At 37.7% G+C, this 144,179-nt stretch overlaps 4 protein-coding genes and 2 non-coding genes across 10 annotated transcripts; 3 read left to right on the top strand and 3 right to left on the bottom strand.

Moving 5' to 3' along the window:
• Positions 1 to 51,783: 51,783 nt before the first annotated feature.
• On the bottom strand, positions 51,784 to 51,891 carry LOC112752437 (small nucleolar RNA R71). Its single transcript, XR_003176874.1, has one exon. It is a non-coding gene; the product is annotated as a small nucleolar RNA R71 (small nucleolar RNA).
• Positions 51,892 to 66,996: 15,105 nt separating this feature from the next.
• On the bottom strand, positions 66,997 to 67,069 carry TRNAK-CUU (transfer RNA lysine (anticodon CUU)). Its single transcript has one exon. It is a non-coding gene; the product is annotated as a tRNA-Lys (tRNA).
• Positions 67,070 to 68,491: 1,422 nt separating this feature from the next.
• LOC112749584 (uncharacterized protein At4g22758) lies at positions 68,492 to 70,287 on the top strand. Of its 2 annotated transcripts, none has more exons than XM_025797879.3 (3): positions 68,492 to 69,037; positions 69,204 to 69,423; positions 69,796 to 70,287. In XM_025797879.3, exons 1-3 carry the CDS (start codon positions 68,735 to 68,737, stop codon positions 70,032 to 70,034), a joined length of 762 nt encoding a protein of 253 aa, XP_025653664.1. In that variant the 5' UTR covers positions 68,492 to 68,734; the 3' UTR covers positions 70,035 to 70,287. The 2 variants fall into 2 exon arrangements, with proteins under 2 accessions (XP_025653664.1, XP_025653665.1); XM_025797880.3 differs by having other exon boundaries at positions 68,514 to 69,037; positions 69,213 to 69,423.
• Positions 70,288 to 92,493: 22,206 nt separating this feature from the next.
• On the top strand, positions 92,494 to 100,287 carry LOC112749583 (protein cornichon homolog 4). 4 transcript variants are annotated; one of them, XR_011873175.1, is made up of 7 exons: positions 92,494 to 92,839; positions 92,923 to 94,417; positions 94,488 to 94,669; positions 94,753 to 94,875; positions 94,966 to 95,035; positions 99,190 to 99,585; positions 99,672 to 100,287. XR_011873175.1 is itself a non-coding variant. In XM_029293232.2 (6 exons), exons 3-6 carry the CDS (start codon positions 94,346 to 94,348, stop codon positions 94,988 to 94,990), a joined length of 402 nt encoding a protein of 133 aa, XP_029149065.1. In that variant the 5' UTR covers positions 92,494 to 92,839; positions 92,923 to 93,298; positions 94,254 to 94,345; the 3' UTR covers positions 94,991 to 95,237. The 4 variants fall into 4 exon arrangements, 3 of the variants coding, with proteins under 3 accessions (XP_029149065.1, XP_072074739.1, XP_025653659.1); XM_029293232.2 differs by lacking the exons at positions 99,190 to 99,585; positions 99,672 to 100,287 and having other exon boundaries at positions 92,923 to 93,298; positions 94,254 to 94,417; positions 94,966 to 95,237; XM_072218638.1 differs by lacking the exons at positions 99,190 to 99,585; positions 99,672 to 100,287 and having other exon boundaries at positions 94,966 to 95,237.
• LOC112749581 (AT-hook motif nuclear-localized protein 1-like) lies at positions 95,433 to 132,966 on the bottom strand. Its single transcript, XM_072218637.1, has 5 exons — positions 132,603 to 132,966; positions 96,707 to 96,777; positions 96,400 to 96,504; positions 96,095 to 96,256; positions 95,433 to 95,902 (listed from the first exon to the last, which is right to left on the bottom strand). Exons 1-5 carry the CDS (start codon positions 132,964 to 132,966, stop codon positions 95,837 to 95,839), a joined length of 768 nt encoding a protein of 255 aa, XP_072074738.1. The 3' UTR covers positions 95,433 to 95,836.
• An 8,177-nt stretch (positions 132,967 to 141,143) lies between these two features.
• LOC140179122 (uncharacterized) lies at positions 141,144 to 142,611 on the top strand. The gene is made up of 2 exons (XM_072217749.1): positions 141,144 to 141,908; positions 142,255 to 142,611. Exons 1-2 carry the CDS (start codon positions 141,144 to 141,146, stop codon positions 142,609 to 142,611), a joined length of 1,122 nt encoding a protein of 373 aa, XP_072073850.1.
• Positions 142,612 to 144,179: the final 1,568 nt, after the last annotated feature.

Genomic DNA, 144,179 nt, shown 5'->3' with positions numbered 1-144,179 from the left:
AGCCACCATAACAAGGAGCTCATCAAATGTCCAACTTAAGGACTTTAACTAAAAGTGCTAGGTGGGAGACAACTACCGTGGTATGATCGTTCCTTTTCAATCTTAATTTTATTTTGTTATGTTTGTCTTTAGTTTATTTTATTGATATTTTATTTTCCCTAATATTATTCATAACATCTGCATCAGCATCTGCATACCTTAAAAAAAATCACCACGCGTGCGCATGGGCCACGCGTGGGCGTCGACTTCAAATCGACGTCTCCATCCAACGCCCAGAAATTTGGGCTGGAATCGTGCGGCTGGTATGCGTTAGGCACAATTTGGACCACGCGTGCGCGTCAATAACGCGTACGCGTCATTTTCACTTACACACACCACGCGTGGGCGTGGGCGACGCGTACGCGTCGCGTGAAAATTTTGGCCCCCTAATTGAAACAGAGAGTTGCGCCAAAACGATGCTGGAATTGTGCGTTTAGCACAATTCTAGTCGACACGTACGCGTGTCTCACGCGTACGCGTCATTTTCATTATCCCTCATTTACGCGTTCGCGTCAATGACGCCTCCGCGTCGTTGTACTTTCGCCTCATCCACGCTGTCGCGTGATCCACGCGTTCGCGTGGATTTAAATTCCCTAACCCCTGACGCGGAAACCCTAGCCTCCCCCTCGCGTCATTTTCCATCCCCCCCAACCCCTCAGCGCTTCCTCTCCCTCCTCCAACCTTCCACCCACCACCAGCCACCACCGTCGCCGACCAAGTCCACCGCTCCGCCCTCACCCCATCCTCACCCCCTCTTCCCCCCATTCTCTTCCTCTTCTTCCCCTTCTTCCCTCCTTTCCCTCTTGCCACAACCACGGCCGAACCAGAACCGCCGCCACCACCACAGCGCCGCCGTCGCTACCCCTTGGCCGCCCTGCCCCCTTCTCAACTACAACCAACCCAACCCTCACCACTGCACTTCTGTCGCACCGCCCTGCACCACCATGAGAACCGCCACCACAGCGCCGCCGTGCCGCCCACCATCGCCACCACACCACCACCTTCTCTCTTCGTTCAATTTTTTTCACTACGCACACCAGGTTTCACTGCACTCCGATTCCTTTCCCGTTCCAGTTAGTTAGTTTGCATATTTTTCAATTCTGTTCAAATTAGGATAGTTAGAGATGCATGTTCGTAGTGGATTTTAGGTTGTTAGGTAGCTAGGATGTGGTTAGTGGATTTAGGTCTGATAATTGCGCCGTTCTTACTGCTTGCTTTATCTGTTTTGCAATTTTGAAATTGCTATGCTAATGATGCTGCTAATATGCTGTTCATTACTGTTTAATGCTGTTTTAACATTATTCAACCTAAATTGCATTTCTTGCTGAAGATTGAGTTTGTTTATTCTGAATTCATGTGACTTGCTAATTGCTACTCTTTTATGTACTACTTTCACGTCATATGAACTGAATTTCTGCTGCTGTTTATTACCCGGAAACGTCCAATTTTTAGCCGAAATGCTGTCCGATTTTTTCGCAAATTGTTTTACTCAACTCCCATTCATAAATTGGCTTTGGCACTTTTGAATTCTGCACTAATTGGTTTCAACCAAGCCAATTCATGGACGAATGGGCTAGCATTCCTACTCCTTCTGGTTTCCTTCTTAGTTAAATCGCATTATTGATGATTTTATTCATTTTGCACTTCTTTTATTTATATGATTCATCATCAATAATCTGCATTCTCTGCTTGAATGTGAGTTGCTGGTTCTTCAAGTTCGTGCAATTTTTGTTAACTAGGAACTACAATACCATGCCACTAACTTTATGATAAACCCATATTTCATGAGTTATTTTGTGCTTAATTAGAGTGATTTATTCAACTCTTCACCTACTTATTCACATTAATTGCATGGTTTTACTTTCCCTTCCTTATTATGTCATGTTGTGAAAAACATATTTCCTAAGCTTTAAGAATTAATTATTTTAATTACCTTTATTTCCATTCGATGCCGTGATTAGTGTGTTGAGTAGTTTTAGATTTTCTAAGGCAGAATGACTTAAAGGATAAAAAAGGGAACATACTAAAATGGAAGGAGAAAGCAAAACGGAGCTTTAAAGAAACTGGTATCCACGCGATCGCATGGATGACGCGATCGCGTGCCAAGCACGAATCAGCAGCGACGCGGCCGCATGACTGACGCGACCGCGCGCCTTAAGCATAACGCATATGACGCGGTCGCATAACTGACGCGACCGCGTGGCAAGGAAAAGCTCCGAAGGACGCGACCGCGTGACCCACGCAGACGCGTGACAGAGGCCACGCACCAGAAATTACAGAATACGCCCCCAGCGAATTCTGAAGCCCTTTTTGGCCCAGATCCAAGTACAGACAGCATAGACCAGAGGTTATAAAGTGTGGGAATGCTTCCATTCAAACAGAGCTCGCATATTTTTACCTTTCAATGATTTAGATTTAGTTGAGAGGGAGATCTTCTCTCTCTCTTTTAGGATTTAGGATTTCTTCTTGTTTTAAGAGTAACTCTGGATCCCAGGTTTAATGTTCTTTTAGTATTACTTCTATTTATTTATTCCAACATTTGAATTGATTATTATAATTTGATTTATGAATTCTCTCATGTTACAGACTGTTATTTGAATTAATGATAATTGAGGTATTTTCAGTTTATGATTGTTCTCTTTGATTTAAGTTACCATTGCTTCCCATCTAAGGACCTCTTTATCATTCCAGCAATTTTACTTTTTCCCTTTTGGTTCTGGTTAAGAATTTAGTAACTCAACAGTTATTAAACTCAACATAATTAATAATCGTTATCTTGCTAATTGAGCTGAACTTAAATAATCCCAACCTTTTCTGAGAAAATAATTAGGATTCGAAAGTCAATTTAATTAGTCCCTTGACTTTCCTTTGCCCTGGTGAAGGTTGACCAAGTGGAGTTTAGATTCAACTTTCATTATTGTTGAGAGAGATAACTAAGTTGGACCTCTAATTTCCCTACCTTGCTAAAAGTTGCTTTACAGTTATTATTTATTCTTAATTGCCATTTAATTCACTCGTCATTTAAATTACTTGCTTCTCACCTTCTAAACCCCGATTACAACCTTTATAGCCAATAATAAGAACATACTTCCTCGCAGTTCCTTGAGAAGACGACCCGAGGTTTGAATACTCGGTTAACAATTTTTAAAGGGGTTTGTTACTTGTGACACCCAACATGTTTGTATGAAAGGACTTTTGAAGGTTTAGAAACTATACTTGCAACAAGGATTTATCCGCAATTTTCTAGACCACGCAAAAGTTCTCTCATCAAAATGGCGCCGTTGCCGGGGAACTGCTAACGTGTGCCTTATTATTGGTTGCTGTAAATATTTTTCTTTTGCTTGTTTATTTATTTTCATTTTCCCTTTTTATCCTTATTTGCTACTATGAACTCTCACCCTTCTTGCTTTGAGTTTGGTTCTAATATTGTTAAAGAAAATAGACGTTACAGCAGGAATGTGCATCAAGGTCAGACCAATCAAGGATGGATGGAACCAAGAGGATCTAATCAACCCTTTTGGCAACAACACCCTCCAAGATATCCTAGACAAAGACCATTCTACCGTGCATACCCAGCTGAAAGACATGGTGGACAACCTTGTAACTACCAACAAGCCCCACCCCGTGCATATGAACCATCCTTTCAACATAACCTCGAACCACCACACTCACAAGCTTTTCTTCACCATTCGCCATCACATGATCCTTCCTTACCCCAATACCAATCCAATCGTTCCCAATCATCACCACTTTCCTTTGTATCATGTCCAAGTTTGGCAAACCGCGAAGCAAAGGATCGCCTAAAGGAAACAGTAATTAAATTTCAAACAACCATTCAACAACTGGAGCAAGCACTAATTCAATGGGCCACTAGGCGCTCAAATATACAAGGATCAACCACAGCCCCATGTGGACAGCCCGATGAAGAGCGTAGCATGAAAGAAATACTAGAGACTCCAGTGGACAAGACAGAGAATGAATTCGTACTAGAACAAGTGGAAGAAGCTGTCATTGTTCAAGAAGAAGAGTTGGTTGAAGATCTAGGCGATGCTGAACTTCCTTGGGAATCCAGAATTGAGGAAAACTCTGTCCAAGATGCCACAGTTGATGCTAAGGAGGATACCGTACAATCTCCAAGGCAAGTCGTTTACGAAGAATCAGACGGAATAATCCAAGAAGCAAATTTCCTTGATGATGATAGTCACAAGTCTAGTTCTCCTAGTGATGAACTTGCGTCCGCAAGTGAATTCTCTGAGATCGAAGAATCTTCCCCAAGTGAATATGAAGATGATGCGGAGGTAGATTTCTCTCAACCTCCAATCTATGACTCGAGTGATGAGGAAGATATAGAAGACTTTGACCAGGATACAGATACAATTGAAGATCTTTGCAAGGAAGTGGAAGAATTCACAGAAGAGCACAAGGAAACGGAACTTGCAGAACCACCAAAAACACCTATCCCAAGGCCATTACCACCCAATACAAGCTTCAAGTGGGTACAATCCTTAACTTATAATTTCACTTATTCACTTGAATATGGTTTGCTTGAAACAGATGGCCAACTTAGAGCTCTCTGCGGCTTTAAGAGTAAGAGGGAAATGGCTCGTATTCAGAGCTGGTGCACCAGGTTCAATAAGGTTCCACGCTTCACCTCGAAGTACACGGATTAGTGTCATGCTCAATTGCATGGATCACAGAGAATGTTTGGTCACCACGGTGAGATTCTACCTTTTAAGCCGCCCAGATGGAGACATGTAGACCAAGACGGAGGCGGATTTAAACGCAAGGCTTGGAATCCTGAGGTTTATTCTGACATTTGTTACCCCAGGAGCCTAAAAATTTGTTTGAAGCTGCTCAGAAGCTTTACATGCCTAGTTTGGGACCCCGGAGGCTATTGGCATTCCAAGCACTGGTGGAGATTTTTGGATGAATTTAAACACAAGCCACCATAACAGGATACTCTTCCAATGTCCAACTTAAGGACTTTAACTAAAAGTGCTAGGTGGGAGACAACCCACCATGGTATGGTCGCCTCTTTTTCAACTTATTTCTTGTTAATTGCTTTCATTTTTCCTTTTTCATTTTAATTTATTAAACCTGGAATCATGCATAGCATTCATGTCCATCACTGCATCCTGCATTTTTCAGTTAAAAAAAAAGGGTTGCACGACGCGACCGCATGCCCCATGCGATCGCGTCATATCGCGAAAAACACCACCCATGCGACCGCGTGACCCACGCGGCCGCGTGATATATATATCGGCGTAAGGATCCAACGAACAGAAAGTTGGGCTGGAATCGTGCGGCCCTTGTGCGTTTCGCACAAATTAGCCCACGCGATCGCATGTCCCATGTGATCGCGTCAGTTACCCAATACCAATCCCACGCGACCGCGTGAGCGACGCGATCGCGTCGCATGGATTGCACATCACCCCAAAAGGAGACAGAGAGTTGCGCTAAAACGGCGCTGGAGTCGTGCGTTCAGCACAACTTCCAGCGACGCGATCGCGCGACCCATGCGATCGCGTCACCCTTCTTTCCCCCCTCTCATGCGATCGCGCACCCCACGCGATCGCGTCACTCCCATTCTCGTCCCAACCACGCGACCGCATGCCCCACGCGGCCGCGTGGATTCGAAAATATAACCCCCCAGCCCGCGAACCCTATCAGTCGCGAGCCCCCTCCCACCCCCAACCCTCTTCTCCCTCTCTGCTCCCTCTCCCTCCAACCACCACCCAGTACCACCCAGCCGCCATCGCCGGCCACCCAGACGCCGCCGCCACCCCGTATGCCGCTGCCCCAACCCCCTCCCCTCCCTTCTTCTCCCTTCCTCCTCTCCCCTCTCCGCCACTGCCTCCGCGACCACCGCCCCCCCACCACTGCCACCCAGCCGCGCCCCCTCCCTCTCCGCCACCCAACCACACCCCCCTTCTTCTATCACCAACCCAAAACCCTCGCCGCCACTGCCCCCTCAGCCACCACCGCGTCTCCGTGCACCACCACCGCACCGGACGCCGCCGCAGCCACCTTCTTCCCTGTTCCACCCCTTCCGCTTACCAGGTTCCGCAACACGCAACCTTTTTATCCGTTCGTCACTTTTCTGTATTTTCTACTCCGTTTATGTTCATAATTAGGATAGCTAGACTTGCATGTTGTAGTGAATTTTTAGGTTGTTAGGTAGCTTAGGTTGTGGTTAGTGGATCTAGGTCTGTTTACTTGCACTGTTCTTACTTCTGTTTTATCCTATGTGCAAATCTGTTGCTGCTATAATCCTGATTCATATGCTGCTTTCTTGTATGTTGCTGCTGTTTACATTGAGTTTTTCTGTTTATTTTATATCTATGTACATGCATCTTGCTTTCTTTTAATTCATATGAACTGATCTGATTGCTGTTTATTTTCCAGGACAGTCCAATTTTAGCCGGAATGCTGCCCAAATTTTTTGAAAATTGTTTTCATTCTTGTTTTGGTTTGGCAACTCTGTTTTACTCTACTTACCCCAAACCATTTCATGAATGCTAAGGGCCACTTTCTTATCCTCTTTTGCTTTCCTGGTTCATAACATGCATTTGTGATTCACTGATTCCAATTTCTAATTTCTTTATTTCTATTCGAATCAGCATCACCCTGTTTTCTTTATTCAATTATGAGTACTTCTATTTTTACCTGTGAATCCTTGTTATATGGAATTTTTCTATGCCACTTACCTTCCTAACTCACTAATTTTAATTTACTAATTTTTTTTTTCAAATCCTAACCATACTAACCCTTTTGATCTCTTTTCTGATTATTTTCACTTTCCTCTAACTTTCTAACCATGGCATATTGCTTATTTTTTTTCCATTTAACATAAATTCAATCACATTTCATATACTCATTTTCCCTATTCTATTCCTCCCTTACCGCTTTGAGTTTCCTTTATTTAAATTTCCTACTTGCTTTCCTATTTTTTTATCCATTCCTGGTTTTCTATTTTTCAGGATGTCTGCCTCACAGAGGAAAGGTAAAGGCAAGGCTACTGGCAAGCGTAAGAGAGGAGATTCCTCCCAGTCCATCATTGCTCTAATGCACGATTCATCATGGCAGGAGAAGAACTTCACACAGCAGGAGAAAGCTAACCAGCTGCTTCCTGCAGATGATCCTATAAAATTTGCAAACCGGTACTGTGAACTGAAGAACCCGACTTTTGCAAACTCCAGAAATCTATACCTGGAACGTACCTTGAAGATTCCAAAAGCCCTCCAGCAATACACTACTGAGCAAATCAAGCAAAAGGGCTGGTTCTTTCTGGAGAGATCACTGACAGAGGTCAATGCGTCTTGGGTCCGGGAATTCTATTGCAACTACTACCTTACTACCCTAGATGCAGTGAACCCGAGGGGAAAGCAAATTCTGGTCACTGAGGAGGCCATAGAGACCATTCTCCAGCTCCCAGCCAAGTCCGATCAGCCAGATGGTTTTGCACAGGCTGATGAGGACATGGGCCAGATGCAGTTTGACTGGGATGCTGTGAAGGCACGGATAGCTCTCGACCCTGCTGTTCCTTGGGAGATGGGTCAGAACACCACCATGCCTAGAGGGATCAAGAGAGTGTACTTAAATGATGAGGCTCGGCTATGGCATCAGATCTTGAGTAATTTTGTGATGCCGAGTACTCACGAGACGGAGATCCCGGCTACCATGATCACCATCCTTTGGTGTGTGCTGGAGGGTAAGGACCTTTATCTGCCTCGTTTTATCCGGCATTATATGGCCAGGACCCACGTCCGAGGCACCCTCCCCTTTCCTTACCTGGTTACACAGCTAGGCCGTCAGGCTAATGTGCCTTGGGAGGATGCCGATGAGCGACCACCAGCAGCGGACTACAGGAAGATCATCCCGCACAGCAGGAACTTCCTTGCCTTGGGCTATAGACCACCACCTGTCACTGCTACTGATGAGACAGCCCTTCCATCTGCTGGACCCTCTTCATCCACAGCTGCCCTAGCTGCCCCTGCTGCCACCACTGCACCTCCACCCGCCTCTGAGCCAGTTTATCGCCTCGTACACCGTCTTTTCCGCCAGCTTGATCAGATGGAGTGCCGTAACAGGCACCGGTATGAGAGATTGGAGCGCCGCAGCAGGCGACGCTATTCCCATCTGAAGCTGATGATCAGGCAGGGCGCCGACATCCCCTCCGAGCCCGACACCCCTTCAGAGCCATCAGAGGAGGAGGAGGATGAGCACGAGGAGGAGACTCATTCCCAGGCGGAGACTCATCAGCAGGCAGCCACAGAGCAGGCTGCCCCGCATCAGGAGGTTATGCCCCAGATTGAGGCTGCAGATCCGGAGATCCCGATCCAGTCAGTCCCCCCTCTACAGCAGCCAGACTCTTTGCCCACCACCGCCACAGAGACCCCAGCTACCATCCCTACCAGTGATGACACTCCTTCACACCTGGCTTGATTGAGCATCGGAGACGATGCTTCCTTTTAAGTGTGGGGAGGTCGCCATCTCTGGCGTTTATTTTGGTGAACTACTACATACTTTTTCTTTTATTTTGGATATTTTTCTGTATTTTTCTCTTTTTCTTTTATTGTTATTTTCTGAGTACTTATACATTGCTACTTGTGTATTTTACTCTATTTTCTGCATTTTGCATTTTTTGTTCATATTTTAGTTATTTAGCTCATTTTAGTCATTTAGTTTAGTTTGCAATTCTGATTTATTAGTGGATTAATTAGTATAGTTTACCCTTTTTTAGCATAAAGATAGTATAGTTTAAATAAGAAAAATATAAAAAGGAAGTAAACTAGAAACTTTAACAGAATCAAAACAACCCACACCTTGTATATATAGCATTACATGTTAATTGACAACATTTCATCAAGGAGGAACATTAAAACTTTAAAAGCTACCCTAAATAATTTTTTTCAAGAGAATAATGGGAATTTTTAACTAAACCTGCATACAATATATGAATGATATATGATGCTTGAGTTAGAGAACACACAGCCTGTGAGTCTTGAGCTTAAATTGTATGGTTGCATTCAAACCATAATTTTATTTCTGTGTGTTACATTTCTTTTTATTCTGATGTTCTTTCCTTTGTTAACCCCCTTGAGCCTTTTAAAACCCCTTTATTCTATTTAGCCAAATTACTAGCCTTAAGCAGAAAAACAAAGGAAAATCCCAAGTGAATCCTTAGTTAGCTTAAGATAGAAAATTATGAATAGAGTTAAATGTGGAAAACCTTTTGGGAACATGGGTAATAGAAACAAAAGGGTAGAGAAGTAAAAGGGAATAAAATAAAATTTGGGAAGCATACTCATGAGAAAATCTAAGTGATTCAATTATCATGTGCAAAAAAAAAATTTTTATTTTTCAGCATCTAAATAAAAGGGGATACAAAAAGAAATTCCCCGATGAAAACAATGCACATGGAATAAAAATAAAAAGTGAAACATGAGCATGCAACAATAAGTGGGAAATATGGGAAAATAGGTAAAGGGATTTTATTTTACTAAATATATATATTAGGTGAGATCTTAGTCTAATTAAGGATTCACTTATTAGCTCATTTAACCATATACATAAATCCTTACCTTTACCTTGGCCCCATTACAACCTTAATTAAGACCTCATGACTTTTTGGTATGACTATATTCTATAATTGTTGATTGGTTAGATGAAAAACAAAGTTATAGAAAGTAAGAATAAAAAGAAAAATAGAGTGAATAAACCCAATAAACACTGAGTGACTAGAGAGTAAACACAAAATCCAGTGAGGGTTCAACAACTCATCAACATATATCTGTGCTTAAAATTTACTAATTGTTTTGCAAGTTTGTACAATGTTTTCTTTCCCATCTCATTTGCTAAAATGCTTTATTATTTAAGGGTTAGCTATATATATATATATACATAACTCCTTGAGAATGTGAATTAACTTAGCTACATGTAAGCTTTATATATGAGTAGATGAATTAGAATTGCATGACCCATTAGGTAGATGCATTTAGCATAGGTTGCATTTCATAACATTCCATCACTTTAACCTTAATTATTTACCTTGGATTTAGCATGAGGACATGCTAGTGTTTAAGTGTGGGGAGGTTGATAAACCCATATTTCATGAGTTCTTTTGTGCTTAATTAGAGTGATTTATTCAACTCTTCACCTACTTATTCACATTAATTGCATGGTTTTACTTTCCCTTCCTTATTATGTCATGTTGTGAAAAACATGTTTCCTAAGCTTTAAAAATTAATTATTTTAATTACCTTTATTTCCATTCGATGCCGTGATTAGTGTGTTGAGTAGTTTTAGATTTTCTAAGGCAGAATGACTTAAAGGATGAAAAAGGGAACATACTAAAATGGAAGGAGAAAGCAAAACGGAGCTTTAAAGAAACTGGTATCCACGCGATTGCATGGATGACGCGATCGCGTGCCAAGCACGAATCAGCAGCGACGCGGCCGCATGACTGACGCGACCGCGCGCCTTAAGCATAACGCATATGACGCGGTCGCATAACTGACGCGACCGCGTGGCAAGGAAAAGCTCCGAAGGACGCGACCGCGTGACCCACGCGGACGCGTGACAGAGGCCACGCACCAGAAATTACAGAATACGCCCCCAGCGAATTCTGAAGCCCTTTTTGGCCCAGATCCAAGTACAGACAGCATAGACCAGAGGTTATAAAGTGTGGGAATGCTTCCATTCAAACAGAGCTCGCATATTTTTACCTTTCAATGATTTAGATTTAGTTGAGAGGGAGATCTTCTCTCTCTCTTTTAGGTTATAAAGCGGCGCTATGAGCATTTGAAGTTGATGATCTGGTCGGGCCACGCTGACATCCCCTCCGAGCTTGACACACCATCAGAGCTATCTGAGGTGGAGGAGGATGAGCAGGAGGACGATGCACGAGCAGAGGCTGTGCAGGCAGGACCCGAGCAGGCTGAGCCCCAGCAGATACAACCAGCAGATACAGAGATCCCTATACAGACAGAGCCTCCGCTTCAGCAGACAGACCCTCAGGCACTGGTGCGCAGAAATTGTGATTACACTTTGATTATGTAAAATTCATTGCTCTTTCTTTCCCTGGCAATGGCGCCAAAAACATGATGCCAATACCATGGTTCACAACTTCGCACAACTAACCAGCAAGTGCACTAGGTCGTCCAAGTAATACCTTACGTGAGTAAGGGTCGAATCCCACGGAGATTGTTGGTATGAAGCAAGCTATGGTCACCTTGTAAATCTCAGTCAGGCGGATATAAAATTGTAATGGGGTTTTCGAAAATAATTAATAAAATAGGGATAGAAATACTTATGTAAATCATTGGTGAGAATTTCAGATAAGCGAATAGAGATGCTTTCGTTCCTCTGAACCTCTGCTTTCCTGCTATCTTTATCCAATCAGTCTTACTCCTTTCCATGGCTGGCTTTATGTGATGCATCACCATTGTCAATAGCTACATCCTATCCTCTCAGTAAAAATGGTCAACGCACCCTGTCACGGCATTGCTATTCATCTGTCGGTTCTCGATCATGCTGGAATAGGATTTACTATCCTTTTGCGTCTGTCACTACGCCCAGCAATCGCGAGTTTGAAGCTCGTCACAGTCATTCAATCATTGAATCCTACTCGGAATACCACAGACAAGGTTTAGACTTTCCGGATTCTCTTGAATGCCGCCATCATTCTAGCTTACACCACGAAGATTCTGATTAAGAGATCTAAGAGATACTCATTCAATCTAAGGTAGAACGGAAGTGGTTGTCAGGCACGCGTTCATAAGGAATGATGATGATTGTCACGTTCATCACATTCAGGTTGAAGTGCGAATGAATATCTTAGAAGCAGAACAAGTTGAATTGAATATAAAACAGTAGTACTTTGCATTAATCTTTGAGGAACAGCAGAGCTCCACACCTTAATCTATGGAGTGCAGAAACTCTACCGTTGAAAATACATAAGTGAAAGGTCCAGGCATGGCCGAATGGCCAGCCCCTCTGATCTAAGAACCAGGCGTCCAAAGATGAACAATGGATTAAAACTGAGACCAAAGATTCAAAGATGTCTAATACAATAGTAAAAGGTCCTATTTATAATAAACTAGCTACTAGGGTTTACAGAAGTAAGTAATTGATGCATAAATCCACTTCCGGGGCCCACTTGGTGTGTGCTTGGGCTGAGCTTGAATGTTACACGTGCAGAGGTTATTCCTGGAGTTGAACGCCAGCTTTTGTGCCAGTTTGGGCGTTGAACTCCACTTTGCAGCTTGTTTCTAGCGCTGGACGCCAGAATTGGGCAGAGAGCTGGCGTTGAACGCCAGTTTGCGTCATCTAAACTTGGGCAAAGTATGGACTATTATACATTGCTGGAAAGCCCTGGATGTCTACTTTCCAACGCAATTGAAAGCGCGCCATTTCGAGTTCTTTAGCTCCAGAAAATCCATTTTGAGTTCAGGGAGGTCAGAATCCAACAGCATCAGCAGTCCTTCTTCAACCTCTGAATCTGATTTTTGCTCAAGTCCCTCAATTTCAGCCAGAAAATACCTGAAATCACAGAGAAACACACAAACTCATAGTAAAGTCCAGAAATGTGAATTTAACATAAAAACTAATGAAAACATCCCTAAAAGTAACTAGATTCTACTAAAAACATACTAAAAACAATGCCAAAAAGCGTATAAATTATCCGCTCATCAGGCACCCACACAGACTACAGCACCTCAGGCCGCCACAGAGACACCAGCAGCACACCCTTCCGGAGATGACGCTTCATCACACCCAGCTTGATTGAGCATCGGGGACGATGCTATTATATAAGTGTGGGAGGTCGCCATCTCTGGCGAATTCTATTTTGGTGAACTATTTTCAGACTCTTTATACTATTTTATTTCTTTTTCTGTATTTTTATTTTATTTTTACTTTATTTTATCTTATTTTCCTCTTTAGTACTTGCACATTTTCTTTTGCTGTATTTCTGTTTATTTCGATTTTATTATATTTTGCACTTTGGGCTGTATATATCTTAGATATTTAGCTTAATTTGCACTCTTAGTTTATTAGTTGTGATATAGAAAATATGGATTATTTAGTTTAGTTTATCCTTTTAGCATATGATAATTTGATTTAATTAAACATAAAGAGTAAACTAGAAATTTTTAAATTTTCATAATCACAACAATCCACTTAGCATATAGATATATAGCAATAAATGTTAGTAAATTGACAACATTTTTTTCAAGGAATATATTTATTTTTATAAAAGCCATTCAAACATTCACATTGATTAGAGTTGGAACTCTTTACTCTTACTTGCATGATATACATAACTGATATATGGTTTTTGAGTCAAAGAACACACAACCCGTGAGTTTTTGAGCATAATTGCATGGTTACATTATCTAACCATAAACATTTTCTTTCCTGTGTGTTTCCTTCTCTATGCTTGCAATCTCTGCTTTGTTTCACTCTATATGTCCAATATAGAATGTATTTACATACTTGCATATGATTGAGGCTATTACTTATTTTTGCTTACTTATCCCAAATAGCCTACCCTTTCAATCGCCTTTGTTTGCCACCTTGAGCCTTCTAATCCCCATTTACTCTGTATTTTATCACATCACTAGCCTTAAGCAGAAAAACAAATTAAATATCTCCAAAATTGACTCTTTGGTTAGCTTAAGATAGAGATTGTGTATCAACTAAGTGTGGGAAAACCGTGGAAACATGGGTTGATAGGAAAAAGGTATTAAATTGAAAAATAAATTTGGGTACATGCTCATGTAAGACAAAAATAATTAAAATAATATGTGCATTGATATATATTATGTTTCTCTAAAAAAAATAAAAAATAAAAAAATAAAAAATAAAAAATAAAAATAAATAAAAAAATTTCTTATAATTAAATAATTAAATAAGGGGAACCAAAATTACCCCAGTATTGAGTTTAGTAAAAATCAATGCACATGTAATAAAAAAATCAAAAATAAACTGGTACATGAGTATGTGATACAAAAGTAGGGAAATTGGGTAGCTAGGCATAATTTTATAATTATATAAAGTGTATGTATGTTAGGTGAGATCTTAGACTAATCAAGGATTCAATTTATAGCTCACTTAGCCATATATATATATATATATATATATATATATATATATATATATATATATATATATATATATATATATATATATATATATATATACCCTAACCCTTGCCTTAACCCCATTACAACCTTGAAAAGACCTTATGATGTTTGCATGTATACATTATATAGTTGTTGATTGGTTAGATGAAGAACAAAGTTTTAGAAAGCATGACTAGAGAAGATTAGAGTGATTAACCCCAAACACTGAGTGATTAGAGTGTATACACAAATCAAGTGAGGGTTCAATAGCTCATTTTCATATATCCATGTTTAATCATTGTTATTCTTGCAAGTTTGTGAACTCTTTTGATTAACTCAACTCAATTGTGAATATGTTTTAACATGGTTTAGCCTTGGTTGTGCATATATGATTCCTTGAAAAATATGAATCAATTTAACCACATGTAAGCCTTATATATATAAGTGGATAATAATTAAAATTGCATGATTCATTTAGGTAGCTTGCATTTAGAATAGATTGCATTGCATAAGATTCCACCATTCTACCTTCACTCTTTTTCAGTTTCTCTTAAAATTAGCATGAGGACATGCTAATGTTTAAGTGTGGGGAGGTTGATAAACTACTATTTTATGATTCATCTTGTGCTCAATTGAGTGGTTTTTATCAATTCTTCACCCACTTATTCATATAATTTGCATGGTTTTATAATTCCTTCCTTATTATGTGATATATGTGAAAACATGTTTCCTATGCCTTAAAAATATTAATTTTAATTATCCTTTATTACCATTTGATGCCGTGATCTGTGTGTTAAGTAATTTCAGGCTTCATAGGGCATCAATGGCTTAGAGGACAGAGAAGAAACATGCAAAAATGGAAGGAACCCACAAAATGGAGTTTTGAAGAAAATGGTAGCGACGCGCACGCATGGACGACGCGGACGTGTGCCTGGCGCAGAGCACAAACGACGCGTACGCGTGACTGACGCGTACGCGTGACCAGGAAAATATTCAAATGATGCGCACGCGTGACCTACGCGTACGCGTCACAGACGCCACGTGCATTTTTTTCAGAAGTCGCCCCCAGCAATTTCTGGGCTCCTTTTCGGCCCAAATCCAAGCCCAAAAACACAGAATAGAGGCTGGAGAATGAGGGAGTCAAAAGGATTCATTCATCATTCATTCAATAGGGAGAATTTTAGGTTTTTAGATGTAGTTTTCTAGAGAGAGGTTCTCTTCTCTCTCTAGGTTTTAGGAATTATGATTTCTCTTAGTGTTAGGATTGTTTCTCTTCAATGCCAGGTTCAATATTTCTTTAATTTATATTCTCTTCTACTTTTATTCATTTTACTACTTTAGTTTGTTTATTTTCCCAAATTGGCTTATGAACTCTTCATGTTAGATTTGAATTTATATTTAATGCAATTTGAGGTTTTTCAGAATTATGATTTTAATTTAGCTTTTTGCGTTCTTAGCTTTAATTGATGAATTGATTAATAGGAGACCCTTCAGTTGGAATATCAAGGCATTTTTATTCGAATAGATTTTTCTCTTTTGCTTTGGTTGAGTAACTGGTGACACTTGAGTTATCAAACTTAGCTGTTGATTGAAAATTGGAATTTGCTTATTGATTTGGATCCCTCTAAAGCTAGTCTTTCCACAGGAGTTGACTAGGACTTGAGGAATCAAATTGATTAGTCCACTTGACTTTCCTTTATTTAGTAAGGGTTAACTAAGTGGGAGTAATAAACAATTCTCATCACACTTGATAAGGATAATCAGGATGGGATTTCCAGTTCTTATACCTTGCAATGGTTTTCATGATAATTAATTTACTTTCTTGCCAATTTATTTTCTTGTTCCCTATTTCAAAAACCCAAAAATATACCTTTTTCTATAACCAATAATAAATCATACTTCCCTGCAATTCCTTGAGAGATGACCCGAGGTTTAAATACTTCGATTATAAATTTTATTGGGTTTTGTTACTTGTGACAACCAAATTTTTGTACGAAAGGATTCTCTGTTGGTTTAGAAGCTATACTTGCAATGTGATTATTTTTATAAATTTTTTTACTGGCAGAAAACCGTTCGTCAGGGCTTCAGCTATCATCCCTATCGTCAAAGGCAAAACCGTGAGGTTTGTGTGCCAAAGCGGACAATATCGTGCTAGCAGGTGGTCTGGGCTGTTACAGATAGCATCAGAACCGGAGCCCGAATCGATGTGCCAACGAGGGCGCTGGGCTCTCTTAGGGAGGTGGATTGTAAGATCCCACATCGGTTGGGGAGGGGAACGAAGCATGCCTTATAAGGGTGTGGATACATCTCCCTAGCATGACGCGTTTTGACGAGTGAGTGTGGGGGGCTTCGGCTATCATCCCTATCGTCAAAGACAAAACCGTGAGGCCTTGTATGCCAAAGCGGACAATATCGTATGGTCTGGGCTGTTACAAATACCGTGTTTTGGTCAAATTGATGATTTTGAACTATCTAGTCTTTCCATAATATTTATAACCCTTTTTAACCTCCGTATAGAGTTGAATAACTGATAAATAAGCTTTGAATACACTGTGGAGAGGGTGGAGGTTTGTCCCGCCTGCAGTGAGGACGGTGGTTTCATCCCATTCACGAGATAATAAGATTTGTTCATTGATAAGTGAATGGGGTTTTTATACAATATGACTTATGGAATCGAATGAGATGACAATTAAGGATAAATGTGATATTGATTTCTTTCCTGACAAGGATGATGGTGTCATCCCGCTTGCTAAGTGCATAAATTACTATGCAGGGATGGTAGTTTGTCTCGCCCTCGGTGAGGACGGTGGTGTTATCCCGCTCACGTGATAATAGAATTGGTAACTGATAGAATATTTAGGTTAATGAATCTAAATTTGATAAATTGATAACAAATTGGTTAATGAGTATAATAACTTAAGAAATTGATTAAAGATGTTGATGTTGTCTGATTGTGGCCTGAATGGCTGGATTGGCAAGGACATGGGTTTCGTCCCACTTGCGTATTTGGTTTGGCACCTGCCCCAGGCAAGGACAGAGGTTCTATCCCACTTGTTCGTGGTTGCGGTGTGATGTGGTAGGAATAGTGGTTTTATCCCGCTCACGGTGAGGACGGTGGTGTTGTCCTACTCACGATTAGGCGAGTTGAGGATGAAGGATTCCCTCTCTCATTGTGATAGACAAGTTGAGGATGAAAGATTCCCTTTCTTGTTATGATATGGATGTGGGGAAGGATGTGGGGCACTCTCCCTCGATTTATTCCCCCGTATTCTCTTAAATTATGATTTGTTTGGATGTGGGGAAGGTGGTAGCTAGGGCACTCTCCCTCAATTTATTCCCCCACATTCTCGTTGATTGTTTTATATTGGAAGCGAAAAATGTGGTAAGGAACTAATCCCTCAATGTATTCCCCCACATTTTCTCTCTGTCTGCAATGTGGTAGGGCACTAACCCCTCGATCTGTATGGCACGACCTCACAGGAGAAGTTGCTAGGACACTCTCCCTCGATTTATTCCCTCTGATGACTGCCTCCAAGAGAATGTGGTAAGGCACACTCCCTTGATTAAATGCCTCCTGGGGATGCACAACAGAAAGACGATATCCAAGCTAGCTACCGATTGTGTCGGGTTCTGACAGTTTAACTGATACGTGAGCTCATGGCCAGTAGGACAGTTATGCATCATCTGCATCTATGTGGAATTATTTGCGAGTGCATATTGTATTTGGGTTTGCTTATGTGATTATTCATGTTTAACTGCTAATTGCCATACTTGTTGTAATTGCCTTTGTTTGTGCTTGAATATTTCTACTTGTGCTTGTTACTAATACTAAGCAAATTAGTGAACACTGAATTAATAAATTTGAACCATTGTGATATTGAGAGATTTGATGACTTGTATTGAGAAGAGTTGAGGATACGAGATCACTAATACAGCTGAGATTTAGTTTGATTACCCTGTTGGAATTAATGGAATCCTAGACTTGAATCTTGTGTTGAGCTGAAGTTTAGGATTGCCTAGCGGGTTCATATAGTTTTATGTAGTCTCTATTTGAAATCATTACCCTACTGAAAACTTTCGGGTTCTCACCCCGTTGTGGAACTATTTATTTTATAGATACAGGACATGACACATCTTGCTGAACGTGCAGGACCTCTTGTGGGAAGCGAGAACTGTCTTTTGGGATTTCATTTTACATTAGATGTTATTTCTCCACTTTATTATATTGTAAATGTATATCTCTCTTAGAGGTTTTGTTGTATGGAGAAACAGGATTATATTTTATACTCTTTGGGCTGTAATATTTGCCTAGCCGGCCTTTTCTTCGCAAGTCGAGACTAGTACTTGCTATGTATCTCCTTTTGAATAATATATGTATATATATCTCTTTATTTTTTGTATACCAGCGCTTGTTACCTTTAACAATTTGAGTGCGATATAATTGTCATTTTTGTTAACCTTTCTTTATAAGCTCCTAGTATATTAATATTTCTTCGAATATATGCATTTTTTTTTTGCGTCGTAATACCTCACTACCTTTGATTTATGACTATAGCATAAGATTTTGTGTGGTAGGGTGTTACAAATCGAATCATTGATATCAACCACCATTTTCAAAGGAGTTGGGTCATCAATTCGATAAGGTTCCTGACCCTCTGTCCCGTCATACTCGATGCGACCTCTTGGCTTAGTGTTTACAACAACCGCCTAACTAGACTTGCATGACCTTGGATCAGGCAAATAGTATACCTGTCATGCATTTTGAGGTAGAATAAAATGATCGTAGTGCCTATATTTTCTGGTCACATTTATTTCAGTGATATTGTAGTCCTTGTGCTTTCGCGTTTCTTACTGTGAACTTGGATCATACCATTCTAACACAGGCAGGCAGTTTCGTGTGCCTATATTGGGTATGATTTGACTTAGACTTAATACTCATCATTCTAACACAAGCAGACAGTTTCAAATGAACGCACCCATCGAACAAAGATTTCACAGCAGACTCTAATAGATGATAAAATCTCTTTGCTTCTGGGTTAGGCTCTTGCTCATCATCTTATATATCGGTAACACCAATTGAATCAAACACCATATCGTTGTATCTCTAACCACCCGAACTCTTGTTGATCGACCCACATGCCTATTGGAACTCAAGGCAGACTGGTTGATTCACTGCTCATCCATTTCTCCATGTTCCATCCACATCTAATACCCATCCTTGAACTCATTATGATAGAGGTGAAGTGTTATCTCCAAAGGTTCTAACCACTTAGTCAGTCAACACTTATAGTACGGACACCTAGAAATTCCTTGGGTCTAAACAATTCCGTGTTGAAGATATACGTAACAAACTTGTCAACCCCCTCAAAAAACTCGGGGTTTAACCCACCCCGTCCCCCATTATCCCTATCATATATCCACAGACGATGACTTAGAATCATTTTGCCACATACACCCTAGAATTCAACCGACAATACAACTTATTAAATTTTTTAGAAAATTCGGCAGAGTTTCTTCTATAATTAGAATCTCCCACCAAGTCCAATTATCATTTTTTTTACAAACCAAACATGTTTCAAACAATTTAAACGAAAATTCGATAGAACTTCTACTTTATTCAAAGACATCCACCAAATAAATTTATCACTTTGCACAAATAAGAACAAATACGCGTTCAATAAAACAATCAATCCTAGCCATTCTAGTGCACAACCCGTTATTACTCCACAATTTTCTAGCAAACAAGGATTTCGAGAAGGTGCCACCATGTAACCTTCTCCCACTTCCGTCCTAAAATTCCATCCTAGGAAAAGTAAGTCCAACATAAAACTTAAACAATTTATTATACTCAGAGATAGAAAACCAACCTGGAATATGATTGCACAGACTACGAAAGATGCGAACTTCAATTGATCCCGGAAAAAATAGCACCGTCCTAATAAAAAAAATAACTTATTAAATTCACAAGGTAAAACTAATTCAAAAACTAATTTAAAAGGAATAAATATAATTCAACACTGCAATTAATTAAAACCTAATTCTAATTTTGTCAAATTAACAACTTCCATACCAGAAGTAAATGATATAATAACAAACCTTAATCTTCCAACAGGTCAAGCACTCCTAATTTTACACTACCTAACTTACCATAATATTATTTAATTTCTAATTACATTAAATTATCATAACAAATCCTAATCACACACTTCATTAAACAAATTTAATAAAGAATTTAAAAAAGACCTAATAATATCCTAACCTCACAAAAAAATCTAAAAAAAATAAAAAAAACTATAGAAAAATTACCTCTGATGGGAATAGACACCAACAGCGGTGGCAGCGATAGCTTCAGTAGCAGTGAGGACGCGTGCAGCGGCGATGACGGCGGCAGCTTCTAAGTGGTGGTGACGGCAGCAGCTTCAGAGAGAGAGAGAGAGAGAGAGAGAGGGAGAGAGAGAGAGAGAGAGAGAGAGAGAGAGAGAGAGAGAGAGAGAGAGTTTGCAGAAGTGAGGTGGAAGAATTTTGCGTTTGAATTTTATCCCAATTTTACCGTCAGATTTATCAGCAGAAAAATTCAACGATAAATCATTTGTCGTTACCTATACGCAGCGTTTCACTAAACCCTGTTACCGTAGGAAAATTCTGCCGTAAAATTTGACCCTAAAAGTAGCGCTAATGATAGAAAATTTTGCACCAACGATTACTATCGGATTTAGTAACAAAATTACTAATCTGGCAATAATTTTTATGTCAAACAAATTTTCAGTTGTAACCATCGAAAAATTCGCCACTAAATTCGACAGTAACATCTGACGATAAATCTGACGATATTTAACGTATTTCTTGCCATAATTATTGTCATTGTTTATTAGGAACAATGCTACAGTAGATGAAGGTTTTGCTTGTTGCAGAAGTCAGATTGGTCGCGGGTCACAGAATCCGTACTTTGATCAAGTTGGGTTGGTAGGGTTAGGATTTTATTAGATTGGATTTGTAGGCTTAATAAGTTGTTGTTAGAATGGTCCAATATTTACTAAATTTTTGGTTCTAAATTATTTGAGTTAGAGAATGAACAATTATTATTATTATTATTATTATTATTATTATTATTAGTAGTAGTAGTAGTAACTAATTATTATTGGTATTGTTTATTAAAATGTTTGAAACTATTATTCTTTACTTGTGATTTTGCTCTATAATATTATTATATATATATATATAGCCATAAATAAAAGTAAAAATGTTTGAAACAAATTTAATTATGTTTTCTTTTGTTTTGGTAAAAATTAAAATGCGAAAACTGATTGTTATGTATTGCGTGACAACTGACAAAATATATACCGTTATATTTTAAGTCGAGTGAGTAGTTTATTTGTTTTTTTTGGTGACTTTATTTTTTTTGTGACTGAGTAGTTTATTTGTTTATTTGTTTAAATAAGTATCAGAGATTTAATTATTAAATTTTTAAAATATTATTCAATAAATATTAAAAATGAGTTACTAAAATAATTATTACATATTTATATATATATTTAATTAAATAATCAGTTATTAAAACAATTGAACTCGTTATACTTAAACACTTTTAATGATATGTTATGCTGCTATAAATTCTAAATGTTTATAATCAATTTTTTTTTAAATAAGAAAAAACAAACTTAAATTTAAATTTCACTCACAGAAATTAAGTTCAATTTATTAATAATTAAATCTATTTGTTTACGAGTCGGTTTAAATAATAATAAACATACTCTATAATTTTATATAAATAAATTATAACGTATACATAAAAGAAAACTATCAACTATATATATACTATCTACCAATTATAATTTATATTGTCTATCATAATTATATATAAAAATCATGTAGCGTTGCTTATAATATTTATTTTTATTTTCATTCTAATAAAAAAAATCTAAAATCTGATTATCAATACTCAGCCATCATATGCATGAGCCAAAAGCTTTTTAAAATTATAAGAAAACACAAACAATTAACAAGTACACTGAGCATTTACGAATCACCGTACCATTTTCTTTCAACTGAGAAAGACAAAAAAAAAAAAAATTAAAGCAATTGAACAAAGAAAAAAGATAAATATCAAAGTTTTCAATTTCAGTAACATAAATTCGCGAAATAATAAAAAACTCTAAATTAAATAAGTGTTTAATCTCAACAATTTTATTATTATTATTTGTATCATTTAAAAAAAATTATTTCAAAAATATATCATAATTAAACTAATAAAATATTATTGAAAAATACAAACATTATATATATATATATATATATATATATATATATATATGTTTCTTTTTTAAATGAATACATAAACAAATCACATAGAAAAGATAAATTCAGTTCTAAAAACAACAATGAACTAATAACTTCTTTGACAAAGATAAAGAGTTACGGTAAATTTCTAAAGTATATGAGTGTATAAAAACCAAGGTTCTGAAAACAGGACTGGATCGACCGGTTTGACCGGTTTAATCGCGAACCGGCGATGCAAGCAGTTTGGTCCTCCTCTAATAACCGTCGGATAGAAAATCGCTAGAAAATCAGTGAATCGGCCAAAAACCGGCCGGTTCTTCTAAAAAACGCCGTTTTGTAATTGTTTTTAAAAAATTAAAAAAGAAACCCGACCCACCCGTGAACCACACCCCCTTCTTCCCTTGACCCCCATTCATTCATCTCAGTCTCAGTGAACCCTAGCCCTCTGAAGTCTGAAGCATTCCCAGCCCAGTAGCCCTCCATCGTCGCCGCGGTCTCAGGTCGTCAGCGCCACCGCCATCGCCTGATCCTCAGCACCAGTAGCCCTCCATCATCGCCTGGTTCCCAGTCTAGTAGCCTTCCATCGTCTTCATCTTCTCAACACCAGTAGCCCTCTCATCGTCTTCATTATCGCCTAGTCCTCAACACCAGTAGCCTTCCATCGAACCCAGGTGAGTGACTCGTCCCCTTCATCTTCTCTGAACTTCCTCTGCTCATCTTCTTCGTTCTTCGCCTCTGGTCTTCTTCAGTCTTCTTGTTTAGTATAAGAAAAAAAAATAATCATAAAATTAAATTAATTCCAATTTCTATTTTATTGTATTCCAAATCCCAAATCATTCGTGCACTCCCTAGAGACCTCTGAAGCAAAGCAAAACCCTAGCCCTTCATTGCCGCTGTCGTGCCCGAGGTCCTCATCGCTGCCGCCCTCCCCAGGTCCTCAGTGATTTGTTTGTAATTGCTGGGTGAAGGTTTAGTGTTTTGTGATTATTGCATTGGTTAATGTTTTGGTTTGTTTTGTAATTGTTGTTAGCTGGTTGCTTGTTGCTGGCTCTGTTTTATAATTTTGCTCTGGTTACTGGTCTGTTTCATAATGTACCAATGTTAGTGTAATTGCTGTTTTCTAATCGTTGTTAGCTGGTTGCTTGTTGCTGGCTCTGTTTTGTAATTTTGCTCTGGTTACTTGATTAAGTTAGTTTGTGTTTGAAATAATAACCTATAATACAAAAATTTATGACATAGCTCTTGAAAATGGTTTTTCCCCCTAAAATCTCTTAGGGTGTTCAAACTAAGCTAGTGTATATATGATTGTAGATGATCTCATAATAACTGTTGAACCAATTTAATCATAGTCTCAGTGAAACCACTACTGGAGACCTTGCTTATGCTGTGTTGACTTTTAGTTTAAAGGAGATGGTAATTCATTGGTAGGGTTTGTCCATTTTGTCCTTAAGCTTAATTTGGTGCTGAAGTGATGGCTTTCTTTGTGTTTGTTGTCTCCTTCGATTTATTGCAGGTATCAATGGATAAAATGAAAGGAAAAACCTGCTCCATGAAAAATTACTCCAATAATTGTATCTAATCATGTATCTTGTATTGAACATATTTTCTACTTTTATGAATTATTTTCCACCATTGTGGCATCTGAGTCTCATGACTCCATACCTTGTATTGAACCTATAAGCAAAATTTCAATGTGCTGACTGCAATCATTTTGTGTCAATACTAAGATGCTTATGGTGTTAAATATTTGATAATTTTAATAGTGCCTTTTACTCTCAACATAAACAATTATGAATGTTAATGGGAACTATACCAAAATCAAATTACAATATTTTTCGCTTGGGCCAATTAATGATTACTATTCTATATTGGGAAGTTTGTGTTGTAGAGTGTTGACTTGTTTGAAAGTTCACTTTATTTTTCCGATTCAATTCAGGAATTCAGCTGGTAATGTAGCAACAGTGGCTGCTAGTGTTCCACAGCATTAGATCTCTTTATATTCCATTGTTACTAATCTTATTTTAAGATTTATATTAGACTATAATTATATTTTAGGATGTTTATTTATAATTTATTTATTATTCTATTCTAAAACGGTTTTTTCGGTTGAATTACCGGTTGAACCAGTTGAACCAGTAAACTAGTGAATTAGTAACTAGAACGGTTTGATAACCGATCCGGTTCTCAGAACCTTGATAAAAACACTATACATCCCACCAATCCAACAACAGAATTTAACTTTTTATAGTGGCGGCATTGTCTGTTTAATAACTCAGTCTATAACAATATTATTATAAAATCATAATTGTAATGAAAATTCTTATTAGTTATTTATATTTTACTGTTTGCAGTATAGTTAATCAAGGTATTATTGTTAATTTTTTATTTTATTTTTTTTTTCAAGAGAAACCCTTGTCCGTGTTTTGTTTTTCTCTTGTTATCACTGACGAATAGACAAATGGGTTCCATTAATTAACTAGTAAACTATCATGGGTAACAGTAATAAAGTTAGAATTTATTAACAGAAAGGGATAAGTATGATTTTGGTCCCCAAGGTAGGGGTTGAAAATTTTTTTCGTCCCTCGCCTTTTTTTCGCTCCAAAATGGTCCCCAAAGTTTCAGTTTGTTTTAAAATGATCATTTTTACCAATTTTATTTTTTATTACCAAATTACCCTTTATTAAAAAAATAATAAAATAAAATAAATATAAAATAAATATAAAATAAATAAAAAAAAGGAAAGAAAGGGAGAGACAGAATCGGGGGAGGAAAGAAGGGGGGTGGGGCGAGAGGGGGAGGGGAAGGGAAGAAGGGGGAAGGGAGAGAGCACCACCGTACCGCACCGCCGTCCTGCCGCACCGCCGATCCCGCCACTGCCCTCTTCTTCTTCTTCTTCTTCTTCTTCTTCTTCCACACTGCCGTAGCCGCTCCACGCCGCTCCTTTCTTCCTCAGCAAATACACAGCGCCGCCGAGACAGGGGAGGGGGGAGAAAGAGAAGCGGGATGGGGGTGTTGTTTTGGGAAGAGGGGGAAGGGGAAAGGGGGAAGGTCGCCGCCGCAGCAGCTCCACACCGCCGCAGCCGCTCCACGCCACTGCTCCTCCACGCCGCTCCTTTCTTCTTCAACAAAAACACAGCGCCGCCGAGACGGGGGGAGGCGGGAGAAAGAGAAGCTGGAGGGGGTGTTGTTTCGGGAAGAGGGGGAAGGGGAAAGGGGGAAGGGGGAAGGTCGCCGTCGCAGCAGCTCCACTCCGTCGCAGTCGCCGTTCACCGCCGCAGCCCCTCCTCTCCACCACCACCGCAACCCTTTCTCAGTTTTAATTTTTTATTTCTTTTTCTTTAATTTTTCAGATTCAAAAGATTCTATTGTTGTTGTTGTTGATGATGCTTCTGGTTGTTTCTGTTTATTCCTTTTATTTGATGCTTTGGTTGCTTTTTGCTTCTGCCTATTTTTGCTTCTGTTTCTGGTTGAGGAAGAAGAGGGGAGGGAGGTTTGCGCTTCTGCTTCTGGTTGAGGAACTGGTTGAGGAAGAAGAGGGGAGGGAGGGGTATTTTTGTCCGAAGGACTATTTTAAAACAACGTGAAACTTTGGGGACCATTTTGGAGCGAAAAAAAGGCGAGGGACGAAAAAATTTTCAGCCCTACGTTGGGGACCAAAATCATACTTATCCCTAACAGAAATGTCAAGTGTGCAAGTGCGTACGAAGCCATGAGTCAAAAAGAGAAAGTTTTGGAGACTAACACTTTTATTAATTTAGTCAGTACTTAATTAATAAAAGAAAAATGAGTAATTTTATACTATTAAATATAATTTTATATTATTAAAAATATTAGTGATGGCTAATTGATAGTTACAAATCACAAAAATTACTGATCACTAACACTCTTCAGTAAAAAATCGTACCCAATGCAACAACTGTTAATATTTATTTTAAACATTTTAAAAATCTATCTTTTTACTTTTGTTGTATTTTCACTATTTTGTTAACACAGAACTTCAAGAGAATTTTTGGAAAGTCAGCTGGATAAAAAATAAATAAATAATATGTTATATTTTTAGAAGGTGAATATTCTAGGAATTATTAAAAATAAATATGGTTATAGATAATTTGGAGTGTTTTTATCGGTTTGTATTACATTACTTATCTCGTTTACAGTGTAAATAAAATAAATGTGTATATCTCGTTTACACTTATTAGAACAAAAATTCGACAGTACAAATAGTTTGACCATGATCGTTTGATCTAAAGGTGAGTAAATAATATGTAAATCGAAATGTCATAGCATGTGGGTTATTCTACGAAAATGTAGGTCGAAGTATCATAACATGAGTTGTTCCATAAGAGCATTAGCACAAGGGTTCAACTTATCATAGAGGGAGTCGAGTCGATAACTTCTAAAAATCGAAATGAGATAATTACATGAAGGATTTATCCAAAAGCACTTTATGGAACATGGAGCTTGAAGACCAAGGTAAGAGAAGACGTGGGACGTTAAACTTGGGAGTCAAGATTTTTTATGGTCAAGGCAATGTCGTGGCCTGAGAAATAGGAGGAAGTTAGGTCGTGGGAAGAGAAAAATACTTTGCAAATTTATTATTGTGGTCAATAAATAGAAGAAAGGCATAAGTAAAAAAAGGGAGGGACTTCAATCTGAACACTACAATATCACACAAAACTCTACAAAATCCAAAGTCACACTAACGCCAAAGAGATCTATGGAGTGAAAGTGCATGTGAGTATCTGGAGTCAATTTTCTTTTATTCATTTTATTTTCATTATTTTAACTCTCTTTTATTTCATTTTATTGTTTTCCATTCCTTTCCAGATATTTTAATTTATTTCGTTCATTTATTTTAAACTTTAATTTACTTGTTATTTTAGTTACAGTTCTTATTTATTTCATTTCTTTTCCTTCTTGTTATTCTGTTTTACGTTGTGTATTTTGATTCTTTTCTTTCAAGCATTTTATTTCAAAGTTTTTACTTCACTTTATTTATTTTTTTGCTTTGTAATTTATCACAAATATTTTGACATATACAGTTTTGATACCTACGGTAAGTAATTCCTGGGTCGAGCTCATTCTTTTTCAGAGGAGTCGTATTTGCTCCCCGAACTAAGATCTTGATACAAGCTTGATTCAACACCCTGTCTAGGTTACCAAAAATCAAGTGAAATAAATTGGCACACCTGGTGGGACCCTGGGTTAAGCTAACGTATCAAGTTGTGTATGCGATTATGCAATGGCAAATTAATAATGTATGATCGAGTCTCAAATTCGAGAGGCCCCGAGACAGAGGTTGTCCCATCAGTAGGCACTTTAAGTCAAAGGATCAACCCTGTTATCACAAAGGAAATCCCATCAACTATGCCCGCTACATGACCCCATATGAGTTGTCTCCAAATTATTCTCCACCATTAGAAAATTCCAATATGAGATATATAGGAGCATAACCACTACAAGGTTACCCCTTAGTGGGTATACTTACTAATTATAACCCTAATATGGTGAATTACAATGCTTATCAATATTTGATGAATTACCCTCCATATTTAGGGTCAGTTTCTATGTCACAACCTATCTCAACAATGCCAAATGTCTTTTCGACACAAGGCATAGGGACGACAAGGTTGCCAGTAGGTGAAACATATACCTCTATTTTTCCAGAAATGTCGAGACAAATTTCTGTTGGAACATCGTCTCCTAACACAGTCAAATCCTTAGTCATATTCAGACAGTAAATCGAGAATAGTCATCATGATTTAGTCAATATGCTAACTCACCAGATGGCTACAGTGTTGAATCTTATTATAAAAAATAATAATGCTAGAATAGAGCAAGTTGCTCGACGAGTCGATGACATTGCAGGAGCAATTAATTGACCTTTTGTACCACCCATAGGTGGGATGAATGTTAATAATCCACCTATAATGCTAAATAGGGGAGATGACCTAAACAGGGTATTGAACGAGGCTAGAGCAAATAATGCTGCTCAAGCCTATAGTCAAAGCACAACCCAAGCTGTCGAACAAATTTGAAATAGAGCAGGGTTAAATATAGAGGTGACAAATTAACCTTACTTCATATCTCCTTTTTTCGATTATGTTTTACAAGGTGAACTCTCTAGAGGAGTTAAAACTCCAAAGTCCCTCACTAAATTTTTAGGTGAGAGTGGGAAATCGACTGTCGAGCATGTGGCTTGGTACACAGTCGAAATTGGAGAAATAGCTGGTAATGAATATTTGAAAATGAGATACTTTCCTTCTTCTCTCACAAAGAACGGCTTTACTTGGTTTTCAAACTTATAACCCAATTCGATCCATAGTTGGGCTCAGTTAAAAAGAAGTTTTTATGATTAGTTCTTTAGAGGTGAAATGAAAGTAACGTTGTCCGATTTGTTCATAGTGAAGAGAGAAAAAGCAGAGTCAATCGATGACTACTTAATACGATTCAAGAATATGAGAAACAAGTGTTTTACTCCTATTCCTGAACCTGAAGTAATCAAGATGGCCATAAATGGTCTCAATTTCAATATTCAAAAGAAGTTAGTAAACCAGCAACTTTTGAATTTGGCTCAGTTAGCTAAGTACAACAAATTGAAAAACTAAATAAATAAAAAGAGAAACTAGAGTCAAATAAAAGAAAACCTTTCTTTAACAAGAAAGTAAATTATGACAACTGTATGAGTGAGGAAGAGTCCTACAATGAATCTACCTTTGCTGCAGAATTAAAAGATGGACCTCCACATATGTGTCGATATCTTAATCCAGCAAAAGACGAAACTCATTTATCGGGAGGAAGAAACTATTCTTTTTATTTGAAAAAATCTAAACAAATATTCAACATGTTATTAAAAGACAAATAGCTTGTATTCCCTTAAGGAAAGAAAATGTCATATGTTTTTTAAATCAGAAATAAAAAATTTTGTAAATTCCATCAAACATTTAGGCATTATACTAATAATTGTGTATGTTTCAGGGACTTGATACAAAAGGCTATTAGAGATGGTCGACTAAAGTTTTCAGAGAAGCCTGAAATGAAAATAGGCTCTGATCTTTTCCATGTCACGTCAAATTTTGTTGAAACAAAGGAAATAACTTTCTCGATCAACATAATCTCTGTTGAGCCCATGAAAAAAGATGATCAGTTCGAACTCGATATGTTCAAAACAAAAAGACTGATCTATCCAAAAGCAAGAGAAGACTTGTTGAATTTTTTACCAAGGCAAAGGGAAGAAGTAGGGAATGTTGCCATATGCCCTCGATGCAGTGCTCTATTCGACACATCAGCTACTAAGACTTTCGACTCTTATAAGAAGAGTAGAAAGCAGGTTTACCAAAAAGAATTAAGGCAAACCCAATTAAAGTAGGGAGGTAAGAGTCGAGACTCTTCTAGTGTGCCTGTCAAACAACAGATGCAAACTATTGTCATAGTCGATCAAAAATCTTAAGGAATATCAAATCAAACTAGAGTTCCTCCCTCTAATGTGTCAAATAATAAATGGATACAAAACAATGCTTAAAACTACTCGAGGAATTATAATTTCAACGTTCCTAGAGTAGGATTTGAAAATTGGACTGGAAACCAAAAGAGAGGTGCTTCTCGATGAGGGGCATACAGAAGAGAGAATGGTCGAGTACGATCTCGACGCAACTTCTAGGATAGATCTCCCTTCATTCTAAGAACTGTCGCTCAGTCTCAGGGTGCTTATGTCGACACAAAGGGTCCATATCCAAAGTTGAGCAAAGAGGGAAAGTCATCTCAAAACCAAGAACATAAGGAGGATAAAGCATCTTCGAGGATTAAGAGCCAAGAGTCAAAAGACGAGTCGAAAGAAACCTATTTAACCAAGCCGATTCTCAAAGGGAAAGAAAAGGAGGAAGCATTAACATAAATGTTTGACTCTAGAGTCGAGGATGGCCTAGATGTAATGTTTGGAGAAACTGGTTTTGGATACGTGGCCACGATGTCTATTCTCCCTATCGACTTCCATGGTAACCCTGGAGAGCTTTAGAATTATCTCGGGGGAGATTGTGATTCCAAGAGACGAATGCATGTTTGTTGAGAATGGATTGATTAAAGAAGGGTCGTTCAAGAAACCTAACGAAATCACCAAAGGTCATCTTCGACCCTTGCACATTAAAGCTAAGGTCGAAGGAGTTATGATCAATCGTATCCTGGTTGATAGAGGAGCAGCGATTAATTTACCTCCTGAAAGTATGCTATCTTTGTTCCAAAAGACAGTCGAAGATCTAATAAAAACAAACTTTGCTGTCATTGGGTTCAATGGTAAGTCAACAACATCCTTAGGAATGCCTTAGAAATGATCCCATTCAGGGTCAAGATAGGAAGTGTCGAACGATCAACAGTGTTTATAGTAATACCTACCAAAGCAACTTTTAACATGTTGTTGGGAAGAGATTGGATCCATGGAGTAGGGTAATACCCTTGACTCTGCATCAGAAATTGGTACTTTGGGACGAGGATGGAATGATCGAAGAGATCGAAGTTGATGACAGTCCTTGCTATGTTGAACAAATGAACGTCAGCTTCAAAGAGTATCATACTAGTATTCGACCACTAGATATTGGTATGAGCAACTTTGACCCTACTCTCATCAAAGGTTGTTATATAGGGGCTCATGGCATGAAGTTGGTCCCTAAGGCCAAGGATAATTTGACCACAAACTCCACTTAATGGATATATCAAGTCATTGGGCTCGACTCTCAAACAATATGGCTAAAAAGAAAGAGTGCAGAGGTGAACGTACACTAGATTGTATATATGATCTCTACCCCTTAGGGTTTGAGAAGTTCGATTTATTTTTAAAAGATATGTACAATAAAAAAAGTTTAAGTACAAGATCATCTCGATGAAGTCGAGATCGGTAGAGAAGGTCGAATTACTTATGTAAGTAAATGCCTAGACCCTAATTTCAAAAGGGAGTTAATAAAGGTATTGAAGGAACACTAAGATTGTTTTACTTGGCAATATAAGGAGATGTCTGGGTTGGATAGATTGCTTGTCGAGCATAAGCTTCCCATCCTTGAGAATGCTCGACTGATCAAGCAAGTTCCAAGATGTTTTGCCCCTAAAATCATGGAAAAAAAATCAAAGAGGAGGTCGAACGGTTGTTGAAAGTTGGACAGTCGAACAGCCAGGTATGTGATGCGTGAGCATCTTTTCTTTATTTTGTTATTATTTTAGATATGAATTTATTGAGTTTGATTGATATTTTAGTGTTTGAAGCCTATTTGGATGCTACTTTAAGTCGCTTTAGTGTTTTATTATTTTAGGTAAAGTTTGGGTCGATTTGGCAGAGTTCGCATGCAAGAAAAGAGAAGAATTTTGAATCTGCTAAGCTGGCGTTAAACGCCGCATCTAGCATTTAGCGCCCAAGAGCTTTGGAACGTGTGCGACCATTCTGTCAAGCTGGCGCTAAACGCAGACCTGAGCGTTTAGCGCCAGGTGCTTCGTGATTCGTACTAAGCTTCTACCTCGTCAGGTGCTAAACGTCGAACCTGGCGTTTAGCACTAGGAAGACAGCAACATTAGGAAGCTTTTTGCCACATAGGGCGCTAAACACCAATTCTAGCATTTAGCGCCAATGACGCGGATCCAACTTCAACCAAAGGGGCTTCATTAGTTAGATTTGGGTTCTAATTATTATATTTTATTTTGTTTTAGTTATTTTTATTTACAAACACAATCTTTTAGGCCTAGAATTTATTATTCTATTTTATTTTCAAATCAAAATTAGGTTAGATATAAAAGGGAAAAGATTTAGCCCTTCAGACTCTCTTCTCTTCTACCTCATTCTAATTTTTCACACATTTTTGAACCCTAACTTTTCTTTGAGTCATGAGCAACTAAACCTCCTTGGTTAAGGTTTGGAGTTCAGTTTATTCTATGGATTGATACTACTGCCACTCTGTTTTAATTCATGTATTGATTTAATTTCAATGAATACTTTCGTTCTTCATCTTATGAATTTGAGTGTATTGAAAAATAACTCTTATTCTATATGAATTCTTGTTAATTCTTGGAAAAGTTATCTCACTTGAATATTAACTTGAAAGTAAACTCCTCCTAAACCACTAATTTCTTGGACTTAACGGGATACGTGACATATAATCCTCTTATATTTGGGTAATAAGGATTTTTGTGGCTAATAAACTAGAATTGAACCTAACCTTTTAATCTATATTAAGTGACCAAGGAATTGGCAGTTGATTAGGTTAGAGGAAACTAAATCACTAAGGAATTATGGTTTAGTCAATTATAGTTTGCCATAAAATGAATTTTGCATGATTAAAATAGTTGGTAAGAAATATAAATTCAGAAAAATAAACATATATAAAACCTTAATTGTTCTCTCACATACTTCTTACACCAAATCTACTGTTTGCTTTTCGAACTCTTGAATTATTGTTTAATGCACTTTGAACCCCAAAACACCATTTTCTACTTGTCTTGTCTGACTAAGTGAATCATTCGACTACTGTTGCTCAGTCCATCAATTCTCATGGGATCGACCCTCACTCCCCTGAGGTATTACTTGGTATGACCCGGTGTACTTGCGGTTAGTTTGTAGACTTTAAATTCTGCACTAAGTTTTTGGCGTCGTTGCCAGAGATTGACTGTGATTGACAACTACCCGTTGTTTGATTGCTTAGGTTAGGTGTTCTTAATTTTTAATTTTTATTTATTCTTGTTCTTTAATGTTCAAAAATTAAGTCTTAAGTTATTTAAATTTTTCTCTTAATTTCTGAAATTAAGTTTGGTGTACACTTAGTTATTTTATTTTTCCTAGTTATTTTCCTTATTAAGTCGAATTTTGTGTTCCATTTTGTCTATTAGTTGTTCGAAATTTCTGTCTACGAAAGTATGTTTCCTTCTTCTTTTCCCATACCTCTAAGGCCTTATTGAAAATATACTTTACCTTCCTGAAATGTCATTTTACCTTATAATATTTTTCGAACTTAAGAATTTCTTTGATATGCTCATCTTTAGTATTCTTCGATGTAGCAACAGTCTATGCAGTAGGATGAACCAAATTAGAGACTGCTTGTTTAGATGATGTACAATAAGAATTGTAATAGGTCGATCACCACTTGGGGAAGACAGGTGTTGAGAGAAAGAAAAACTTGATATCATATCTTTGATATTGAGAAGTCATCCTTTGGTGATTAAAGTCCAAAATTTGATCAAATTCCTCCAAACTCGATACCTCATAATGGATCATTTGTGCTCCAGGGTCGAGAGAAGGAGCAAAAGGCAATCCTTGTGTAAGACCAAACTGCCTTGACACATATTGTGGGGAATAGGTGACCAATTTCTTTTTTAGAGCCATGATCGACTCATGAGGGAGACCTACATGAAGAATTTGGGGAATTAAGGTTTTTGACCATAGTTCATTGACAGTCTCTTGATTTTCGGGTTTGTGGCTAGTTAAAGAATGGAGATATCCCACTGCATTTTTTCGACAGGTAAAGGGATTTGGGTAGTATGAAGAGTCATCATTAGTCTCGATGTTGAGAAGGAGACTAATGAAGTAACAAAAAGTGTAGATGGATGACATGCTTTTTGGTTTTTGACTAAGAAAGAAAAGAAATTCGGAAACCATCAAGCTGAGCTTTTGGAACTTCAGAAGAGGAGGCAGTGAATCGGGCTTCAAGTACAACCTTCAACCATAGGTTTATAACCCAAATAGGACCAAAGGGTTTGATCGAAGACTCACCTTATCGAATTTCACTAATTATTTGTTTCATACAATTGACCCAGAATTAGAGAAGGGAGATTAACATATTTTTTTATAGTGAAACATGATAGCTAATGGCAAATAATTACTTTTTTGGATTTGAATTGATTTTGAACAAAAATAAAAGCATTTATCCATAAGAGTAAAAATGATACATGTTCACTGTCAGTCACAAGGCCACCCTCAGAACCAATGTTGTTTGGAATAAAACCCGACATATAGGTCGGGTCGAAGTTGATGTCGAATACATCATCAGGGATGAAGTGTTCCAGCATGCATCCTCCACATAGAGAGCAATGCCAATGAAAGCAAAAATTTCCATCAAGGTCGGGTCCATCATTCCATAAGAAAGATGGAAGTTATTAGTAGCTGGGCACCAAAAGTACAAACTAGCCCCTAAGAAAAGGTGCAGTATAAGACAAGTGAAACAATATTGTAAACAAGATAAGACGCATTTGTCATTACATGTATCACGTTTTCACATGTGATACATGGGAGAGAACGATCAACACGTATCTCCTTTATATTGTAAATGAGATATACACACACTTATTTCATTTACATTATTTATAAATGAGATAAACAAAAAAGTTATGTCATTTTTACTGTAAATGAAATACAGTTCAGCAAATTTTGAGTAACTATAAAAGGATCTACAACAATTCTTTACAAATATTTCACTTCTTCTCCTCCATTTTTCTTCCAAAAATTAAGCAAAAATTTCTAGTGGTAGTGGATATGTGGTTGTAAGTGTGTATCCCAATTATCATATGAGAAACACTGACACTGGAGTGATATTTGAGTATGATAATTCTATTCTGTTATACACTCGGAGAGTAAATTCTTTGTCTGAGCTAAAGAGTCTAATATTAAGGAACATCGGTGCTAGCGAGACAAAAGAGGTTGGAAGAGTTGGGTATAGGTTGCTAGTACCAATGGAAAATAGAGTTTTTCGATTTCGTCTATTTTGGCTCCATGGCAATGAGCATGTGCGCCTTATGTTTGATATCCATGGGAGAATCATGGCGGAAAAAGTGATTGAGCTTTCTGTGGAGGTTGATGATGTTGGTGTAGGTGGATCTGGCCACTTGAATTTTATCCAAGATGACCCACCTCTTGCACCACCACCACTGCATTGTGCTAGTCCAGCAATAGACATGGACGTGGATGGTGAGGAGTCCGATGAAGAGTATATTGCCGATAGCAATGATAGTTGTTCTTCTGAGGATGATGATGAGGAGAAGTTTGTACCAGAGACTCTGATCAATACATCAGTTTGGTATCTTCTGCCAGTCCCGTAACCAATCTTATTAGTTGTACATAGTCACTATCATACATTTGATCTAGACGCGATGTATGAGAAAACTCCATTTTTCAATATGGGTAGGGACGATTACAACATAGACGATGGTGTGGAGTTTAGAGTTGGTCACATATTCAAAAATAGAGAGGCAGTAATGCAAGGTGTAAAGAATTACAGCATTCGTAGAAGTGTTGAGTACCGAGTCGGTAAGTCAGATTGATTAAAGTACCATGTGCATTGCAGGCAATTTGCAGTAGGATGTTGTTGGAGTCTCCGTGTTGCCTTCTAAAAGAATCTTGAATATTGGTGAGGTCAAGTTTAATTATGGTGTATATTCTTATTTATCATGATTATTTTAGTTATAATAAGGTAATTGGGAGGAGTCATATAATAAGGTACCGAGGTTGCTCCAAACATTGCATATTTGTTATCCTGAATAATATGTGATTTCAGAGCCGTACCATAATATGATGGACACTTAGTGGTATTCAACTGCATCCAATTTGATAAGGTATTCTAGACGCCTGTATGGAAAATATGGTGGTGTGTTGCTAATTGGAGTGGCACAAGTCGGTAACAGTAATATCCTTCCTGTGGCATTTGCAATTGTTGAGTCTGAGACTTTGGAGTCCTGGTCGTTCTTCCTTACCAACTTAAGATGACATGTGACACTACAAGAAGGACTTTTGATTATATTTGATAGATCCCAAATGATTAAGGCTTCATTTAGAGTCGATAATAGTGGTTGGAAGCCTCCTAGAGAGTTCTATGCTTTTTGTGTTAGGCACATGGCTGCAAACTTCATGTTATGTCTCTAATCTGCCGAGGGAAAGGGATATCTCATGAAGGCAGCCTATAGTCCAAGCAAGGCTGGGTATGAGTGGTATATGGATGCTTTGAAAGATTTATCACGTAAGATGGTAGACTGAGCCGATAGATTCAACAAGGAAATATGGCACTATGATAGCAGTCGCAGGTTTAGTCATATGACAACAAATCTCTCCGAGTGCATGAATGCAGTTCTTAAGGGTACGCATTATTTACCGATTTCAGCCATCCTGCGATGCACTTACGAGAGGCTGCAGTAGTTGTCCATCTTGTGGTGGTCAAGAACCGATCGACATTGATCAGGTCTCCAGAAACCGGCTGCTCGCCGCCGAACTGGCATTTCACCCGGTCAACATGGTGAAACTCAACAATGTTAAAGCAGACAAGGGGAACAACACTCATCTATGTCCCCCACTCTGCCTCCTCTCTCAACCAGTCCGGACTGGATCATTGTACGGCGTCTATAAAAACTGCAAAATAAAGTGTAGTATAATCATTAGGTTCAGTTCATTACATAGGAGAATTACTCATTTAGAGACAACTAAATAAAACACTTTCACATACCTTATCCAATGGTAACCAGTCCAATGAAAGGCGATATCAGAGGGCTTGCTGGTCAAACTGCTCCCTACTCTACTGGGCCAAACCTATCAACTTATGGACATATGCAACAATAACAATCTCTCAAATTATGCAACAAACTTTTGAATAACATGCATAGAAACTACAATAACCGCATATAAAAATAGTTACCTCACGGCCAGTAAAAATATTAGAATCTATCTCTCTGGTGGACACCACTAAAGAAATCTATGATAGATCCACGATACCAAAGTGTATCAAGTAATGTCTATAGTAGATCGATGTGCTGCAGAGCATAAAGAGTGATATGTCCAGGCAAGTACAACAGATCTCCAAGACAGTATAATAAGGGCAGCCACTTGATATGGACCTGATTGTTTGATTTTTCTGTCATCAGGCAATCCCCGATCAGCAACAAGATGTAACACCTACTGTACTGTCAAAGGGTGGCTACATCTATAGTAGCTGGAATATACCGTACTCGGTCCCTCAACCACGTCATCTTGATAGAGAATGACTCATTCCTTTGCACTCTCTGCTGCTGAGCATGAAGAGGCCTGACACTAAGGGGCTCCTCTATCCACTCACAGGTCGGGTGCTGGGACCATGTGTGAAAATCATGCTAGCACCTACCCACTGGCTCTCCGTGAATGCGTAACCCAAGGTGGTATGCAACATGTTGCAGGGTGATGGTGCACTCACCTCAAGTCAAGTAGAAAGTGTAGATCTACGGACACCACTCCACGAATGCAGTAATTAGGGAATTGTCAAAGACAAAGTCCCTAAGCTACATCGTGTTGCCAAAGTCAGCCTCCCTTTTGACGTTCGGTGGTGCAAGAGTGTGGCTCACTCGTCTAGAGAGTAGTAGGTGTGTCCTCTGTTAAAAAATAAAAATATTTCAATAACAAATCTATTTCAATTGTAAATATTTTTATTATGAAATAAAAAGATAAAAATAATAATAACAATTATTTCACATTTCAGAATAATTAACTTTAAAAATCAAACATTTAAAAAATTTATCCAATATCATTTTAACAAATATCCAATAAAATAAGTTCTCTAACATATTCAAAAATTAATTAAAATTAAAAATATAAATTTCGATATAAAGAAATAAAAAAACATAATAAACATTTAATGAATAAATTAAATTAAATTAATCAATTAACATTTACTAATACTACAAGAGAGTAGGGGTGGCAATGGGGCGGGTAGGGCGGTTTTTTGCCCTACCCGACCCCGCGCCGCCCTCCTTTCACTTTACTACTACCCGCCCCACCCTTACCGCGGGTAGTAAACTGCTCTACCTTAACCCAACCTCCGGGTACCTGCCCTGCCCTTACCTACCCCTATACGCCCCTATAAAAGTTAAATAACATTTTAAGTTTTATATACTCATGTATAAATTAAGATAAAAACTTAAAATTCATACATAAATTATAATACAAACATAAGATTCATACAATACATAATGTCAAATAATTTAAAATAAAAAAAATTAATGTTTGATCGTTAAAAATTTAACACCATAATAAAAAAATTATAACATTAGATATAAAAGAGTCTTCAATCCTTATTCTGATCACTTTTTAAATTTTCATCATCATTAAAGGTTTAAAAGTTAAGATTTAAACCTGAAAATAAAAAAAGATAGCAATTTATAAATTAATTAGTATTATGTAAAAAATTAACATAAATGAATATTAGTAGATATAAATATATTTCACCTAATTTAAGTTTAGTTCCGTTAAAGGTTGGAAGCACTTTGAAAACTTTACAAAGAAGCATGATAGCATAGGTAAGTATTAGATTATAAATACTAGTATAAACTATAGATGTACTAATTATTTTCTTGTTTTGTTGATCTAAAGCATGAATATCATAGCCTCATTCTCAATCAACATATATAACCAATTGCATGTAAGGGGTATGATTTAGGAATAGAGAAGAATTAATCAATCAGAGGGAATTTAGAGAGAATTAAGAGGGAGAGAGATAATTCCATGAAAGGAATTCCAGAAAAGAAACTATATTCATTACTCAATTCATAATTTTCTAATTACTTTTCTACTATATCTATTTATAGTAATTTAAATACTAATAAAACTATCCTAATTGGGCCTTGGCCTATATTTTACTCATTATATTACATTCTCCTTAACGACAACCTTGCCCTCAAGATTATTGAAGAAAAAAAAATATAAACCCTAATTACAATTAATCTTAAAGTAACAAAAAAATTATTAAAGTATTATTTTTTTATTATTTCTATTCTACTGTTTAAAATAAAAAATTACCTCCAGGATCCCATTGTTTTTTGGTAGGCCTAAATCTATTTATTGATGTGAATTGGACTCTTGTTGAGGTAAATTGGGCTTGGCACATTGGGGAAAGGCCCAACCCTTGAGGAAGGAACAGCTCCTCATGCTTTGCTTTCTCATTCTCGTTGCTGCACTTGAAAAGAGATGGCACCATCCTAAAACAGCCACCAATCATCTCTTAACCACTCTGCATCTCTGCCGTCTGCTTTACCTGGGTAGGCTCCTGTGCTGCTGCTTGGTCCATCGCCACCCATGGAGACAACACCTTGTCCCGCTTCTTCTCTGTGCTCCATCTATCCTCACAATCCAATGGAAAAACCGCCACCATGAGTGGTGGTGGCTTGGCCACGATTGAGGGAACACAACGGAACAGAACGCCTCTTCTAACCTTCGCCGCTTCGTCAACTCGGGTCCTCGTGAGCTTTCCCTTTGCGGAGGCGCCGCTTGCTACCACCGCGTCATTCGTCTTCCGCGGTCTTGGTTCTGGTGCGGGCTTTCTTGCAGCTGCTCTGCTTCTGACCACCGCGTCCGTAAACCTGCAAGGCGGCTTTGGTGTCGGTTCCTGATCCAATAGATCTGTGTCATCCACTTTCCTCTTCGAGACGGTGCCGTCCTCGGCGCCACTGCTGGCCATGCTTAGCCTGACACTGCTGCTCCGAGCGGTTCTGTCGACGTGGACGTCGTCGTCCTCTGCAACGGGTGCTGTTTCCCACCACGTACAATCGCTGGCATTCAGAGGTCATGGTCCAGCATTCAGGGAGGTCGTTTCTTGAATCTGAAGCTCCCTTTGCAGATATGGAACTACTGTTGTTGATGCTGAAAACTGTTGATGAGGTATTGAATTAGATAGTTAAATTCTGGAGGATGTAAAATCTGCATCCACAGTCTGTAATTTCGCTTGATCTTGAGTTTGGATTGATGATTCTGCTTCTGAATTTCTGATTTCGTGTTCTGTTGATGATTTTTCTGTGGTGTCTACTATGGAATTCTGGATTTGAATTTTTGCTTGAAATGCTGATTCTGGACTTTGATACAGTGATTGATAGGAAATTTTTGTTGATGAACTTTCCTGGATCTGGTGCTGAGATGATAATTTTGGCTTTGAAATTTCTGAAAATGGATTGCTCCAGCGTTCTTCATAATACTTTGCCAAATAAAAAGCATCACGAATAGTTTTAGGCTCATCAAAGATAATTTCTCTATGGATATAAGTTTCCAATCCATTGAGAAATATCTTCAATATTTCAGCATCATTCAAATTTACTCTTTGAACATAACACAAAAAGGCAGTAAAATATTCAGCCACACTTCCAATTTGCTCCATTGGAGGTGAGATCGCCAAACCACCATGAAAATAGAAAAATGGTGGTCAATGAAAGCACCAATGTAAGGGGTATGATTTAGGAATAGAGAAGAATTAATCAATCAGAGGAAATTTAGAGAGAATTAAGAGGGAGAGAGATAATTCCATGAAAGGAATTCCAGAAAAGAAACTATATTCATTACTCAATTCATGATTTTCCAATTACCTTTCTACTATATCTATTTATAGTAATTTAAATACTAATAAAACTATCCTAATTGGGCCTTGGCCTATATTTTACTCATTACATTGCAACATGCCAATGTCATGAAAAAAATAAAAAATAAATAAAAAATTGCAATCAAACACATATAAACAAAATTGTAATTACAATGTCTTTGATTCTCAATCAAAATCAAAAAATAAAAAACTGCAATTAGACACATATAAACAAAATTACAATCTCAAAGTCTCTATTCTTAATCAAAATAGAAAATAAAAAATTACAATTAGAGACACTTGAAGATGTTATTCTCAGTCATGCAGATCACCAACAAAGGAATAATTGTTCTTTATATTTTTATTTTATCTTTTCGTGGCAATGGCTTGATTGCCTTCATATGGTGTTCTAATAAGTGCATAAGCATAACTACTTGAAAGAAAATATATACACATATACTCATCAACATCTTATTTTTCACCTTGAAAAATCCAGTTACATCAGCCTATTGAGGCTTTGATGCTCCAACTGCCATGATAGCCCCCTAAAAACAAGAAATGGCCAATTTTTAACAAAATTCTCAATCAAACACATATAAATCCACGGTTGTATGTAATGTCGACAATGTTGTAATGTCAACACATATAAATCAAGTATGTACAGAGTATGTTATAATATTAACAATGTTAACGGACATATCTTTCTGAAATGATCAAGTGAAGCCTTGATCTATGCTGGTTGCCTATGTTAGCTTGGACAATTTTATTACATGCTCCAAGAGTCTCGTTTGCTATTTTTGGTTTAATTATTAACAAAATCATAACACATAATCAAAATGAAAAATGAAAAACTACAATGAAACTCAAAAAAATTGCAATCAACAAAGTAATTCTTAAATCAATAAAATTACAACAAAATTCTCAATCAAACACATATAAACCCATTGTACAGCTCATATATTAACAAAATTGAATAAAAAATTGCAAAACTTACCGGTGGTCACAGACTCAAAGAGACAGAAAATAGGGCTTCGGTGACAGGCTCACATGCAGTGGCGACGGCCAAACTCACAATGATAGCGACCAAACGATGAATCTGCGGAAGAATAAGGGAAGAACTTAGATCTCACAATGTGAGAGAGAGAGAGAGAGAGAGAGAGAGAGAGAGAGAGAGAGAGAGAGAGAAAAGAAGAAGAAGAACTTACGGTCTTACGGAGCTATGGAACTGAGAATCGACGGTAGGCGGGAGCTAAGCAGCGACGGCGGGGAGCTAAGCAGCGACGACGGGGAGCTGTGGAACTGAGCTATGGCAACAACAAGGAGGTTGGGAATTGGGCAGCGGAGAAGAAGACTATGGTGACTATGGTTCTCTGAAGAAAAAGAAGAACAAGAAGAAGAAGAAAAAGAAGAAGTCTCCTCCTCCTCCTCCTCATCTAGAGACTTGGGATCTAATGGAGGCACAAACAAAAGAACCTTAATCTCTAGAAACATATATATACATATACACTCCGGGGCGGGCTTACCCTAACCCCTGACCCCGCCCCGACCCGATCAAACCCGCTCCGCTTCGGGTCGGGTTTAAACTCTCCCCAAGCAGGGCAAGGCCGGGTCGGGTACCTGCGAGTTCGGGTACTCCTGCCACCCCTACAAGAGAGGTGCTACATTGCGGCGGTTTTTTCATGATTAGCGGCAGTTTTAAACCGCCGCAAAATCAAACGCCGACGCCGGCCGCTAAGAAAAATGCCATAGTTATTGGCGCGGGAATAAGGTTTTGCGGCAGTTTCCAGCAACTGCTAGTATAAAAGCCGCTAAATCAGTATTTTGTTGTAATTAGTTTAGCGGCAATTTTAAACCGCCGCGATATACAAGTATTAGAATTTAGCCATTTTTTGCTAGCGGTTACGAACCGCAGCAATATTCTTACGCTGTTTAATTTAGGGCTGTTTGCGGCGGTTATAAAACTGCTGCTAATTTCAATACAAATTAAAAAAATGAATTTTTTTTGTTTAAGTTCAATGATATATTTTTTTGGCCTTTTTTAAATTTTTTAATACTATAAATCTTAATATTTTTCATCTATTGAATCTAAATTTGTGGCAAAAACAACAAAATTAATTGAAAAATAAAATAATATATTTCTAAAAATATCAACATAGTAAATCTCTTGCTAAGAACTAATGAAGTGAAGCGCAAGCATAAGCCATGTGAAGCATGCTTAGTTACCCTCAATCAGATGCATCACACAGGCTTTATATATACTCTCCCATACTTTTATAACACATTATGAATCTAAACATGAACTAGGGGAGGTACGAATGATGCATGTATATTACTTTTGTTAATTAAATTTCTATCTCACTCCCAGGTTCAACTAATAGCCAAGAACATTGTCTTATTGGATACAATATGTAAATTTCCTATGTACAATGATGGAAACAAAGGAAAAATGAAAGAAAACAGAAAATTTAAAGCTCATAACTAAGACAAAACTACACACATATCACAATATTTGTGTGTTTTAAAACTATCCAATCGATGCTTGTCTAATGGCGAGAAACAAACAGGTCACTCTTTATCTGATTTAAAATCCTAAACTGGCAGCCTCTTCGGTCCTTTGATACGATTTGGTTCCCTTCTAACTAGTAGAATGATACTTCTAACGATTTGGTTTGCTGATAGGGTATACAGATAACATGAGCAAAGAGATCTCTTATGCGAAAAACTAACAACAAATTAAAACATATCTTTTGTATGAAAAGAAAATTTAATCGATTATGATGATCAAAACCACAAGACCACTTTCTATGTAGGGGTACATAAATCTTACTATGCAATCAATTTCGAAACTCCTAGTTAAATTATGTGCTTAAATCTACACTACCATATTCCAATCACAAGTTCACAACAAATCTACTGAATTTAAACAAACACAGGACAATAAATAGAAAAACTAAATCAATTAAAATAGCTCATATTCCGTTGGCTATAACCTGGCTCAGGTAAAACTATAAATCGGAATCTTCTTAGAACTAAATAAATAAACACGTGCTACTTAGGAGTACGTGCTTTGCTCTCCTAACGTGCTTATCTTAAGAAGTCAAACATCACGAAAGAGTAGTTATCACATAATTAGGCTCACATTATCAACCGCTCCACAATATTAGACCCACTAAGTAACCGCCTATAGCACAACAATTCCATAAATACATCCACTCCTGACATGGAAGAGGTATACTATTCATTCTGAGTAATTTGATATTTATCTTTTACTCTTACTAACTTGAGCGTTAGAGTGCCTTTGCAGGTGCCCACCACCGCCATTCTTGGAGAAAACCGACGTATCATCTCTCTTGTCCAAGGAAAAGCGAGTCCGCTACATCAGGAAAACGAGCTATACCTTGGAGTCGGCTATCCACATAAGAACATTTGGCACCCACCATGAGGCAGAAATTAAATAACCCCACGACAACCTTTTGTTATTATTTTGCAGGTCCATGGCTGATGATGTTGTTCTCCCACCTACTCATGATGAACTAGTGGTAATGAACATCACTCTCTAAGTGGAGGTAAAGAAAATGGCCGGTCTTCTAATATGGCCAACGAAGGAAACAAGAAAGGGACCGAATAAACTAATTTCTGCTCCACCGAAGTTCATAAAGTTAAAATTATATTCGAATTTTTTAACCAAATTTAACAATCTTTTACAATATTTTTGAATAATTTTTTACAAACTTATCATTTATTCTATCCTTTTAGTGATAGTGAATTTTTTTATGTTCATTTTAAATTCACGTATTACTCGTGAATGAGTATTGGCTTTATTCCTTATTTTACATTGCTTTGCTCTAATTATAATATTTATTATTATGCCGAATTCCTCTTTTTTATTCTTATGTTTCCCCGACAATAAAAAATTTAAGCAACTTACAATGATAACGACACTTTCTCATTGATTTTTAGCAAAGTAGCATAATACATAACTACTTTTTATTCCTATTGATGAATTATGCAAAAAAATGTTATATGATTGATTCAACAAAACTTTACTACTACTGCTATATTACTTTGTCATTGAACTTAGCCACATTTTTGGTAGATGAAATTGTCATTATCATTCATAATGTCATGAATTGGGACTTATCTAATCTAAATCTACAAAAATAAAGGCCTGACTATAATGTTGCCCCCACATTTTTTTTCTATTTGTTATTTCTTTTTTTGTATACCTCGATCATAGCTCATGAGCAAATTTCATCTCCTCCTCTAGCAACTCAAAGAGTTATAACTTATGAACCTATAAGTCAAGATTGACAATTCTATTTCGGTAAAATCATGTATATGCATGATCTAATTTGCTTTACTACTTTATATATTCGAATTGCTTCGTATTATTATGTATTTTATCATTTTATGTATCAAAATCAATCAATCAATCCAAAAACAAAATTGGCTATTAATCAATCCTACAAAAAATGACTTTTTACCAATCAAAAAACAAACTCAATTACTTGATACATGGGTGATTGGCTCATCCCTCTTATTTTTCTATTTTACAATAATTTATGCATGTTTACTTTCAATCCATTTTATTTATGTTACAAATCTTTATTATTCACTCAATATTCAATAATTAATTATTTTTGGCAAGAAATCCATCAATAAGTTGTTGTGGGTTGGAAAAATTCTTAAGACAATTGATCATTACATCATCGGATCATACAATCGATTTGGTCAACGAATACATATTTTTGAACTTTTCAGTTCGTGTCAATCAAATACTATATGTCATCCATGAAAAATTGTTCTCAAGCAGAAAAGTATCCTCCACACAATTATATTGATCGAACAACTCTTACTATTCAATTGTTTTTGAATAAATATCGACTAACTGACTAAGTTTGGGGGCTATCACTCATTGCATAGCCGATTTATAGATAGACATAACTATATCACTTCCTAATTTTTTTATCCATCTTTATTTATTTATCTGTTTATCTATTTTATCTGTTCGATTGTTAACAATCTTTCAATCTAACTTTTTCACTACCAATGTTTTTTCTTTCTTTTTCAATCTAACAAGTTGAGCTTGGGGGCTGCTATAATCACAATTCCGATTTATAGGTCGAAAGCTCAACCTGTTTAATTGAAAAATTTCACAGGTCAAGTTTGGGGACTATGTTCCGTTAGCTATAACCTGGCTCAGGTAAAACTATAAATCGAAATCTTCTTAGAACTAAATAAATAAACACGTGCTACTTAGGAGTACGAGCTTTGTTCTCCTAACGTGCTTTGCTCTCCTAACGTGCTTATCTTAAGAAGTCAAACATCACGAAAGAGCAGTTATCACATAATTAGGCTCACATTCTCAACCGCTCTACAATATTAGACTCACTAAGTAATCGCCTATAGCACAACAATTCTATAAATACATCCACTCCTGACATGGAAGAGGTACACTATTCATTCTGAGTAATTTGATATTTATCTTTTACTCTTACTAACTTGAGCATTCGAGTGCCTTTGCAGGTGCCCACTGCCGCCGTTCTTGGAGAAAACCGACGTATCATCTCTCTTGTCCAAAAAAAAAGTGAGTCCGCTACATCAGGAAAACGAGCTATACCTTGGAGTCGGCTATCCACACAAGAACAGCTCCTATATGCTAACTTTCATTTAACCATTTTGTTCCTTTCGAAATAACAAATTGACTATATTACATTGAAATATGAGATTAAATGGTGTAAATAGAGCTACAGAGTTTACATGCATGCTTGTCACTAAAATGTTCATTAGCAGAGATCTTGCAAGTTGGAATTCCACCTGGTGTGCAATGACAAATTTACTCCGTGGAAAGGAAGGGGAAAACATATTTTTCTTTTCAAAAGAACATAAAAGAAATCATGAATTTCTAAATTCAAATGATAACAAAATTAGCAAATAGATTTTTACCATTTCACCATACACAACGTCGACAACTTGATCAAGTCTAGCTTGATGCCTCAACAAGAATGAATGCAAATGATCAGTATAGAGTTGTTTTGCACCCTGTTCAACAAGCACCATATGGTTTTGTTAATTTACTACTACCCAATGTACTGGAAATGTTATCTCGTAGACAAGGACAACTAAAAGAGAAGTAAAATAGCATAATATATTATATCCTGCTCAAGAGCTAAAAAAGATAGTATTAACTAACTAACTAACGAAGCAAATTCTCTGAAAACACGGCAAGGAAAGCAGTAATGTGCAGACGTTTGATTAAGCTTACATTAATAGTAGGAAGCTGTAGCCAAACAAGAAATGCAAACTTCATGTGGTAATAGAGTGGAAACCTGATTAAATATGATAAGCAAACACTTAGATCCCAGAATAATCCAAGCAAAATGTTAAAATATAAAAGCAAAACAATTAAAGCAAGATAGAAATTCTCAATGTAATTGGTTCGAGGCATCAGGAGAGCATTAATTGTGAAAGATCACAAGAAGAAAACATAGGAAGCAAATAACAAGAAAACATAGAACTAGCTACTTTAACTATGAAGACCTGAAATAAAAACTTAGGAAAGTTTCCAAGAAGAAAAAAAAAAGATGAACCATTACAGTTAACATAGACAAATGAAATAAACATATGGAGATAATGACGACTTGACTGTATTACGAGAGTAACTTTTTTGCAAACATTTCTGCTACACTAAAACATCCATAAGTTGGAAAACCATAAGAGAGATCAGTGTTAATATACCCATTTTATAGATAAAACCATCAACTCAACGAACTCTTAAAAAAATATAAATAAAAAAATATGCAAAATAGCACGTTCAACTAAGCAACCCAAAAGGACTAAAAACTTAACCTTGCACAGATGATTATCAAAAGTTATTTCCACTCAGTTGGAAATTCTTCTACCATTGTGATGAGCGGATAATTTATACGCTTTTTGACATTATTTTTAGTATGTTTTTAGTAGAATCTAGTTACTTTTAGGGATGTTTTCATTAGTTTTTATGTTAAATTCACATTTCTGGACTTTACTATGAGTTTGTGTGTTTTTCTGTGATTTCAGGTATTTTCTGGCTGAAATTGAGGGAGTTGAGCAAAAATCAGATTCAGAGGTTGAAGAAGGACTGCTGATGCTGTTGGATTCTGACTTCCTTGCACTCAAAGTGGATTTTCTAGAGCTACAGAACTCGAAATGGCGCGCTTCCAATTGCGTTGGAAAGTAGACATACTTTGGCCAAGTTTAGATGACGCAAACTGGCGTTCAACTCCAGCTCTCTGCCCAAATCTGGTGTCCAGCGCCAGAAAAGGAGCCAAAACCAGAGTTGAACGCCCAAACTGGCACAAAAGCTGGCGTTCAACTCCAAGAAGGACCTCTACACGTGCAACACTCAAGCTCAGCCCAAGCACACACCAAGTGGGCCCCGAAAGTGGATTTATGCATTAATTACTTACTTCTGTAAACCCTAGTAGCTAGTTTATTATAAATAGGACATTTCACTATTGTCTTTTTGACCATCTTTGAACGCCTGGTTCTTAGATCAGAGGGGCTGGCCATTCAGCCATGCCTGGACCTTTCACTTATGTAATTTTAACGGTAGAGTTTCTACACTCTATAGATTAAGGTGTGGAGCTCTGCTGTTCCTCAAAGATTAATGCAAAGTACTACTGTTTTCTATTCAATTCATCTTATTTCGCTTCTAAGATATTCATTCGCACTTCAACCTGAATGTGATGAATGTGACAATCATCATCATTCCCTATGAACGCGTGCCTGACAACCACTTCCGTTCTACCTTCGACTGAATGGGTATCTCTTAGATCTCCTAACCAGAATCTTCGTGGTGTAAGCTAGAATGATGGCGGCATTCAAGAGAATCCGGAAAGTCTAAACCTTGTCTGTGGTATTCCGAGTAGGATTCAATGAATGAATGACTGTGACGAGCTCCAAACTCGCGATTGCAGGGCGTTAGTGACAGACGCAAAAGGATAGTAAATCCTATTCCAGCATGATCGAGAACCGACAGATGAATAGCCGTGCCATGACAGGGTGCGTTGACCATTTTCACTGAGAGGATAAGATGAAGCCATTGGCAAGGGTGATGCCTCCAGACGATTAGCCGTGCCGTGACAGGGCATTGGATCATTTTCCCGAGAGATGACCGAAAGTAGCCATTGACAGTGGTGATGTATCACATAAAGCCAGCCATAGAAAGGAGTAAGACTGATTGGATGAAGATAGCAGGAAAGCAGAGGTTCAGAGGAACGAAAAACATCTCCATTCGCTTATCTGAAATTCCTACCAATGATTTACATAAGTACCTCTATCCCTATTCTATTATTTATTATTCGAAAACATCATTATCAATTTATATCTGCCTAACTGAGATTTGCAAGGTGACCATAGCTTGCTTCATACCAACAATCTCCGTGGGATTCGACCCTTACTCACGTAAGGTATTACTTGGACGACCCAGTGCACTTGCTGGTTAGTTACACGGAGTTGTGAACCATGGTCTTGGCATCAAGTTTTTGGCGCCATTTCCAGGGAAAGAAAGAGCAATGAATTTTACATAATTAAAGTGTAATCACGATTCCGCGTACCAAGTTTTTGGCGCCGTTGCCGGGGATTGTTCGAGTATGGACAACTGACGGTTCATCCTGTTGCTCAGATTAGGTAATTTTCTTTTTGTTTTCTTTTCAAAAAATTTTCAAAAATATTTCAAAATTTTCTCACCTGTTTTCGAAAAAAAAAATTTATTCAGAATTTTTAAGAATGAATTCTAGTGTTTCATGAAGCATGTTGAAGCCTGGCTGGCTGTAAAGCCATGTCTAAATTCTTTTGGACTGAGGCTTCCAACCATCAGCTGTTATATGACTGTAGGGTATGTCAGGCATGTCATGTCTGAATTAAATGCTGAAGCTTGGCTGGCCATTGGCCATGTCCAGTGTTTTGGACCGGAGCTTTCATTGAAAGCTTGGCTGGCTAGTGAGCCATGTCTAATTCCTGGACTGAAGCTTTAGACTAAGAATGCAAGATTCCTGGAATTCATATTAAAAATTTTGAAATCCTTATTTTTTCTTTTTCATATAATTTTCGAAAAAAATCCAAAAAAATTAGAAAATCATAAAAATCAAAAATATTTTTGTGTTTCTTGTTTGAGTCTTGAGTCATGTTATAAGTTTGGTGTCAATTGCATATGCATCTTGCATTTTTCGAAAATTCATGCATTCATAGTGTTCTTCATGATCTTCAAGTTGTTCTTGGTAAGTCTTCTTGTTCGATCTTGATGTTTTTCTTGTTTTGCATCTTTTATTGTTTTTCATGTGCATTTTTCGTTTGTTAGAGTCTAAACATGAAAGATTTCTAAGTTTGGTGTCTTACATGTTTTCTTTGCATAAAAAATTTTTCAAAAACATGTTCTTGATGTTCATCATGATCTTTAAAGTGTTCTTGGTGTTCATCTTGACATTCATAGCATTCTTGCATGCATTCATTGTTTTGATCCAAAAATTTTCATGCATTGCATCATTTTCATGTTTTTCATAAAAATTTCAAAAATCAAAAAAATATCTTTCCCTTTCTCTCCTCATCAAATTCGAAAATTTGAATTGACTTTTTCAAAATTTTTTAAAAAATCTAGTGTTTTCATGAGTCAAATCAAATTTTCAATTTGAAAATCCTATCTTTTCAAAAATCTTTTTCCAAAAATAAAATCTTTTTCAAAATTCTTAGTTATTTTTAAAAATTCCAAAAATATTTTTCAAAAATCTTTTTCTTATTTTTATATCAAATTTTCGAAAATAACATAATCAATTAATGTTTTTATTCAAAAATTTGAAGTTTGTTACTTGCTTGTTAAGAAAGATTCAAACTTTAAGTTCTAGAATCATATCTTGTGATTTCTTATGAATCAAGTCATTAATTGAGATTTTAAAAATCAAATCTTTTTCAAAACTAATTTCTAAAATATCTTCTTATCTTACCTTTTTCAAAAAGTTGGTTTCAAAATATCTTTTCTAACCTCCTAACTTCTTATCTTTTCAAAATTTGTTTCAACTAATTAACTAACTTTTTGTTTGTTTCTTAATTTTTTCAAAACTACCTAACTAACTCTCTCTCTCTAATTTTCGAAAATATCTTCCCTCTTTTTCAAAAATTTCTTTTTAATTAACTAATTATTCTTATTTTTATTTTTTGATTTTAAAATTTTTCGAAAAAAATACTAACCTTTTTCAAAAACTATTTTCGAAAATCACTAACTCTTTTTCAAAAATATTTTTCGATAATTCTCCCTCTCCCATCTTATTCTATTCATTTATTCATTTACTAACATCTCATCTCACATCTCAACCCTCCTCACAGTTGTGTTTCTTCCATTACATTACATTCTTTGTCTCCCCCTCTTCTTCTACTCACACAGGGATCCCTATACTGTGGTATAAAGGATCTCTATTATTATTATTATTTTTCTGTGCCCCCTTCTTTGTCATATGAGCAGGAGCAAGGATAAGAACATTCTTGTGGAAGCAGATCCAGAACCTGAAAGGACTCTGAAAAGGAAACTAAGAGAAGCTAAAATACAACAATCCAGAGATAACCTTTCAGAAATTTTCGAACAGGAAGAGGAGATGGCAGCCGAAAATAATAATAATGTAAGGAAGATGCTTGGTGACTTTACTGCACCTAATTCCAATTTACATGGAAGAAGCATCTCCATTCCTGCCATTGGAGCAAACAACTTTGAGCTGAAACCTCAATTAGTTTCTCTGATGCAGCAGAACTGCAAGTTTCATGGACTTCCATCTGAAGATCCTTTTCAGTTCTTAACTGAATTCTTGCAGATATGTGATACTGTTAAGACTAATGGAGTAGATCCTGAAGTCTACAGGCTCATGCTTTTCCCTTTTGATGTAAGAGACAGAGCTAGATTATGGTTGGATTCTTAACCCAAAGACAGCCTGAACTCTTGGGATAAGCTGGTCACGGCTTTCTTAGCCAAGTACTTTCCTCCTCAAAAGCTGAGCAAGCTTAGAGCTGATGTTCAAACCTTCAGACAGAAAGAAGGTGAATCCCTCTATGAAGCTTGGGAAAGATACAAACAGTTGACCAAAAAGTGTCCTTCTGACATGCTTTCAGAATGGACCATCCTGGATATACTCTATGATGGTTTATCTGAGCTATCAAAGATGTCACTGGACACTTCTGCAGGTGGATCCATTCACCTAAAGAAAATGCCTGTAGAAGCTCAAGAACTCATTGACATGGTTGCTAATAACCAGTTCATGTACACTTCTGAAAGGAATCCTGTGAGTAATGGGACGCCTATGAAGAAGGGAGTTCTTGAGATTGATACTCTGAATGCCATATTGGCTCAGAATAAAATATTGACTCAGCAAGTCAATATGATCTCTCAGAGTCTGCATGGAATGCAAGTTGCATCCAACAGTACTCAAGAGGCATCTTCTGAAGAAGAAGCTTATGATCCTGAAAACCCTGCAATAGCAGAGGTAAATTACTTAGGTGAACCTTATGGAAACACCTATAACTCATCATGGAGAAATCATCCAAATTTCTCATGGAAGGATCAAAAGCCTCAACAAGGCTTTAATAATGGTGGAAGAAACAGGTTTAACAATAATAAACCTTTTCCATCATCCACTCAGCAACAGACAGAGAACTCTGAACAAAATACTTCTAATTTGGCAAACTTAGTCTCTGATCTGTCTGAGGCCACTGTAAGTTTCATGAATGAAACAAGATCTTCCTTTAGAAATCTGGAAGCACAAGTGGGCCAGCTGAGTAAAAGGATCACTGAAATCCCTCCTAGTACTCTCCCAAGCAATACAGAAGGGAATCCAAAAGGAGAGTGCAAGGCCATTGACATAAGCACCATGGCCGAACCTGTGAGGAGAGGAGAGGACGTGAATCCCAAGGAGGAAGACCTCCTGGGACATCCAGTGATCAATAAGGAGCTTCCCTCTGAGGAACCAAAGGACTCTGAGGCTCATCTAGAGACCATAGAGATTCCATTGAACCTCCTTATGTCCTTCATGAGCTCTGATGAGTATTCCTCTTCTGAAGAGAATGAGGATGTTACTGAAGAGCAAACTGCCAAGTTTCTTGGTGCAATCATGAAGCTGAATGCCAAATTATTTGGCATTGATACTTGGGAAGTTGAACCTCCCTTGTTCATCAATGAACTAAGTGATCTGGATCAACTGACATTGCCTCAGAAGAGACAGGATCCTGGAAAGTTCATAATACCTTGTACTATAGGCACCATGATCTTTAAGGCTCTGTGTGACCTTGGTTCAGGGATAAACCTCATGCCCCTCTCTGTAATAGAGAAACTGGGAATCTATGGGGTGCAAACTGCTAAAATCTCATTAGAGATGGCAGATAATTCAAGAAAACAGGCATATGGACAAGTAGAGGACGTATTAGTAAAGGTTGAAGGCCTTTACATCCCTGCTGATTTCATAGTCCTGGATACTGGAAAGGAAGAGGATGAATCCATCATCCTAGGAAGACCTTTCCTGGCCACAGCAAGAGCTGTGATTGATGTTGACAGAGGTGAAATAGTCCTTCAATGGAATGAGGACTCCCTTGTGTTTAAAACTCAAGGATCTCCCTCTGCAACCATGGAGAGGAAGCATGAAAAGCTTCTCTCAAAGCAGAGTCAACCAGAGCCCCCACAGTCAAACTCTAAGTTTAGTGTTGGGAGGCCACAACCAAACTCTAAGTTTGGTGTTGAACTCCCATATCCAAACTCTAAGTTTGGTGTTGGAGAGTCTCAACAAAGCTCTGCACATCTGTGAGGCTCCATGAGAGCCCACTGTCAAGCTATTGACATTAAAGAAGCGCTTGTTGGGAGGCAACCCAATGTTTATTTATCTAATTTTTATTTTCATTGTTTTTCATGTCTTTATAGGTTCATGATCATGTGGAGTCACAAAATAAATAGAAAAATTGAAAACAGAATCAAAAACAGCAGAAGAAAAATCACACCCTAGAGAAGCATCTGTCTGGCATTCAGCGCCAGAACAGAGCATGGTTCTGGCGCTGAACGCCCAAAATGGGCAGCTTCTGGGCGCTGAACGCCAGAACAGGCATGGTTCTGGCGTTCAACGCCAGAAATGGCACACAAATGGGCGTTGAACGCCCAAAATGGCCACCAACCTGGCGCTGAACGCCCAGAGTTGTATGCAAAGGCATTTTTACATGCCTAATGGGTGCAGGGATGTAAATCCTTGAACACCTCAGGATCTGTGGACCCCACAGGATCCCCACCTACCTCCACTCACTTCTTCTCACCACTTTCTTTCACACAACCCCATAAACACTCTTCCCCAAAAACCCTTCACCAATCACCTCAAATTCTCTTCCCCATCACCTCTTCACCACTCACATCCATCCACTCTTCCCCATAAACCTACCTCATAAACTCCACCTACCTTCAAAAATTCAAAACCAATTTCCCACCCAAACCCACCCATATGGCCGAACCCTTTCCCCCCTCCCTTCCTTATATAAAGCCCTCCATTCTTCATCAAACTCACACAACACACCCCTCTACACCCTTCTTGGCCGAAACACTCCCCACTCTCCCTCTCCTCCATTTCTTCTTCTCCTTCATCTATTCTTTCTTTTATTGCTCGAGGGCGAGCAAAATTCTAAGTTTGGTGTGGTAAAAGCATAAGCTTTTTGTTTTTCCATTACCATTGATGGCACCTAAGACCGGAGAATCCTCTAGAAAGGGGAAAGGGAAGACAAAAGCTTCCACATCCGAGTCATGGGAGATGGAAAGGTTCATCTCCAAAGCCCATCAAGACCACTTCTATGATGTTTTGGCCAAAAAGAAGGTGATCCCCGAGGTCCCTTTCAAACTCAAAAGAAATGAGTATCCGGAGATCCGACATGAAATTCAAAGAAGAGGTTGGGAAGTTCTAACAAATCCCATCCAACAAGTCGGCATCCTAATGGTTCAAGAGTTCTATGCCAATGCATGGATCACCAAGAACCATGATCAAAGTAAGAACCCGGATCCAAAGAACTATGTTACAATGGTTCGGGGGAAATACTTAGATTTTAGTCTGGAGAATGTGAGGTTGGCGTTTAACTTGCCCATGATGCAAGGAGATGAACGCCCCTACACTAGAAGGGTCAACTTTAATCAAAGGTTGGACCAAGTCCTTATGGACATATGTGTAGAAGGAGCTCAATGGAAGATTGACTCCAAAGGCAAGCCGGTTCAACTAAGAAGATTGGACCTCAAGCCTATAGCTAGAGGATGGTTGGAGTTCATTCAATGCTCAATCATTCCCACTAGCAACCGGTCTGAAGTTACTATAGACCAGGCCATCATGATCCATAGCATCATGATTGGAGAAGAGGTGGAAGTTCATGAGATTATACCTCAAGAACTCTACAAGGTGGCTGACAAGTCTTCCACTATGGCAAGGTTAGCTTTTCCCCACCTGATTTGCCACCTATGCAATTCGGTTGGGATTGACATAGAGGGAGATATCCTCATTAAAGAGGACAAGCCCATCACTAAGAAGAAGATGGAGCAAGCAAGAGAGCCCATTCATGGAGATCAAGAGGCGTATGAAGCTCATCACCCTGAGATCCCGGAGATGCCTCAAATGCACTTTCTTCCACAAAACTATTGGGAGCAAATCAACACCTCCCTAGGAGAATTGAGTTCCAATATGGGACAACTAAGGGTGGAACATCAAGAGCACTTCATCATGCTTCATGAAATAAGAGAAGATCAAAAAGGAATGAGGGAGGAGCAACAAAGACAAGGAAGAGATATAGAAGAGCTCAAGGACATCATTGGTTCCTCAAGAAGGAAACGCCACCATCACTAAGGTGGATTCATTCATTGTTCCTATTTCTTCTGTTTTTCGTTTTTTATGTTATGTGCTTATCTATGTTTGTGTCTTCATTAAATGGTCATTAGTAGTTAGTAACTATGTCTTAAAGTTATAAATATCCTATGAATCCATCACCTCTCTTAAATGAAAAATGTTTTAATTCAAAAGAACAAGAAGTACATGAGTTTCGAATTTATCCTTGAACTTAGTTTAATTATATTGATGTGGTGACAATGCTTCTTGTTTTCTGAATGAATGCTTGAACAATGCATATGTCTTTTGAAGTTGTTGTTTAAGAATGTTAAATATGTTGGCTCTTGAAAGAATGATGACTAGGAGACATGTTATTTGATACTCTGAAAAATTATGAAAATGATTCTTGAAGCAAGAAAAAGCAGCAAAGAACAAAGCTTGCAGAAAAAAATAATATATGCGAAAAAAAATAGAAAGAAAAAGAAAAAGCAAGCAGAAAAAGCCAAAGCTCTTAAAACCAAGAGGCAAGAGCAAAAAGCCAATAACCCTTAAAACCAAAAGGCAAGGGCAAATAAAAAGGATCCCAAGGCTTTGAGCATCAGTGGATAGGAGGGCCTAAAGGAATAAAATCCTGGTCTAAGCGGCTAAACCAAGCTGTCCCTAACCATGTGCTTGTGGCGTGTAGGTGTCAAGTGAAAACTTGAGACTGAGCGGTTAAAGTCAAGGTCCAAAGCAAAAAAAAAAAAAAAATAGTGTGCTTAAGAACCCTGGACACCTCTAATTGGGGACTTTAGCAAAGCTGAGTCACAATCTGAAAAGGTTCACCCAATTATGTGTCTGTGGCATTTATGTATCCGGTGGTAATACTGGAAAACAAAGTGCTTAGGGCCACGACCAAGACTCATAAAATAGCTGTGTTCAAGAATCATCATACTGAACTAGGAGAATCAATAACACTATCTGAACTCTGAGTTCCTATAGATGCCAATCATTCTGAACCTCAATGGATAAAGTGAGATGCCAAAACTATTCAAGAGGCAAAAAGCTATAAGTCCCGCTCATGTGATTGAAGCTATGTTTCATTGATAGTTTGGAATTTATAGTATATTCTCTTCTTTTTATCCTATTTGATTTTCAGTTGCTTGGGGACAAGCAACAATTTAAGTTTGGTGTTGTGATGAGCGGATAATTTATACGCTTTTTGACATTGTTTTTAGTATGTTTTTAGTAGAATCTAGTTACTTTTAGGGATGTTTTCATTAGTTTTTATGTTAAATTCACATTTCTGAACTTTATTATGAGTTTGTGTGTTTTTCTGTGATTTCAGGTATTTTCTGGCTGAAATTGAGGGAGTTGAGCAAAAATCAGATTCAGAGGTTGAAGAAGGACTGCTGATGCTGTTGGATTCTGACCTCCCTGCACTCAAAGTGGATTTTCTGGAGCTACAGAACTCGAAATGGCGCTCTTCCAATTGAGTTGGAAAGTAGACATCCAGGGCTTTCCAGCAATATATAATAGTCCATACTTTGGCCAAGTTTAGATGACACAAACTGGCGTTCAACGCCAGCTCTCTGCCCAAATCTGGCGTCCAGCGCCAGAAAAGGAGCCAAAACCAGAGTTGAACGCCCAAACTGGCACAAAAGCTGACGTTCAACTCCAAGAAGGACCTCTACACGTGCAACACTCAAGCTCAGCCCAAGCACACACCAAGTGGGCCCCGGAAGTGGATTTATGCATCAATTACTTACTTCTGTAAACCCTAGTAGCTAGTTTATTATAAATAGGACATTTCACTATTGTCTTTTTGACCATCTTTGAACGCCTGGTTCTTAGATCAGAGGGGCTGGCCATTCAGCCATGCCTGGACCTTTCACTTATGTAATTTTAACGGTAGAATTTCTACACTCCATAGATTAAGGTGTGGAGCTCTGCTGTTCCTCAAAGATTAATGCAAAGTACTACTGTTTTCTATTCAATTCATCTTATTTCGCTTCTAAGATATTCATTCACACTTCAACCTGAATGTGATGAACGTGACAATCATCATCATTCCCTATGAACGCGTGCCTGACAACCACTTCCGTTCTACCTTCGACTGAATAGGTATCTCTTAGATCTCCTAACCAGAATCTTCGTGGTGTAAGCTAGAATGATGGCGGCATTCAAGAGAATCCGGAAAGTCTAAACCTTGTCTGTGGTATTCCGAGTAGGATTCAATAAATGAATGACTGTGACGAGCTCCAAACTCGCGATTGCAGGGCGTTAGTGACAGACGCAAAAGGATAGTAAATCCTATTCTAGCATGATCGAGAACCGACAGATGAATAGCCGTGCCGTGACAGGGTGCGTTGACCATTTTCACTGAGAGGATAAGATGAAGCCATTGACAAGGGTGATGCCTTCAGATGATTAGCCGTGCCGTGACAGGGCATTGGATCATTTTTCCGAGAGATGACCGAAAGTAGCCATTGACAGTGGTGATGTATCACATAAAGCCAGCCATAGAAAGGAGTAAGACTGATTGGATGAAGATAGCAGGAAAGCAAAGGTTCAGAGGAACAAAAAACATCTCCATTCGCTTATCTGAAATTCCTACCAATGATTTACATAAGTACCTCTATCCCTATTCTATTATTTATTATTCAAAAACACCATTATCAATTTATATCTGCCTAACTGATATTTGCAAGGTGACCATAGCTTGCTTCATACCAACAATCTCCGTGGGATTCGACCCTTACTCACGTAAGGTATTACTTGAACGACCCAGTGCACTTGCTGGTTAGTTACACGGAGTTGTGAACCATGGTCTTGGCATCAAGTTTTTGGCGCCATTTCCAGGGAAAGAAAGAGCAATGAATTTTACATAATTAAAGTGTAATCACGATTCCGCGTACCACATTGTCAATCAAATTCGAATGATACAAACACAACTAATTATTGTAACTTATAAGCACTAACAATTACAAGATTTCAGAACAAGTATATGACAGGGATCAATGTAAGCAATTTCGTATTCATTGAGAAGGAAGAAAAATTAGGAACCTACCCAATACAATAACCACTTGTGCTTATCATTTTCGTCTTTACTCTCAATAGCCTTAAAGGTGGAGTAAATGGGTATCACAACCCATTAGAAGAGAAATACTAACAAAAAGTGCTAGAAGTTGTATCTTGGGACTTTTATTGTCCAAACGCTTCTTAGGTATCTTTATCCTTTGCTTACCTTTAAATTTAATCACTTCAGTAGATAAGATCAAGAACAACATAATCAAGGAAAACTCACAGTGTCCAAAATAAGTTATAAAGAAGTAATCAACATACTTAAGATCCAAAACCAAAATGTAAATATTGAATATCAAGTTAACAAGAAAAAAAAAGGACACAGTTTCAGTTTTGCCTACTTGACACCTAGCTCACTAAGTCATAGTGTATGAATTACCAATAGTAAATAAAGGCAAACACTAGCAGAAGGTTAGGAACCTAGTATAAAGTGATCATTGAAATTACATAAAATTACTCACAAACCAAAAGCATACATAATATCTAAATCACATGTGTAGTATCAATTTGAAGACAGGGTCTTCACTTTAGCAATCCATTAATGAGAATATGAGAGACAAAAAGAAATTACAAAACATACAATAAATTCAATTAAATGTACATTCAAATTCCTACCTCTAAAAAGCCACAATTAACCCCAACTAATAGAAGATATAGACAAAATAGCCAAATTTTGAGGAAAAAAAAAGAGATTTAAACTTTGTAAGTGATCAAGAGTGAAAATAAGAAAGAAATAGCAATGGTGAAGAACGAACTAAAGGTTTAGGAAGAAAGTAGAAAGATCATAGACAGAGGACTGAGGAGAGGTTAAACCTTTAAATTAAAATGCATTATAGGAATGGAAGGGAATGCTACTTGCAATATACTACTAACTACATGTTTCAATTAGTTTTATTATCAGCAATGTTTATTGTGTTCACAAGTAATAATTAAAAAAATTCCAAATACGGGTTCCATAACATGGTGCTTGTTCATCAAAGAATGTGATGAAAGTAAGTGGAGAAGAGATTAGGGATTTCGTGCACCATGGAGGGGGAAGCAGGGGTTTCACAGACTGTGGAGGAGAGGTGAAAGGTCGACACTGGAGAGATAAGGACGGATGGCAGCCGCACTACTCCACAACCACACAAACGCGAAGGGTAGAGCAGATCTTAAGGATTTCTCGCGCACCGTAGAGGATGGAGCAGGGGGTTTTATGCACTGTGGAGGAGGCACGAAAGGTCGACGCCGGAGAGAGGATGATGGACGGGCAGCAGTGGCTCACCGTGGAGCAGCAACTTTAGAGTTTCGGGTGCTTCCAATCTGTTTTTGTGGGTTTTTGGAGCTACAGTTGTGGGGAAAATTGTTAGTTATTAGAAAAAATAAGATTGAATAACTAAGTTAATTAGGATAAAGATGTTGATTACCGGCGGTTCTTCATGCAGTAGCCGTTATTCAAGCAGAAGTTGCGGTGGCAAAGTGACAATAGCTGGTATTTTCGTTAGCTGCGGCAGTTGGATTAACGGCCGACAATTTTTGGTCGCTATCCTCCGCCTTTGTTGTAGTGTAAGAATACATTCCACACCTAACAAATGTTAATAACATGCCAACTAACCTATTTTATGTTACCAAAACATAATCCATTATACTCATGTATAAACACTAAATCTATAAAAGTACCCTAACTATAATTATATGCATATTTATTTTAAAGAAAAAAACAACAACACTAACCTGGAAGTCGATCGCTCCCGCAATGTGCTAAGTCACATTCAGGCAGTTGTTGTCATTGTCCCGTGCATCTGTGCACGCCATAACGTCTGAGTATCTAAAAATATCAAGAAAACATCCGACAAAGGGAGAAATGAAGGTTAAGGGGGAAGGAAAGTGACACTTGAGGCGCTGTGAACAAGTTCCTTATATATGCGCGTCTAAACCTTATCTCGTTTATAAGTGTGTAAACGAGATAAGCTACATGTCATAACACATGTGCAAACGCAATATGTGGACCTCGTGACGTGTCTTAAACTACGTGTCATAACATGTGCGCAAACACAATACGTGGACCTCGAGATGTGTCTTATCTTATTTATAGTGTATAAACGAGATAAGTAATGCAATGCAAATTAATAAAAATGCTCCAAATTATCTATATTCGTAAATAAAATTTTTATTTTATTTATTTAAAAAAATCCAAATATTCTGACTATATAAAATATCAAACTAATTATATTAAAATTATTTTGGATAATTTTTACTAGATAACGAATAATTATCTAAATACTTTTTATATAAATTTTATTTAACATAAAATTGTTTAACTTTGTATCTCTAATTTAGATGATATTTTTAAAATTAAAATTATTCTCAAGATCTAGTTTAGAATTGAGATTAAACTCATTAAATGTGATTCTTTGAACCTTTGAAAATTATATCTTATTTTTTTTTCACGATTCATTAGTGTTCTGACACGGATACTTCTTTTTGAGTTATAGGTCAACTTCGTTCTTCCTAGAACTACAGTGGCTCAGCTTGGAAGTAAAGTACTCTTGTGAACTCGAACCCAAGTGTGGTACCTGTAAAAAAGACTCTGACGTTCAAGTCAGTGAAAAATCTTAACAGAAACGAGTATAATATCAGTGATGGTGTTGTTAGTCATCTGCTTCTATCGATTATGATAAAGAGTTTAATTTAATTTAAATTTTATTTTATCTTACCAAGGTATAACTCGTTTTTTTCCGACGTATAAGGAATACGATACAATTAGAATAGTAAAATTATCATGAAAGGTTGATGTTGTGACATTTTTTTTTCTTTGAATCTTAACCTTTCTCAAATGAGCTATTTATAATGAGTTAAACCTCAGAGTGGTCCCTGAACTTGCACTCGACCCTCAAAGTAGTCCTTAAACTTGCAATGGCCTTAATATCCCCGAATTTAACACATGTGGTTCATGGTCGTCCCTGAAGCATTTTCCGGGGAATATTCCTTAACGTCGCACTGACGTGTATGGAGAGGCACCACGTTGGATATCTGACGTGGCTGTTATTATTTTCTAACTCAATTTAGCCCCTGAATTATTTTATAACCCTAATCCCCAATTTATTATCAGAAACCACTCTATTTCTTCTTCTCTGCTCTCCTTCGTCTTCTCTGCCGTTGTTGAGTTGCCATTGTTGAACGTAATTTGAGTGGGTCATGATGGGTGGAGTAATAGTTGAAGTACCTGGTGGTGTGATAATTGGCTTGGCACTTACTTCCTTGATTCTGGCATTGAATACTTTGCAAGCATTGTTACATATGTTGTCACATTTTGGTTAGGAGGGGAAGAAGGCCCGACTCCATGCATCTCTTCGTCATTTGGAAAGGTACTCTCATGCTTCTTTTTTAGCTCTCTGGATTTTCATCATCCCCTCAATGAATCCCTCTTGAGTAGTAGATCTTACACACTCCCACAGTAATCCTCTAAGTTCATTGTCTTTCCATTGCTTATTGAAGTTTCTCCGCAAGTGCTATACACAAAATCTGTGGTGGACATCAGGGAAGACCTCCTGCACAGCTGTGATTAGCCCCTGTACGAAACCACTAAAATTAATAACTTACAATATCGGGACCCAAAATGGTCCCTCACCTTACATAAGTGACATCAAAATGGTCCCTACACATACATAAGTGACATGAAATTAATCCCTACACATGTATAAGTGATAGCAAATTTATCCCCACGATTTATTAAATTCTACTCCTACCCCATTCTATCAATACAGGCAATAACAATGTGTGAAACAAACCAGTAAATATAGAAACAGAATCATGAAAGCAAAACATGGCTACAAAAAATACATCAACCTAAGGAGTTCAACCCTTACTAAAATACAATAACCAGTAAATAGCAAAGACATCGTTACTTTTTACATGTCCAAAATGAAACACCACCCATTTTAGGTGTAGCTCCCTAGATCCTCTTGCAGTAGCTCAAGAAACCACCTCCAATTATTCGTGTTCTCCACTGGTACAATGGCATATGCAATGAGGTAAATGGCTGCCAAGATTTGTCTACCAAATCTGGTTTTCTGGAATGCTCCATCAAGCCCTATTAGCGGTCTGCATCCCGCCCTAAACCCATTCTTGCACCCATCCAGACAAATATACATCTTGTCAAAAGTGGGCTCATCTGCGGGGTTTGAAGTATGTTAAAGCTTCAGAGTGCTTCAGATTTGGAAATTTCCTAAGCTTCTTCACCAACTTGTTTGCTAACCACCCTCTGTTAGCTATTTTATTTTTTGTCTTCCTTGGGCAGGTATGATCATCATTGAAGGTTTTAACTTGCCGGCAAATAATCTCACTATCCTTAGAGATATAGATAACCCATGGACATTCCTCACTCCTACATAAAGCCCTGCATCGTACAATATCATTTTTCTTGAATATAACTCTTCTACCTTCCTGGATGCAATACTCCCTCACAGCCTCCTTAAAATACATCTTCGTGTTGAATTTCATCCCTACCTCTAATTGGAGTTTCCCGAACCTTGTTTCTTCTCTGAAAACAGGAAATGAGTCGTCGTCCTCTGAGTTAGGGGTGTCTTCATTTCTTCGAAATGCCAAGAATTTGTCCTATCTAACTCATCATGATATACATCATGAGCATCATAACCTCCAAAATTCGGGCCTTCATCATAACCTCAATTTGCTGCCTCCATCCATCATGACCCACTCAAATCACGTTCAACAATGACAGAGAAGACGAAGGAGAGCAGAGAAGAAGAAACAGAGTAGTTTCTGATAATAAATTGGGGATTAGGGTTATAAAATAATTCAGGGACTAAATTGAGTTAAAAAATGATAACAGCCACGTCAGATATCCAATGTGGCGCCTCTCCATACACGTCAGCGCGCCGTTAGAGAATATTCCCTGAAAAATGCTTCAGGGAAGACCGTGAACCACATGTGTTAAATTCGGGGATAATATTGAGGCCATTGCAAGTTTAAGGACCACTTTGAGGGTCGAGTGCAAGTTTAAGGACCACTTTGAGGTTTAACTCATTTATAATCTATTATGGAGTTGCACTCGAATCTCAAAGTAGTCCCTGAAGTTGCACTCGAGCCTCAAAGTGATCCCTGAAATTAAGGGAGGGGAGGGGGTGGTTCTACGCTACACTTTTTTTTTTCTTTTTTCTTTTTTTTTTTTGGTTGGAATTGGGGGGTCTATGCTGCACCTTTATTTTTATTTTTTTTTGTTCAAAACGACGTCGTTTTAAGGTTTTGATGAACGGAAAATGTCTCAGGGACTACTATAAGTCTCGGAGTGCAATTTTAAGGACAAATTTGATGAATTATAAATTTCAGGGATCACTTTGAAGTTCGAGTGTAATTTCAGAGACTACTTTGAGACTTATCTCAATATTTTTATAAAATACTTGAGGAGGTTCCATTGTTCCTAAAAGACCCGTCAAGGTCTTTATAGAATTAGTTAAGAATATTTTATATAAAATGTTTTACTGTAAATATAAAGTAAATATAAAATTTTAAAGGTTTTATATATTTAATATATCGAAAAAATTAAAAGTTTTATTTACTTTCTTAACCGTCTTTAATCAAATTCTTAAATCAGTATTGCAATAATATTGGTTATTGGATGTTCAAATAATATTATTTATTTAGATTAATAAAAATTTAAGGACTTAACAATGAGATTAACAAATCGGGCATAATTAGTAAGTTGTCATTTTAATTAATAATAAGTCAACTGCATTACTCAAGTACTGAATGAAACCCAATTTTTATGTGCTGATGAAAGGGGATGGGAAAAGGTTATATATGAGATTAAAAATGATATAAATGTGGAATAATTTAATAAGGAATTGCCGTTAGCACGGATATCTTCTTTATAAATTACATATTTTTCGAGTAATATATTCTAGATCGATTTTCAAGATTTTTTTTAATATTTTAATTTTTATTTTTAATAAATTTTAATTACTAAATTAATTTTTTTAAATTAATTTTAATTTTTATTATTATTTAATAAAAATATCAGTCTTTCAATTTTTTTAATATTTTTAGATTAACTTTTTATTTAGACGAATAATTTGATATAATTAAAAACTAATTTATTTAACGAAATCAATAAAAGTTTAAAATTGAATAACCTTAATTAAACAAAAGGACATTGGGTCATTCAAATAAAGACATGCAATAATGTTTACTATTGCCGTTAATGCATACAGGAAATTCATATTCCTTGTTTGTTCGGTGCCGAGTGAAATTAAATATGCAACCTACTATTGGTTCCATTGTCAAACACATGAAGTACTTGAGAGTTGAGATGCATATAGCGTTCTCAAATTACTATTACACTATTTGTTTTGTGTTTACGCGAAGTTTATTATTCTCTTATATAACCATCATAGCAATTTCAATCTTTTTGGATCCAACATCGGATTCTTAAAACTACAGTTGTAAAAAAAATGTAGTAACAACTAACAAAGAAACAGATATGATTGTAAGAATAATACACATAATGAAGTGTTGTTCTATAAACTTTTTTTTTTTTCATTAGAGAAACATTACCTAAAGGGGTTTTACATCCATACATACACATGTGGTTTAGCATTGAAACATTGAGATGCGACAACGCTAGATTGAAGATATCACACACAGAAAGGAAAGGGCAATACTGGCCCATAGAGATCATTACGGGGATAATAGGCCATTTCTTTGTATAAAGTCAATTAGTCATGAATGCATTATCGCTTTAGGAATCAAAGTCCTACGGAAAAAATAAAGCATAAAATACAACAAACAGTATGTAAATCAAGTAGAGAATAATTAATATATTGTTATACCACGTACAAAATCACCAAACCCATCATCACTTTATATTTGCGCATTATAAACGAATAACAATATGAACATACATGTAGTACACACTATTATAGTGGTGTTAGATGGAGGACCAGTAGCGACTATTGTTTATTTTTTATATTTTATTTTTTGCTCACAAAATTCTAATTGTTGCCTTCTTTCCCATTCTTAAGTATTCAATAAAATTCTTTATTAATTTTAGTTAAAACTATTTGCTTGGATTTGGTCCATCCAATTCACGCTTATGTAATGCTGCTCCTTATTTTGTTGACCATACGGTGATGCGGTCCATAATATAAACATTTATGATTTAAACCAAGGAAAAGTTTGTGAAAAAAGGATAGCAGTGCTAGCGTAAAAACAGTCCATAATGTATCTGAGTGGCTTCTCGGCTTAGTTCATGAATAATCACTTAAATTAAGCCTAATATATATATATTGTCTAAGAAGTTTTAAATAAATTAAAGGTCAATAATAAGTTAATAACACAAGCTCCAAAGGTAAATGTAGCTATTCCTGATTGATGAAATCATTGATACTTCCATCAAAGCCCTCTGCATCCATATGCATTTGGCAAAAGCAGGTACGGATCCAGAACATTGATGATGGGGACCAACGAGTAATTAGATTGAGTCCATGAGATTGTGAGAGACTACCTGAGACGTCAATTATTGTTTTATTATATCTCTAATTCTTCGTTGAATTTATTATAAACTAAACCCATATAAATTATTATAATTATTCATGTACCGACTACTCTATCTAAATATACATCTAACACTTATTAAAAGAGTGTACCCGCTTTGAGATAATGAATAGTAGTAAAATAGAAGAGCGCTGAGAAGTGAGAATACTGATGATTGATAAACACACAAGATCATAACAACCTCTAATTTATATTCTAGTAAGTACAACTACAACTATATATATATATAGGGATAGTGGCAATAGAAAATCCCTTTATATACTATATCGGCATCCATAAGAAGGTTGGAAGGTTTTCCAGGCCCAGTTTCATAATATTCCTGGTTTGGCAAAGAAAATGGAGAAAAAGTGGCAAGGATAGACACATACATACATACATACATATCTTTGGTTTCCATTATCCATCCGAAAGACCCAAAATGGATAAGAAAAGGGAAGAATGGTTGTGCGTTGGGTGAGGAACAGAGCTCTGGTCGCCTACCAAAAGAAAAAGCCCGGGCCCTATCATTACCATTTACCAAGGGATCCTATCCACGTGTATGGCCAAGGATTGAGAAATATATTTCGAGTGATGCCTTCAAAAAGAAAGCCTTAAAGTCTGAGACCAACAATGAGAGAAAAAAGCTCATTTACAATTTCCCCCCGACTTTATAAAAGTGGTTGAATGAAAAGGAAGAATGAGCCAATAATTCCTCTAAACTTTTGAAGATCAAACTTATATGCTCTATATATAGTATATTGGTGGTGATATTGAAATAGGAAAAAATCATTTCGCCCACCGTGGGGCTCGAACCCACGACCACAAGGTTAAGAGCCTTGCGCTCTACCGACTGAGCTAGACGGGCTTGTTAAAAATTAATTTAGTTGTATTATACAAGATGGTTAATATGTCCTATTCTCAAGGCTGCTAGTACATCCGTATAGGAATAAAGTGTACGGAGGAAAATATAAAGAGCAAGAACAACACATGATAAAAATCTCTTAGAAGTTCGAATAAGATGTTATCTGAAAATTTATTATACATAAATTTGACAATGGTCATCTGTGTAATTTTTAAAATAGAAAAAAATTACACGTTTTTTTTTGCAAATGTAATAACAGGAGGGGAATGAAAGTAGAGTATGTGATTGTTTTTACTTTTTACTAATAACACTTGTTAAGGAAACAACAAAAAGAAAACTTTTAAGTGAAAATTATTATTCTTTTCATTGAAATAATCAGTATGATTTTTAGTTAATTTCATTAATTAAAAGCAAGTAGTCAGTAGATACTTGTAGCCACATTCAGTTAGCATTTTACAATTACCATGACAATGGGATGCTAATGACTATCATTACTTGTAGTCTTTTTTTTTTTTGTTGTTGGGCGGTATGGTCAGCCCAGAGTAGTTTGTACAGAAAAGAAATGCAATATGATAGAGTTGACGTTTGAGGAAACAAACCAGGCTTTTAAGCTTATTAGTGTTTGGGCTTATTCATTTGGTAACGAACGTAAAGAAGTTATAGTTGGATCCATATGGATTGCAGCACATAAAAAGAAACAACATATTGACCCAGTCCTAAAATTTCAGGGTTCGCTGGGTTTCTTAGATCCTTAGGCTTTTAGCAAGCCATTTGCTCATTGGGCATAGAAAAGTATTGGCAGATGATCCACAGCGAAGATATTAGTCGGCGGTGGACATCCTTGGAAAAAAAACGTTTGTTTGGTTCCTGGGATCCTCTTAGCTAGAAATTAGTCTCCTAGTGCTTGTCTGCATCATTATTATCTTCAAACTAAGGGAACCAGTGTTTTAGTAGTAACTGTTTTGCCGCAGTAGGAAGCCTGTCAACAGGTTGGCGACTCATTCATTATTCCAGAATAGTAAATATATGAGCGTCATCTTCTTGCCCGTACCGCCCAAGAAACCCAATCAAAGTTTATGTTTAATCTTTTTCAGTGAACTGTGAAATTCATTACAACATTTTCACTGTATTTATTCCTTGATTCATTTTCCAAGACCATACATCACCAAAATGAGATAACATTATTTAATCCGCATCTGTTTCACATAATAAAGGAATTGACCTAAGTAATAAGAAAAGAATATTAAGGGGTGGACGGTCACGGTGCGAGTCGTATTTTGGTTAACTTTTAGGAAAAAGGAGAGAGGAAACGAACGAAGGAAACTATACGAAAGGCATCCATGCATCCCTAAAGGCGAACAAAAGGAGTGTAGGACCCACGCAAGAACAAGAGTACAAGACCCACCAAATAGCTTAGCAGTGCCTGCCCTGCCTTCAAATTCAAAGTGAAGTAGTAGTAAAATTGAAAAAAATAATAAAGAGCTTGACGGTTATTCCTGCCTGGCATAAGTTCCCTCCACACACGCAACCCACGCCCTCAACTTAACTACCATTCTCATATTCTAGCTCCCCTACTTTGTATATAAATCACAAAAACAGTTCTTGAAAACTGATTTTACATTTTTATATTACTCAAACAGGAACCAACTAATTAACAAGTCCCCTTGCATGTTGCGGAGCAGTTCGCGCCGACGATCGCCGGCGATCCGATCCCGGAGAATCAAACCGCCGCATCCCTCGCCGTCGCCATCTCCGTCATCTCGTCGGAGGTCCAAAAATAAGTCGAGGCCTGATTTCAAGATCTTGAAGCGCTGCTCATCGGCGCCTCTGCTTCTCTCGAGAGGCAGAGACGATTTCTTCGAATATGAGTTGAAGAGCGAAGGGAGCCTTTTTCGCCCTCAAACCTTCTCCGAAGCCTTCGTTTCTTCCCCTTCTCTCTTTGCTTCCTCTCCAATCCTTGTACCTAACAAGGTATACTTGTTCTAAATGAATGCTTTCAGCTTTAATTTCTCGCCAATCTGCTGCAGCTTTTGATATAACCGTTTCGTTTGTGATTATTGTTCCAGATCGATCATCAAATTCTAGTTTGTTATGTGATAATTACAATTATAATAGTGGATAATTATATTGATTTTAGTTACATCAGAGGTATGAGAAGGAAGCTAAGGTGGTGGTTAATGTAACGGTTGAAGGAAGTCCAGGGCCAGTGAGAACCATGGTGAAATTGGGATCCAGTGTGGATGACACAATAAAGCGCGTGATCGATATATATAGAGAAGAAGGCAGGAGCCCCAGCCTCGACCTTGATGCACCTTCATCAACATTCCAATTGCATCAATCCCATTTCAGTCTCCAAAGTAAGTCACTGATTAATAATAATAATAAAGAAAAGTATCGGTGAACAATAAAAATACTAAATAATGTGAATAACTGATACATCAGATATTCAATTTATTACATATATAGATAATTATTCTAATATTAAAATTTAAGTAAATAATTTAAAATGCAGTATATTTTTATTTTATTAAATTAATTTTAAAATTCATTATTTATAGATTACAAAAATTATTGTTTATATAACAAAGTCTTAATAATATAATATTATTAGTTGAACATATAATATTATAATATAATGACATATATTATAGAATTGGCAAATTAAACGCGGTAGCTTATTATTATACAGTGGATTTGACAGAGTTTTAGTTGACTTTGTTGCTTGGTAGGTTTGGACAAATCAGAACTGATCGGGGATGTAGGTAGTAGAAGTTTTTATCTCCGGAAGAGTAATGGAACATCTGGCATGGATTCATTTCACTCAGAAAGTACACCCGAATTAGTTACACATAGCTCTGTTCCAAAAACTCCGTCTCCGTTCTTTCTAGAGTCTTTTATAGCCGGGAAGATCAACAAAATCGTAAGAAGGGCTAAAAGGCTCTGGAACATGGTAGTTTGCTCGCAGTAAGGCCCGTAGGAATTCTATTTTCCTTCTGTATGTAAACCTCCAACGGTGTCAACTATCACGGAAAAGCATGGCATCCATTTTTATGTTGCTTTTTCCATGAAACCACCGGACGGGTCTCCGCTGTGCATAGAATCTTTTCCAATTTTCAATACTTGAATTATTTATTTAGTTTAAGAAATATGTTTGTATATTCTAAATTTATGAACACTTAAATTAATTTGAAAATAGAGAATGAAAATTTGAGTGTGCAAAAGATTGCAGTAAAATTTATTTAAAGATAATTAGGATGTCCATATGATATACAATGCAAGAAATTGGAATTAAAAAACATTTTTCTTTTCCAAATGCTCTGTGTTTGTACTTTGTAGTTTGTAGTAGATATGTGGGAGAGAGAATGATGGACCTTTTGTTAGAAAAAATAATTGAGAGGCGTAGCTTATTGGATTTTTTATTTAAATAAATAAATTAATTATAATAATTACTGAAATAAATAATTTAAAAAATATTTACCCAAATAAAAATCTTTTTTTATCTTGTTTATACTGTAAACGAGATAAGACATATGGACGCAAAATGTGTATATCTCATTTACAGATATAACATGTATTTTTAATTTTTAGTATGTAATTAGTATATAAAAAGTTAGTAAAAGAGATTAAAATGGATATGTTTGATCAATTGATACTCAAAGGTTGATGAGATAGTGGGAAGAGAATGAAAACAGTTAAACAGTTATCTCTCACGTTATCTCCCACTATCCACGTGAGAAATAACCGTTTCAATTCTCTCTCCACTAACAATTGGCAAAGGTTATTTTTATTTTTCAAATTTAAATCGATCCAATTAGATCATAATTTAATTTAATTTTTTTTAAAATGGATATATTTTTTTGTGACTGTTCAAATGGATATGTTGGATCAATTAGTACTCAAAAAGATTACATACAAAAATTTAGATTGATTTAAATTTGAAAAATAAAAATAACCGTTTGCCAATTGTTAGGAGAGATTGATAGGAATAATAGGAAGAGAATTGAAACGATTATCTCTCACGCGGATAGTGGGAGATAACGTGAGAGATAACCGTTTCCATTTTAATTCCACTATCCCATCAACTTTTTTGATACCAATTGATCAAACATATTCATTTTAATCTCTTTTACCAACCTTTTTATGTACTAATTGCATGCTAAAAATTTGGATTATTGATAATATTAATATTTTTATTATTTTCAAATTTTTTTTAAAAAATATATATATCTCGTTTACAGTGTAAATGAGATATACACGTTTCGTCTCCACTTGTCTTATCTCGTTTACAGTTTAAACGAAATAAGAAAAGGATATTTATTTCGGTAAATATTTTTTAAATTATTTATTTAAATAAAAAATTCTTAGCTTATTGGCTAATTTTTTTAGAAAAAGGTATATTTTTGTCTTTGAAATATGATAAAAGTTTTTAAAATACTCTTAAATTTTATTTTGTTTTAATTTTTTTCCAAAAATTTTTTATTTGTATCAAATATACTCTGAACGACTAAATTTTCAAAAAATTTAAGACCAATATAACAATAATGCATAAAAATTATGCTTGATTTGTTTGTGTTGAGAGTTGTTCTTATGAAATTATTGTTGAATTGGTCTTAAATTTTTTGAAAAATTAGCTGTTAAGAATATATTTGATTCAAATCGAAAATTTTTAGAACAAAATTAAAACAAAATAAAATTTAGGAGTATTTTTAAAATTTTTGTCAAACTTCACAAAAAATACTTTACTCTTTTTTTATATTAAATAATTATTGATAATATTTGATATAATACCGTGATATGAAAATTATATAGAATAAGAATAAATCATGAATAATGATTTTAAATAAGTTAAAAAATTAAAAAAATAAGTGAATCACAATTTTAAATAAGATAATAAAAAATCGTGAATCATTATTTTAATTTTGTTAATTAAAAAATTATAATTCATAAAATTATAAATCACAATTTTTTTATTATATAAATTGATACTCATAATTTATATTATGCATCACATATATAAAATACGCCAATTTAAATTTATATTAGTAAATTACAGAACTCCATTTCTTATATAAAAAAATAAAAAAAAATATTATATATCCTTTAACTTTCAGTCTTTATTCAATATTTTGTAATAGATTTAATTTTTAAATTTGTAAAAAAATAAAACACATTATATAACTTCTTTTTGGTGAATCTAAAAGGATATGACTAAGAGACAAAGAGTTCTGGTGGTAGAATGTAAGTGTGCAAAAAAAGATAAAGACAAAAAGGAAGTGTTTTAATGAATGGTCTTTGTGCCGCAATGCAAGTAATTGAGAAAAATATTAGGCGACTAAGAAAGAGATAAAAGTGTCTGTAAGTGAAGCAAAAACAAGAGCATATGAGGGTCTCTACCAGTCTTTAGGCACGAAAAAAGGAGGAAAAGGTATATATAGAATCGCAAAGAGCCGTAAAACAAAAACGAAAAACTTGGATCAGGTTAAGTGCATAAAGGATGAGAGGTATTAGCTCAAGAGGAGAAGATCAATGAAAGGTGGAAGAGCCATTTCTACGAGTTATTTAATGAAGGATAGAAGACTCTTCCGAGTCTTGGTCGATTATGCACGAGAGAAGAAGATTAAAATTTCGACTACTATTGAAGGATTCGAGACTTCGAGGTAAAAGAGGCTTTAAAGTGGATGAAAAAAATGGTAGGGTAGTATGACCCGATAATATGAAGTTTGGAAGGACCTTGAAGAGAAAGACATCAGTTAGTTAACCAAGCTTTTTAATGAGATTTTAAGGTCAAAGAAGATGTCAGATGAGTGGAGAAAAAGTACCTTGGTACCTATCTACAAGAATAAGAAAAATATACAAAATTGTGAAAACTATAGAGGGATTAAGCTCATGAGTCATACCATGAAATTATGAAAAACGGTGATAGAACGGAGGTTGAGACAAAAGACACAAGTAACAGAGAACTAATTTGGTTTTACGCCAAGCAGATCCACCATTAAAGTAATATACCTATTAAGAAGGATGATGGAGAGATGTCGTAATAATAAACGGGATCTACATATGGTGTTTATTAATTTGAAAAAAGCGTACAATAGGATGCCAATGGAGGTTTTATGGAAGGTTTTGAAAAAGAAGAAAGTAAGGATCACATATATTCGTACAATTAAAGACATGTATGATGGAGCTACAACTAGTGTGAAGACTCAATGTGGTGTGATAGAAAAATTTTCTATTCGTATAGGATTACACCAGGGATCATCCTTAAATCCATACATTTTCACATTAGTCATGGAAGTACTCACTGAGCATATCCAAGAGCCTATGCCATGGTGCATGCTTTTTGCCGATGATATCGTTCATATGGGAGAGTAAAGGGAAGACCTAAATAAAAAGTTGGATTTATAGAGAGAAGCTCTAAAAGTGTATGGTCTACGCATAAGTCGTAGCAAGACAGAATATATAGATTGTAAATTCGGCCGCCAAAGGAAAAACCCTAATATAGAGGTGAAGATTGGAGAAAATATCCTACGAAAAGTTAAAAGTTTTAAATATCTTGGGTGCATCATACAGGATAATTGAGAGATCGAACAAGATGTAAATCATAGGATCCAAGCAGGTTGGTTAAAATGACGGAGTGCCTTTGGTTTTATATGTGACAAAAAAGTGTCTTTAAAACTTAAAGATAAATTCTATCGCACTATTAGACCGGCTATGCTTTATGTACAGAGTGTTAGACGGCTAAAAGGAAATACGAACATAAGCTAAGTGTAGCAGAAATGAAGATGATAGAATCGCGTCTCAAGTAATTTAGACATATGAAAAGAAGATTCACAAGACATTCAGTCAAAAGAGTGGATGAAATTGAAGATGGATAAGAAACAAAATAGGGATGGAGACACAAAGACCCTAATACATGGGAAGGGGGCACTTGCCCCACTAAATTAAAAAAAAAAATAATAATTCTATATAAATATATATATATATTTGTCTCAAATATAATTAGACTTTTGTGCCACAAAAATTTACAAAATTTTGTCTTGAGATTTATGTTAAAAATAATTTTTATTAAATTTAATATGTAACAATATTTATTTTGTTAAATTGATTTAATATAAAAATAAAAAATAAATAAATAAATTAACTCGATAAAAAATTAATGAACAGTGTTAATATAATTTTTAAAATTAATTAATTAGTTAATTATCAAATTAAAACTCAATTTTTTAAATATAAATAAAATTATCAATACCTTATTTTGTCTTTAAAAATTAATTGAAATAAGAAAAAATAGTATCTATCTATTAATTAATATTTTTTATTTTAAAATTATATAATATTTTTTAATTTTATTTCTTAAATAATCTTGGTTGTAACAACTATTTTGGATTAAAAAATATTTTATGTCATAAATATTATAATAAGTAAACTTTCTAATAATTCAATAGGTGGTAATTAATATTTGAAAATTATAATGAGGAGTAGAACAATTGTTTAAAATCATAGAAGTTAATTTTGATATATGGTTTATATGTACGGGGTGGGACTTGTTGGTAGTTACAAGGTTGTCCACCATGTCTTTCAGCTGGGTATGCACTGTAGAATGGTCTTTATCCAGGATATCTCGGAGGGTGTTGCTGCCAAAAGGGTTGATTAGATCCTCTTGGTTTCATCCATCCTTGATTGGTCTGACCTTGGTACACATTCCTGTTGTAACTTCTATTTCCTTTAACAATATTAGAACCAAACTCAAAGCGAGAGGGGTGAGAGTTCATAGTAGCAAATAAAGATAAAAAGGAAAAACAAAAATAAATAAACAAACAAAAGAAAAATATTTACAATAACCAATAATAAGGCACACGTTAGCAGTTCCCCGGCAACAACGCCATTTTGATGAGAGAACTTTTGCGTGGTCTAGAAATTTGCGGATAAATCCTCGTTGCAAGTATAGTTTCTAAACCTTCAAAAGTCCTTTCATACAAACGTTTTGGGTGTCACAAGTAACAAACCCCTTTAGAAATTGTTAACCGAGTATTCAAACCTCGGGTCGTCTTCTCAAGGAACTGCGAGGAAGTATGTTCTTATTATTGGCTATAAAGGTTGTGATCGGGGTTTAGAAGATGAGAAGCAAGTAATTTAAATGACAAGTAAAGTAAATGGCAATTAAAGTAAATAAATACTGTAAAGCAGACTTTTGGCAAGGTAAGAGAAGTTGGAGGTCCAATGCAGTTATCTCTCTCAACTATAATGAAAGTTGAATCTAAACTCCACTTGATCAACCTGTACTAGGGCAACGGAAAGTCAAGGGACTAATTAAATTGACCTTTGAATCCTATTTATTTCCTAAGAAAAGGTTGGGATTACTTAAGTTCAGCTCAATTAGCAAGATAACGATTATCAATTATGTTGAGTTTAATAACTGTTGAGTTACTGAATTCTTAACCAGGACCAAAAGGGGAAAAAGTAAAATTGCTGGAATAATAAAAATGTCCTTAGATGGGAAGCAATGGTAACTTAAATCAAAGAGAACAATCATAAACTGAAAATACCTCAATTATCATTAATTCAAATAACAGTCTGTAACATGGAAGAAATTCATAAATTCACTGATCAATTCAAGTGTTGGAATAAATAAAAGTAAAAGGAAGCTAAAACAAAGAAACGTAAAACCTGGATTGAGAGTCACTTCTTAAAACAAGAAGAAATCCTAAATCCTAAGAGAGAGAGAGGAGATCTCCCTCTCAACTAAATCTAAATCATTAAAAAATAAAAATATGCGAGCTCTCTCTTGAATGGGTGCATTTCCACACTTTATAACCTCTGCTCTATGCTGTCTGTACTTGGATCTGGGTCAAAAAGGGCTTCAGAATTCGCTGGGGGAGTATTCTGTAAATTCTGATACGTGGCCTCTGTCACGCGTCCGCGTGGGTCACGCGGTCGCGTCATTCGGAGCTTTTCCTTGCCACGCGGTCGCGTCAGTCATGCGTCCGCGTCGTATGCGTTCTGCTTATGTCGCGCGGTCGCGTCAGTCATGCAGCCACGTCGCTGCATCTTCGCTTCTGGCACGCGATCGCGTCGTCCATGCGATCGCGTGAATACCAGTTTCCTTCAAAGCTCCGTTTTGCCTTCTCCTTCCATTTTTGTATGTTTCCTTTTCCGTCCTTTAAGTCATTCTGCCTTAGAAAATCTGAAACTACTCAACAAACTAATCACAGCATCGAATGGAGATAAAGGTAATTAAAATAATTGATTTTTAAAGCTTAGGAAACATGTTTTTCACAATATGACATAATAAGGAAGGGAAAGTAAAACCATGCAATTAATGTGAATAAGTAGGTGAAGGATTGTATAAATCACTCAAATTAAGCACAAAAGAACTCATGAAATATGGGTTTATCAACCTCCCCACACTTAAACACTAGCATGTCCTCATGCTAAATCCAAGGTAAATAATTAAGGTTAAAGTGATGGAATGTCATGCAATGCAACCTAATTTAAATGCAACTACCTAAATGAATGATGCATCATGCAACTCTAAATTATTCATTTATATATAAAGCTTACATGTAGTCAAGTTAATTCACATTCTCAAGGAGTCATGTATATATATATATATATATATATATATAGCCAACCCTTAAATAATAAAGCATTTTAGCAAATGAGATGGGAAAGAAAACATTGTACAAACTTGCAAAACAATTAGTAAATATATGCACAGATATATGTTGATGAGTTATAGAACCCTCACTGGATTTTGTGTTTACTCTCTAGTCACTCAGTGTTTATTGGGTTTATTCACTCTATTTTTCCTTTTATTCTTACTTTCTATAACTTTGTTCTTCATCTAACTAATCAACAATTATAGAATATAGTCATACCAAAAAGTCATAAGGTCTTTAATTGAGGTTGTAATGGGGCCAAGGTAAAGGTAAGGATTTATGTATAGGGTCAAGTGAGCTAATAAGTGAATCCTTAATTGGACTAAGATCTCACCTAACATACATATTTAGCAAGATAAAACTTCTTTACCTATTCTCCCATATTATCCCACTTATTGTTACATGCTCATGTTTCACTTTTTATTTTTATCCCATGTGCATTGTTTTTATTTTGCATTAGGGAATTTCTTTTGTATTCCCTTTTATTTAGATGCTGAAAAATAACTCTCTCTTTTTTTTTAATGCACATGGTAATTGAATCACTTAGATTTTCTCATGAGCATGCTTCCCAAATTTTATTTTATTTCTTTTAACTTCTCTACCTTTTTTTTTCTATCATCCATGTTCCCAAAAGGTTTCCCACATTTAACTCTATTCATGATTTTCTATCTTAAGCTAACCAAGATTCACTTGGGATTTTCTTTTGTTTTTCTGCTTAAGGCTAGTAATTTGGCTAAATAGAATGAAGGGTTTTTAAAAGGCTCAAGGGGGCTAACAAGGGTGATGTAAAAGGTAGGCTAATTTGGGGTAAGTGAGCTGAAATCAAATGATGGCCTCAATCATTCTCTTGGTATGTATCTATTCTATATTCTATAATTGGACATATAGATTAAAGCAAAGTAAAGAACATCAGAATAAAAAGAAATGAAACACACATAAATGAAATTATGGTTTGAATGCAACCATACAATTAAGCTCAAGACTCACATGCTGTGTGTTCTCTAACTCAAGCATCATATATCATTTATATATTGTATGCAAGTTTAGTTAAAAATTCTCATTATTCTCATAAAAAAATTTATTTAGGGTAGCTTTTAAAATTTTAATGTTCCTCCTTGATGAAATGTTGTCAGCTTAACTATATCATGTAATGCTATATATAAGGTTTGTGGATTTAAATCTGATATGTTCAATTTCCTAGCTTACTTTCTTTTTATATTTTTCAATTTTAAACTATACTATCTTATGCTAAAAAGGGTAAACTATACTAATTAATCCACTAATAAATCAGAATTGCAAACTAAACTAAATAACTAAAATAAACTAAATGGCTAAAATATGAACTAAAGATGCAAAATACAGAAAATAGAGTAAAAATACATAAAAGTAATGTATAAGTACTCAGAAAATAACAATAAAAGAAAAAGAGAAAAATACAGAAAAATATCCAAAATAAAAGAAAAAGAAAAAAAAAGATGTAGTGGTTCACCAAAATAAACGCCAGAGATGGCGACCTCCCCACACTTAAAATGAAGCATCGTCCCTGATGCTCAATCAAGCCGGGTGTGAAGGAGTGTCATCACTGGAAGGGATGGTAGCTGGAGTCTCAGTGGTGGTAGGCTAGGAGTCTGGCTGCTGTGGAGGAGGTGCTGACTGGATCGGGATCTCAAGATCCGCAGCCTCAATCTGATGTGGGACCGCTGCCTGTGGTGCGGCTGGTGCTGCCTCCTGGGGATGGGTCTCTGCCTCGGGTGCATCCGCCTCCTCCTCAGATGCCTCGGATGGTGTGTCAGGCTCGGAGGAGATGTCACTGGATCGTATCATCAGCTTTAGGTGCTCATAGCGTCGCTTGTTGCGACGCTCCATCTGGTCAAGTCGTCGGAACAAGCGGTGCACCAGATGATAGACGGGCTCTGTGGTAGGTGGAGGTGCAGTAGTGGTAGCAGGGGTAGGTGGTGTAGCAGTGGAGGAAGAGGGTCCAGCAGACGGTGGGGCTGACTCATCAGTAGCAGTGAATGGTGGTGGTCTGTGGCCCAAGGCTAAGAAGTTCTGGCTATGCGGAATGATCTTCCTGCAATCCGCCGCTGGTGGTCTCTCATCGGCAGCCTCCCATGGCACGTCAGCTCGACGGCCAAGCTGTGTAACTAGATATGGAAAAGGGAGGGTGCCTCGGACGTGGACCCTGGCCATATAGTACCGAATGAAACGTGGCAGATAAAGGTCCTTACCCTCCAGCACACACCAAAGGAGGGTGATCATAGCAGCCAGGATCTCCGTCTTGTGAGTACTCGGCATCACATAATTACTCAAGATCTGATGCCATAACCGAGCCTCATCGTTTAAGTATGCTCTCTTGATCCCTCTAGGCATGGTAGTGTCCTGACCCATCTCCCAAGGGACTGTCGGGTCGAGAGCTATCCGTGCCTTTACAGCATCCCAATCAAACTGCATCTGACGCATGTCCTCCTCAGCCTTTGAATAACCATCAGGCTGATCGGACTTGGCTGGGAGCCGGAGAATGTCCTCTAAGGCCTCCTCAGTGACCATAATTTATTTTCCTCTCAGGTTCACTGCATCTAGGGTGGTGAGGTAGTAGTTGCAGTAGAATTCCCGGACCCAAGATGCGTTGACCTCTGTCAGTGTTCTCTCCAGAAAGAACCAGCCCCTTTACTTGATTTGCTTAGTGGTGTACTGCTGGAGTGCTTCTGGAATCTTCAGAGTTCGTTCCAGGTATAGATTTCTGGAGTTTGCAAAAGCCGGGTACTTCAGCTCACAGTACCGGTTTGTAAATTTTATAGGATCATTTTCAGGGAGCAGCTGGTCAGCTTTTTCCTGCTGTGTGAAGTCCTTCTCCTGCCATGAAGAATCGTGCATTAGAGCAATGATGGACTGGGAGGAGTCTCCTCTTTTGCGCTTGCCAGTAGCCTTGCCTTTTCCTTTCCTTTGTGAGGCAGACATCCTGAAAAACAGAAAACCAGGATATGGATAAAATAGGAAAGCAAATAGGCAATTAAACAAAGGAAACTCAAAGCGGCAAGGGAGAAATAGAATAAGGAAAATGAGTAAATGAAATGTGATTTAATTTATGTTAAATGGAAAAATAATCAATATGCCATGGTGAGAAAGTTAGAGGAAAGTAAAAATAATCAGAAAAGAGATCAAAAGGGTTAGTATGGTTAGAATTTGAAAAAGAAATTAGTAAAATAAAATTAGTGAGTTAGTAAAGTGCGGGTTAAAGTAAGTGGCATAGAAAAATTCCATATAACAAGGATTCACAGGTAAGAATAGAAGTACTCATAATCGAACAAGGAAAACAGGGTGATGCTGATTCGAATAGAAATAAAGAAAGCAAAAATTGGAATCAGTGAATCACAAATGCAGTTTATGAACCAGGAAATCAAAGAGGATAAGAAAGTCTGCCATAGCATGCATGAAACGGTTTGGGTAAAGCAGAGTTCAGAGATGCCAAACCAAAACATGAATGAAAACAATTTTAAAAAATTTGGGCAGCATTCCGGCTAAAATTGGATTGTCCCGGAAAATAAACAGCAATCATAGCAGTTCATATGAATTAAAAACTTGCTGCAGTTATCAGTAATGAATGGAAACAGGAAAATTTGGAGTAACAAGCAGCAATTGTAAGAAATCACAGCATATGAACGAGGTTACAGGAACAGTAGAATTGCAGTTATGATAAAATATAAGCAGGAACAGTGCAAGTAAACAGACCTAGATCCATTAACCACAGCCTAAGCTACCTAACAACCTAAAAATCCACTACAGCATGCATATCTATCTATCCTAATGATGAACAGAAACGGAAAGAATTACAGATAAACGACGAACGGATAAAAAGGGAGTACGTTTTGCGGAACCTGGTAGGCGGGAGGGGTGGAACGGGGAAGAAGGTGGCTGCGGCGGCGTCCGGCGCGGTGGCGGGCACGGTGTCGCGGTGGCAGCTGAGGGGGGCAGTGGCGGAGAGAGGGTTTAGGGTTAGTGATAGAGGAAGGGGGGTTTGTGGGTGGGTGGCGGAGAGAGGGGGGCGCGGCTGGATGGCCGGCGGTGGTGGGCGGTGGTCGCGGAGGGCAGTGGTGGAGAGAGGAGGAGAGAGGAAGAAGGAAGAAGAAGGGAGGGGAGGGGGTGGTACAGCGGCGGTGTGTGGACGGCGGCGGCGTCTGGGTGGTGGCGCAGTGGCGGCTGGGTGGTGTTGGGTGGTGGTTGGAGGAAGAAGAAGCAAAGAGGGAGAAGAGGGTTGGGGGTGGGGGGCTGCGCAACTGATAGGGTTCGCGTGGCTGGGGGATTATACTTTCGAATCCACGCGGCCGCGTGGGGCACGCGGTCGCGTGGTTGGGGTGAAAATGGGAGTGACGCGATCGCGTGGGGCGCGCGATCGCATGAGAGGGGTGGAAAAGGGTTGACGAGATCGCGTGGGTCGCGCAATCGCGTCGCTGGAATTCGTGCTAAACGCATGACTCCAGTGCCGTTTTAGCGCAACTCTCTGTCTCCTTTTGGGGTGATGTGCAATCCATGCGACGCGATCGCGTCGCTCACGCGGTCGCGTGGGATTGGTATTGTGTAAGTGACGCGATCGCGTGGGGCATGCGATCGCGTGGGCCAATTTGTGCGAAACGCACAAGGGCCGCACGATTCCAGCCCAACTTTCTGTTCGTTGGATCCTTACGCCGATATATATATCACGCGGCCGCGTAGGTCATGCGGTCGCGTAGGTGGTGTTTCTCGCAATATGACGCGATCACATGGGGCATGCGGTCGCGTCGTGCACCCCCTTTTTTTTATATGCATGAAAATTGCAGAATGCAATGATTAACATGAATGCTATGCATGATTCCAGGTTTAATAAATTAAAATGAAAAAGGAAAAATGAAAGCAATTAACAAGAAATAAATTGAAAAAGAAGCGACCATACCATGGTGGGTTGTCTCCTACCTAGCACTTTTAGTTAAAGTCCTTAAGTTGGACATTGGAGGAGTATCCTGTTATGGTGGCTTATGTTTAAATTCATTTAAAAATCTCCACCAGTGCTTGGAATGCCAATAGCCTCCGGAGTCCCAAACTAGGCATGCAAAGCTTCCGAACAGCTTTAAATATATTGTTAGGCTCCCGGGATGACAAATGTCAGAATAAACTTTAGGATTCCAAGCCTTGCTTTTAAATCCGCCTCCATCTTGATCTACATGTCTCCATCCGGGCGGTTTAAAAAGTAGAATCTCACCGTGGTGACCAAACGTTCTCCGTGATCCATGCAATTGAGCATGATACCAATCCGTGTACTTCGAGGTGAAGCGTGGAACCTTATTGAACCTTGTGCACCAGCTCTGAGTACGAGCCATTTTCCTCTTACTCTTAAAACCGCAGAGAGCTCTAAGCTGGCCATCTGTTTCAAGCAAACCATATTCAAGTGAATAAGTAAAGTTATAAGTTAAGGATTGTACCCACTTGAAGCTTGTATTAGGTGGTAATGGCCTTGGGGTAGGTGTTTTTGGTGGTTCCGCAAGTTCCATTTTCTTGTGCTCTTCTGTGAATTCCTCCACTTCTTTGCAAAGATCTTCAATTGTATCCATGTCCTGGTCAAAGTCTTCTGCGTCTTCCTCATCACTTGAGTCATAGATTGGAGGTTGAGAGAAATCTACCTCTGCATCATCTTCATATTCACTTGGGGAAGATTCTTCGATCTCAGAGAATTCACTTGCGGATGCAAGTTCATCACTAAGAGAGTTAGACTTGTGACTATCATCATCAAGGGAATTTGTTTCTTGGATTATTCCGTCTGATTCTTCATAAACGATGTGCCTTGGAGAAATATCCTCCTTAGCATCAACTGTAGTCTCCTTGACGGCGTTTTCCTCAATTCTGGATTCCCATGGAGGTTCAGTATCTCCTAGATCTTCAACCAACTCTTCTTCTTGAACAAAGACAGCTTCTTCTAATTGTTCTAGTACAAATTCATTCTCTGTCTTGTCCACTCGAGTTTCTGGCAATTCCTTCATGCTCTGCTCTTCATTGGGCTGTCCACATGGGGCTGTGGCTAATCCTTGTGTATTTGAGCACCTAGAAGCCCATTGAATTATCGCTTGCTCCAGTTGTTGAATGGTTGTTTGAAATTTAATTACTGTTTCCCTTAGGCGATCCTCTGCTTCCTGGGTTGCTGGACTTGGACATGACACAAAGGAAAGTGGTGGTGATTGGGAACGATTGGATTGGTATTGGGGTAAGGAAGGATCATATGGTGGCGAATGGTGAAGAGAAGCTTGTGAGTATGGTGGTTCGAGGTTATGTTGAAAGGATGGTTTATATGCACGGGGTGGGGCTTGTTGGTAGTTACAAGGTTGTCCACCATGTCTTTCAGCTGGGTATGCACTGTAGAATGGTCTTTGTCCAGGATATCTCGGAGGGTATTGCTGCCAAAAGGGTTGATTAGATCCTCTTGGTTTCATCCATCCTTGATTGGTCTGACCTTGGTACACATTCCTGTTGTAACTTCTATTTCCTTTAACAATATTAGAACCAAACTCAAAGCGAGAGGGGTGAGAGTTCATAGTAACAAATAAAGATAAAAAGGAAAAACAAAAATAAATAAACAAGCAAAAGAAAAATATTTACAATAACCAATAATAAGGCACACGTTAGCAGTTCCCCGGCAACAACGCCATTTTGATGAGAGAACTTTTGCGTGGTCTAGAAATTTGCGGATAAATCCTCGTTGCAAGTATAGTTTCTAAACCTTCAAAAGTCCTTTCATACAAACGTTTTGGGTGTCACAAGTAACAAACCCCTTTAGAAATTGTTAACCGAGTATTCAAACCTCGGGTCGTCTTCTCAAGGAACTGCGAGGAAGTATGTTCTTATTATTGGCTATAAAGGTTGTGATCGGGGTTTAGAAGATGAGAAGCAAGTAATTTAAATGACAAGTAAAGTAAATGGCAATTAAAGTAAATAAATACTGTAAAGCAGACTTTTGGCAAGGTAAGAGAAGTTGGAGGTCCAATGCAGTTATCTCTCTCAACTATAATGAAAGTTGAATCTAAACTCCACTTGATCAACCTGTACTAGGGCAACGGAAAGTCAAGGGACTAATTAAATTGACCTTTGAATCCTATTTATTTCCTAAGAAAAGGTTGGGATTACTTAAGTTCAGCTTAATTAGCAAGATAACGATTATCAATTATGTTGAGTTTAATAACTGTTGAGTTACTGAATTCTTAACCAGGACCAAAAGGGGAAAAAGTAAAATTGCTGGAATAATAAAAATGTCCTTAGATGGGAAGCAATGGTAACTTAAATCAAAGAGAACAATCATAAACTGAAAATACCTCAATTATCATTAATTCAAATAACAGTCTGTAACATGGAAGAAATTCATAAATTCACTTATCAATTCAAGTGCTGGAATAAATAAAAGTAAAAGGAAGCTAAAATAAAGAAACGTAAAACCTGGATTGAGAGTCACTTCTTAAAACAAGAAGAAATCCTAAATCCTAAGAGAGAGAGAGAGAGAGGAGATCTCCCTCTCAACTAAATCTAAATCATTGAAAAATAAAAATATGCGAGCTCTCTCTTGAATGGGTGCATTTTCACACTTTATAACCTCTGGTCTATGCTGTCTGTACTTGGATCTGGGCCAAAAAGGGCTTCAGAATTCGCTGGGGGCGTATTCTGTAAATTCTGATACGTGGCCTCTGTCACGCGTCCGCGTGGGTCACGCGGTCGCGTCATTCGGAGCTTTTCCTTGCCACGCGGTCGCGTCAGTCATGCATCCGCGTCGTATGCGTTCTTCTTATGTCGCGCGGTTGCGTCAGTCATGCGGCCGCGTCGCTGCATCTTCGCTTCTGGCACGCGATCGCGTCGTCCATGCGATCGCGTGAATACCAGTTTCCTTCAAAGCTCCGTTTTGCCTTCTCCTTCCATTTTTGTATGTTTCCTTTTTCGTCCTTTAAGTCATTCTGCCTTAGAAAATCTGAAACTACTCAACACACTAATCACGGCATCGAATGGAGATAAAGGTAATTAAAATAATTGATTTTTAAAGCTTAGGAAACATGTTTTTCACAATATGACATAATAAGGAAGGGAAAATAAAACCATGCAATTAATGTGAATAAGTAGGTGAAGGATTGTATAAATCACTCAAATTAAGCACAAAAGAACTCATGAAATATGAGTTTATCAAACAGCGACGACGACGGCGACGACAACGGCGACTCCAAGCTTTACCAGTGTCGTCCCCCTCCCCCTTTCCCTTTTCCTTTTCCCCTCCCCTCCCCCTCACGTTCTTTTGTTTTTGTTTTTTTTTTATAATTTTTTTATTTATTAGAATAGGAGTAATTTAATAATAAAATTAAAAAATTTATTAAAAAGGACGATTTTAATACGAAAAAAAACGTTAAGAATGATGCAAAATAAAAAATTATATTGAGGACGGTTTTGATTCTAACCCTCAACATTAGAGATCAAAACAATACTTATTCCTTATTATTATTATTATTATTATTATTATTATTATTATTATTATTTTCTGTTATTTTTGTTTATTAATTTATATTAATAAATTAAATTCAATGGACCATCAAAATTTTTCGGAGCTTAGCAACTCTCCTCTTCTGCTCCATTGGAAAGATTCGTTGTTGACTGTTCATATGGTACTTCTTTAATTATTATTATTATTATTATTATTATTATTATTATTATTATTATTATTTATTAATTTCTGTTAATAAGTAAATTCAATCAAGCCATAGGAATAGTAACTTGAATTTATGGATACAGTAAGGTAAAGAAGAATAAGACACAAATTAAGAGAGATTTTAAATTTGACACATCTAAAATTATTTAATTATATAAAAAATATTTTTTTTACACATCTAAAATTATACAAATAAAGTTTAAAAATAAATTTGAATTTTTTTATATTACATTTAATAAAAATATATCTAACATATTTGATCTTATTATTAATTAGATTTTTTTTATTTAAATAAAATATTTGGATTTCTATATTACCTGATTCCCCTAAATGGTTTTCTTGAACGTAAATCCCTTAAACCATATAATATATAAATCGTCCTAGGGTCGTGTGTTTTAATGAATATATAAATCATTGTACCCTGGGACGATTTATGCATGAATTGCATAGGTGAATAAGGCATAAATCGTCCCAACCCACTGTGTGTTACGAATAACACGTAAATCGTCCTAGTGTAGGATGATTTATGCATTTTAACCTAAAACACTCTACCCTGGCACGATTTACGTGTTTCTTCCTAACCCTTTACCCCCTAACACGATTTACGTGCAAACCCCAAACCCACAAGCTCCTAAGACGATTTATGTGAAAACTTTTATGTGTAATTCGAATTCTAACTCATCTAGAGTAAAAAGACATGTGTTTCTTTAATATATGACAACCATTTTTTGATGCAATCACACCATATTTACTACTATATCAAATTTGAGTTCAATTAAGAAGTTAATTTTTTAAGTTACAATTTTTTTTTTAATTTATTTTTATTTTAAATTTTAAATTTAAAAAAATAAAAAAAAATTAATTTACAATAAAAAATAAACTAATATTAATTAAAGTTAATTTTCATATATTTATTCATCAAATTTATATTGTGTTGACTTATTTATTTGTTCTAGAATATTCTACTACACAAATATTTATGTAAATCACATTATGGGCTTGATTATATATATACTATAAGAAAATGAAATATTTGTAACAAAAATTTTTTAACAAATTTAAAATTGTTACAAAAAATTAATTTTTGTAACAAAAATTAGTGATTGTTACATAATAATAATATTTTGTAACAACAATACAATTTGTTACAAAATGTTTTGATATTTTATAATAATTTGATTTTTTTGTTACAAATTATTTTGGCTTTTATAACGAATCAGTGTGTTATTGCAAAATTTTATAATATTTTGTAACAAAAAATGAAGTTGTTGCAAATATTCAAAATATTTTGTAACAAAATATTCATTTGTTTTAAAAACTCCAATTATTTTGTAATAAAAAATTAATTTGTCACAAAATTCAATATTGTTTGTAACAAGTTATTTGTTTATCACAAAATATAAGAATTTTTGTAACTAAAAAAAATTATTTTAAAATGCTAAAATATTTAAAATAATTTTATTTTGTTTCCAAAATTTAAGTTTTTAAAATATTATTTGTATTAATTAATTATTTTTTATGAAAAATCAAAGATTAAATGATTAATTTTTAAAAATGGTATATATTATTTTATATTTTTTATAAAATTAATATATAATTTTTATTAATAATCAAGTGTTAAATGTTGATTAGAAATTAATTTTTAAATTAAAAAACTTATTGTTAAATACAAATAAAAATCGTCCTAGGGCTTATGGGTTTGGGATTTGTACGTAAATCGTGCTAGGGGTAGAGGGTTAGGAAGAAGCACGAAAATCGTGCCAGGATAGAGTGTTTTAGGTTAAAATGCATAAATCATCCTAGGCTAGGACGATTTACGTGTTATTCGTAACACACAGTGAGCTGGGACGATTTATGCCCTATTCACCTATGCAATTCATGCATAAATCGTCCAAGGTTCAATGATTTTTTGTATTCATTAAAACACACAACCCTAGGACGATTTATATATTATATGGTTTAGGGGATTCACGTTCAAAACCATTTAGGGAAATTAAGTAATATAGAAGCCCAAATATTTTATTTAAATAAAAAACCCTTAAATACTAGTATTTATTCATTATAATTTTGTTTTTACTTTTTTATTGCTTGGTACTTTAACTAATTTTTAAAATTAGTTAATTACATAAATCTATAACACATCTATAATAATAAAATCACACACAAAATATATTTTGTACACATCTAAAAATCATATAAATAAAATTTAAAATTTAAGAATGTAATATTTTTATCATTAAGTTCATCGAACTTGTCCATAGAAATCTTCTTATTTTCTTTTTTTTTTTTTAGATCAGCACAAGTACTTTTTTTATTGACATTGTAGTTATAAAAATATAAAATTATTTTAAAAAATTAGCGTTAAGTACACATTTAAAATTATAAAAATGCACGCTAATTATTTTATTATAACATTCAAAATTCATATGAGAAATCTAGAATATATTAAATATTGATTTATAATATACACATCCAACATTACAAGATTTGCCGAGAATTCACCCCAAACTATTCATGAAATAAATCAAAACTTTATATTAAGAATATATAAAAATTCAGCATTATCTAAAAATATTACCGTTATCTATACCATTATTATTTATAACATGATAGTTATAATTGACCGTTGATAAGAAGGGTTGATAATTCAGCATGTTTAAATAGCTATTAGAAATGACATATTAGAAATGACATATAATTTAGCATATAATATATTAAAAATAATTTTACTTAGTTGCATGAGACAGAAACAAAGAAAAAAATAAACAATAAATATCATTATACAAAAAAATTAAAACTGAACTCAAAAATCACAATCTCTCAAATAATTTTTTTGGTTGAATTTTCACTCCAATATTTAAGCATCTTTCAATTATATAATATTTTTTGCAGACAACTAAAGCTCACACAATTAATTGTTTTCACACAATAAATTTTTTGACTTAAGCTTTTTTTCTTCAAACACAAATCTCACTAACAAAATTTCTAGGCTAATGAATACTTTCGAAAATAAGAATACCCTCATCCAATTTTTGAAAAATTAAAAATGACACACCAAAAATACAAATACATCTAATATTAACATGAACAATATAAAAACATCTAAAATTAGATATTGACACATGTAAATTATATTAATATTTTAAATTCGAAATCAATATGAGTAGTAAAAATTAGATATTTAATGTAAAATTATAAATGTACTCAAGACACATCTAAAATAACAAAAAAAAAAAATACATTTAAAACAAATCCAAAACTTATCGTTTGATCACACAAATCTTATACAAATATTGTACAAAAACACAAATATATCCACAATTAATTAAACAACATAATTCAAGCATCTTTCAATTACATAATATTCCTCTGCAGACAACTAAAACTCACATAATTGATTTTTTTTTTCACACAATAAATTCTTTAACTCACTCAAGCTTTTTTCCTTTCAAACACAAATCCCACTAACAAAATTTCTAAACTAATGAACACTTTGAAGAACAAGAATAGTCTCATCTAATTTTTGAAAAATTAGAAGTGACATACCAGAAACACGAACACATCCAATATTAACATGAACAATATGAACACATCTAAAATTAAATATTAGCACATCTAAATTACATTAGTATTTCAAACTCAAAATGAACAGAGTTGTAAAATTTAGATATTTGATGTAGAATGTAAATGTGCTCAAGACACATCTAAAATAACAAACAACAAATATAATGCCTTAAAAAAAAAATCCAAAATTCATCATTTGATCACACAATCTTATACGAAAATATTCCGAAACACAAACACATCCATAATTAATTAGACAACACAAACACATTTGAAATTAGGTATTAACACATCCAAATTACATTCATATTACAAACTCTAAAATCATACATAATTGTGCAAGCAGAAATACTAGAGACAGGGAAAGAGTGCGACGTGGGGAAGGAGACTAGGGACGAGGAGGCGCGCAACAATGGAGGAGCACGCGGGGGTGCGTGGCGCGGGGGTGCGCGTCACTGGGGAGGAGCGCATCACCGAAGAAAGAGATCGTCGCGGGAAAGGTGCAGGACATGGGAGAAGACAAATGTGGTGACAGATGAGGAGGAGAAGGCACTGCAGCTCTGGATTTTTGCGGAGGAAAGATTTTATTAGTGAAAATCCGGTTTGAAATATTTAGCATTTTATTTGGAATGTGTAAGTATTTACAATATTTAAATTTAAAATTTTGAATTTTAATTCTTCTTTGTAGATTGATATTTAAATTAAAAAAATAATAAATCTATTTGAATGTTTGTTTTAGTTTTTTTTAATTAATGTAATAAAAAAGTTGAGTAAACTGTAAAAGACTAATTTAAAGAATACTTAGGGGTTGTTTGGGTGAGCTTTTAAAAAAAGATCTTTTTTCGAGTTATCTTTTTTTAAAAGATCTTATAGAGAAGTAAAAGTACTTTTGGAAGGAATTAATCAAAATCTGACCCTCTTTCCAGAAGCACTCCATTACCTTTGTTGGAGATCGGCTCACTACAAAATTTTGGACGGACGCTTAGGTGGAAGGCGAAAACAACTTGATTAATTTTGTAACCAGAGAAGACTTAGACCTAGATAACAATGTTTGGGAATGGACCAATGAAAGAGAAGAATGGGACAAATTTAAATTATAGAGTTTCTTACCATAAATCATGATCATGGAAATAATGGCCCAACCTGCACCCAATCGAAATAGAGGAGAAGATAGAGTGGCTTGGAGACATATGGACGATGGTGATTTTTCTGTATCTTCAACCTACAAAGCTATTGCATCCTGGAGCCCCTTTTTGCTCGATTTGGAATGTTATGTGAAAATGGAAGGGACCACAAAAGACAGATATTTATGTGAAAACTAATGCAAAAGCGAGTTTTCACTAATGAGAGGAGAAGCCGTATATTTGGTGGCATCGGCGAATGCCCCCTGTGCAATAACCAGAAGGAAGACGCGCTTCACATTATGAGGAACTTCCCCAAGGTGTCACCAATCTGGGTCCAACTAATAAACCCTAGATTGATCAATTCATTCTTTGGAGCTAGCTTCAATGAATGGATTGAACTCAATTTTAGAGAAAAGATGAATGGTAGCAATCGGAGGGACTGGCTAGATGTCTTCGTCACGACATGTTGGAAAATCTTGAACTGGAGAAACAAGGAGATACATAAACAAAGTTACTCTAGATCGCCTCAATGCCACAATGAAATACTAAAGAAGGTGAAGGAAATTTCTGAAGCTTTTGAAAGGAGAAGGAAATAGAACTTTTTCAAAAGGAGAACTGAGCAACAGATAAAATGAAACCCTCCCCACACAATTGGGTTGCACTCAACACAGATGATCTCGACAAAATAAAAAAGTTGAATGTGGTATCAGAAATGAGAATGGAAATTGGATATGAGGCTTTTCAAATGGTATTGGCAACTGTACTACCTTCAAAACTAAGATTTGCGGTGTATATATAGGTCTAAAGATAGCATGGACCATGAGTTTGAAAAGAATTATAATACAATGTGACTCTAATGCTATTATCTATCTTCTGAACAACCTTAAAAATCTGAGCAATCATTAAATGCTTTAATTAAAGACATTAATAATTAGAGGACTAGGAATTAAGAATTATCTTTTATTAATTTGGAACTTCTAAATTTTAAATTTGTACTTTAAAGGATAAAGTGTGATCTTTTACTTTGAATAGTTTCTCTCTCATATTTATTCTTGGTCTCACCTATAAAATAAATGGTTATTGCCAACAATAATTAATTATTATATTTTAATTACAATTAGCATTGAATTGACCTAAATTAACAAAAATTTTGAATTATAAGGATTTGTAGCCGCACCGAAGAGAGTTGCGACGTGAATTCAGGAAGGTGTCACCTAACCCTCTTCCGCAACAACTCCTAACTGTGTCGTCGTCACTCGTCCCTGCGTTCTCCCTCACTTCGGCATCAGTCGGCGTTACATCCTTTGCCTCCACCGTTGCTGCCCCTGCACGACGTGCTGAGCATGCTCTTCACGAAGCCGTTGCCCGCATTACGCCTCCGCGATCGCCGCGTCGCATCCCCTCCGCCATTGTCGTCTTCATCGTCACACCATGGAGCCTTCACCACCGTCGTCTTCATCGCCATGCAGAACCCCATCCCTGTGTTGCTACCGCTGCTGCGTCGCGCCGTTAGTTGCACTGCTCGGAATGCGTGCAGTGGTTCGCATCTGCGCCCCTGCCACAGCCTCCACCCCGACGATCCTCTGGGCAGTGTCGGTGCCCTCCGCAACCAATCCCCGTCGCCGCAATGCGCGCTTTGCATGCGCAATTTTCTCCTCCACAGGACCATCGCGGCACCTTCCCCCTCGCGAACTGCATCGCCGCCGTCCACCGCAGTGTGCTCCCTCTATTTCGTTTCTACCTTCTCAATCTGATCAAAGACACCTTCACTAGAAAACACATGTATAAGGAGATACATTCAGGAGAGACATTCACAAAGACACTTTCATTAGACACAGCCATAAAAAAGACACTTCTATTAGACACATCCACAAAGACACTTCTATTAAACACAGCCATAAATAAGAGTTGGCAAGAATTGGTAGAATCCTTATTGATTACATAGCGAAATTGTTTAGAATAATCCTCCTAAAGATATAGTTAGCATCTTAGTTGATGATGAACAAAAATTTACTTTATCCCAACTAGTTTGTATTTAGATTTTTTCTTTCAAACTTAAACCCCGTTTTAATACCAATTTTTTTATATAAAATTAATAATTAAAAGTTATTAAATAATAATTTAGATAAATTTATTAAATTATTAAATTATTTTTAACTATCAACTTTTCATTAAATTAATTGCCCACCTGAATTTCTTCCCACTAGAGTGAGTAGCATATGTCATGTGATAGTGATTCTGATGTGGGCAATCAGCAACGTGATCGAGGCTGCCTCCACATATTCACAACAAAAGTTAAAAACCGAGGCACCTTCCAAGAAGTTTCGTGCTTCTTCCTAGTCCCTTCTCCCATATAACACAAAAGTCACATCATTCTCACGTTCACTTCAACAACAGACACACACTCCTAACTCTCATTACGTGCAATCAACTAAAATCTCTCTCTCTCTCTCTCTCTCTCTCGATCTCGAAATGGGTGGATCGGTGTCAAGTCCTGGTGGGAGCCTAAAGAAGAGTGAGTGTGGTGTTGGGCCAACGAAAATGCTACTAAAGGTGACCGTGGAGAATAGCTTGGGAGCAATTCAGGTGCTGATGCGCCCCGAAGACACCGTCGCCGATTTGATTAAGGCAGTCTTGTCCATTTATGCCTACGAGAAGAGAAGACCACCCTTGAAGGACACTCCTCCTCACTCCTACGACCTTCACTACTCTCCCTTCACCCTCCAAAGTACGTTATTTAATTCACCTTCAATCCAATCATCCTATGCTCTACATATATACACCCAACCATTCACTATTGGGCTGGTGCAGGTTTGAATCCAAATGACAAGTTGAAAAACCTCGGTTCAAGAAATTTCTTTCTCTGTTCGAGACCTCCTACCTTTTAATTCTGGCTAATTAACGGACGCCCATTCATTCGTTGATTCATTCTTGCATGCATTTCCCAACAGTTTATTTTAATTATTGCATATTTAATTTCCCTTTGAACTAGCACATTGTTGCATTCCTTTTTTACGATCATTGTGTATACTAATGTAATCATATTGCAATGTTGGCATGTCGTCATGAAACTATGGACAAACTTCTAGAGAGAGTGCACTTTTCTGTGCTTCCCTTATTTTAAATTATCTTTGTGAGTTTGGTCAAGTTTTGGATACGTGCGTGGAGGTATGTCTGAATACATCAGGTAATAAGTACTATCTAGTAGTGCAACATTGAATGGCTTTGTTGTATATATGTGCATTGCTCCTGTCTTACAGAATTTAAAATACAATATAGGAGTAATTTATTTGAGAGTATATGTGTCTATTAGTATTTTCGTCCACATGCACTAGCAGAGTCAAAATATTTCTTGCAAGCTTTGAATCTCATACTCTCATCACCACCGAATGTAACATCTGGCCATGATTGATTTATTTTTTTGTCCTGTTGTCTTGTCTTATTCTTCGTTCCTTCAACCATTCTATTCTTTTTTATTTTTAAGATTTTTATACATACATCATATCGTTAATATCGTTAATTTCTCAAATAAAAAATAAAAAAATAAAAAAATTTATTATTTTTTTGCCAACGATCCTGCATTATCAATTCAATACTTTTAGTCTAATAATCCAACAATATATTTTTCATTTACACTTTAACACTTTTAAATATTATTGATCGGCCAAAATTAATAAATTCTTTGAGTTTCTAGCATTCCTCCTTCTCTAATTAGTAATTACTCAACTAAACGCTTTTCAATGCGGTTCATGTATGTATAACAATTTTTGGGACTGAGAGGGGCTAGGAAAATGGTACACGACAATATAATAATACTTTGGCCGTGACTACATTATTTGACATTAACATAGAGATTAACCATATAATTAAAGCTTGTGATGATCTCCGCTTGTATAAAAGTGATTTATTTTAGAAGCAATTAATTATTATCTTACCTAGAATAGCACTTGGGTCAAAGTGTGGCCTTTGATCTTAATATTTATCCACTTAAGGCCAAAAATAAAATTGCAACATATTTTTGAAGGCAGTTATGATAGTAGTGTATTAGTTTGAAATAAGATAGGTTGACCAAAAAGAAACAATAGTAGGAGTGTTTTGTGTATGTTGTTTGATGGGCGGTGTGTTTGTGGGGTGTGGCGTAGATATCTGAGATTGGTGACAGAGACAAAGAGAGAGCTGAGGTTAGAGGCTGAATGAATCTGAAAATTAAGGAGAAACAGGAGAGAGAAGAGAGATGGGGGACATATTAGCGTGGCTCATCTCCTTCTTGCTCCTCTTTTCCTTACTGGCCCTCCTCATTTACCAGGTCCATCTCCATCTCTATCTATGAATTCAATCTCCCTCGCTTATGGTTCATATTCATATTTGTGTTGCAGCTAATGTGCCTGGCAGACCTGGAATTCGATTACATAAATGCCTATGACTCCTCTTCTCGAATCAACATGGTGGTCTTACCCGAGTTCATTATTCAGGCTCTCCTTACCTCTTTCTACCTTGTTAACTCCCATTGGATATTGACACTTCTGTCTCTTCCTTACCTCTGCTTCAATCTCCATTTGTCAGTACCTACTTACTTTACTTTCACGTGACTTGGCACCTTCTTTTCTTTTTATTTAATGTGTTGGAAATGATATATATCAGATATAGGCAAAGAAAGCATTTAGTTGATGTTACAGAGATATTCAACAATCTGTCCTGGGAAAAGAAGCACCGCCTCCTCAAACTCATCTATCTTGTTTTCTCCCTTTTCCTCTCTCTATTTTGGTATACTTACTTATTATCTCAAACAATGCCTCTCTTTTTTGTATTACAATAAAAATGTATATTCTTAATTCAACGTTCCCTTTGATGCAGGATGATCTACAACTCACTCGATTGAACGATACACTTGTTTGTTTCTTGAAATCCATGCTCCGGACGATGGGTATGTGTATATATGTATGTATATGAGTTCAATTCATGAAAATAAGATATAGTTATAAGGAAAATCAGTATGAAAATGCTGCATACCTTTCATACTCATTTGATCACATTGGATTTACTCCATTAATTAGTTGCATGATATGGGAAAGTGTTAATAATATCTCGTAGGACTAGCATAGCAAATGTATCTTGGTTTTTCTTTCTGTCTTCTTCGCAAAGTTAAATTAATTAAAATGTATGAGGCTGACGAATCATAGGATCGACTATTGCTATTTAATTGCATGACATGATGACAGAAATAACATCAATATGTTCAAATCAATGGGACAAAAAAATGTAAGTCAATTAGTAATTGTGGTAATAGAAAGGAATAATCAGGAAGGATTTCGAAATGAAAGACGATGGAGAGTCTTAAATTACTTGTATAATTTCCATATAGAGAAAATTTTAAATTCATTTTATCATTTTGATAATTTAGGGAATAACCATTACTATCCAAAGTCCAAACGTGCTCCTTAGGGATCAGAAGCATTCCTAACTAGCTTAGCTACACCTCAATTCTACATGAACAATAACCCGGCATGCTAAGAACTAAGAGGGACAAACTCTATGGATATTAAATAAGCATGAAACTAGGGAAATTAGTAATCCCATTACAATGAGCTCTAGCAAATGCAGATTTGAATTGATTTGATGAAACTAGCCCCCAGGAAATGACACATTGATATCAGTTGGGTTACTCCAGGAAGAGCAAGTTCAGAGATTAGCATGAGCAGCGGGTGGCATGGCTGTTGATATTACCTCAAATTTCTGCTTTTTGGGGTTTGATTGCTGTTTGCTTGCCTGCGAGAAAACTGCCTACCACAACCTGGGGAGGATGTATATCAATGAATTGATGAACATTGTCATTGCCCTGCACTCGCAACTAACTAACTAACTAACTGCTAATGGGAGTGCATAGTAGCTACCTGCTCAGGACTTGCAGCAACCAATAGACCAACTACTCCGCACTCGCAACTAACTAACTAACTAACTGCTAATGGGAGTGCATAGTAGCTACCTGCTCAGGACTTGCAGCAACCAATAGACCAACTACTCCGCCGCCTACAACACGTCCATCCGGACTTGCTAAGGAAATACTCATGCCACCGGATCTGCTCCGTGTTCCACCATTATCATTTGGCATGAATAATCCGCTCAAAGACAGAATTTGAAACCGTCCCTGTTTAACAACACAATAATACAGAACCATCTTTTCATGATTCGAAGGTAAAAAACATAGCAGAAACAGCCAATGAGTAAGAAGGTGCAAATGAATCAATACTTTTTCATTGCACTGGTGATCCAGGTTGCATAAATACTCACCTCGTATGTCAGTGTACCTCCGGAAGAATCAGGTTGACGAAGTGTCACAATACATATAGCTCGTGGTCCTTGCTGAGAAAACGATATTATCTTCATGGTAACATCCTAATCAGAATCAATAAGAAAACCACTATTTGTCAACAGTGCATACATGCTTTCCGTTTTCCAGTTTTAACACCAAGATAAATAATATAATTATGACACTGCCAAGATAGGAAGTTATGAAGACGAGTATGGAAATATAAAAATGCATTATTGATTGCATCATAGAAGCTCAGCATGGTCAATGAGTATAGTTGATACTCACCTCCCCGGAATTAGCAGTGATGATATGGGGGGTAAAATTAGCACCGATTGACGAGCATCCAACCCACTCGCCTAAAAACAAAGGTCAGAAGTTTCAAAACTTAATTAATCATTTCAGACATGAAGATGCTCCTTATGAAAATGTAATTTAAATTCACAAGGCCGGGTACCATAAAAAGAATGTGTATTTACTATCTAGACCTGAAGTGCAATGGAAATAGGTTGAAGCAAAATCATTTATATTTATGACTTATATTAATGCAAGTACCACCAACATACGAAGCTTAACACTATTACAATTCAATTTTAGTTGAGCTTTAATTTTCTTACCCCCATAACAGACCAGAGAGCATGTGGAAGACAGTAGCAGATTATATTTTAGCAGGAAGAAGTAGCATAACAAGATCCTATCTCCCATTCAGAACTAGAAACTCTCATGATTTGGGTGGTTCGAACTACCAAAGAAAAGAGCTACTATAACAAATGACAGAGAATCCACGGTTTCATACTAGCTCAGTTACTTTTCAGATGAATACTGGCACAAGGCTAATTGAGGCGCATCACAGGTCCCGCAAATTCATTGGTTACGACTTACGATACAAGGAAATGGGGTTCCAACATAACACGCACCCGCACACAATCTCACAATCTAGTACCTAGTACCTATACTTAACAAACAAGAAACAAGCATGCTTTTTTGTCATCAGTACCCAACAAATACTTTTAGTGTCACTCACACTTTACAGTTTACACAGTTAACAGTGAAAGCCAAATTCAAAAACACAAATATAAAAGGCCAAGAGCAAGAGGTTTTCTTCATTGTACCTGTTCCGTTCAGGTCTAGCCGAGGTATATCTCTCCCAGCGAGGCTGCTAATCTATTGGTGGAGCTATACGTCGTCTGGAAGGTAGCCTTCAGGAATAACCTCGGCACGATGAAACACGGCGGCGGGAGCACCTGCAAAAAGTATTCCGACGCTCAAGTAAGTATGTGAACTATAAGAGATGAAAGTAATGAATTAGAGTGAGTTTTGTGACCTGTATTTTAAGGGTTGCTTGGCTTGTTTTATAGATGAGTGGGGGGATCGTTCTTCCTTGCGTTTATTCCGATATCTAAGGTGAGTGCCGTTGTTAGTAACGGACTGGAGATGATATTAGTCACGTATGTAATTTGTGTTTGAGTTCCGTTTTAGGTTTTGATATGAGTTCCGAAATATTTGGTCGGTTAGGATGAAAGGATAGTTGCCGAGTTCTTAGGGGTACACGTCATAGCCCCCAAGCTTGTTTGTCTCCATGTTTTGGGTGACAGGCAAGCTTTGATTAGCTGGGTTTTTTCTTTGGTTTTTTGTTTAGGTTGGTTGTTTGGCCGTTGGGCCTGTTATGGGTCTTGGGAGTCAAGGGAAGTCAAGGGTTTCCTGTCTTGTTTGGCGTGTCGCGATTAATGCATCCCTTTGGTTTTTCGAGGCATTTAACGGTTGTCACTTGGTTTACTCACTAAGTTAGTGGGCTTGGTAATATCATTTGGTTTTTGGTTTTGGAACTGATGGTTTGCTGCCTCATCTTCTTTTGGTTTTAATCTTCGACTATGACTTCTAGAGGTTAGTTTTTTCTTTCACATTTACTGTTTTTTGCTTTTGTTATGACGAAAGAGAAAGAAAAAAAAGATGGCTGTTGAGGAGAAGAAAGATAACCCATATCATTGGGTTCATGATGATGTGAAAATTCGTTCTTCTTCGTATGTTGATTTTGCATCCATACATGAACTAGAGGGTTTGAAAGTTGTGAGAGAGGGTTCTGGTGTGGGCGTTCAGTTGTTTTCCTGTTTGACTGATGATAGGGTTTTTGAAAGAAGGGGGGATTGGGAATATTTTTACATGTATGCTCCCTGTTTCACGGAATTAGGTGTTAAGTTACCTTTCTCTGCTTTCGAGTGTGACTTGTTGACCCAACTAAACTGTGCGCCCTCTCAACTACATCCAAATTCTTGGGCATTTCTTCGCGCTTTTCAGTGCTTAATGGAGTTATTATCTTTTCCTTGCTCCCTTTCTTTATTCTTTTCGCTGTTTCAATCTAAAGGGGTTAGGAAGGGGTTGTGGATATGTCTGAGTAGTTTTCCCGGCCGTTCCCTCTTCTTGCTTTATAAATCTTCTTTCAAAATTTTTAAATCTTTGTTTGTTAAGGTCCGGTCATTGGAGGCCGAGTATCCTTTTTATCTGGATGACGAGCTCATAGAAATGTTTCCATTGTACTGGTGTTCGGAGCCATGTCAAATCTTAGAGGCTACTGAGTGAAGTGAGGAGGAGGAGTGCTTGCTAGAGTTTCTGATAGAATGTTTTGCTGATGGGGTGTGTTTATCAATTCCCGAACTCCTTCGCCTGCATGATGCGGGTGATAATGAGGGTTTGAAAGCTTACATATGTAACGATGGTTGATGTACTGCTGTTGTTTACTTGTTTCGTTTATCTGACTGTTCTCCTTTGTGCAGGTGGGCGAGCTCCTCTTCTTGATCCCTCCCGATTTCAATCTTTTTTGAAGAAGAAAAAGGAAAAGGATGCTGCGGTTTCTGGGGTTCCCAAGGATGGTGGTGGTGAGGTGGCTCAATCCACTGCTCAGCCCATGTCATCACATAAGAGGAAAAGGGATGAAATGAATCAATCTCTGGAGGTTATTTCTGAATGTGATAAGGATGTTGCGGGTGGTGCTAAGTCTGTATTTGATCGGAAAAAGGCGGCTTCATGGATTCATACCTGGGACGAGCACTCATTCTCTGTGGAGTGACCAGTTCCCCATAGCCAAGCTCTCCAATAGGGTTTCTCAGTACCCTGGCGATATGCTCATGACTCGCCGTATTGGAATGGAGGGTATGGGAAAGTTCATTCAGGTTAGTTTTTGTCTTTGTTTACTCGATTTCTTTTTCCCCTCTTTTTTACCGCCTTTGTTCATATGCTTCCATGTTGCCATTGATAGATTGTTGCCTCTCGTTTGATGTGCATTGGCTGCACTACTGAATTGATCATAGCTGAGCAGCAGGCTAGTATGGGAAGAGTTGCCGAGTTGGATAAGTTGTTGAAGGATAAAGATACTGTGATGGAGAAGGCTTTGAAGGAGAAAGACGAGGCGATTGTGGATGCAACGACGAAGTTGAAGTCATCTGAGGACGAGGTTAATCATCTTACAGACCAGATTCGACTTTTGCAGTCCGACATTAAGGATAGTGACCTGGCTAAAGGTCAGCTGACTTCTCGAGTTCATGAGTTGGAAGAGTTGGGTATGGAAATGTTTGCCTCAGGTTTTGACCGAGCCGTGAGCTAATTCAATGTGTTAGCTCCTGAGTTCGATTGTTCTCGGCTGGATGTGACGAAAAAAGTTGTTGATGGGAAGCTTGTTGTGGATGGGACGGTGGAGGATCATGATGAAAATGTCCCGCTCCCTTAGTTTGTTTTGTTTGTGTATCTTTTGGTTTGTTTGATTTATGTAGTATGACTTTTGTTTGTTGTTTTGGATTTGAGATACTTTGTTTGTGCTGACCAAGGTTGGATCAGTTTGACAGTTTGATATTTTGATAATGCATATAATTGTGGCATTTTGGTTTTGATGTTTATTTATGTAAAAGTAGGATAAAGATAATAGGCAGTTAGAAATAGATAGGATAAAAGATCAGATTGCTCATTGATCGGTATTAACTTGATTTTGATATTTTGGGCGTCTGGCCTCATTAAAACCCTCCTTAAGTAAAACCCTGACTTGGGAAAAAAAACCTCTAAGGGGGAAAAAGAGTACCTTCATCCGCGTACTTTACAGTTCATGACCTGTACAATTTCAGAGAAGAGATATTCCAGTTCCCAGATATTGAGTTGCCCTGTAGTGTTTGCAGTTGGTAAGCCCCCATCCCGAGTACTTTTGTGATCCGGAATGGGCCTTCCCAGTTTGCGGCGAGCTTTCCATGTGAAGGAGGTCGTCTGGCTTCTTCTGTTCGTCTGAGGACTAAGTCGCCCTCCTCGAATGTCCTCGGCACCACTCTCTTATTGTGCTTTCTTTCTGCCAGTTGTTTCTGGGCTCTCTGTTTAATGGCGGCGATTTCCCTGTCCTCTTCTGTCAGATCAAGCTCGGCATTTCTTGTGCTTATGTTATGTTGTTCATCGTATAGTTTGGTTCTTAATATGGGAACTCTGACCTCTACAGGGATTAATGCCTCTGACCCATAGACTAGCTTGAAGGGTGTTTCGCCCGTGATGGTTTGTATTGTGGTGTTGTAACTCCACAACACTTCTGGGATTAGCTCCGCCCATTCTCCTTTCACATTATCGAGCTTTTTCTTTATTGCCTGCAGTATAACTCGGTTAGCAGCTTCGGCCTGCCCATTGGTTTGTGGGTGTTCGACCGAGCTAAAATAATGTTGTATATTAAAATTTTTTAGAAATGAGCCGAGCTTATTATCTGTAAATTGTCTACCATTGTCTGATATTATTTCCCTTGGTATTCCAAATCGGCATATGATATTTTTCCATATGAAAGATCGTACCTTTTTGGCTGTTATTTTTGCTAGCGGTTGTGCTTCTATCCATTTTGAAAAATAATCTATTGATACTAAGAAATTTTACCTGGCCTGGCGCTATTGGAAACGGGCCGAGAATATCGAGACCCCATCTGTGGAAAGGCCAGCTTACCTCCATGCTGTGTAATACCTCGGCAGGCTTTGTAGAGATGGCGGCATGTTTTTTGCATTTGTCACATGTTTTGACCTTTGTTATGCAATCTCTTTTCATGGTCGGCCAATAATATCCTGTTTGGACGATCTTTGCTGCGAGAGCTCGTCCCCCGATGTGGTTCCCACATACGCCCTCATGAATTTCGTCTATCACCTCTTTTGCCTCATCTTTATTTAGGCATTTTAGTAATGGTTGTGAGAAACCGCGTCTGTATAGTTCTCCTGCTATGTTTGTGTAGAGACTTGCTTTTCGTTTGAAGTGTTGCGGGTTGAGGTCGTCTTTGGGTATGATACCTGCATTGATGTACTCAAAGAAAGGTGTTCTCCAGTCGCGGAGGTGGTTAATGCTCGTTATAGATAATAGTTCAATGCTGGGTTTTTTAAGTGTGAGTTGTGATAATGCTGATGTTTGTGTGTCCGCCCTAGTAGCGGCAAGTTTGGATAATATGTCTGCTCTAACATTCTTTTCTCTATGCACATGTAGAATAATGAATGAACTAAACTTTGAAATGAGATTCTTTGCTATGAGCCAATATCGCTCTAGCAAGGGATCTTTTACCTGAAATTCTTCTCGGATTTGTTGCACCACCGAGAGGGAATCACAATGTACTGTCAGGCTTTGTACTTGGAGGTTTAGGGCAAGCTTGAGTCCTGCTATGAGGGCCTCATATTCGGCCTGATTGTTGCTTGTTGGAAAGTGGAACTGGAGGGATTGTTCGGCTACCACTTTGTCCCCTTCTTTCGGGATTATCCCAGCTCCGCTTCCTCCTCGGCTGGACGCCCCGTCAACGTGTAACTCCCAGGGTTTATTGTGCTCGTCCGGGGTTAGTTCTGAGATGAAGTCTGCGAGGACCTGTGCTTTCAATGCCGACCTTGGTTGAAATTGGATATCGAATTCCGAGAGCTCGATAGACCATTTGGTCAGATGTCCAGTGGTGCACGAATTGTAAATCACACTTTTCACAACTTGTACCACTAACCAGCAAGTGCACTGGGTCGTCCAAGTAATACCTTACGTGAGTAAGGGTCGATCCCACGGAGATTGTTGGCTTGAAGCAATCTATGGTTATCTTGTAAATCTTAGTCAGGAGATTAATAATAAAAATTACTTTTGTTATGAAAACTAAATAACATGAAATAAATGTTACTTGTTGTGCAGTAGTGGAGAACAGATTGAGATTTTGGAGATGCTCTGTCTTCTGAATCTCCGTTTTCCTACTGTCTTCTTCTTCACGCACGTAAGACTCCTTCCATGGCAAGCTGTATGTTGGTGGATCACCGTTGTCAGTGGCTACCATCCGTCCTATCAGTTAAAATGGTCCAAATACGCTGTCACCGTATGGCTAATCATCTGTCGGTTCTCACTCATGTTGGAATAGGATCCATTGATCCTTTTGCGTCTGTCACTACGCCTAGCACTCGTGAGTTTGAAGCTCGTCACAGTCATCCCATCCCAGATCCTACTCGGAATACCACAGACAAGGTTTAGACTTTCTGGATCTCAGAAATGGCCGCCAATAATTCTAGCCTATACCACGAAGACTCTGATCTCACGGATTCGAATGCTCTGTTGTCAGGAGAGGCAATCAAACTCGTGAACCAGGAATAAAAGAGATACACACTCAATCTAAGGTAGAACGGAAGTGGTTGTCAGGCACGCGTTCATAGGTTGAGAATGGTGATGAGTGTCACGGATCATCACATACATCATGGTTAAGTGCGAGTGAATATCTTAGAACAGAAACAAGCGTGTTTGAATAGAAAACAGAAGTACTTGTATTAATTCATCGAGGCACAGCAGAGCTCCTCACCCCCAATCATGGAGTTTAGAGACTCATGCCGTAGAGATACAATGTAAAACGTGAAAATGTCATGAGGTACAAAATAAATCTCTAAAAGTTGTTTAAATACTAAACTAGTAACCTAGGTTTACAGAAAATGAGTAAACTATGATAGATAGTGCAGAAATCCACTTCCGGGGCCCACTTGGTGTGTGCTGGGGCTGAAACTTGAGCTTTACACGTGCCTAGGCTGTTTCTGGAGTTAAACGCCAGGTTGTAACCTGTTTTGGGCGTTTAACTCCAACTTGTAACCTGTTTCTGGCGTTTAACGCCAGAATAGGGCAGAGAACTGGCGTTGAACACCAGTTTGTATCATTTAAACTCGGGCAAAGTATAAACTATTATATATTTCTAGAAAGCCCTGGATGTCTACTTTCCAACGTAATTGAGAGCGCGCCATTTGAACTCTTGTAGCTCTAGAAAATCCATTTCGAGTGCAGGGAGGTCAGAATCCAACAGCATCTGCAGTCCTTTTTTAGCCTCTGAATCAAATTTTGCTCAGGTCCCTCAATTTCAGCCAGAAAATACCTGAAATCACCGAAAAACACACAAACTCCTAGTGAAGTCCAGAAATGTGAATTTTGCATAAAAACTAATAAAAATATAGTAAAAACTAACTAAATCATACTAAAAACTATGTAAAAACAATGCCAAAAAGCGTATAAATTATCCGCTCATCACAACACCAAACTTAAATTGTTGCTTGTCCCGAAGCAATTGAAAATCAAATAGGATAAAAAGAAGAAAATATACTATAAGTTCCAAAATATCAATGAAACTTAGCTCCAATCAGATGAGCGGGACTAGTAGCTTTTTGCCTCTTGAATAGTTTTGGCATCTCACTTTATCCATTGAAGTTCAGAATGATTAGCATCTATAGAAACTTAGAATTTAGATAGTGTTATTGATTCTCCTAGTTCCGTATGTTGATTCTTGAACACAGCTACTTTATGAGTCTTGGCCGTGGCCCTAAGCACTCTGTTTTCCAGTATTACCACCGGATACATACATGCCACAGACACATAACTGGGTGAACCTTTTCGGATTGTGACTCAGCTTTGCTAAAGTCCCTAATTAGAGGTGTCCAGGGTTCTTAAGCACACTCTGTTTTTGCTTTGGACCTTGACTTTAACCGCTCAGTCTCAAGTTTTCACTTGACACCTTCACGCCACAAGCACATGGTTAGGGACAGCTTGGTTTAGCCGCTTAGGCCAGAATTTTATTCCTTTAGGCCCTCCTATCCATTAATGCTCAAAGCCTTGGATCCTTTTTACCCTTGCCTTTTGGTTTTAAGGGCTATTGGCTTTTTTCTGCTTGCTTTTTCTTTTTCTTTCTCCTTTTTTTTTTCACAAGCTTTTGTATTCACTGCTTTTTCTTGCTTCAAGAATCAATTTTTTTTATTTTTCAGATTATCAATAACATTTCTCCTTTTCATCATTCTTTTAAGAGCCAACATATTTAACATTCATAAACAACAATATCAAAAGACATATGCACTGTTCAAGCATTCATTCAGAAAATAGAAAGTATTGTCACCACATCAAAATAATTAAACTAGTTTCAAGGATGAATTCAGAATCATGTACTTCTTGTTCTTTTGTAATTAAAACATTTTTCATTTAAGAAAGGTGATGGATTCATAGGACATTCATAACCTTAAGGCATAGACTCTAATCTTTATTCATTATTTACTAGAAATAATATAAAATAGGCATAAAAGTAGACAATTAGTAAGAAAGGAAATTAAAGATATAAAGACAAATGACTCTAATTCTAAGACTCATGTACTTTTAAAATAGATAAAAGGTTATCACAGAGTTAGGACTCAACAACCTTTGCTTTGGGAGGTAGATGCCTCTTTAGTCTGTGGGGTGCTTGGCCCTTCAAGAGATAGCTTCTGGCGCTTCAGCTCTTTCAGTTTACGCCCTTGCTCTTCTTGTTCCCTAAGCAGTTTGCAGAGCATGCTGTTTTGATTTTGCTGCTCTTCCTTCAGTTGGTCCACATCTTCTTGCAACTTGGTGACAGATGCTTCTAGGCGCTCCTAGTATTCAATTTGAGGAATTTTCGGGAGGAACTCCTGTGCTCTCCTCTTGATGGGGTCATCCTGCACTTGTCCTTCCATTGATTTTTTTGTGATTGGTTGCTCAACTGGGATATACTTATCTACTCCCATTTTTACCCCAGCATCTTTGCATAACAGAGAGATCAAGCTTGGATAAGCCAATTTGGCATCTTTGGAGTTCTTGTTTGCAATTTTGTAGAGCTCACAAGAAATCAGCTGATGAACTTTCACTTCTTTTTCTAGCATAATGCAATGAATCATCACTGCTCTTTTGATGGTGACTTCAGAGCGGTTGCTAGTGGGCAGTATAGAGCACCCAATAAAGTCCATCCAGCCTCTGGCGACTGGTTTGAGATCTCCTCTTTTGAGTTTGTTTGGGACACCCTTTGTGTTGGTTGTCCATTTGGCTCTAGGGAGGCATATGTCCTCTAGGATTTTGTCCAAGCTCTGATTTGGTCTCATCATTCTCCTATTAAAGGAGTCTGGGTCATCTTGCAGTTGAGGCAGCTTGAAGATCTCCCTTATTTTGTCAGGGTGGGTGTGAACAATCTTCCCTCTGACCAGAGTTCGATAGTCATAGAATACGGTTCCAGCTATTCTCTGCCTGTCTGTTTTCCACATATTAGAGTAGAATTCCTGAACCATGTTTCTTCCCACCTTTGTTTCAGAATTAGCTAGGACTTCCCAGCTCCTGTTTCGAATTTGCTCTTGGATCTCTGGACATTCGTCTTCTTTCAGATCGAATTTAACTTCCAGGATCACTGACCTTAGACCCATTATTTTGTAGTAATGGTCTGAATGTTCTTTGGTTAAGAACTTCCCTTGATTCCAAAGTAGTTTTGGAATATTCTCTTTCTTGCCTCTTGAGTTAGTTTGTTTTCCTTTAGGAGCCATGATCTTGGTGGGTATTGGCTTAGTGATCACGGATAAACACACCAAACTTAGAGGTTTGCTTGTCCTCAAGCAAAAGAAAAGAAAGGAGAGGGATAGAGGGAGAGCCAAGTTCGAATTTGTGGAGGAGAGGGGGGCGAACGAGGATTTAAAGATAGGGGGTGGGTTTTCGAAAATCTTTTAAAAAGATGTAATTTAAAATTGAAAAGATATGAAAGATATTTAAAAAAATAGATTTGTTCTAAAAATATTGTGAATATTTGAAAAGATATTGATGAGTTTGAAAATTTTTTTTGAAAAAGATAGATTTGTTTTGAAAAAGATTTGAGAAGAGGTTGAAGAAGAATTGAGAAAGATTTAATTTTAGGATTAAGATATTTTAAAAATTTTTGGAAAAAGTTTGAAAAATAAAGGTATGGGAACATGTTTATGTAAGAAAAATGGATGGAGATATGAAATTTTGAAAAAAAAATCAAGTTGGGAACAAAAACTTCCTCCCCTCCACAATCCTGGCGTTAAACGCCCAACTGCTGCTTGTTTTGGGCGTTTAACGCCCATCTGTAGCCTCTTTTGGGCGTTTAACGCCTAGCTGTTGCTTCTGGCTGGCGTTTAACGCCTAGCTGCAGAAATCTTTCGTCACTGGGCGTTTTTCTGAACGCCCAGGATGCTGTAGGTATGGCGTTAAACGCCCAAAATGGTGCCCATTCTGGCGTTTAACGCCCAAAAAGGTATCATTACTGGCGTTTTCTTGCCAGTGAGCTCCTTCTCCCTGTTTTGTATTCTGAATCCTTCTGTAACCCTGTGAACTTATGCAATTGATTCTTTACCTTGAAGATTATTTATATTAAACTTGTATAATTAAAATAAATAAATAAATAAATAAATAAATAACTTTGCTAATGGCTGGGTTGCCTCCCAGCAAGCGCTTCTTTATTGTCTTTAGCTGGACCTTGCTGAGCTTTTAATCTAGCCTCAGCCTTGAGAACTCTTGCTCAACATTGCCTTCAAGATAATGCTTGATTCTCTGTCCATTAACAATGAATTTATTATTAGAATCAATGTCTTGAAGCTCCACATAGCCATATGGTGACACACTTGTAATCACATATGGTCCCCTCCACCGGAATTTCAGTTTCCCGGGGAATAGCCTAAGCCTAGAGTTAAACAGCAGAACCTTTTGTCCTGGTTCAAAGACTCTAGATGACAGCTTTCTGTCATGCCACCTCTTTGCTTTCTCTTTGTAAAGCTTGGCATTTTCGAAAGCAGTGAGTCTGAATTCCTCTAGCTCATTCAGCTGGAGCAATCTTTTTTCTCCAGCTAATTTGGCATCAAAGTTTAGGAATCTGGTTGCCCAGTAGGCCTTGTGCTTCAGTTCCACGGGCAGATGGCAGGCCTTACCATACACAAGCTGGTATGGAGAGGTCCCTATAGGAGTCTTGAATGCTGTTCTGTAAGCCCACAGAGCATCATCCAAGCTTCTCGCCCAATCCTGTCTATGGGTACTTACAGTCCGTTCCAGGATTCTTTTTAGTTCTCTATTAGAGAGTTCAGCTTGCCCGTTTATCTGTGGATGATATGGAGTTGCCACCTTGTGACTAATTCTATACCAGACCATAGCAGAGTAAAGCTGTTTGTTGCAGAAGTGGGTGCCCCCATCACTAATTAGTGCTCTAGGGACACCAAACCTACTGAAGATATGTTTCTGGAGGAACTTCAGCACTGTCTTAGTATCATTAGTGGGTGTGGCAATGGCCTCTACCCATTTGGATACATAGTCGACTGCCACTAGAATATAAGTGTTTGAGTATGATGGTGGGAAAGGCCCCATGAAGTTAATACCCCATACATCAAACAACTCAATCTCCAAGATTCCTTGTTGAGGCATGGCGTAACCATGAGGCAGATTACCAGCTCTTTGGCAGCTGTCACAGTTACGTACAAACTCTCAGGAATCTTTATAGAGGGTAGGCCAGTAGAAGCCACATTGGAGGACCTTGGTGGCTGTTTGCTCACCTCCGAAATGGCCTCCATATTGTGACCCATGGCAATGCCATAAGATCTTCTGTGCTTCTTCTCTAGGCACACACATTCAGATTATTTCGTCTGCACATCTCTTAAAGAGATAGGTTTCATCCCACAAGTAGTACTTTGCATCAGTAATTAATTTTTTCTTCTGTTGCCTGCTGTACTCCTTGGGTATGAACCTTGCAGCTTTATAGTTTGTAATGTCTGCAAACCATGGTGTTTCCTGAATGGCAAACAAATGCTCATCCAGAAAGGTTTCAGAGATTTCAATAGAGGGAAAGGACGCCCCTTCTACTGGTTCTATTTGGGACAGATGATCAGCCACTTGGTTTTCTGTCCCTTTTCTGTCTCTTATTTCTATATCAAACTCTTGCAAAAGCAACACCCATCTTATGAGCCTGGGTTTTGAATCCTGCTTTGTAAGTAGATATTTAAGAGCAGCATGGTCAGTGTACACAATCACTTTTGATTCTACTAAGTATGATCTAAACTTGTCAATGGCATAAACCACTACAAGCAATTCTTTTTCTGTGGTTGTGTAATTTTTCTGGGCATCATTTAAAACACGGCTAGCATAATAAATGACATGTAGAAGCTTGTCATGCCTCTGCCCCAATACTGCACCAATGGCATGGTCACTGGCATCACACATTAATTCGAATGGTAATGTCCAGTCTGGTGCAGAAATAACTGGTGCTGTGACCAGCTTAGATTTCAGGGTTTCAAACGCCTGCAGACACTTTGTGTCAAACACAAATGGCGTGTCAGCAGCTAGCAGGTTGCTCAGAGGTTTTGCAATTTTTGAAAAATCTTTTATAAACCTTCTATAGAATCCTGCATGCCCCAGAAAGCTTCTGATTGCCTTAACATTGGCAGGTGGTGGTAATTTTTCAATTACCTTTGCCTTAGCTTGATCCACCTCTATTCTCTTGTTCGAAATCTTGTGCCCAAGGACAATCCCTTCAGTCACTATAAAGTGACATTTTTTCCAGTTTAAAACCAGGTTAGTCTCTTGGCATCTTTTCAAAACCAGTGTTAGGTGATCAAGACAGGAGCTGAATGGGTCTCCATATACTGAGAAGTCATCCATGAAAACTTCTAGGAAATTTTCCACCATATCAGAGAAAATAGAGAGCATGCATCTCTGAAAGGTTGCAGGTGCATTACACAGCCCAAATGGCATCCTTCTGTAGGCAAATACTCCAGATGGACATGTGAATGCTGTTTTCTCTTGATCCTGGGGATCTACTGCAATTTGGTTGTAGCCTGAATAGCCATCCAAAAAGCAGTAATAATCATGACCTGCTAGTCTTTCTAGCATCTGGTCTATGAATGGTAAAGGAAAATGATCCTTTCTGGTGGCTGTATTGAGCCTTCTGTAGTCAATACACATGCACCACCCTGTAACTGATCTTGTAGGAACCAGTTCATTTTTTTCATTATGAACCACTGTCATGTCTCCCTTTTTGGGGACAACTTGGACAGGGCTCACCCGGGGGCTATCAGAAATAGGATAAATAATCCCAGCCTCCAGTAACTTGGTGACCTCTTTTTGCACCACTTCCTTCATGGCTGGATTTAGCCGCCTCTGTGGTTGAACCACTGGCTTAGCATCGTCCTCCAATAGGATCTTGTGCATTGCATCTTGCTGGGCTGATTCCCTTAAGATCACTTATGGACCACCCAAGAGCTGTCTTGTGTGTCCTTAGCACTTGAAGTAGCGCTTCCTCTTCCAGGGGATTTAAAGCAGAGCTTATGATCACTGAAAAAGTGTCACCTTCTCCCAGAAATGCATATTTCAGGGATGGTGGTAATGGTTTGAGCTCAGGTTTAGGAGGTTTTTCCTCTTCCTGAGGAAGTTTCAGAGGCTCTTTCAATTCCTCTTAATCCTCCAGATCAGGCTGAACATCTTTAAAGATGTCTTCCAGCTTTGATTCGAGACTCTCAGCCATGTTGATCTCCTCTACCAAAGAGTCAATAAGATCAAATTTCATGCAGTCTTTTGGTGTGTCTGGATACTGCATGGCTTTGACAGCATTTAACTTAAACTTATCCTCATTGACTCCCAGGGTTACTTCCCCCTTTTGGACATCAATGAGAGTTCGTCCAGTTGCTAGGAAAGGTCTTCTTAGAATGAGAGTAGCACTCTTGTGCTCCTCCATTTCCAGCACTACAAAGTTAGTGGGAAAGGCGAATGGCCCAACCCTGACAATCATGTCTTCAATCACGCCTGATGGGTATTTAATGGAGCCATCAGCAAGTTGGAGACATATCCGGGTTGGTTTGACTTCTTCAGTTAAACCAAGCTTTCTGATAGTGGATGCAGGTATTAGGTTGATGCTTGCCCCAAGATCACATAAAGCTATCTTGATGCAATTATCCTCTAATATGCATGGTATCATAAAGCTCCCGGGATCTTTAAGCTTTTCTGGGAAGCTTTTTAGAATGACTGCACTGCATTCTTCAGTAAGGAGAAATCTTTCAGTTTCTCTCCAATCCTTCTTATGACTCAAGATCTCTTTCATGAACTTGGCATAAGAAGGTATTTGCTCAAGTGCCTCTACAAATAGAATCTTTATTTCAAGAGTCCTGAGATAGTCTGCAAAGCGGGCAAATTGCTTATCCTGCTCCTCTTGGTGGAGTTTTTGAGGATAAGGCATCTTGGCTTTGTATTCCTCAACCTTAGTTACTGCAGGTTTATTTCCTACAGAGGTGGTTGGAGAAGCCTTTTTAGAGGGGTTGCTATCAGCACTTGTGTGTGTCTGATCCCTCACTGGCGTTTGAATGCCAGGGTTAAAAGCTTGATTGGCGTTGGACGCCAACTTCTTACCTGTTCCTGGCATTTGAACGCCAGGACTAAGCTTCCATTGGGCGTTTGACGCCAACTCCTTGCCTGTTTCTGGCGTTTGAACGCCAGAACTGCGCGTGGGTTGGGCGTTTAACGTCAACCTTGCATCCTTTTCTGGCGTTTGAACGCCAGAGTTGTTCCTCTCTGGGCTCTTACTGTCCTCAGAGGGATTTTGGATAATATTTTGCTCATCCTCTGTCAGTTGTTCTTTTCTTGACTTTCTGCTGCTCTGAAGTGAGGTGTTTAATGTTTTCACACTTCTTAATTGAACTGCCTGGAACTCTTTTATTATCTGCTTTGATAACTGCTGTTTTGTCTGATTCAATTGTGCTTCCATATTTTTATTAGCATTTTTAGTGTCTTGTAGCATCTCCTTGAATTCTGCTAGCTGTTTTGTTAGAAAACACAATTGTTGATTGAGTTAAGCAACTTGTTCTGGAGGACCAAGTTCAGTAGACACTGCTTTGGCTTCTTCTTTTATGGAGGACCCACTACTTATGTACAGAGGCCGATTTCTAGCAACTATATCAATAAGCTCTTGAGCCTCTTCAATAGTTTTTCTCATGTGTATAGATCCACCAGCTGAATGGTCTAGAGATATCTGAGCTCTTTCTGTAAGCCCATAGTAGAAGATGTCTAATTGCACCCACTCTGAAAACATTTCAGAGGGGCATTTCCTTAGCATCCCTCTGTACCTCTCCCAGGCATTATAAAGGGATTCATCATCCTCTTGTTTAAAGCCATGGATGTCCAGCCTTAGCTGTGTCATCCTTTTTGGAGGGAAATATTGATTCAGAAATTTGTCTGATAATTGTTTTCATGTTCTTATGCTTGCTGTGGGTTGGTTATTTAACCACCTTTTAGCTTGATCTTTTACAACAAACAGAAATAGTAACAGTCTGTATACATCCTTATCTACCTCCTTGTCACGTACTGTGTCAGCAATTTACAAGAATTGTGCCAGAAACTCAGTAGGTTCTTCCTGTGGAAGACCGAAATACTGGCAGTTTTGCTGCACCATGACAATGAGCTGAGGATTCAGCTCGAAACTGCCTGCTTTGATGGGAGGTTGATGAGCGGATATTTTATACGCTTTTTGGGGTTAATTTCATATAGTTTTTAGTATGTTTTAGTTAGTTTTTAGTTTATTTTCATTAGTTTCTAGGTAAAATTTATATTTCTGGACTTTACTATGAGTTTGTGTGTTTTTCTGTAATTTCAGATATTTTCCGGCTGAAATTGAGGGAGCTGAGCAAAAATCTGATTCAGGCTGAAAAAGGACTGCTGATGCTGTTGGATTCTGACCTCTCTGCACTCGGAATGGAATTTCTGGAGCTACAGGAGTCCAAATGGCGCGATTCCAATTGCGTTGGAAAGTAGACATCCAGGGATTTTCAGCAATATATAATAGTCCATACTTTGCTCAAGGATAGACGACGTAAACTGGCATTCAACGCCAGTTCCATGTTGTAGTCTGGCGTCCAGCGCCAGAAACAAGTTACAAGTTGGAGTTCAACGCCAGAAACAGGTTACAACCTGGCGTTGAACACCCAAAATAGCCCATGCATGTGAGAAGCTTAAGTCTCAGCCCCAGCACATACCAAGTGGGTCTCAGAAGTGGATTTCTGCACCATCTATCATAGTTTACTTATTTTCTGTAACCTAGTATTTAAACAAATTTTAGAGATTTATTTTGTATCTCATGACATTTTAGATCTAAACTTTGTACCTTTTGACAGCATGAGTCTCTAAACTCCATTGTTGGGGGTGAGGAGCTCTGCTGTGTCTCGATGAACTAATGCAAGTATTTCTGTTTTCCATTCAAACATGCGTGTTCCTATCTAAGATATCCATTCGCACTTCAATATGAATGTGATGAACGTGACAATCATCATCATTGCTCCACGAATGCGTGCCTGACAATCACTTACGTTCCACTGTAGAATGAATGAATATCTCTTAGATCTCTTAATCGGAATCTTTGTGATATAAGCTAGATTGATGGCAGCATTCAAGAGAATCCGGAAAGTCTAAACCTTGTCTGTGGTATTCCGAGTAGGATTCAGGGATTGAATGACTGTGACGAGCTTCAAACTCGCGAGTGCTGGGCGTAGTGACAGACGCAAAAGGATAGTAAATCCTATTCTGGTACGATTGAGAACCTGCAGATGATTAGCCGTGCGGTGACAGCGCACCTGGACCCTTTTCACTGGAAGGATGGATGGTAGTCATTGACAACGATGATCCACCAATACATAGCTTGCCATAGGAGGACATGCGTGCGTGAATCAGAAATAGAGGAAAGCAGAATTTCAGAAGACAAAGTATCTCCAAAACTCCAACATATTCTCCATCATTGCATATAAGTATAATTTGTGTTCTGCCCTTTTATTCCTTGCAATCAAATTTGATAAGTGAATTATTTTATTCTTTTCCTGACTAAGAGTTACAAGATAACCATAGATTGCTTCAAGCCAACAATCTCCATGGGATCGACCCTTACTCACGTAAGGTATTACTTGGACGACCCAGTGCACTTGCTGGTTAGTTGTGCGAATTTGTGAAGAACTGTGATTTCCAATTTTGTGCACCAAGTTTTTGGCGCCGTTGCCGGGGATTGTTTGAGTTTGGACAACTGATGGTTTATTTTGTTGCTTAGATTAGGAAAAATTTTTCTTTTTGGTTTAGAGTCTTTTATTATTTATACCTTGTTAAAACACTTTAAATTTATAGCTCAATTAGCTAGAGCGTAGTGCTTATGTTCTTAGTAATTGGCTATCCTATTTTTAAAATCTTTTTCAAAAATAATTTTTCTTTGAATAAATCTTGTGCCAAACTTTAAGTTTGGTGTTTTCTTGTTGATTTTTTTTTGTTTTTCGAAAATTTTAGTTTGGTTTTCTAAAAATTTTAAGTTTGGTGTTCTTTCTTCATGTTCTTGTGCTCTTGTGAGTCTTCAAAGTGTTCTTGAGTTTTCCTTGTGTCTTGATCTTAAAATTTTTAAGTTTGGTGTTCCTTGGTGTTTTCCCTCCAAAATTTTCGAAAACAAGGAGCATTAGATCTAAAAAAATTTTAAATCTTGTGCTATCTTATTGTTTTTCTCTCTCCTCTTTAAATTCAAAAATATCTTCTCTCTCTATTTTAAAGCAAAATTTCGAAATTTACCTTTAAAATTCAGATTTTTATTTCAAAATTTAAAACCTTTTTCAAAAATCATCATATCCTTTTCAAAATTTCCTAACCACTCTCTCTCTCCTCATTTTTTTCGAAAATCTTCACCCATTTTTATTTATTTTAATTTATTTTGTTTTTGAAATAAATAAATAATTAAATAAATAAAAATATTTTTCTTCTATTTTACATCATCTCCCTTTCTCCATCATGGACCTAAGCGGAAATGAACAGTCTAGGAGGACTCTGGGATCATATGCTAACCCCTCTACTGCTTCATATGGGAGCAGTATCTGCATACCCTCCATTGGAGTCAGTAGCTTTGAGTTGAATCCTCAGCTCATTATCATGGTGCAGCAAAGTTACCAGTATTCCGGTCTTCCACAGGAAGAACCTACAGAGTTTCTGGCACAGTTTTTACAGATTGCTGACACAGTACATGATAAGGAAGTAGATCAGGATGTCTACAGATTATTACTGTTTTCATTTGCTGTAAAAGACCAAGCTAAGAGGTGGTTAAATAACCAACCTAAGGCCAGCATAAGGACATGGAAACAGCTGACAGAAAAATTCCTGAATCAATACTTTCCTCCAAAACGGATGACACAGCTAAGGCTGGACATCCAAGGCTTTAAACAAGGAGATAATGAATCTCTTTATGATGCATGGGAGAGATACAGAGAGATGCTACGAAAATGCCCCTCTGAAATGTTTTCAGAGTGGGTTCAGTTAGACATCTTCTACTATGGGCTTGCAGAAAGAGCTCAGATGTCTTTAGATTACTCAGCTGGTGGATCTATCCACATGAGAAAGACAATTGAAGAAGCTCAAGAGCTCATTGATACAGTTGCCAGAAATCAGCATCTGTACCTAAGCAGTGACCCTTCCATGAAAGAAGAGGTTAAAACAGTAACTGCTGAACTCAGTCCTGTAAAACAAGCTGCTGAATTCAATCAACAATTGGACTTTCTAACAAAGCTGTTAGCCGAATTCAAGGATAGACTACAAGAGGCAAGGATGGCTAATATAAATATGGAAGAACAATTGAAGCAAACAAAGCAGCAGCTGTCAAAACAAATAACAGAAGAATGCCAAGCAGTTCAATTAAGAAGTGGGAAGACATTAAATACCCCACCTCAAGGCAGCAAGAAGCCAAGAAATGAGCGAACCACCCAAAATCCACCTAAGGACAGTAAGAGCCCAGGGAAAAATAATTCTGGCGCTAAAATGCCAGAAATTGGGTGGAAGGGTGGCGCTGAACGCCCAGACCATGCTTAGGACTGCGTTCAACGCCAGAAACAAGCAAGGATCTGGCGTTGAACGCCCAAAAGAAGCACAGTTCTGGCGTTCAGACGCCAGGAACAGATGAGGAGCTAGCGTCTAACGTCACTCCAGCTTCTAACTCTGGCACTCAATTGCCAGTGAGGGATCAGACACACACAAGTGCTGATGACAACCCATCTAAAAAGGCTTCTTCAACCACTTCTGTAGGAAATAAACCTACAGTAACTAAGGTTGAGGAATATAAAGCCAAGATACCTTATCCTCAAAAACTCCGCCAAGAGGAGCAGGATAAGCAATTTGCTCGCTTTGCAGATTATCTCAGGACTCTTGAAATAAAGATTCCATTTGCAGAGGCACTTGAGTAAATACCTTCTTATGACAAGTTCATGAAAGAGATCTTGAGTCATAAGAAGGATTGGAGAGAAACTGAAAGAGTTCTCCTCACTGAAGAATGCAGTGCAGTCATTCTGAAAAGCTTTCCTGAAAAGCTTAAAGACCCTGGGAGTTTTCTGATACGATGCACATTAGAAGGTAATTACACCAAGACAGCTTTATGTGATCTTGGGGCAAGCATCAACCTAATACCTGCATCCACTATCAGAAAGCTTGGTTTAACTGAAGAAGTTAAACTAACCCGGATATGTCTTCAACTTGCTGATGGCTCCATTAAATACCCATCAGGCGTGATTGAAGACATGATTGTCAGAGTTGGGCCATTCGCCTTTCCCACTGACTTTGTAGTGCTGGAAATGGAGGAGCACAAGAGTGCTACTCTCATTCTAGGAAGACCCTTCCTAGCAACTGGACGAACTCTCATTGATGTCCAACAGGGGGAAATAACCCTGAGAGTCAATGAGGATAAGTTTAAGTTGAATGCTGTCAAAGCCATGCAGCATCCAGACACATCAAAAGACTGCATGAAAGTTTATCTTATTGACTCTTTGGTAGAAGAGATCAACATGGCTGAGAGTCTCGAATAAGAGTTGGAAGACATCTTTAAAGATGTTCAGCCTGATTTGGAGGAATCAGAGGAAATGAAAGAGCCTCTGAAATTTCCTCTGGAAGAGGAAAAACCTCCTAAACCCGAGCTCAAACCATTACCACCATCCATGAAATATGCATTTCTAGGAGAAGGTGACACTTTTCCAGTGATCATAAGCTCTGCTTTAAATCCACAGGAAGAGGAAGCACTGATTCAAGTGCTAAGGACACACAAGACAGCTCTTGGGTGGTCCATAGGTGACCTTAAGGGCATAAGCCCAGCTAGATGCATGCACAAAATCTTATTGGAGGATAATGCTAAACCAGTGGTTCAACCACAGAGGCGGCTAAATCCAGCCATGAAGGAAGTGGTGCAGAAAGAGGTCACCAAATTACTGGAGGTTGGGATTATTTATCCTATTTCTGATAGCCCCTGAGTGAGCCCTGTTCAAGTTGTCCCCAAAAAGGGAGGCATGACAGTGGTTCATAATGAAAAGAATGAACTGGTTCCTACAAGAACAGTTATAGGGTGGCGCATGTGTATTGACTACAGAAGGCTCAATACAGCCACCAGAAAGGATCATTTTCCTTTACCATTCATAGACCAGATGCTAGAAAGACTGGCAGGTCATGATTATTACTGCTTTTTGGATGGCTACTCAGGCTATAACCAGATTGTAGTAGATCTCCAGGATCAAGAGAAAACAGCATTCACATGTCCATCTAGAGTATTTGCTTATAGAAGGATGCCGTTTGGGCTGTGTAATGCGCCTGCAACCTTCCAGAGATGCATGCTCTCTATTTTCTCTGATATGGTGGAAAAATTTCTGGTAGTCTTCTTGGATGACTTCTCAGTATATGGAGACTCATTCAGCTCCTGTCTTGATCACCTGAAACTAGTTCTGAAAAGATGCCAAGAGACCAACCTGGTTTTAAACTGGGAAAAATGTCACTTTATGGTGACTGAAGGGATTGTCCTTGGGCATAAAATTTCAAACAAGGGAATAGAGGTGGATCAAGCAAAAATAGAGGTAATTGAAAAATTACCACCACCTGCCAATGTTAAGGCAATCAGAAGCTTTCTGGGGCATGCAAGATTCTATAGGAGGTTTATAAAGGATTTTTCAAAAATCGCAAAACCTCTGAGCAATCCGCTAGCTGCTGACACGCCATTTGTGTTTGACACAGAGTGTCTGCAAGCGTTTGAAATGCTGAAAGCCAAGCTGATCACAGCACCAGTTATTTCTGCACCAGACTGGACATTACCATTTGAGCTAATGTGTGATGCTAGTGATCACGCCATTGGTGCAGTATTGGGACAGAGGCATGACAAGCTTCTGCATGTCATTTATTATGCTAGCCGCATTTTAAATAACGCCCAGAAAAATTACACAACCACAGAAAAAGAATTGCTTGCAGTGGTTTATGCCATTGACAAGTTCAGATCATACTTAGTAGGATCAAAAGTGATTGTGTATACTGACCATGCTGCTCTTAAATATCTACTCACAAAGCAGGATTCAAAACCCAGGCTCATCAGATGGGTGTTGCTTCTGCAAGAGTTTGATATAGAAATAAGAGACAAAAAAGGGATAGAGAACCAAGTGGCTGATCATCTGTCCCGGATAGAGCCAGTAGAAGGGACATCCCAACCTTCTTTTGAGATCTCTGAGACTTTTTCGGATGAGCAATTATTTGCCATTCAGGAAACACCATGGTTTGTAGACATTGCAAACTATAAAGCTGCAAGGTTCATACCCAAAGAGTACAACAGGCAACAAAAGAAAAAATTAATCACTGATGCAAAGTACTACTTGTGGGATGAACCCTATCTCTTCAAGAAATGTGCAGACGGAATAATCCGTAGGTGTGTGCCTAGAGAAGAAGCACAGAGGATCCTATGGTATTGCCATGGATCATAATATGGAGGCCATTTCGGAGGTGAGCGAACAGCCACCAAGGTCCTCCAATGTGGCTTCTATTGGCCCACACTCTATAGAGATTCCCGAGAGTTTGTACGTAACTGTGACAGTTGCCAAAGAGCTGGTAATCTGCCTCATGGTTACGCCATGCCTCAACAAGGAATCTTGGAGATTGAGTTGTTTGACGTATGGGGAATTGACTTCATGGGACCTTTCCCACCATCATACTCAAACACTTATATTCTGGTGGCAGTTGACTACGTATCAAAATGGGTAGAGGCCGTTGCCACACCCACCAATGATACTAAAACAGTGCTGAAGTTCCTCCAGAAATATATCTTCAGCAGGTTTGGGGTCCCTAGAGTACTAATCAGTGATGGGGGCACTCACTTCTGCAACAAACAGCTTTACTCTGCCATGGTCCGGTATGGGATTCACCACAAGGTGGCAACTCCATATCATCCACAAACTAATGGGCAAGCTGAAGTCTCTAACAGAAAGCTAAAAAGAATCCTAGAACGGACTGTAAATACCCGTAGAAAGGATTGGGCAAGAAGCTTGGATGATGCTCTGTGGGCATACAGAACAGCATTCAAGACTCCTATAGGGACCTCTCCATACCAACTTGTATATGGTAAGGCATGTCACCTGCCTGTGGAACTGGAACATAAAGCCTACTGGGCAACCAGATTCCTGAACTTTGATGCCAAATTAGCTGGAGAAAAAAGATTGCTTCAGCTAAATGAGCTAGAGGAATTCAGATTCACTGCTTTCGAAAATGCCAAGCTTTATAAAGAGAAATAAAAAAAGTGGCATGACAGAAAGCTATCATCTAGAATCTTTGAACCAGGACAGAAGGTTCTGTTGTTTAACTCTAGACTCAGGCTATTCCCCGGGAAACTGAAATTCCGGTGGAGGGGACCATATGTGATTACAAGTGTATCACCATATGGTTATGTGGAACTTCAAGATATTGATTCTGATAAGAAGTTCATTGTTAATGGACAGAGAATCAAGCACTATCTTGAAGGCAATATTGAGCAAGAGTGCTCAAGACTGAAGCTAAATTAAAAGCTCAGCAAGGTCCAGCTAAAGACAATAAAGAAGCGCTTGCTGGGAGGCAACCCAGCCATGGGACATCACTTTCTCTAAGCATTTTGCCCTATTCTTGATTTTATTTGTTTATATAAAGTTCATTGATACTAAGGTAAAGAGTCAATTGTATAAGTTTACAGGGTTACAGAAGGATTCTACACACAAAACAGAGAAAAAAGAGCTCACTGGCAAGAAAACGCCAGTAAAAATCTGTTTTGGGCGTTCAACGCCCAAAAGAAGCATCCACTGGGCGTTGAACGCCAGTAAGGATAGCCATCTGAGTGTTAAACGCCAGAAAGAAGCATCTTCTGGGCGTTGAACGCCAGAAAGAAGCTCCTTTTGGGCGTTTAACGCCAGATTTACAGCGTCCTGGGCGTTCAGAAAAACGCCCAGTGACAAAGGAGTTCCTGGCGTTCAACGCCAGAAAGAAGCAACAGCTGGGCGTTGAACGCCCAGGAGAAGCAGCAGTTGGGCGTTGAACGCCCAAAACATGCAGCGTTTGGGCGTTCAAACGCCAGGATGGTGGGGAGGAGGTAAATTCGTTTTTTTTTTTTTCATATTTTTCATTTTAATCTTAATTTTCATGTTTCAATTCATGATTTCTTGCATAAACATGTTACAAACCCTGATTTCTAAAAACCCTTCTTTAAAAATATTAAATGTATCTTAATCCATAAAGCACAAATCCTTTTTTTTTCAATCCAATTCAACTCTTTTTCAAAATTTCCAAAACAAATCTATCTTTTTTCATTCAAAAATCTTTTCAACTAATCAATATCTTTTTCAAATCTCCATATTATCTTTTTCAAAAATCCAATTTTATCTTTTTCAAATATCTTTCATATCTTTTCAATTTTAAAGTATATCTTTTCTTATCATACTTATTTTTTTTAAATCATATCTTCTATCTTATCTTTCTCCCTATTTTCGAAAACCCCCCTCCCTTTTAAAAACCCATTCGGCTTCCTTCCTCTCATCCACCATCCTACACTATCTCTCCTTCTATCCCTCTCCTTTCTTTTCTTTTGCTTGAGGACAAGCAAACCTCTAAGTTTGGTGTGTTTATCCGTGATCACTAAACCATACCCACTAAGATAATGGCTCCTAAAGGAAAACAACCCACTCCAAGAGGCAAGAAAGAGAGTGTTCCAAAACCACTTTGGAATCAAGAGAAGTTCTTAACTAAAGAACATTCAGACCATTATTACAAAATAATGGGTCTAAGATCAGTGATCCCGGAAGTTAGATTCGATCTGAAAGAAGACGAATATCCAGAGATCCAGGAGCAAATTCGAATCAGGAACTGGGAGATCCTAGCTAATCCTGAAACGAAAGTGGGAAGGAATATGGTCCAGGAGTTCTATGCTAATATGTGGCAAACAGACAAGCAAAGACTATCTGGATCTGCTCTCTATGACTATCGGACCTTGGTCAGAGGAAAGATTGTTCATACCCACCCTGACAAGATCAGGGAGATCTTAAAGCTACCTCAGCTGAAAGATGATCCAGACTCCTTCAATAGGAGAATGATGAGAACAGACAAGGGCCTGGATAAGATTCTAGAGGATATATGTATCCCTGGAGCCTGGTGGACCACCAGCACAAAGGGTGTCCCAAATCAACTCAAAAGAGAAGATCTCAAACCAGTCGCCAGAGGATGGCTGGACTTCATTGGGCATTCTCTGCTGCCCACTAGCAACCGTTCTGAAGTCACTATTAGAAGAGCAGTGATGATCCATTGCGTCATGATGGAAAAAGAAGTGGAAGTTCATCAACTGATTTCAACTGAATTTTACAAAATTGCAAACAAAAAATTCCAAAGATGCCAGGTTGGCTTATCCAAGCTTGATTTCTATGCTCTGCAAGGACGCTGGAGTAAGGATGGGAATAACTGAGTATATCTCAGTTGAGCGACCAATCACCAAAGCATCAATGGAAAAATAACAAGCACAGGATGACCCCATCAAGAAGAGAACACAGGAAATTCTCCCAGAAATCCCTCAATCTGAATACTGGGAGTATCTTGAAATATCTATTACCAAGATGCAAGAAGCTATGGAACAAATAAAGAAAGAACAGAAGGAACAAAGTAGCATTCTTTGCTGTTTGCTTAAAGAACAGGAGGAGCAAGGGCGTGATTTAAGGGAATTGAAGCGCCAGAAATTATCTCTTGAAGGACCAAGCACCCCGCAGATTAGAGGAACATCCACTTCCCAGAACAAAGGTTGTTAAATTTCAATCTTAGCCTTAACTCTGTGATAACTATTTTTATTTTAGTTTTACCTTAGGAGTCATATAGTAGTAATTAGTATCTATATTTTTTATTTTATCTCCAATTAAGCTATAATTTAATTTTATCATCATCATTAAACATGAATAAAATAGAAGAATTTCTTTAGAATAAGAGGCAATATTTTTCGAGTTTTTAATAAGAAAAATTCTAATTATTTGCATGTGGTGGCAATGCTTTCTGTCTTCTGAATGAATGCTTGAATAGTGCATATGTCTTTTGAATTTGATGTTTAAGACTGTTAAATATGTTGGCTCTTGAAAGAATGATGAACATGAGACATGTTATTGATAATCTGAAAAATCATAAAAATGATTTTTGAAGCAAGAAAAAGCAGTGAATACAAAAGCTTGCAGAAAAAAAAATATAGAGAAAGAAAAAGAAAAAGCAAGCAGAAAAAGTCAAAGCTCTTAAAACCAAGAGGCAAGAGCAAAAAGCCAATAACCCTTAAAACCAAAAGGCAAGGGTAAATAAAAAGGATCCCAAGGCTTTGAGCATCAGTGGATAGGAGGGCCTAAAGGAATAAAATCCTGGCCTAAGCGGCTAAACCAAGCTGTCCCTAACCATGTGCTTGTGGCGTGAAGGTGTCAAGTGAAAACTTGAGACTGAACAGTTAAAGTCAAGGTCCAATGCAAAAAGAAGAGTGTGCTTAAGAACCCTGGACACCTCTAATTGGGGACTTTAGCAAGCTGAGTCACAATCGGAAAAGGTTCACCCAATTATGTGTTTGTGGCATTTATGTATCCGGTGGTAATACTGGAAAACAAAGTGCTTAGGGCCACGGCCAAGACTCATAAAGTAGTTGTGTTCAAGAATCATCATACTGAAATAGGAGAATCAATAATACTATCTGCATTCTAAGTTCCTATAGATGCCAATCACTCTGAGCTTCAATGGATAAAGTGAGGTGCCAAAACTGTTTGGAAGCAAAAAGCTACTAGTCCCGCTCATCTAATTAGAATCTGAGCTTCACTCAAAAACTCTGAGATATTATTGCTTCCTGACTTATTAGTAGTCTATTTTATTTATCTAGTTGCTTGGGGACAAGCAACAGTTTAAGTTTGGTGTTGTGATGAGCAGATATTTTATACGCTTTTTGGGGATAATTTCATATAGTTTTTAGTATGTTTTAGTTAGTTTTTAGTTTATTTTCATTAGTTTCTAGGAAAAATTCATATTTCTGGACTTTACTATGAGTTTTTGTATTTTTCTGTAATTTCAGGTATTTTCTGGCTGAAATTGAGGGAGCTGAGCAAAAATCTGATTCAGGCTGAAAAAGGACTGCTGATGCTGTTGGATTCTGACCTCTCTGCACTCGGAATGGAATTTCTGGAGCTACAGGAGTCCAAATAGCGCGCTTCCAATTGCGTTGGAAAGTAGACATCCAGGGCTTTCCAGAAATATATAATAGTCCATACTTTGCTTAAGGATAGACGACGTAAACTGGCGTTCAAATCCAGTTCCATGTTACAGTCTGGCGTCCAGCGCCAGAAACAAGTTACAAGTTGGAGTTCAATGCCAGAAACAGGTTACAACCTGGCGTTGAATGCCCAAAACAGCCCATGCATGTGAGAAGCTTAAGTCACAGCCCCAGCAACACCAAGTGGGCCCCAGAAGTAGATTTCTGCACCATCTATCATAGTTTACTCATTTTCTGTAAACCTAGGTTACTAGTTTAGTATTTAAACAACTTTTAGAGATTTATTTTGTATCTCATGACATTTTAGATCTAAACTTTGTACCTTTTGACGGCATGAGTCTCTAAACTCCATTGTTGGGGGTGAGGAGCTCTGCTGTGTCTCGATGAACTAATGCAAGTATTTCTGTTTTCCATTCAAACATGCGTGTTCCTATTTAAGATATCCATTCGCACTTCAATATGAATGTGATGAACGTGACAATCATCATCATTCCTCCACGAACGCGTGCCTGGCAACCACTTACATTCCACTGTAGAATGAATGAATATCTCTTAGATCTCTTAATCGGAATCTTCGTGGTATAAGCTAGATTGATGGCAGCATTCAAGAGAATCCGGAAAGTCTAAACCTTGTCTGTAGTATTCCGAGTAGGATTCAGGGATTGAATGACTGTGACAAGCTTCAAACTCGCGAGTGCTGGACGTAGTGACAGACGCAAAAGGATAGTAAATCCTATTCCGGTACGATTGAGAACCTGCAGATGATTAGCCGTGCGGTGACAGCGCACCTGGACCCTTTTCACTGGAAGGATGGATGGTAGCCATTGACAACGGTGATCCACCAACACATAGCTTGCCATAGGAGGACATGCGTGCGTGAATCAGAAACAGAGGAAAGCAGAATTTTAGAAGACAAAGCATCTCCAAAACTCCAACATATTCTCCATCATTGCATATAAGTATAATTTGTGTTCTGCCCTTTTATTCCTTACAATCAAATTTGATAAGTGAATTATTTTATTGTTTTCCTGACTAAGAGTTACAAGATAACCATAGATTGCTTCAAGCCAACAATCTCCGTGGGATCGACCCTTACTCACGTAAGGTATTACTTGGACGACCCAGTGCACTTGCTGGTTAGTTGTGCGAATTTGTGAAGAACTGTGATTTCCAATTTCGTGCACCAGAGGTATACAGATACTATTCCCATATGCAGTAGTAGTGGGATTAGCATATGACCCCAGAGTCCTTCTGGAATGTTCATTTCCACTTAGATCCATGATGGATAAAATGGAATTGATATGAATTGCAAATAAAATAAATTTTTGTTTTTATTTTATTTAACTAGGACAAACCAAATTATTAAGATAAATAAAAATAATAAGATAAAATAAAATAAAATATTTAGAAATTAAAATGTAAATTTTGAAAACCAAGAGAAAAATAAATTTGAAAATGAAAATAATTGCTTAATTGAGAAGATTTGAAAAACTTTGGATATGATTTTTGAAAAGATTTGATTTTTAAAATAAAAATCTGAATTTTTAAAAGTAATTTTCGAAAATTCAATTTAAAATAAGGAGAAAAGATATTTTTGAATTTAATGAGGAAAGAGAAAAACAATAAAATGACACAAGACTTAAAATTTTTAGATCTAATGTTCCTTGTTTTTTGAAAGTTTTAGAGGGAAAACACCAAGGAACACCAAACTTAAAGATTTTAAGATCGAAACACAAAGAAGTTTCAAGAACACTTTGAAGACTCACAAGAACATAAAAAAGAACACCAAACTTAAAACTTCTAGAAAAATAAAAATAAGTTTTCGAAAATAAAAAAATAACAAGAGAAACCAAACTTAAAAGTTTGACATGAGATTTAATCAAAGAAAAATTATTTTTGAAAAAGTTTTAAAAGGAAGATTCCCAATTACCAAGAACATAAGCACATCGCTCTAGCCAATTGAGCTATAAATTTAAAGTGTTTTAATAAAGGTATTTAATGTATAATTTTTTTTTATATTTTGGATACTAATAATTCGAAAATGCACAATAAAAACAAGAAAAATCACAAAACAAGAAAAACTAAAGATCAAACAAGGAAAATAAACAAGAACAACTTGAAGATTAAGAAAGAACAATGAACACAAATTCGAAAATTTAAAAGAAAATAAAAACATGCAATTGACACCAAACTTAAAATATGAAACTAAACTCAAACAGAAAAACTCAATTATTAGTTTATAAAAATTTTCAAAAAATTTAAAAAGAGAAAATAAGGATTTAAAAAAAATTTTCAACCAAAAACAATAATAGAAGACTCTAAACCAAAAAAAAAAATTTTTCCTAATCTAAGCAACAAAATAAACCGTCAGTTGTCCAAACTCGAACAATCCCCGGCAACGGCGCCAAAAACTTGGTACACGAATTGTAAATCACAATTTTCACAACTCGTACCACTAACCAGCAAGTGCACTGGGTCGTCCAAGTAATACCTTACGTGAGTAAGGGTCGATCCCACGGAGATTGTTGGCTTGAAGCAATCTATGGTTATCTTGTAAATCTTAGTCAGGAGATTAAAAATAAAAATTACTTTTGTTATGAAAACTAAATAACATGAAATAAAGGTTACTTGTTGTGCAGTAATGAAGAACAGATTGAGGTTTTGGAGATGCTCTGTCTTCTGAATCTCTGTTTTCCTACTGTCTTCTTCTTCACGCACGCAAGACTCCTTCCATGGCAAGCTGTATGTTGGTGGATCACCGTTGTCAGTGGCTACCATCCGTCTTCTCAGTGAAAATGGTCCATATGCCCTGTCACCGCATGGCTAATCATCTGTCGGTTCTCACTCATGTTGGAATAGGATCCATTGATCCTTTTGCGTCTGTCACTATTTCCAGCATTCGTGAGTTTGAAGCTCGTCACAGTCATCCCATCCCAGATCCTACTCGGAATACCGTAGACAAGGTTTAGACTTTTCGGATCTCAAGAATGGCCGCTAATAATTCTAGCCTATACCACGAAGACTCTGATCTCACGGATTCGAATGCTCTGTTGTCAGGAGAGGTAATTAAACTCGTGAACCAGGAATCAAAGAGATACACACTCAATCTAAGGTAGAACAGAAGTGGTTGTCAGGCACGCGTTCATAGGTTGAGAATGGTGATGAGTGTCACGGATCATCACATTCATCATGGTTAAGTGCGAGTGAATATCTTAGAACAGAAACAAGCGTGTTTGAATAGAAAACAGAAGTACTTACATTAATTCATCGAGGCACAGCAAAGCTCCTCACCCCCAATCATGGAGTTTAGAGACTCATGCCATAGAGATACAATGTAAAACGTGAAAATGTCATGAGGTACAAAATAAATCTCTAAAAATTGTTTAAATACTAAACTAGTAACCTAGGTTTACAGAAAATGAGTAAACTATGATAGATAGTGCAGAAATCCACTTCCGGGGCCCACTTGGTGTGTGCTGGGGCTGAGACTTGAGCTTTACACGTACCTAGGCTGTTTTTGGAGTTAAACGTCAGGTTGTAACCTGTTTTGGGCGTTTAACTCCAACTTGTAACCTGTTTCTGGCGTTTAACGCCAGAATAGGACAGAGAACCAGCGTTGAACACCAGTTTGTATCGTCTAAACTCGAGCAAAGTATAGACTATTATATATTTCTGGAAAGCCCTAGATGTCTACTTTCCAACGCAATTGAGAGCATGCCATTTGGAATCTTGTAGCTCCAGAAAATTCATTTCGAGTGCAGGGATGTTAGAATCCAACAGCATCTGCAGTCCTTTTTCAGCCTCTGAATCAGATTTTGCTCAGGTCCCTCAATTTCAGCTAGAAAATACCTGAAATCACTGAAAAACACACAAACTCCTAGTAAAGTCCAAAAATGTGAATTTTGCATAAAAACTAATAAAAACATAGTAAAAACTAACTAAATCATACTAAAAACTATGTAAAAATAATGCCAAAAAGCGTATAAATTATCCGCTCATCATCCAGCTAATTCTGGTTTTGTCAGTATTTGTCTTAATGGTTGGTTTGTCCTCACTATTATTGTGTGGCTTTGGAAGTAGTTCCTGAGTCTTCTTGCTGTTATTACAAGTGCTAAAGCTAGCTGTTCTATTCTCGGATACCTTTGCTCTGTTGATTGCATGATTCTAGTGACGAAGTATACTGGTTGTTGTATTTTTCCTGTCTCAATGACTAGAGCCGAGCTTATAGAAAAATTAGAAACAGATAAATATACGTATAAAGGTTTACTGACTTCTGGTCTTTACAGCACGGGTGGTGATGATAGAATGGTTTTGAGCTCGGCGAATGCTTTCTCGCACTCTTCTGTCCATTGAAATTTCCTATTCTTTGATATTGTTTGGAAGAAATGGTATGATCGGCTTGACGCTGCTGGCAAGAACCGAGATAGTGCCACTACCTTTCCTGCCAATTGTTGTACTTCTTTTATTGTTCTAGGGCTCGCCATGTTAAGTATTGCCTCACATTTTTCAGGGTTTGCTTCAGTTTCTCGTGAGGTTAGCATGAATCCCAGGAATTTGCCTCCTTGTACCCAAAGGCACATTTCTCTGGGTTGAGTCTCATATTGTATGCTCGGATCTGTTCAAATATTTCCCTGAGGTCGTCGCAATGTGACTTTTCTTGAATGGTCTTGGCGACCATATCATCCATATAGATTTTCATGTTTCGACCTATTTGATGACGGAACACTTTGTCCATTAGTCGTTGGTAGGTTGCACCTGCATTCTTTAGACCAAATGGGATTACTCTATAACAAAAATTTCCATGCTCAGTTATAAATGCTGTCTTGTTTTGGTCTTCTGGATGCATGAGGATCTGGTTGTAGCCAGAGTATGCATCCATGAAGCTCAAGCTTTTGAAACCTGATGCGTTATCTATGAGTTTATCAATGCAGGGTAAGGGATAAGCATCTTTAGGGCATGCCTTATTTAAGTCTGTAAAGTCGACGCACATGCACCATTTACCTGAATTTTTCCTTACCATTACCACGTTTGAGAGCCATGTGGTGAATCTGATTTCTTTGATGAAGTTAGATTTAAGAAGCTTTCTGGTTTCTTCTAGGGCTGCCTTTGATTTTTCTTCCTCGAGATTCCTCTTCTTTTGAGCTATAGGTCGGCTTGTTCTGTCGGTGACGAACTTGTGGCAGATAATGTTTGGGTTTATACCTGGCATGTCTGCTGGGGTCCAGGCAAATAAGTCGGCATTGTCTTGTAGTACTTTTATGAGCTCTGATCTTTCTTTTCCTTGTAGTGCTTGACAGATGTATGTGACTTGTTCTGGTTTTGACGTCGGTGGGACTTCCAGGAGCTCGTCTGCTGGTTGAGGCCTTTTTTGGGTGTCCCCTCGAGGGTCAAGCTCTGCTAGGAACAGTACCTCATTTGTGTTGTGAATTACTTTGACCTCTTGTTGGAATTCTTTTCCTGAAGCCGACTTCTTTAGGCTTGCATTGTAGCATTGCCGGGCTTGTTAGCGATCTGAATGGAGTGTCGCTATCTTTCCATCCTGTGCCTGGAATTTGACACATAGATGAAAAGTTGAAACTACTGCCCTGAACATGTTCAGGGCAGGTCTTCCGAGAATAATATTATAAGGACTAGGGCAATCAACTATAAGATATTGTATGTCAATGATTCGTGACAATGGGTGGTTTCCCATCATCGTTTTTAGCCATATGTAACCCTTGATTGGCACTCTTTCTCCAGAGAATCCGACTAATTCTCCGGATGAGGGTTGTATGAGTTTTTCAGATATTTTTATTTTTATAAAAGTAGTATAAAAAAGAACATCGGCACTACTACCTGGGTCCAGAAGGACTTTTCTTACCAATAGCTCGCCTGTTTGGATGGAAATTACCACGGGGTCGTCTGAGTGTGGTGCGGCCGAGCATATGTCTTCCTGGTTGAAAGTGATTTCTAGGTTGGGTACATTTTTGTTGCTATGTGGTGTTGTTCCTTCGATTGCCAGCATTGTGCGGTAGCTACGTTTTCTCGCCGAAGTTGTTTCGCCTCCCCCGGCAAATCCTCCGGATATGCAGTTTATAATCCCTTTAGGTGGGGTGTTGTTTGACTATTTATTGGCTTCCTTGTTTCCCGAGGTTTGTTGGCGCTCTTCTTTGTCCCTATCACCCTCTTTATGTTTACTTCCTTCGATGTACTTATCCAGGAGGCCTTGCCGAGCTAATCTTTCCAATAGATCTTTGGCTATCACGCACTCATCGGTTGTGTGTCTGTACTTCTGGTGGAAAGCACAGTGCTTGTTTTTGTCAACAAATCTCTTCCCAGCTCTTGCTGGTAGTTTTATGATTTTAGCGTTGAGTATTTCTTTGATTATTTTTTCCCTCCTTGTGTTGAATCTGGTGTAGTTGTCGAATTTTGGGGTGAGCTCTTTGTTGTTCGCCGACCTTGGCATTCTGTCTTCCTCCATTCTAGGTTTTCTTTCTGTTCTGTTGGCCTCACGGAGTTCTTCAATCTCTATTTGTCCAGTGATATCAAAAATTTATACCGGTTCGAAATTCCACAAAATAATTACGTTGTTAGTATAGTCCAAACCAATAGTCAATCCTCGAATCAAATTAAATTTGGTTGTCACAAGTACAAACCCCAATAAGAATTAACCGAAGTATTTGAACTCCGGGTCGTCTCACAAGGAATTACAATGAAGTGTTTAATTATTGGCTATGAAAATGCAAGGGGGGGTTTGATTGATAAGGGGCAAGAATTAAATGACAAGAAAGTAAATAATAAGAACTTAATAAAATAAAGGAAAGTACTCTTGGCTAGACATAGGTAATTGAGATCACCATCCTTGTCTACAAACCATATATTGACAATTATGAGAGGCCAACCTATTAAGTCTACTTCCAAAAGCTTTAAGTACGTAATATTTACTCCTAAGCTTGAAGTACGTCAAATAGGCTTGATCACATCAACCCATAAGTCCCAACCTACCTACTAATTAGATTAGTAGTGGGTTGGCGTCAATGAGTATCAAATTGATCACCTAGGATTCTCAAATCACCAAATCATTGAGACCCAATGACTCAAGGTCACTCAATTCCCTTAGCCTAGGCCAAGAGCAAAGAAAGCTACTCAAAAACTAAAGGAAACATTTCATCAAACATGTAGAGTGCAATAAAAGTAAACATCATAAATTGCAAGAATTAAAAGGGCCCATAACTACCACAAGCAAGAAATCAACAATAGCAATTAAGATTAACATAAAAAGGACATAGAAGCATAAAATTTGCATTAGAAGAAATTGAGATCCAACAATTGTTCATAAACATAAAAGAGGACAAAATAAAGGAAATGACAAGTAAAACTAGAAGAGTAGAGATGTAACAACAAGAAATTAAAAGGAGAAACTAAATCAAAACAAGAATTAAAAAGTTGGATTTAAGAAAATTAAACCTAAATTACCCTAAATTCTAGAGAGAAGGGAGCTTCTCTCTCTAGAATTCTAGCCTAAAACATGATGAAAACTAAACTATGACTACTTGGTTCATTCTCCCTTCAATCCTTGGGTTCAATAGCATTAGAAATGAGTTAGATTTGGCCTAAAATGAGCTAGAAATCGCCCCCAACGAAGTGCAAAAAGTGGACCCACGCAGCTCCATCGGCGCGCACGCGTACATGGCGCGTGCGCGCCCCTGAACGCGAAGAAACATATGGCAAATTTTATATCATTTCAAAGCCCCGGATGTTAGCTTTCCAACGCAACTGGAACCGTCTCATTTGGATCTCTGTAGCTCAAGTTATGGTCATTTGAGTGCGAAGAGGTCAGGCTTGACAGCTTTACGGTTCCTTCATTTCTTCATGAGTTCTCCCACTTTGCATGCTTTTCTCCTCACTTCTTCCATCCAATACTTGCCTTATGAACCTGAAATCACTCAAAAAATATATCAAGGCATCGAATGGAATTAAAGTGAATTAAAATCACCAATTTTAGGTCCTAAAAAGTATGTTTTCACATTTAAGCACAAATCAAGGAAAAATTGCAAAACCATGCTATTTCATTGAATAAATGTGGGAAAAGGTGATAAAATTCCCCAAATTAAGCACAAGATAAACCACAAAATTGGGGTTTATCATCCAGCTGATCTTTCTCGAAACTTCTCTAATGTCTTTGGCTTGGTGACTGCGATCGTCTCTCTGAATTTTCCGGGTCGGAGGCCGGCCTTGAGGGCATGTAGGTGGACAGCAGGGTCCAGATCGGGTATTTCCATTGTTGCTTCTGCAAATCTGGTCAGATAGTCTTTCAGGCTTTCATGGGGACCTTGACGGATGGTGCCGAGATAATCGGATCTGTGTACGTATATCCGTGCTGCAGCGAAGTAGTCTATGAAGGACTTCGCTAGTTCTTCAAAGGAAGAGATCGAACCTGCAGGTAATTTTGAAAATCAAAGTAACGCAATGCCGTCGAGGTAGGTAGGGAAAGCTCTACAAAGAACAGGTTCATTGTTAGGGCCATTGAAAAACATCATAGATTGAAATTTCTTAATATGAGCCCGGGGGTCACCAATCCCCTTATATGGCTCAAGCGAAGAAGGTAGCGTGAAATTCTTTGGCATCTGGTAGTTGGTGATTTTCTCCGAGAAAGGGTTGTCCAAGGTAAGCTTCTCTTTTGGTGGGTTGACACTTAGTAGGTCTGTACTGCCTTTGGTTGGGCCCTTTTCATCATGCTTACTGGCGTTATTCTGGGTGGACAACTCAGCAAGCCGTTTGACTTCTGCTTGTAGTTCGGCCTGAGTGAGCTGGTGAACTCCGTTGTCGGCCATGTTAAAAGGTTGGAGAAACCTGTGTAAAAGAGAAAAAATAAAGTGCAATATATAAGGAATAGTGGGGTTAGATTAACTGCTTCGGCCCCACGGTGGGAGCCAAATGTTCCGTTCAGGTCTAGCCGAGGTATATCTCTCCCAGCGAGGCTGCTAATCTATTGGTGGAGCTATACATCGTCTGGAAGGTAGCCTTCAGCAATAACCTCGGCACGATGAAACACGGCGGCGGGAACACCTGCAAAAAACACTCCGACGCTCAAGTAAGTATGTGAACTGTAAGAGATGAAAGTAATGAATTAGAGTGAGTTTTATGACCTGTGTTTTAAGGGTTGCTTGGCTTGTTTTATAGATGAGTGGGGGGATCATTCTTCCTTGCGTTTGTTCCGATATCTAAGGTGAGTGCCGTTGTTAGTAACGGACTGGAGATGATATTAGTCACGTGTGTAATTTGTGTTTGAGTTCCGTTTTAGGTTTTGATATGAGTTCCGAAATATTTGGTCGGTTAGGATGAAAGGATAGTTGCCGAGTTCTTAGGGGTACACGTCAGTACCTATATTCTCAACCTCGAACTTGGCTTTATTGACGGAGCCAGGTGGCCGCACTTTCCCGCGCTTTCCCGAAGAGAAATCGATCACCGCCGGTAGACCCGAAGAAGAAATCGGCTTCGGAGACATCGCCATAGTAACCGACGACCCGTCTGCTGCGTACTTCCTGGGTCGACCCCTCTTCTTCTTCTCCGACACTGCTGCAACCGCCGACTGCAGCGGAGCACCCACCTGCGTTCCCGACATGGCCATGGCGGATCCACCAGCCGGAGCTGGATTGTCGTTCCTGGGAGCAGCATGGTAGTCCGACGGACCATCGGATCCCACCACCGTAACCCCACCACTGCTAACCACGTCTCTACCCTCCATGGTTAAACCTTTATAAGCTCATGCATAAGCTTAAAAAAAAGTTTTCCGTTTTTTTGTTTTGTATTTTTTTGTTTTTTCAACAAAGAAGAAAATTTGAGGCTAGAAGAAAATCTAATAGAAAGCTTTGAAATTTGTCGTTGAAACAGAAGGGTGAAGAAGAAAGTCTTTAACTCCGGGCCATTAGCATAAAATCTGTCATTAAAAATAATCAGCAGGTTTAGATTAAGAGAAAACAAGTAGGGGAAAGAAATAAAGTAAGTAAAACTCTCTCATTTAAATTTTTCAAAAGAAAAAAAATAAATAATAATCAGTTTTATGGGAAAATAAATTGAATTTTATTTTTAACTGTGGATCTTTGAATATTTTGAGTTTTACAAAGAAATGAATGAAAATGATTTAATAGTCAAATTCGTCTATGAAATATCATTTATTCTTTAAATTAGTCTTCAAATAATCTTTTTTAGTCATATTAGTCCTTGAAAAATAAAATATAAGTCAAAGTAGTCCTTGTATTAGTTAGATGATAACATATCACGTTAAGTGTCACGTTGCATGATGACGTGGTAGGTTAATGCCACATGACACAAGATGATTGGTGTCAGATCAATGACACCTCGCCACATGTCACTTGACATGTAAAAAAGTTTTTTATAATCAAAATAGTTCTTGAAAGTTCAGGCATAAGTCATTTTTATCCCTAAAATTTTAAAAGGTTTAATTACTCTGCAGGTCCCTACAGTTTCACCGAATTTTTAATTAAGTCCCTATACTTTTTTTCTTTTCAATTGGGTCCCTATACATTTTTTTTTTCAATTTAGTCCCCGTTAACGTTAAACGTCAAAAAAATGTTAGTGAATTGTGAAATTACTTGTATACCCTTAGGGACCCAATTGAAAAGAAAAAAATATATAGGGACCTAATTGAAAATTTGATAAAACTATAAATATTCAATGAAAGATATTCCTATAATCCTATTCAATGATTCTAAGACATTAAAGATATTCCTATAATCCCTTTTATTTTGTCACTATTATTCTTTTGCGTATTTATATACAAATTGTACCAAAAATATCTTCTTCTTTTTTACTTTCAAAATACCTTATCTTAAGAACATACAAAAAAAATGGATAAAATGAAACAGAAATAGTAGTAATAAATATATATAAAATTCAATTTCCACCATTCAAGTAATCATTATGATTATGTAATATTTTACATTTGTATGGATTCATGGAATATAGTTTGTATCTTTATCCTATCATGGTACACCATAGAAAACCACAAGGCTATGTAATTTGTGTTATTGAAATTTGAAATCTAAAAACGAAAACCATAGAAAACGTTTCAGTGTAATACAAATAATCTAAAAATCAGTTCTTGTGTTGCAACCTCCCACTCTCTGAACCAACATAGGGATCAACAATAACATTAATAACGGCTGATTCTTCTGCAACTCATCAAAAGGCTGGCTCATGGTATAGGTAACAGTTCTAACATGATTCGCATCGGATGAGTTTTTTAACGGCAGACAGCATACCGGGCAAGTGGATTGTTTTCTCAGCCATATGTCAATGCAAGAAAGATGAAATGTGTGATCGCATTTTGGCATGATGAGTAACACTTCTCTTTCTCTGTAATCTGCCAAACATATGACACACATGTAGAAGTAATGCGAATTAGATATCCATTTATTGACTCTTTGGTTGAGCTTATTTCGAATCCATGAAGTGCTTTTCTTAAAAAACGATGTTAAGACAATTACAGTATCTAGAAAACACTAGAAGTTACAATACGAGGTTAATATAATATTAATATGATTAACTATAATATAAAAAAATAGTATAAACATACAGCTTGAGCATATATATTTTTTATTCATAATTAAAATTTCACATTTTTTATTTCTTATCTTTGTTTTATATTTTCTCAAACAATAATAATAATAATAATAATAATAATAATAATAATAATAATAATAATAATAATAATAATAATAATAATAATAATCTCCAAACAAATCACTATAATAAAAGTGCTAATAGCTCCCCTCTCTTATTTACTTTCATTTTACATTCCTAAAGATACCGCCAACAAACATGTAATCCTATATTTTTTACATTTAAGATATTATAACTAAGGAACATATATATCATGCACAAAATTTTGACACAAATTTATTACGGTTGATGTGTGCTTGTCTCTTGTTCATAAACCGTTGTAGGGTCCAAAAGTTTTTGTTTAATGCGATCTCTTCATAAACCGTGGGAGGCTGACATGGTTTATGCTCAAGCTCCCTTCTTCATAATCCGTGGCAGGAACCACTGTTTTCCTATAGTTTGATTCCTTCATAAACCGTGGGAGACTTCCACGGTTTATATACAATTTGTAAAATGTGAGAGGGTTCCACGGATTACATAAACTTGTTTCAGGACACATAAGTAATAAAATCTGTATTGTTGCATTTGGGTAAACAATTCGTCCATTCAATTTATATACGTAAATTGCCCTATATATTACATAAGAAGGAACCAACGAGGGAAACCGAAGGAAATGGAAAGAATAAATAGTCAAATTAGTCCCTGAAAGATCACTCATTGTTTAAATTAGTCTCTGAAATTTTTTTTATCAAATTCATCCTTTAAATATTTTAAATTAGTCATATCACTTCTATTGCTAACGGGGTCAAATTTTGTTGATGTTCTACGTTAAGTAACATCAAAACACACACCTAGTAGTTCTAATTGACTATTAACATAATTAGTTTATAAAATTAAATCAAATCAACCCCAAATTGAATGGCTCAAGTTTTCTCTTCAATTAGATTTTGATATGATATAATTTCATAAACTTATTATATAAATAGTCAATTAAGATTTATAGGTGTGTCTTGGGATGTCACTTAACATGCTACATTAGCAAATTTTGATACCATCAACAAAAAAATTAATGGAAGAACTAACATGACTAATTTAAAATCTTTAAAAAAATAAATTTAATTAAAAAAATCTTTCAAAAACTAATTTGAAAAATGAATGATGGACTAATTTGACTATTTATTCGAAATGGAACTATTCAATCTTTCCTTCAATTTCATTCTGTTGTAACAGTCTCGTTGGTTCATTTGATAGATGAATAGAAAAGAACAAAAACATTGGAAACATTATATTGATCTTAGCTTCTTTTACCAATCCATATATATGTACGTGTCTATTATACGTTTCAACTTTCAAGCTTCAACCTTTTCAGATTGCATAATTCGCTTGATTTTGACACCATGAGATTTGCCTTTTGTTCCGAGGGTTACCTGAAACTGTAGGTCGATCTCAGTCGAGATGTCAGAGATGACGTGTCCGGCTGGGGGTAGCGGCCGGAGCTGTCGTGTCGGACTTGTTGGACTGGCTGCACTGCTGATCCTTTGTCACCGGAGGGTGGGGGTACCTGCAAGAGACTCCGATGCTTAAGTTAGCATGGGTATTAAACAGGTTTTTAGTAGAATCAGAGTATGAGTTATACCTGGGTGCTCCAGTGTATTTATAATAGTGTGGGATGACCTTCTTAGATAGATAAGTTAGTTATCTTATCTTATCTTATCTTTTGGTGATGTCAGCTTATCTTCAATGGAACCGCCCTTATCTCTATAGGCTTGGGCTGCCTTTGGATCTGGGTCGTATTCCTTGAGTTGGGCCCTTTTTTGGGCTTTCCTGTCGATTTGGCCGACTTCTTTTAGGAAGAGGTCGGATAGTCTGACCTGAAGAGGTCGGTCGCTTTGTCGCCAATCATCCCGGGTCGGATAGCTCGACCCAGGGTATGAACACCTTTCATTATCATGCCACTACTACCCTCCTATATATCTCCCTTCCTCTTTTACACATACATATACGCATATAAGAGATAACGATAAAACATACATTGACCAAATGGTCACACATTCTTCTGCTTCATTTACCTTTATGGGTTTCATTTTCCAACTCATGTCCTTTATATAATAATAATATGTCTAAAATAAATTGATGTACTCGTAACCCGTTACACTCTAACCGAGCTATAACTCGGCCAAACGTATGTTATAGTTCGGCTGGTATAATTCTTACGTTACATCTAAACAGCTGATATCGCTTTATTATCTGTTATTAACACAATTAAAACTGATAACGATAACAATAGTTATTTTACCTATTGATGTGTCCTCTACAAAATCAGCAACAGGATTAACATCAGAACCGACCACATAAGATGGAGACAATCTCGTAATTTCGGCTCAGCATTCATAACAAGTCAAATACTTTCCGTTAACAATGTTACAAACAGCATTCACAATCCAGCCAAAAAGATCGGAACAAGCAACAAACTAAACACTACACTCATCTATATAAACACACCAAATACCTCAGTAGGGTCAGGTGACAAACACACTTTCATTTTCTTATTGGTATTAATTTATCAATATTCTCTTTTGACTTGAGCATTGGAGTGCTTTATGCAAGTGCTCTCGCTGCCGTGTTTTGCATTGCCGAGGTCTACCACCACTCTCCTCGAACGACGTATAGCTCCTCCCAAAACCGAGCAGTCGGAGAAGGAGCCATATACCTCGGTCAAGTTGGAATGGAACATTTGGCGCCCAACATGGGGCCCGGAACTTTATCTAACCCCACTATTTTCTTTCTCTAGCTCTTTATTCTCTTCTTTGACAGGATCTCCAATCCTCCGACATGGCTGACAACGGGGTTCATCAACCCACACAAGGAGAGCTCTTAGCTCAAATTGCCAAACTTCGGGTGAAGGTCCGAAGGATAGCTGAACTGTCCATCCGCAACAATGCTGAAAAACATGAAAGAGGCTCCAAAGGCTCAGCTCAAGGCAACACTGATCCATTGTGTCTCAATCCACCGAAGGAGAAGCTGACCTTGGATAACCCATTCTCCGAAGAGATCACCAACTTCCAAATGCCCAAAAATTTCGTGCTACCCACTTCCCTTGAGCCATATAAGGGGATTGGTGACCCCCGTGCTCATGTTAAAAATTCCAGTCTATGATATTTTTAAACGGTGCTAACAATGAACATATACTCTGCTGAGCTTTTCCTACTTATCTTGATGGTGCTGCACTACTTTGGTTTTCTAAACTATCTGCAGGTTCGATCTCTTCGTTTGAAGAACTGGCGAAGTCCTTCATTGACTACTTCATAGTTTCAAGGATATACGTACACGGATCGGATTACCTTGGTACCATCCGACAAGGACAACATGAAAGCTTGAAGGAATACATGACTCGATTTGCTAAAGCAACCATGGAAATACCAGATCTAGACCCAGCAGTCCACCTGCACGCCCTTAAGGCCGGCCTCCGACCCGGTAAGTTCCAGGAGATAATCGCGGTGACCAAACCGAAGACACTGGAGGAATTCTGAGAAAGAGCAGCTGGACAAATGGAGATTGAAGAGCTTCGTGAGGCAGAGAGAACAGAAAGAAAACAACCTAGGAAAGAAGAAGATAAGACTATAAGATCGCCAAATAATAAGGAACCGAGAAAGCCATTCAAGCTCACCCTAAAATTCGACAATTATACCAGATTCAACACAAAGAGAGAAAAAATGATCAAAGAGATTCTCAACGCCAAAATTATAAAACCTCCAGCTCGAGCAGGAAGTTACAAGGATCAACGATTTGTAGACAGAAGTAAACACTGTGCTTTCCATCAAAAATATGGGCACACGACGGATGAATGTGTAATCGCCAAAGACTTGTTAGAAAGGTTGGCTCGGCAAGGCCTCTTGGACAAATATGTCGAGGGAAGAAAAAATAAGGAAAACATTTGAGACCGAGAAAAGCGCCAACAAACCTCGGGAAGCAAGGACGACAATAAATGGTCCAACCCTAGTCTACCAAAGGGGATCATAAACTATATATCCGGAGGATTCACCGGAGGGGGCACGACAAACTTGGCGCGCAAACGAAGTTATCGAGCGATGCTGGCCATCGAAGGAACAGCACCACAAAGCAACAAGAATACAAATGATCTTGAAATCACTTTCAGCCAGGCTGACGTATCTTCGACCATCCCAAACTTAGACAATCCAGTAGTGATCTCCATCCAAACAGGCGAACTATTGGTAAGAAAAGTTCTTTTGGACCCAGGTAGTAGTGCAGACGTTCTTTTCTATTCTACTTTTCGAAAAAGAAAATTATCTGAAAAAGCCATGCAACCCTCATCCGAAGAATTGGTAGGATTCTCAGGAGAAAGGGTCCCAATTAAAGGTTATATATGGCTAAAAACGACACTGGGGGACACCCCATTATCACGGACCATTGATATCCAATATCTTATAGTCGACTGCCCAAGTCCTTACAATATTATTCTCGGAAGACTTGCTCTGAACATGTTCACAGCAATAGTATCGACCTTACATTTATGTGTTAAGTTTCAGGCACAGGACGGCAAGATAGCAACACTCCATTCAAACCGCCAACAAGCTCGGCAATGCTACAATGCAAGCCTAAAAAGATCTGACACGAGACAAAAATATCAACAAGAGGTCAAGGCAATCCATAACACGAATGAAGTATTGTCCCTAGAGAACTTGACCCTCGAGAGGACACCCAAGAAAGACCCCAGCCAGGGGATGAGCTCCAGAAAGTCCCCTTGACATCAAAACCGGAGCAATTCACCTACATCGGCCAAGCACTTCAAGGACAAGAACAATTGGAGCTTATAAAAGTACTACAGGATAATGCCGATCTATTTGCCTGGACCCCAGCAGATATGCCAGGAATAGACCCAAACTTCATTTGCCACAAGCTCGCCATTGACAGAACGGTCCGACCTATAACTCAAAAGAAAAGGAACTTTGGGGTGGAAAAGGCAAAGGCAGCTCTAGAAGAAACCAAGAAGCTACTCGATGCCAACTTCATCAAAGAAATCCGCTTCACCACGTGGCTCTCGAACGTGGTAATGGTAAGGAAAAATTCAGGTAAATGGCGCATGTGCGTCGAATTTACAAATCTCAACAAGGCATGCCGAAAAGACGCCTACCCACTGCCGTGTATTGACAAACTCATAGATAATGCGTCAGGTTTTAAAAGCTTAAGCTTCATTGATGTATATTCTGGTTACAACCAGATCCTTATGCATCCATAGGACCAGAGCAAAACAACTTTCATAACGGAACATGAGAATTTTTGTTATAAAGTAATGCCATTTGGTCTAAAGAATGCAGGTGCAACATATCAGCGACTAATGGACAAGGTGTTCCACCAACAGATAGGTCGAAATATGGAAATCTACGTGGACGATATGGTCGCCAAGACTACACCAGAAAGATCATATTGCGACAACCTCAAAGAAATATTCAATCAGATCCGGGCATATAATATGAGACTCAACCCAGAGAAATGTGCTTTCGGGGTATAAGAAGGCAAGTTCCTCGGTTTCATGTTGACTTCGCGGGGAATCGAAGCAAACCCTGAGAAGTGTGAGGCGATACTTAACATGGCAAGTCCGAAAACAATAAAGCAAGTGTAACAACTGGCAGGAAGAGTGGCCGCCTTGTCACGATTTTTGCCAGCAGTATCAAACCGATCATATCACTTTTTCTAGACAATATCAAAAAGTAAAAAATTCGAGTGGACAAAGGAATGCGAGACAGCATTCGCCGAACTTAAAGCCATCTTATCATCGCCACCAGTATTACAAAGCTCGGAAGTCGGTAAACCTTTATATTTATATTTATCTGTTTTCAATTATTCTATAAGCTCGGTTCTTGTCACTGAGACAGGAAAAACACAAAAGCCAGTATACTTCATTAGCAGAGTCATGCAGCCAACAGAAAGAAGATATCCCAGAATAGAACAATTGGCCTTAACACTAGTAACAGCAGCAAGGAGACTCAGACACTACTTCCAAAGCCACACAATAATTGTAAGACGAACCAACCACTAAGTCAAATATTAACAAAGCCAGAACTGGCAGGACGATTGACCAAGTGATCTATCGAGCTCTCTGAGTTTGATATTCAGTTTCAATCAAGGCCGGCCCTGAAGTCACAGATCCTAGTAGACTTCGTTTCCGAGCTCACACCTGACGAGCACCACAACGAGCAGACTTAGGAGTTACAGGTAGACGGTGTATCAAATCGAGAAGGAAGCGGAGCCGGGATAGTATTAAAGGAGGGAGACATAGTAATGGCCGAGCAATCCCTTGAATTTTACTTCTCAGCAAGTAATAATCAGGCCGAATACGAGGCCCTCATAGCAGGACTTAAGCTCACCCTCGACTTCCAAGTACAGAACCTAATAGTACACTGTGATTCCCTCTTAGTGGTTCAACAAATCAAAGGAGAATTCCAAGTAAAAGATCCTTTGTTAGAGCGGTACTGGCTCATAGCAAAGGATCTTATTTCAAAATTTGATAAATTTATCATATCACATGTGCATAGAGAGAAGAACATTAGAGTGGACATATTATCTAAACTCACTACTACTAGAGCAAGCACACACACATCAGCACTATCACGACTTACACTAGAAAAACCTAGCATCGAATTACTATGCATAAGGAAAATTAATCACCTCGACGACTGGAGAGTACCTTTTCTTGAATATATTAATACAGGAGTCATACCCAGAAACGAGACTAATCCTCAAAACTTTAAACGAAAAGCAAGTTTTTTCACAACTGTAGCAGGAGAACTCTACAAACACGGCTTTTCACACCCATTACTGAAATGCCTCAGCAAGGACGAAGCAAATGATGCCATGAACGAAGTCTACGAAGATGTGTGCGGAAACCACATAGGAGGACGAGCTCTGGCAGCAAAAATCATCCGAACAGGATATTACTGGCCAACGATGAAGAGAGATTATATAGCAAAGGTCAAAACATGTGACAATTGCCAAAAGCACGCCGCCATCTCAATGAGGCCCGCCGAGGTAATGCACAACATGGAGGTAAGCTGACCTTTCTACAAATGGGGGCTGGATATCCTCGGCCCATTCCCCATAGCACCAGGACAGGTAAAATTTCTTTTGGTATCAATCGATTATTTCTCAAAAATGGATAAAAGCACAACCACTAGCAAGAATAACTGCCGAAAAGGTACGATCTTTTATATGGAAAAATATCATATGCCGATTTGGAATACCTAAGGAGATCATATCAGATAATGGTATGCAATTTACAGATAACAGACTTGCATCATTCTTGAAAAATTTTAACATACAGAATCATTTTAACTCGATCGAGCACCCACAAACAAACGGGCAGGCCAAAGCTGCTAACCGAGTAATATTGTAGGCAATGAGAAAAAAGCTTAGTGATGCAAAAGGTGTATGGGCAGAACTGATCCCAGAAATACTATGGAGCTATAACACGACAATTCAATCTACTACAGGCGAGACGCCATTCAAGCTAGTCTACGGAACAGAGGTACTGATTCCGATCGAAGTCGGCATCCCTACCTTAAGAGCCGTGCTATACAATCAAAATCACAATATCGATACAAGGAAAGCCAAGCTAGATCTTGCCGAAGAAGACAGGGACATCGCCGCTATCAAACAAAGAGCAATGAAACAACTAGCGGAGAGAAGACACAACAAAAAAGTAGTGCCGAGGACATTCAACGAGGGCGACCTAGTCCTCAAAAGAACATAGGAAGCAAGACGACATCCAACACACGGCAAACTCGCTGCAAATTGGGAAAGACCATTTTGGATCGCGAAAGTACTCGGAATAGGGGCCTACCAACTCCAAACACTACAAGGTGACCCATTATCAGGGAATTGGAATATTTCTTCATTAAAGTTGTATAGATCATAAATTGTACAAATTCGCGGATGAAGGTACTCTTTTTCCCCTTAGAGGTTTTGTCCCAAAAAGAGGGTTTTACCTAAGGAGGATTTTAACGAGGCCGTGCGCCCAAATTGTCAAATTATCAAATCCAGACAATGATACATGCATAACCGATCTATTTCTACTCTTTCTATTCTACTTACAAATACAAAGAACATTAAACCAAACAGTCATAGTTATGTATACCATCAAAATACTTAATAAGTCAAAACTGACCAGAGCTCGGTCAGCACAAACAAAATGTTGCTACAGTTCACCAAAAACAATCAAACATATATAAACAAACACAAAATATACACGATTCAAGAAGGAGGAACATTCTCATCATGATCATCAACGGTACCATCCACAACCAGCTTCCCACCAATAACTATCTTGGTCACATCGAGCTGACCACAATCAAATTCAGGGGCCAAAACGGATACTTGACTAACAGCCCGATCAAACCCAGAAGAAAACATCTCCATCCCCACCTCCTCTAGCTCGTGGACCCTAGCGGTCAACTGCCCTTTGGATATATCATTCTCTTTAATCTCGGCTTGCAGCAGTCGTATCTGGTCCCGCAGACGAACAACTTCCTCCTCATACTCTTTCATCTTTGCTGTGACATTCACAATAACTTCATCCTTCTCCCCGGACGATTTTTCCAGCTCGGCAACCTTCACCTAATATGACCTCTCTAGGTCGGCCACCTTATCCTCAGTTACTTGCTGCTCGGCACCAAGAAGCTCAGTCATCCGGCCAACACACATCAGCCGTGAAGCAACAATCTGCGAAAACAAATAAAGACACTACATGAGTATAAGAAACAAAGCCAAGCAATGTACACACGATAACAAAATGAAGTACCGACCTGAATAAACTTCCCCATCCCTTCAACACTAACTCGACGAGTCATCAACATGTCCCCAGGGTACTGAGACACCCTATCAGAGAGCTCAGCGAAGGGAAACTGATCACTCCATAATGAGTGAGGGTTTGTAGCAAGAATAAAGCCATGAAGTCTCTTCTGCCTATCAAAGACAGACTTGCTCCCACCAACAGCTCCCTTATCCCCCTCCGATAAAACCTCCAAAGATTTCTCAATTTCATCCTTCTTCCTCTTAAGAGAAGAAGCCGGTTGAGCAGCAGATTGAGTAGCATCTTTACCACCCCCCTTAGGGGTCCCGGAACCACCAACAGTCTTCTCCTTTTTCTTTTTCAAAAAGGACTGAAACCTTGTAGGATCAAAAAGAGGAACTTACCCACCTACAAACACATTACAAAATCATCAAGAGAATAAAAACGTAAGCAGCAAAAACAAACACTCAACAGTACCTATATAAGCCTTCAAACCCTCATTATCACCAGAATCATGAAAACAAAGAACT

Source organism: Arachis hypogaea, chromosome 15 (assembly GCF_003086295.3).
Source record: "Arachis hypogaea cultivar Tifrunner chromosome 15, arahy.Tifrunner.gnm2.J5K5, whole genome shotgun sequence".
Lineage (NCBI taxonomy): Eukaryota > Viridiplantae > Streptophyta > Magnoliopsida > Fabales > Fabaceae > Arachis > Arachis hypogaea.
The sequence above is the reverse complement of the archived record's forward strand: the minus strand, read 5'-3'. Positions and strand labels throughout refer to the sequence as shown.

Bases quoted from the DNA above. Each gene is read 5' to 3' on its own strand.
- LOC112749584 (XM_025797879.3), top strand. From the start codon at position 68,735: ATGTTGCGGAGCAGTTCGCGCCGACGATCGCCGGCGATCCGATCCCGG. The intron at 69,038-69,203 runs GTATACTTGTTC...TATTGATTTTAG, and splicing joins CAATCCTTGTACCTAACAAG to TTACATCAGAGGTATGAGAA. The intron at 69,424-69,795 runs GTAAGTCACTGA...GTTGCTTGGTAG, and splicing joins ATCCCATTTCAGTCTCCAAA to GTTTGGACAAATCAGAACTG.
- LOC112749583 (XM_025797874.3), top strand. From the start codon at position 99,391: ATGTTGCGGGTGGTGCTAAGTCTGTATTTGATCGGAAAAAGGCGGCTT. The intron at 99,586-99,671 runs GTTAGTTTTTGT...TGCCATTGATAG, and splicing joins GTATGGGAAAGTTCATTCAG to ATTGTTGCCTCTCGTTTGAT.
- LOC112749581 (XM_072218637.1), bottom strand. From the start codon at position 132,966: ATGGAGGGTAGAGACGTGGTTAGCAGTGGTGGGGTTACGGTGGTGGGA. The intron at 96,778-132,602 runs GTACTGACGTGT...CTTTGTTTTTAG, and splicing joins GTTCGAGGTTGAGAATATAG to GCGAGTGGGTTGGATGCTCG. The intron at 96,257-96,399 runs GTGAGTATTTAT...GTTGTTAAACAG, and splicing joins GAGGTACACTGACATACGAG to GGACGGTTTCAAATTCTGTC.
- LOC140179122 (XM_072217749.1), top strand. From the start codon at position 141,144: ATGGCCGAGCAATCCCTTGAATTTTACTTCTCAGCAAGTAATAATCAG. The intron at 141,909-142,254 runs GTAAGCTGACCT...GTAATATTGTAG, and splicing joins AGGTAATGCACAACATGGAG to GCAATGAGAAAAAAGCTTAG.